The 144,179-nt window shown below is 41.4% G+C and overlaps 4 protein-coding genes and 1 pseudogene across 7 annotated transcripts; 2 read left to right on the top strand and 3 right to left on the bottom strand.

Moving 5' to 3' along the window:
- Positions 1–13,015: 13,015 nt before the first annotated feature.
- On the bottom strand, positions 13,016–13,111 carry LOC123387691 (annotated as a pseudogene).
- A 31,038-nt stretch (positions 13,112–44,149) lies between these two features.
- LOC101694477 lies at positions 44,150–129,587 on the top strand. Its single transcript, XM_045065770.1, has 11 exons — positions 44,150–44,249; positions 45,622–46,043; positions 46,523–46,664; positions 51,430–51,881; positions 72,065–72,319; positions 72,693–72,842; positions 74,360–74,767; positions 107,128–107,400; positions 122,693–123,163; positions 123,438–123,576; positions 126,565–129,587. Exons 2-11 carry the CDS (start codon positions 45,627–45,629, stop codon positions 127,494–127,496), a joined length of 3,639 nt encoding a protein of 1,212 aa, XP_044921705.1. The 5' UTR covers positions 44,150–44,249; positions 45,622–45,626; the 3' UTR covers positions 127,497–129,587.
- On the top strand, positions 72,188–83,212 carry ZNF24 (zinc finger protein 24). 2 transcript variants are annotated; one of them, XM_004752305.3, is made up of 4 exons: positions 72,188–72,319; positions 74,265–74,767; positions 75,022–75,169; positions 77,769–83,212. In XM_004752305.3, the coding sequence occupies exons 2-4, from the start codon at positions 74,348–74,350 to the stop codon at positions 78,305–78,307; spliced, it is 1,107 nt and encodes a 368-aa protein (XP_004752362.2). In that variant the 5' UTR covers positions 72,188–72,319; positions 74,265–74,347; the 3' UTR covers positions 78,308–83,212. The 2 variants fall into 2 exon arrangements, with proteins under 2 accessions (XP_004752362.2, XP_012911434.2); XM_013055980.2 differs by lacking the exon at positions 72,188–72,319 and adding an exon at positions 72,374–73,004.
- On the bottom strand, positions 94,706–118,160 carry LOC123386889 (zinc finger protein 271). Of its 2 annotated transcripts, none has more exons than XM_045065515.1 (3): positions 117,660–118,160; positions 106,583–106,801; positions 94,706–97,664 (listed from the first exon to the last, which is right to left on the bottom strand). In XM_045065515.1, exons 2-3 carry the CDS (start codon positions 106,680–106,682, stop codon positions 95,656–95,658), a joined length of 2,109 nt encoding a protein of 702 aa, XP_044921450.1. In that variant the 5' UTR covers positions 106,683–106,801; positions 117,660–118,160; the 3' UTR covers positions 94,706–95,655. The 2 variants fall into 2 exon arrangements, with proteins under 2 accessions (XP_044921450.1, XP_004752361.1); XM_004752304.3 differs by lacking the exon at positions 117,660–118,160 and adding an exon at positions 107,451–107,569 and having other exon boundaries at positions 94,745–97,664.
- A 1,844-nt stretch (positions 129,588–131,431) lies between the features above and the next one.
- On the bottom strand, positions 131,432–139,731 carry ZNF397 (zinc finger protein 397). Of its 2 annotated transcripts, none has more exons than XM_013055972.2 (4): positions 139,630–139,731; positions 137,741–138,235; positions 137,354–137,477; positions 131,432–135,134 (listed from the first exon to the last, which is right to left on the bottom strand). In XM_013055972.2, exons 2-4 carry the CDS (start codon positions 138,155–138,157, stop codon positions 134,086–134,088), a joined length of 1,590 nt encoding a protein of 529 aa, XP_012911426.1. In that variant the 5' UTR covers positions 138,158–138,235; positions 139,630–139,731; the 3' UTR covers positions 131,432–134,085. The 2 variants fall into 2 exon arrangements, with proteins under 2 accessions (XP_012911426.1, XP_044921451.1); XM_045065516.1 differs by lacking the exon at positions 139,630–139,731 and adding an exon at positions 138,995–139,056.
- Between the last annotated feature and the right edge of the window lie 4,448 nt (positions 139,732–144,179).

Here is a 144,179-nt window from a genome sequence, read left to right as displayed (position 1 = left end):
AGCATTTCTGTTATTAATTTTATGTAAGAAGTATTTTTCTGCTGCTGACACTAGGGAATTTTTGTTAGTGGTGCAGTCATCTACACTTCTGCCAGCCCAAATACCTGGTTTTCTCCCTGTCCTGCACCCCATGGCCATCACACTCTCCAGCTGAGAAGTAAGTGGGAGTAGGTAAGGCCAGGGAAGATCACAAAAGACCCAGCAAGCCAGCAGGACCTAGACTAGCTTGGTTAGGTAGTAGGGAGCCATCCAGTCCCTGGCAGGGGAATGATGTGGGAAACACAGACACTCTCAGGTCTGGGCAGGGCAGGATGAAGGGGACAAATCAGGAAGTGTTTGGAATTAAAGTATAGGTAAAAGAGTCAAGAACTGGGAACCATCCATATGAAGGTACAGATTACATAAAGCTCCCAGTTTTGTGAAGATAAAGATGAACCTTAGAGCTTCTCCCTAGAAGAGGCTCTTAAGGAAAGATGGCTTGGTCAGTGATGAAAACAGGAGCTCGCAGAAAGGAGAGCTTCAAGTAGAAGGAGAAGGTCAATGGCTTAAAACTTCACCAGAGACAAGTATGTGGTGGTTCTGGTGGGAAGGCCTTCCTTTCCACATGCCCTCTTATCCTCCTCAAGCAGGGATGGCTCTTTGTCCTGCTTCCAAGTCCTGGGATGTCTCAGTTATTCCCTGGTAGCCATATGGCCTCTGAGGCCAGGGAAGGATGTCCTCAGGTCCTGCAGCCCCTCTTCCCATGTCCTTATCAGAGCTAGGGCAAAAGGGCTGGGATGAAAAGGAGGAGTGGTCTTAAGGACAAGGGAAGGTGGTCTGGCTGAGTGCCTGAAATGGCCACAGTACTGGGCCATGTGCAGACTTCTACTTTCTCCTGGTGCCACAGATATTACAGCTGAATCCATTTTAAAGAGGATGGCAAATATATAAATCATGAATCCCCAGAGTTCTTCAACCCCTTGTAGTATACCAGGGCAATATTTATATTATGCCCCAATAACAACCATGGTCAAAAATAAATTCAGGATTCTTTAATTTAAACTCTAGCTTATTCTAATGCTTGTTGCTAAGTTAAAAGCTTGAAATAGGGCGCCTGGGTGGCTCAGTGGGTTAAGCCGCTGCCTTCAGCTCAGGTCATGATCTCAGGGTCCTGGGATCGAGTCCCGCATCGGTCTCTCTGCTCAGCAGGGAGTCTGCTTCCTCCTCTCTCTCTCTCTGCCTGCCTCTCTGCCTACTTGTGATCTCTCTCTGTCAAATAAATAAATAAAATCTTTAAAAAAAAAAAAAAGCTTGAAATAATTTTCTGCTAAAAAAATACAACTCTTGTTATTCAGATAAATAGATTTTTCAAATCAAAGTCTTGGAATCTTAGAAATGGGGTCCCTGGGTAGCTCACTGGGATCGAGCCCTGCATCCAGCTCTCTGCTCAGCAGAGAGCATGCTTCCCCTCTCTTTCTCTGCCTGCCTCTCTGCCTACTTGTGATCTCTGTCAAATAAATAAGTAAAATCTGTTTAAAAAAAAAAAAAAGAAAACTTAGAAATAATTTCAAAATGCCTTTTGGAAAGCTTTTCTGTTTCTGACCATAAAATGTCAAAGTCACATTACAGTTTTTCTATACTTGATCTTAGCCAAAAAGCAAAGAAACAATCCATTTCTCTAAATGAAGTTTTACATATTAGTATTCATTCACAGGTAAAATGATAATATGCCATGCCTAAAAATAATAAAATACATTTCTTTAGAAGTGTATTGTATGGGGTGCCTGAGTGGCTCAGTTGGTTAAGCATCTGCCTTTGGCTCAGGTCATTATATCGGAGTCCTGGGATTGAGCCCCACATCGGGCTCCCTGCTCGGTGGGAAGCCTGCTTCTCCCTCACTCCCTTCCCCTGCTTGTGTTCCCTCTCTCACTCTTTCTGTCAAATAAATAAATAAAATATTTTTTAAAAATTGGACATGATTGTAAAAAACCAACCATTTCAGGGCTCTGAATACTGACCACAGGTTAACAACAAATTGAGAAACATATAATCATGAAAATCTATGATGATTCAGGTAAAAGCAGTGGAGACAGGTGGGTTCTTGCCTGAGACTGCCTCCACTCTTTATCCCAGCCCAATCAGCCTCGTTGTTTTGCCGGGACAGGACTGGCCTTCACTTGATCTGGAGTAAAGAACAGAAACCCACAGCAACAGCAAATGGAAAAAGCCTGCAGATCTCCTAACCTGAAGCTACTATCTTAGTTGGGATGAACAATATAAGACTTTGAGACTATAAGAAATTGAACAGGAAATCTTAGAAATGAGATAGCCATTGAGGTCTTGGTAAACATTCCACATGATCCTGCCTGTCTAGGAGCCTGTGCACATGCGCAGACGAGACCGAGAGGGCTTAGAGTTAAGGTAACACCAGAGGCAGAGCTGAAATTGCCAAATCTGAATACATCCCCCAATTCAAACACAGAGCCATAGTGTTTATGTGCCAACTTCTCCAGTCACTGAGTGACCACTAAGCTATGCAAACACAAAGGTGACCTACAAGAAGCCAGACCCCCTAACGAAAAAATGCAAATAATAATTTAAGAAAACAACAACTGAGCAGAATCATCAAAGATAAACACCAGGTATGTGTGCATTTATGTGAGTGTGACAGATTCTATAGATCAAGTCCAGGCAAGCAGTAACAACTAAGAATCTCAGAGGATAAAAAGGACCTAGATTATTTATATGATCTAAAATATTCAATTTTCAATAAAAATGTATGAGTCATGCAAAAAAAAAAAAAAAGGATGTGTTACCATAGTTGGAGGAAAAAGCCAATGGAAACTGTATTTGAGTGGTCCAAATGCTGAATTTAATAGACAAGTACTTCAAAACTGCTATTTTAAATATGTTAAAAAAAAAACAAAGGAAACCATGTTTAAAGAATTTGAAGAAAATATTATTAAAGTGACTTGACAAGTAGGAATATCAATAAAAATAAAATAATTTTAAAGGACAAATGGAAATCTTAGGGTTGAAAAATACAATAACAAAATGAAAATTTTATAATATGAGATCAGCAGTAGATTTGAGATACTAGAAGAAGGAATCAGTGAATTTGAAAATGCGTCAATAGAAATTCTCCAATCTAAAGAATAAAGAGAAAAAAAAAGAGTAAAGAAAAAAAAAAGGATCAAATTCTCAGAGACCTGTGGAACATTAAGCATTCCAACTGCATAACAGGAGCCCCAGAATGAGAGGAGAGAGAAAAAGGGCAGGAAAAAAATTTAAAGAAATAATGGTTGAAAACCTCTCAAATTTTATGAAAGCTTTAATCTACAGATCCAAGAAACCTAATGAACACCAATTAGGAAAAACAAAGAGATCTTCAATTAGTCATATCCAACTCTTGAAAGCAAAAAACACAGAATAAATCTTGAAAGTAGCAAGAGAAAAACTAATCATATGTAGGAGATCAAAAATACACAGGATGACTAAATCTTATCAGAAAAAAATGGAGACCAGAAAGCAGTGGAATGGCATATTTAAAGTGCTGAGAGAAACAATCGTCAGCCAAGAATTCTATATCCAGCAAAACTATCTTTCAAAAGTGAAAGTGAAATAAAGATAGTCTTAGATAAACAAAGACTGAGATAAAGTAAGACAAAGATACATGTCTTACAAAAAATACTAAAGCAACCCCTCCAGGATTAAAGAAAATTACTTTACTTGGTAACTTGAATCCACAAAAAGAAATAAGAAATTAATGCCAGAAATGGTAAAAACAAAACAAACAAAAAAACCCAGTAATTATAAAAGACTTAATGAATATACATCTTTTACTATTTTTTAGATAGTATAAAATTATATAGAGCAAGTATATTTGGGGGTTTACAACATATATAGATGTGTTATATAGGACACTAAAGGCACAAAAGTGAAGGTGGGTAGGGACAAAAGGAAGTTATATTGGAACAAGCCTGCTATAATTTATGGGATTAAGTTAGTATTAACCTGAGGTAAGTTTTAATATGTTAAAAATACATACTGTAATTCCTAGAGAAAATACTAAGACTATAACTCAAAAAAATTGTTTAAAAATCAACTAAGGAGGGGCTTGGGTGGCTCAGTTGGTTAAGCATCTGCTTTCAGCTCAGATCATGATCCCAGGGATCGAGCCCCACATCAGGCTCCCTGCTGAGCAGGGAACCTGCTTCTCTCTCTCCTTCTGCATGCTTGTGCTCTCTCTTTCTCTCTCTGTCAAATTTAAAAAATTTAATTAAAAAGATTTCAAAAATCAACCAAGGAATTAAAGTTCTTTTGTTTAACATAAAAAAAGGAAGTAAAGGAGAAATAGAGAAACAAAAAAAAAGACATAAGGCATATAGAAAATAGCAAAATGACACAAAAATCCAATCATATTATTAACTGCATTAAATGTGAATAGAATAAATATCCCAGTCAAAACACAGAAACTGTCAGAGTATATAAGAAAGCAAATCCAACTATATGTTGTCTATAAGATACACACTTCCAATTCAAAGACACAAACATGTTGAAAACAAAAGGATATCTGCTCTCACCACTCCTATTCAGCGCAATACTAGCCTGTACAATGAAACAAGAAAGATTAGCCAGATATAACACATGCAAACTAGAAAAGAAAAAGAAAAACTGGTTTTATTCACAGCATAATCCAGTATGTAGAAAATCTCAAGATAAAGACCAATATAAAAAATACTAATTTTTCCAATAAACTCACAATGAATAATCCAAAAACAAAATTAAGAAAATCTTGTTCACAACAGCATCCAAAGGAATAAAGTACTTAGAGGACTATATTTAACTTAAAAACTTCAAGACCTGTATGCTAAAAAGTACCGAACATTACAAGAAAAATGAAAGATCTATATAAATTGAGATATATTCCATCTTCAAAATGGATTGAAAGAAATTATATTGTTAAGATGTCAGTTTTCTCCAAATTGACCAACAGAATCTCCATCAAAATCCTGGTAGAATTGCTAAGCCAATCCTAATATGTATATGAAAATGCAGAAGACCTGGAGTAGCCAACACAATTTTTTTTTAAGATTTTATTTATTTATTTGACAGAGAGAGATAGATCACAAATAGGCAGAGAGGCAGGCAAAGAGGGAAAGAGGAGGAAGCAGGCTCCCTGCTGAGCAGAGAGCCTGATGTGGGGCTCGATCCCAGAACCCTGAGATCATGACCTGAGCTGAAGGCAGAGGCTTAACCCACTGAGCCACCCAGGGGCCCCGCCAACACAATTTTTTAAAAAAGATTTTATTTATTTATTTGACAGACAGATACCACAAGTAGGCAGAGAGGCAGGCAGGCAGAGAGAGAGAGGAGAAAGTAGTTTCCCCGCGGAGCAGAGAGCCTGATGTGGGGCTCGATCCCAGGACCCTGGGATCATGACCCGAGCCAAAGGCAGAGGCTTTAACCCACTGAGCCACCCAGGCACCCGCCAACACATTTTTTTAAAAGAACAACAAAGTTGGAGGACTCATGCTACCTGATTTCAAAACTTAACTACAAAACCACAGTAACTGAGAAATTGTGGTATTGGCACAAAGATGGACATGTAGATTAATGGAACAGAATTAAGAGTTCAGAAATAAATCTTTATAGTCAATTGATTTTCATCAAAGGTGCCATGGTAGTTTAGTTGAGGAAAAAAGGGTCTTCCATGAATGTTACTGAGACAGTTGAATATCCATATGCAGAAACGTGAACTAGGAACCTCACCTCACAAAACATATAACATTTAACCCAAAATGAATTATAGGCTTAAAAGTAGAAGTGACTTCTAGAAAACATTACAGAATATCTTTATGACCTTGGGTTAGGTAAAGAATCCTAAAATATTGCACAAAAAAAGTACTGTATGATGCCAAAGAAGTAATACACTGGACTTCATCAAAATGAAAGACTTTTAACCTTAAAAAGTTACCATAATGAAAACAAAAAGACAAACCACAATCTATAAGAAAATATTTTCAAATCCATGTCTGATATAAGATTTGTATCTCAAATATATGAAGAACTCTAACAACCCAATAAGTCAAACAACAAAATTTAAAAATGGGCAAAAGATTTTAATAGCTATTTCACCAAGGAAATATCCAAATTATTAAAAAGCACATGAAAACATGTGTCTATACAAAGATGTATATGTGAACATTTACAACAGCTGGGAACTTGGGGCTGACTCTGCCCCTGTTGTTGCTTCTAGGGCTTCCTGGAAAGAGGAGAGTATTGGGCTGCCCTGATGTGCTTGAATGGATCTGCAGTACACAAACCAAATCAATCATGAGTTGTAGTAATGATAAGAACAACACTATTATGTAATCTATTTATTCCTTGCATCCGCGCCATTCTGCTCCACTACAGGCACAGTGATGACCATCATGTTATCTAAGCTTCACTCACCCGGTGGTAAAATTCTCCCTAAGACCTTCCCTGGCCACCTAGTAAGTCCTCACTATCCCCAGCTCACCTAACACCTCCTCACAGCCTCACAGTATCCCAGGTGGCAATGGCCTAAGCCACCCAGTCTGTTATTCACAATAGGATGCATCTTGGCTTGTTAAGATAGCATTCCTACTCTCCTTATCATTGTCTCTTTGAAGCAGAAAGATGTCATATTGCCCTGGTATGTCCTATAAAGAGAACAAAGGAGAGAGAAATGAGAGCATTTACTATGATTGAGTTCCATTTGCTGGGATTTTAAGAAATCAGTGCAAAACCACAGTAGCCAAGGAGGAGGGAGAAATGTGGTTTACTGAGATTTACTGAAAAGAAGGAATTTCTCTCATGGGACAACTTGCTTGGAAATAGAAGGAGATGAAGTTTAGACATGTGATTCTCATTACCAGCTACATCCTTTCAGACAGAAGGCAGATATAATTGGATCCATTTCTATTTTAATTATAATTCTTTGGCTTTAAAGAAATCACCAATGGAAATTTGCAAGCCACCACAAATGCTGCCATTTCAAATTCCCTGGATTTTAATGTGGCCTGGATTTCCTTCGGCCAGGCCGAGGCTACCCACCACAACTGATGTTTGTTGTTGTTACAGACCTAAAATTTTCCCCAAACAAAGATGAACTTCTCTTTCTCTTCTTTCCTCTCTCCCTCCCTCATTCTATTTGTCTTTCTGAAGAGAGAGAGGTTCTAAATTTTGCCAACCCTTTTCCCTACAAAAAACAGGAGAGAGAAAGAAGCCTTCTGTGATGAATGACAGCAGAGTGCAGACACATAGGGCTTCCTTTTGTTCCTCCCACCCCAACCCAAGCTGACCAGAGGGGTTCTCCAACTTTTCTAGATCTCAGTTTCAGGAGTAGTCACAAGTCCTGAGACTTGCTTAAAAATTTGGAGGCTTCTTATAAAGTCAGACTGTATAACCAGCACTGTGAAACCCTGGAGTTAAACATCACTTTAGCTCTTTCAAAGCTACTCGCTTTCTTTCCATCAGTTTCTGTCTCAAAGACATTCTTGGCAGAGTTGGAAGGGAACCCTGGAACAAACAATCCTGAGGATAAGTGCTGAAAGCAGTGCTGAGGGGCCATGCAGCCACCAAGAGGATCCCTGCTCCCAGGCCCTTGCTCCCAAGTCCACAAGAAAAGAGCTGGGCAACTATCTGAGGCCTGATGTCCATCCTGACATTGGACCCAAGGTGGTTGGTGGCTCACTGCACATGGCCTGCATGGGACAAAGGCAAGACCAGTTTTTCTTTTGAAGCTAAGCAAATAAATATAAGAAGCACAATACATGTTGTAGCCATAGACTTATTTTAAGCTAAAACTCAGAAGAAAGAGTTTTGAGTGTGCTCCAGAGTTTTGCTTGCTCCAGTTTGCCCTGCACTCAAATGTTTTACTAAAATTCACTATAATTCAACAAGTCTTAATAAGTTATGTTAGTGTGAAAGTAGAGCAGTATTTCTTTGTTTATTTGCCTGGTTGATTCCTTTATGTACATATGCAAGTAAAATAATTGGGACTACATCAAAGTAAAAGGCTAATGTACAGCAAAGGAAACCAGCAAACAAAAAGGCAACCTACTGAATGGAAGAAGGTATCTGCAAATGTTATATCGAATGGGAGGTTAATATCTGAAATATATAAAGAACTAATACAACTCAACACTAAAAAAGTAAAATAAACAAAATAATTAAAAAATGGGAAGGGGACCTGAATAGACATTTTTCCAAAAAAAAAAAAAAAAAAGACATATAAATGGCTAAAAGACGCAAGAAAAGAAGTTCAACACAACTCATCATCAAGGAGATACAAATCAAAACCTCAATGAGATACCACCTTCAACTGCTATAATGGCTAAAATAAAAAACACAAGAAACAATTATTGGCAAGGATGTCAAATAAGGGGAACCCACCTACACTGTTGGTGGAAATGCAAATTAGTGTAGCCCCTATGGAAAACAGTATGGAGGATCCTCAAAAAATTAAAGATACAATTACCATACAATTCAGTAATTCCACTCCTGGGTATTTATCCAAAGAAAATGAAAACACTAATTGGAAAAGACATACACACTCCTGTGTTTATTGTAATATTATTTACAATAGCAAAGATATGGAAGCAGTCCAAGTATTTTTTAATAGATGAAGGGATAATTAAGATGTCTCACACACACACACACACACACACACACACACGAATATTACCCAGCCATAAAAAAAGAAGAAATCTTACTATCTGCAACAACATGGATGGACTTAGAGGGTATTATGCTAAGTGAAGTAAGTCAGACAAAGATAAATACTGTATTATTTCACTTACATGTGGAATCTAAAAAACAAAACCAAGGAACAACAAACAGCAGAAATAGACTCATAAATATAGAGAACTGATGGTTGCCAGTGGGTAGATGATAGGCAAAATGAGTGAGGGGAACGGGAGATATAGGCTTCCAGTTATAGAATGAATAAATCACAGGGAGAAAAGGTATAGAGTACATAATCAATGGAATTGCAATAGTTCTGTGTGGTGATAGACGGTAGTTACACTGGTGGTAGGTATAGCATAACACAGGCTTGTCAAATCACTGTATTGTACATCTGAAGCTAATGTGACATTGTATATCAACTGTAAAAATAAAGACTAAACTGAGGTATCATTGTACATCAGTTATGATAGCAAGTTTCAAAAAGACACGAAATAACAAGTGTTGACAATAATGTGGAAAGCACCCTTGTGCACTGCTGATGGAAATGTAAATTGGTACAGCAACTATGGAAAACAGTATGAAGGTTCCTTTAAAAATAGCAGAAATATAATCAAGCAATTCCACTTACGTGTATTTTTTTAAAGATTTATTTATTTATTTGAGTAATCTCTACATCCAACGTGAGGCTCAAACTCAAGACTCCGAGATCAAGAGTCACATACTCTACCAAATGAGCCAGCCAGGCATTCTCACTTATGGGTATTTACCCCAAAGAAGCAAAAACACCAATTCAAAGAGATATATGCTCCCCTATGCTCGTCGCGGCATTATTTATAATAGCCAAGATACAGAAGCAACCTATATGATAAGTGAAATAAATCAGATAAAGACAATTAACATGATTTTCTTATATGTGGAATCTAAAAAAACAAAACACACAGAAACAGATTCACAAAGAACAAACTGGCAGGGGTGGGGAGTGGGTAAAATAGGTGAAGGGGATTAAGAGGTACAAACTTCCAGTCATAAAGTATGTAAGTCACGGGAATAAAAAATACAGCATAGGGAATAAAGTCAATTACTACTACAATAACTTTGTATGGTGACAGATGGTAACTACACTGACCATGGTAAGCATTTTGTAATGTATACAACTGTCAAATCCCTATGTTGTATACCTGAAACTAAAATAATATTGTATGTCAGCTACACTTCAATTAAAGAAAAAACATAGAAATTAGGGGTTAGTCCACAGAAAAATTTAATATCCAAAGACAAATTTCAGAGAGAACATAGAAAACAGAAGGAAGAACACTGTCAAAGAAAGAATCCAAGGGGTGCCTGTGTGGTTCAGTGGGTTAAGTGTCTGACTCTTGATATCAGCTCAGGTCTTCATCTCAGGGTCATGGGTTCAAGCCCTGCACTGGGGTCTATGCTGGATATAGAGCCTACTTTTAAAATAAAGAAAAGAAAAGAAAGAAAGAACTGAAGAATCCACATATTATTTATGGAAATTTCTTAAAATCTCAAATTTAAAAAATGAAGGAAAGGACATTTGCTTCCACTCAAGATGGATTAATACGAGTATAAAAATAGGATTTTACACTCCTGACTCAAATAAACAAACAAACCAAGACACAATATATGAAACAACACGTTTAAAGATATTGGACACTGAGCAATAATAAACATTAACCTGAGAGACAAGAACAAAATAATATGAGCTCTTTTGTCCAGCTTATTGCCTTAAGAGTTTTCATGCTGCAGTGTAGGGAGAGGGAATCCAGGCAGAGACTAGCAGTCTCCCTGAGTTGAGGAGTCACAGCTGAGAGTCATAGGGAGGTCAAGGTGGCTAGTGCTTAGGACAGAGAGAGAACCCCAGAGATGTGAAAGGGTCATCCTTGAGTATTTAGCAGAAAAGTATTTACCAGCCCAGGAGGAGAGGAACTGCCTAAGACTAAGGGAATAAAACTATCTGACAGGATTGGAAAACAGTGGCTGGCAGTGCCACCAAGCTGGGAACAGTACCTATTCTCACCAGCCAGACTGGAAAAACTCATAATTCACAGAGCATTGAGCAGAATACTCAGAAAAGCCTTGCCTCAGTAATGGGAAATAATTAGCCCCAGACTAAGCACTACTCTGGGCTCACTAGAATCATAAAAATAAGACTTGAAAGGATCAGACTTTTTCTAAGAAATTTAACTACATCCTAGAGCAAACCTTAAGAATATTAAGAGTACAGCAGTAGAACAACAACAAAAGTACCTAGCACTCAACAAGGTAAAATTCAACGTCTGGTATTAAAATAAAGGTCAGCAGACAATGTAGCACGAAAATACAATTCACAATTAAAAAAAAAATTAATAAATTGAAACCAAACCACCAAAAGCTGTCACAGATGTTAGAATAAGCAAAGCTATTAAAACAATTATTATAATTGTCTTCTCTATGTTCAAATTTTTAAATAGAAATGTAAGATATATATTTTTTTAAAGTACCTAAATCAAACTTCTAGAAATGAAAACTATGATGTCTGAAGTGAAAATGCACTGGATAGAATTAATGGCAGAGAAGACGGAGAAGGAGAAGGAGGAGAGGGAGGGTTGGGGAAGGGGGAGGAGGAAGGAGGAAGAAAGGAACTTTTGTGAACTGCAGGATAACTTCAATCAGCCTAACATACATATAAATGCAGCCTGCCTAGGAGAGAAGAGAATGAGAGGTCCAAAATATTTGATTTCATGGCTGAAAGTTTCCCTAGTTTTTTGTAAACCAGTAACTCCAAAAATCCAAGGAATTCAATGAATCGCAAGCCTACGAAACATGAAGAAACTACACCAAGTCACAAAATAATTTTTAAAAAACGGTGATGAGAAACTCTTAAAGGCAGCTGGAGAAGGAGGTCAGGGGAGTTATGTAGAGAGAGACAAAGGTAAGAACAAGAATTCTCACAACATAAGCAAGAAGATAGGGAGCAATATCCTTAAAGTACTGAAAGAAGAAACTGTACTTTACATTCTATACCCAGTGAAAATATCTCCTAAAAAATGTAGGCAAAATAAAGATATTTTCAGACATACAAAAGCTGAAAGAATTCATCTTCATCAGAACTGCACTACAAAACAATGTCAGAAGCTATCCTTCCAGCAAAAGGGAAATGATGTCAGAAATAAATCTGAATCTACACAAAGAAATGAAAGGCACCAGAAATGGTAACTAACTACATGGGTAAATATATATTTTGTCTTATTTAAGTTCCTTTAAAAATAATTGACGGCTTAACAAAAGTAATAACATTGCATTGTAGGGTTGATAACAAATGAATAAAGTGGATGATAAAGTCTAGAGGGGAGAAATGTAAGTATTATAAGTTTCTAATACTAAGTGAAGTGATACACCACTTGAAGGTAGATCATAGTAAGTTAAAGATGTACAATATAAACCCTAAAGTAACTACCAGATATTAGAGAAGAAAAGATTTATGAAGTTGAAGATACTTGTTTGTGGCCTAACAGTGTTCTGTTCTGGAAAATGTTCCATGTGCACTTGAGAAGAATGTATATTCTGCTGTTTTTGGATGGAAGGTTCTGAATATATCTGTTAGATCCATCTGGTCCAATGTGCTACTCAAAGTCACTGTTCCCTTGTTTATTTTCTGTTTGGATGATCTATCCCTTAATGTAAGTGGGGTGTTTAAGTCCTCTATTATTACTGTATTATTATTGATTTCTTCCTTTGTTAATGTCTGCTCTATGTATTTGGGTATTCCCATGTTGGGAGCATAAATATTTACAATTGTTATATCTTCTTGTTGGATTTTTCCCTTGATAGTTATGGAATGTCCTTCTTTGTCTCTTGTTACCGTCTGTTTCAAAGGCTGTTTTGCCCAAAATAAGTATTGCTACCCTGGCTTTTTTTTATTTCCATTTGCATGATAAATTCTTTCCCATTCCTTCACTTTCAACCCACAGGTGTCTTTAGGTCTGAAATGAGTCTCTTGTAGATAGCATATAGATGTGTCTTGCTTTTTATCCATTCTGCTACCTTATGTCTTTTGATTAGAGCATTTAGTCTGTTTACATTCAAAGTAATTATTGATAGGAGCATAACTATTGCCATTTTTGTTTTATGATTGTTTCATAGGTCTTTTCTGTTCCTTCTCTTGCTTTCTTCTCTCTTGGTTTGCTGGCTTTCTTTAGTGATTACTTGGATTCCTTTATCTTTTTTTTATTCCTTTATCTTTATTCTTTACATATCTGACTAGTTTTTTTAATATTTGAAAGCTATCTAAATAAATTATACTTTTATTTATCTTTATTTTTGAAGTATGAAATGCTACATGAATTTGCATGTCATCCTTGAGCAGGGGTCATGCTAACCTCTGTGTCATTAGTAGATGTGCTGCCAAAGTGAGCACTATTTTTTATATTTTTAAGTTTTAATTTAAATTCCAGTTAAAACTGGAGTTTAGTTAACTGGAATTTAAATTAATCCCCTTCATCTATTTAACCCATTCTCCACCCCCACCTTTCTCATCAGTCTATGACTGGCTTTTGATTTGTGTTTGCGATTAGGTTTGTATAGAACATCTTATGCACATAGCAGTCTATATTAAGTTGATGGTTGCTCACATTTTAACACATTCTTCATTCCTCTCCCCTCCATGCCTTGGGTATTTGGTGTCATACTTAACATCCTTTTGTGAATCCCCTGACTGAGTTTTATAGAAATACTTAATCTTACTTCTTTTCTGCTTTTTACTTTTCTTACCCCTACTTATGGTCTTTCCTTTCCACTCAGCATCCCCTTTAATGTTTCCTGTAGGGATGGTTTTAGCAGTCATGATTTCCTTTAACTTTTGTTTGGGTAACCTTTTGTATCTCCTATTCTGAATGTGATCCTTGCTGGATATAATATTCTTGGTTGCAGGGTTTTTGTTTTCTTTTAGGATTTTAAACATATGCCATTTTCATCTGGTCTGCAAAGTTTCTGCTGAAACATCAGCTGATATAGCCTTTTGGGGTTTCCCTTGCATGTAACTGATTTCTCTTGCTGCTTTTAAAATTCTCTATCACTGTTTTTTGCCATTTAAATTACTATGTGTCTGGACCATACTACTATGATCTGGACCTCCTTGGGTTGATTTTGGTGTGGCTCTTTGGGCCTCTTGCATCTCAATTTCTGCTTCCTTCTACAGATTCAGGAAGTTGTCAGGTACTATTTCTTCAAATAACTTTTCTGCCCCCTTTCCCTCTTTTCTCCTGGGATACTTGCAATGTAAATATTATGCTCAGTGGTGTCACTGAGTTTCCTTAACGCTCATTTTAAAATTATTTATCTCCCATTCAGCTTGATTGCTTTCCATTACTCTGTCCTCTATGTCGCTGATTTTTTTTTCTTTTGCTTCCTCTAGTCTATTTATTCTGTCTACTGTATTTTTAATTTCAGGTATAGAGTTCTTTATCTCTGGTTGGTTCTTTTTTATGTTTCCTATGTCTTTGTTAAGAGTCTCACTGAGGTTCTCCACTCTTTTCCCAAGTTCTGTGAGTATCTTTATGACTGTTACTTTAAATTCTCCATCAGGCATATTGCTTACATTCGTTTCATGCAGGTCTCTTACTGTGATATTTTTAGATCTCTTGCTGTGATTTTTGTCCTGTTCTTTCATTTGGGACATATTCCTCCTTTTCTTCATTTTGTCTAACTCTTTGTGTCTGTTTCTATGTGTTAGGAGTGTCAGCTATTTCTCCTGCTCTTGAAAATAGTGGTGTCATGAAGATCCTGTAGTTCTCTGTAGTGCAATGTTCCTTGTCCTCTGAAACTTGTCACTTTAGAAGTGTTTCCTATGTGTTGTGTGCACCCTGCTATTGTGGCTGAGCTGCAGCTGCCTTCAGTCCAGTCATCTGCAATGGCTCTCTGCCTATTGTGGGCAAGCTTGGTCCATGTGTTGTTAAGGGGCCAGTCTGGGACTGATCTGAGCTTGAGTTAAGTCAGAACAGGCATTTATCAGGATGCAGTAGTACAGAATTACAGGGTATTTTCCCTGTGTTGCTCCCTGACAAGCTTTCATTAGTGAATGGGGCCTAGAGTCAGACCAAATGTGTGCCCCCAGCCTACAGATGGCAATACAGTCAGACTGGTCTGTAGTGATCCTCCCCTCTCCCCAGGGAAGAATCCCTTTGGAGTGGTGCTGGCCCCTGTCAGGGCTGCTTGTACACTGCTGGCTTGTGGCATCGCTTTGGATGGGGTCTAGCCAAGGCATATTGGAGGGAGGGTCAGCAGGAGAATGCAGAGGCAGGGCACCCAATGGCAGCAAGGTCCACACAGGCTCACTGTCCCAGGTGGATACACAGCAGTATGTGGAGGCTGGGGCTGCAGTATTAGCAAGGTTTAGGTGGATCTGCTATGGGAGGAGACCTGGAGACAGGCCTAGCTGCTGGGGGGTGGGGTGTGTCCACCAGAGAACAAGGGAGCACTGTTAGCATATTAGGTAGCCATGTTGGTGCAAGACTGGTTCCCACTGGTGTCCCTATGTCTAGGCTAGGGGGTAAGGGGAGGGAAATGGCACCTGCCAGCTCATTTGTTCTTGCAAAAGTATCGCAAAAATCCCTTCCCTTCCAGCATACACTCTGAGATTAGTAAACAACTCTCCCTCCCGTATATGCCAGGCATTTTTCAAACAGCAGCTTTTATGCTATATTTCCATTGAGCTTTTTTGTGCCATCTCTTTAAGGGTGAGGACTCAGTTTTCTCTCAGCAGCTGCCCCCCACTGCTCTCCCAGGGCTGATTTTTAAAGTTCCAAGTGTTAAGCCCTGCTGATTGTAAGAACTCATGAAATTATACCCTTCTGGTTTTCAAAGCCAAATGTTATGTGGATTCATCTTCCCCATGTGTGCTCCCTGGTGTGAGAGTCTGTTTCCCTCCCCTCTCCATACCTGCAGCATCCCTCCCCCAACCACCCATGGACAGCAGTTGTCCAGTTAGCTCCCAAAGCATCCCTGCCCTTCCTACCCTGTTCACTGTGACTTCTTCTTTATATTTAACTGTGGAAAATCTGTTCTGCTGGTCTTCAGGTCATTTTCTGGGTTATTTAAACTGATGCAGGTGTTACGGCATAGTTGTATCCATGGGATGAGGTGAACTCATCCATCATGGTGAACCCAAGAGGTGAACTCATTCCTCATGAGGGGGAGTAGGGTCTCCCTACTTCACCATCTTCCCCAGAAGTTCCCCAGATTTCTGTTGTTTTAAGTCACTACATTTGAGGTTAATTTGTTATGCAGCAATACTAAACATAGACCTAAATGTAAAACCTGAAGTGACAGAACTTGTGTGAAAAATTCTTTATAAATGAGTAAGGCAAAGGTTTCCTATACAACACTTCTTACATACAATTTCTTTATATACAACAATGACCTATAACAATTTGACAGATTAGAGTTCTTCAACAAAACTTCTGCTTTCAAAAAACTCTATTATGAGAATGAAAAGACAAGCAAGAGACTGAGAGAAAATATCCACAGATTACATATCTAATAAAGGAGTACTACATGGAACATATAAAGAACTCTCAAAGCACTATAAAAAAATACAACCCATTTTTAAAAAACAGGCAAAGGATTTGAACACAGCTCACTGTGGGAAACAGATAAGCAGATGAAAAGATGCCCAATACCTTTGGCAAATTAACAAGGGAAATGCAAATTAAAACCACAAGATACATCTACACACCTATCAGAATGGCTAAAATTATGAAGAGTGACCATGCCAACTGTTGGGAAAGATGCAGAGGAACTAGAACTCTTATATACTGTTCATGGGAATTTAAAAAGATACAAACACTTAGAAACACAGCTTGGTAGCTTCTTAAAAAGTTAAACATACATCTACCATATGACCCAACCATTTCACTTCTTTTTTTTTTTTTAAAGATTTTATTTATTTAACAGACAGAGATCACAGGTAGGCAGAGAGGCAGGCAGAGAGAGGAGGAAGCAGGCTCCCTGCAGAGCAAAGAGCCCGATGTGGGGCTTAATCCCAGGACCCCGGGATCACGACCTAAGCCGAAGGCAGAGGCTTTAACCCACTGAGCCACCCAGGTGCCCCAACCCAACCATTTCACTTCTAAATATTTACCCAAAGGTAAAGAAAATATATATGCTTGCAAAAACTTTTACACAAATGGTCATAGCAGTTTTATCTGTAATAGCTCCAAACTGGAAACAACCCAAATGTCTACCAAGTGTGAATGGATAAACAAATTTGTGGTATATCCATACAGTAGAATACTACTAAGCAATAAAATGGAACAAACTACTGATTCATGCTACAATATGGATAAATCTGAAAACTTTTATACTGAGTGAAAAAAGCCGGACAATGTGTGATTCCATATATTAAAAAATTCAGAAAATGCAAAGGACTCTTTCGACCTATAATGAGTGAAAACAATCACTGGTTGCATCATGTGAGGCATGGGGAGGAATAGAAGAAAAGGATGACAAAGGGGCACAAGGAATTTGAGGTGGGTGGATTTGTTCACTATCACTATCTTGATATTGGTGATAGTTTCATGGCCTTGTTCGAATGTCAAAGCCTGCCAATCTGCACATTTCAAATATGTGCAGGACTTTGTATGATGGTTTTATTTATTTATTTATTTTTTTGTATGATGGTTTTATAAAGCTGTTTTAAAAAATGCTGTTAAACATGATGGAGCACCTAGATGGCTCGGTCAGTGGAGCATGTGACTCTTGATCTCAGGGTTGTGAGTTCAAGGCCCATGCTAGGTATAGGGATTACTTAAAAATAAAGCCTTAATAAAAAAACTGTGGAAAGAAAAAGCTGATAAACATTGGGGAAAAAAGTATATAATTTACATAAATAGATATGTATATAATAACAATGCTTTAAGAATTTGGTTCTTCCAAAACTAAACTATAAATTAAATGCAATCCCTATTAAAATTCACCAAGAGTTTTAAAAAAAATTTATAAATTTATTCTAAAATTTAACAGAATAAGGCTTCTCAAATAGTCAATTTGATCATGAAAAGCAAAGAAAGACAAATTGTCCTATGAATTAAATATGAAGACATACTATAAACTGTAAAGTTTTAAAACAGTGGAAACTCACAAGGGAACAGGCAAATGGACCATTGTACAGAACAAAGGGTTAACAAACAGATCTAGGTATTACTGGACGTGGTACATAATCTTTTTGCTTTCACACTCTGCCAGAAATAGAAAGCATCATAATGAATGAGTTGGGAAAACTGATTCATTATGTGCAGAAAAACAAAGCAAAGTCTTCATACCACTTACAAATAAGAGGCTTTGTTGGATTAAAGAACTAAATATTAAAGGGAAAATTTAAAGGTAATAGCAGAAATTCCAGGGATTATATTTATGATACTGAAGTTTACAGAGAATTCTTCCCCAAAAAGGCCAAACCATAAAGCAAAAGGATATATGGACTTAAACACATCACAATTAAGAACTTCTATTTAACAAAGGTCTCAACAGACTAAATTTTTTCAACAGCTGACAAATCAGGAGAAGATATCTGCAATGCCAAAAACTAGCAAGGTCTTAATACCTAGATCCCACGTTGTCCAATGTAGTAGTCAGTAGTCACATTTGGCTAGTTACATTTAAATTATAATTAATTAAAATTAAATAAAATTTAAAATCCAGCTTCCTTGGTTGCACTAGTCACATTTCAAGTACTCAACAGCCGCTCATGGCTAGTGCCTAACATATTAAGAGGGCACAAATAGAACACAATTCCAGGGGCGCCAGCCAGTGTGGCCCAGTCATTAAGCATTTGACTTCAGCTCAGGTCATGATTTCAGGGCCCTGGTTCAAGCCCCACATAAGGCTACCAACACAGCAGGGAGTCTGCTCCCTCTCTCCCTTCCCTTCTGTCCCTCCCCCGGCACACACACATTCTCCCTCATGTAAATAAATAATTTTTTTTTTAAAAACACATTTCCATCATCTCATAAAGTTCTACTGGACAGTGCTGCTCTAAAAAATATATATGGAAATCTTGCAGAACACAAAAAAGATAGGATTTTTAAAATTTTTTTTAAAAATTAGATTTCACCTAATTAGAAAATTGGCAAAAGATATGAATAAGGCAAACCCAAGTGGCTAAAAAGTATGTGAAGAAATTTTCAACCTCGGTAACGAAAGAATGAAGCATCACTTTATACTCATTTGATGGGCTAAAATCTGAAAGTTGGATAATATCAAACATTTGCAAACTTGAAGGAAATGGAACTTTCATACTTTGATGGTGAGAGGAAAGACTTGTGTAACTATTCTCAACAGCAAGCTGTTACTATCTAATGCAATTTTATGTGTACATACATCCGTGACCCTGGAAGCCCCTTGTATCTACCCTGATTGGAAAGTTCTACAATTGTGCACAGCATTTAGAAGCAGAGCACTATACCAAATGGATAGTGGAAATTTTAAATCAGCAAAAGGGCTGTAAATTAAAGTTGAGGAATTTTTTTTTCCCTCCAGCTTTCTTGAGGTCAACTGACACTTAATATTGTGTAAGTTTAAGGTGTACAAAGTGTCAATTTGATACATTTACATATCACAAAATGATTACCACCATAAGTATTGGCTACCACCTTCACCCATCTTATAGCTAGGATTTTTTTGTGTGTGAATACCCTGAAGATCCACTCTTCTAGCAACACTCAAGTATATGATGCAGTATGATAGCTATAATCACCACACAGTTTATTAGGGTCCCAAATTTGTTAATCTTATAACTGGAAGTTTGTACCTTTTATCCAGTATCTCCCCACTTCCTCCACCCTCCAATCATCCCTGGTAACTAAACACTCTACTCTGTTTCTCTGAGTTTGACATTTTTAGATTCTACATACGTGATATCATACAGAACTTGTCTTTCACAGATTTATTTCATTTAGCAGAACATTCTCAAGATTGATCTAAGTTGTCACAAATGGCAGAATTTCCTTCTTTCTCATAGCTGCATAACATTCCATTGTGTGTGTATCTGTATATATTCCTACACTTATACCTATCACTTCTTTGTCCACTCATGTGGTGAAGGACACTCAGGTTGCTTCCATATCTTGGCTATTGTGAATTGCGCTGCAATGTACATGGGAGTGCAGATATCTCTACAAGATCTTGATTTTCATTGCTTTGGATATGTACCCAGAAGTAGGATTGCTGGGTCATATGGTATCATAACAGAGTCAGACTCTGGAGGAGAGGGACAGATGGGAATGGCACTCAGGAGGTGAGGAAAACACAATTACAGCAAAATGGAGCTCGTGTTGACTGATTAAGACAGTACGGGGATATAAGGAGTATTCCTGCCCTGGTGGAGACAGAAAGGCAAAGGTTAGGACCGCAAGTCCTAACTCTTAGGACTTAGAAAGCTCTTAGCTCTTAGAAAGAGAGATAGTAATTCAAAAGGTCAGCCATATGGAAACAACTTTGAAGGGGAACTTCTGTATTTTCCCTTCACTTCCTAATTTACTGTCTAACTTTAGCCCCTGAGGAACAAGTCAAAGAGGAAATAAGATTCTTTGCAATTGGATTCTTTAAAAGTGGTAATCTGTAATACTTCCTCTCAAGGGAATCAAAGTATAGTGCAGGTTGAAGCTGATACTTATCTAAATTTAATTTCAATCATAGTAAAGTACCAAGAGACAGTATGATTTATACATATTGGGTAGGAGGAGGAAAATGTGAGAAAGACTTTTAGTAGTAGTATCCTACCAGGAAACAAGGATGCCACAAACAAAAACAGCTTCAGTATTTCCTATCACTTGTAGAATGAGATCATTCACCATCCTGCTCCTACTGACCCTTCCAGACTCAATTTCCATCCCACCCCTAGTAATGGGAGCTCAGCTTCACCCACAGAGACTGACTCACTATTCTACCAGTAGTCCTTGAGATTTCCTAACCACCTGCCTGGAAAACATCCCTTGCTCATGACTCATTAGTGGCCTGTACAATCTTCACCCATCTCTTGTAATTCTTTCTTCTCCTAAGTTAATGTCCCACGTACTAACTATTAAAGCACTTGCAGTCTACACCATCTGTTGACTGATATTTTCTTTTAAGCATTTTGAAGATGTCAGTCTATTGTCTTCCAGATTCCATTGTTTCTCCTTGGAAGTCAATTATAAATTTATGACTTAATACCTTTGATCCATTTTTTAGAATTCTCAACTATTAACTCTTCAAATACTGCTTCTGTCCCACTCATCTTATCCTCTCCTTATAGGATTCTTTTCCATAACTTCTTTGTCTCTTATCTTTAATTCTGCAGTTTTTGTCTTTTCATCTCTCAATACTATATTCTGGATATTGTCTTCCAACCCATCAAAAAGTTATTAATTTTCTCTTCATCTATCTATTCTGCTATTAAACCCTTCCACAGAGTTACTAATATCAATTGTTTTACATTCAGTTCTAGAATTTCCCTTTCGTTTCTTTTTAATAGTTTATATTTATCTATCAAAAGACTGTCACATTTCATCTCCCAGTGAATGCAGCAAGCACAATTATTTTAAAGTCCGAGTTTTATAACTGCATTCTCTAGATCTCCCATGGGTCTCTGGTTTCTGCTGATTGTCATTTACATTGTTTTTTTTCCTTTGCGTGCCTGGTCAGGTTTTTTTTCCGCAGGTAAAATCCACACAACATGCAAATAACCATTTAATGGCAATTCTGTGCCACTCAATACCTTCACAATGTTGTGTTAACACTACTTCTATTGAGTTCCTAAATATTTTCATCACCCCAAAAGAAAACCTACCCGCTAAGCAGTCACTTCCTATTTTCCCTCCTTCCACTCCTGGAAACTACCAATTTGCTTTCTACCTCTATTTATGTCTTTATATTAAGTGGGTTTCATGTAGGCAGCACATAGCTGGGTATTACTTTGCTTGGGTACACTTCCCTGTACTGTCACCTGAAAACTCTCAAATAAGCTGGGACACTCATTTGTTTCCTTGATCTCAGGGATCACTGTCTTTTGTTGCCTGAGGTCCAGTCTCTTCAAAACCATTGTTTCATATATTTTGTTCATTTTTCTTTCTTTGGTTGTTTCAGGTAGGAGGACAAATGCAGTCTCTTGCTACTCTACCTTGGCAAGGAGCAGAATTCTGCCCTTTTATTTTACTAAGGACTTTACTTATTTATTTGAGAGAGAGAGAGAGTACAGCAGGGGGAGTGGTAGAAGAAACAGACTCCCTGCTGAGCAGGAAGCCAGATGCTGGTCTCAGTCCCTGAACCCTGGGACCTGAGCCCAAGTCAGATGCTTAAAATGACTGAGCCACCCAGGTTCCCTGAATTCTGCTCTTTTAAAAGACAATTTATGTCTTTAGTTTATCAGTTAAACTCATCCTGTTCAATTTAAAATTCGATAAATTCAATTTTAATTTTAGTTTTTTTGAGGTATGATGTCATTTGATCATGTTTTTACCAAGACATTCACCATTCTGAAATCATTCTGTTAACTTACATTTTAACAAAATATGGCCATTTCTCCCAAGTTAACCTCCTTTGCCTATAACCAACAAGTGCCAGACTCCACACTTTCTTTTTCCCTGGGAGCTGGTGCAAATTGCATGTGTTTATGACTAGGTGTCTCCAATCATCAGACTAGAGCTCTCTATCCTAAAACTGGGGTCATTCCCCTAGAATATCCATAGAACACTTGGCCTCTAGGCAAGTCTCTTCAGAGCTGTGGGGTGGGGAGGGGGTTTGGTTTTGTCTTAAAATCCAACATACCTTTTAGGTGTTGGTAGATTTTTAAACTAATTTTCAATTACATGAAGATTTTTCTGAGTTATTTTCTCCTCTTTTCTCATTCTTCAATAATCTATTTATTTTTATTATTTATTTATTTTTGTCAACCACCTGTAGTGCTTCCAAATAATCCAGCTCTGTGCACTGCACTCCCCAACCCAGTCTGTCCTAGAGTGGAACTTTAGCTAAGAACTACTGGCCCTGGATATACATGTGATCAGGTGCCATCACAGTCTTATCAGAGGTGTCAAAGCTCGTCATGTTGTCCCTACCTATGACTGACTACATACCGCGTTGGCCTTAACATGTTAGAACCAAGGACTGTTTAAACATAAAGTGGAATTTTTATCGATGCTCAAACCTCGCCCATCATAAAAACACCTTCCCTGCAGTTATTGCCCCATTTCTCCCCACCCTTTCTCAGCCAGAGTTGTTGAAAGAACTGCCTGCACTTGCCTCTTCCATTTTCTCACACCTAAACTGATTGCAATCTGGCTCTATACCCCGCCCCCAGGTTTCATGAGCATCTCTCAAGGCCTCCTGCAATTGCCCTGTAGGTCTTATCCTGCTTGCATGGGTAGTGTCTAATACTGCAGACTCACACTCTTCTCTTCCCCTGCTTCTCCTTGACTCCTCCACTCTCCTTCTACCCCTCCCTGTGCTCCCTCTCTGTTTTGCTGAAGCCCCTTCTCTTCTTCCAGGAAAATCCAGAGGCTCACGTGGCTTTGAGGACCTCAACCTTGATGGAAGGACTGGGGTGAAGAATGAAGACTCTGTAGACCAGGAGTGTGTGCCAGGCCTTGGACTAGATCTTCAGCAGATTTCTGGGGAACAGAGTGAAGCCAGCTGGAGGATAGTGTGATGCTAATGACATGGCAGCTGCTCTCAGGTGTGGCACCGAAACACTGACAAGTCAGGATCCCTGTGGATCCAGAACAGGACATTCCCACGGAAAGAATTATAACATCTGATATTTCATGCAAACACAGAGCAGTATATTAACCTAGAATACTGAGTAAGGCTTCATTGTCTCAAAGTGCTAAGAGAAGTATGATTTATATGTTGAAACTCCCCTCCCTGGGGGGAAAGAGCCATTCAGATGTGTTGTTCCAGTTTACTTTATACATGTATTCGTAGTACAGAGAAATGACAGAGGACACTACCCTTCCATAGCTGCTGTTTCAAACACCGGGACCTATTAAACATGATTGTGTCTAATTATCAGCCTCAGCCATCCATCAGCCATGAACAGCCACTTGGCGAGCACTAATGAGGCACCTTGCTAGCCTTTCCATGAGACAAGTAATTCTCTACCGCAAACGAAAGAGTAAAGGCAGAAGAGCTGAAGGAAAGCACAGGCCATCCAGCCTCACTCCCACTGCAGCATGTCCAGTCCTAAGGGCCCTTGGAGGGTGTCAGTGATGGTGAGAGCAGGTAAGGTCCGTTTGTCCAAGATTGAGACTGTATAATGGTCCAGACCCTGGTCAGTTCAGGGTGTGTGTGTGCATGTGTGTGTGTAGGGGGGGTGGTGAAAGGTATAAAGCTTAATAATTGAATATTATACCACAGCATTCCAGTTCAATTCAGCATCCAGATCAATTTCCCATCTGTTTGTCCTCCCTTGAAGTGGAGCTCCCTAAAAGTTCATGCCCAGAAGACTTTATCACATGTGACTCTACTTCGACTGATTTGTTTCTTTTTTTTTTTTTTTAAGATTTTATTTACTTATTTGACAGAGACACACAGAGAGAGAGGGGACAGAAGCAGGGGGAGTGGGAGAGGGAGAACAAGGCTTCCTGCCAAGCAGGGAGCCCGATGCGGGTTTTGATCCCAGGAGGCTGGGATCATGACCTGAGCCGAAGGCAGAGGCTTAAGGACTCAGCCACCCAGGTGCCCCAACTTCTGGCTGATTTCTACTCACCTCCTCATGCAGCAACTTCAGCACCTGACTGACTGAACCAGTCCTCTCCACCAGTCCTCTCTCTGCTGTCCGTTCCATGCCATGGATGAGCCACCGCACTCTGGCTTCTCAGTCCTTCCCATGCTTCCCATCCTCTCCCTCTCCCCCCATAACAGCTCAGCTACTGTGATGCCCACATTCTAAGGGATGCCCAGATCCCTGTTCTCACAAGTGAATGTACCACCTTCAGAAGGCTGCTTCAAAGACTGCTGTTGTGCCATTTCCCGTGCTTCCCACTCTACGGAATCCCAGTTCCGATACTTGGACCCATAGGGCCTGGTGTGCAGGGCCAGTGTTTCGTTTTCTCTCTCATCTAGCTTAGACGGTGCTCCAGCACGTCCGCCCTGTCTTCTGATATCCTTGACTACCCTGCAGCTCTCTTCTTCCCCAGCACCAGTTAACCGGGACCATTCAGCCATCAGACCTGAGCAACAAGGTACCAGAGACAGGGATGCCATAGCCAGGAAGGTTCTTTCACAAATCTCAAATGACCACTAGCCCTGCCAGCAAGGTTCCCCCCACACCTTAGACAAAGTCACAGCCCCTTTCTCTGAACAGTCTATTTCCCACCTTCCCCTTTCTGCCTACTCCCCTATCCCATCTCAAGCTTTGCTGAGACCCACTGTTTCCAAGGGGAAATGAAAGCCCTCTGCTCCTACGAGTAGGGCCAGAACACTCTTGGGCTGGATCCTGCACCAGAATAAAGGCCAGAGCCACTGCCACTCCTTATGGCCACTCCATGGACTCCTAACTCTGGCACAGAACACCAGGATGGCCTTTCTTGGAGCAAACAAGCTTCATGGGGGTGGGGATCGGAGAGCATCACTCTTTTCCTCTATGACGAGGCTAGTTCTTCCCTGCCCTGTGCAGAAACATGGGCAGCAACTAAGATTTTTTGGTTCCTTATGAGTAACAAAGGTCCTCTAGTCACTGTAAATCCAGTAATTCAAGTGTGGTGTCAATAATAATAATAATAATAATTAACTTTTTAAAATTAGTTTCACGGGTAGAATTCAGTGATTTATCAGTTGCATATAACATCAAGTGCTCATGACATTAAATACCCTCCTTAATGCCCATCACCCAATTACTCCATTCTCCAGCAACCCTATTTGTTTCCGAGAGTTAAGAGTCTCTTATGGTTTGCCTCCTTCTCTGTTTTCATCTTTTTTTTTTTTTAAAGATTTATTTATTTGACAGAGAGAGATCACAAGTAGGCAGAGAGGCAGAGAGAGAGAGAGGAGGAAACAGGCTCCCTGCTGAGCAGAGAGCCCGATGCGGGACTCGATCCCAGGACCCTGAGATCATGACCTGAGCCGAAGGCAGCGGCTTAACCCACTGAGCCACCCAGGCGCCCTCTGTTGTCATCCTATTTTATTTTTCTTTCCCTTCACCTATGTTCATGTTTTGTTTCTTAAATCCCACATATGAGTGAAATCATGTATTTGCCTTTGACTTATTTCACTTAGTATAATACCCTCTAGTTCTATCCACATGGTTGCAAATAATAATAATTAACTTTAAACTTCATGCTTGGGCTGGGTTTTTCCTCCTCTGCCATGACACTAGCAGGGGGCAAAGTCCTAATAAATTTCTCTTTTCTCTCCAACCTGTTTCATGATGTTCACTCCACCCTTTGCCATGGCTTCTGACCCCACCCAGGGTGGAGGTGAAAGTGGGGCAGGACAGTTCTCACACAATTTGGAATTCTATGATGATCTGGCATCAGCCCTCCCCAGGAAGTGAGTGCTTTCCTTCCTGAGGTAATTCTGTGAGGTTTTCAGAGATTCCATGGAGTGTGTGGATCTTTTTCTAGCCAGTCACTCAAGACCCCTTCCTCAACCTTTATGTGTCTGATCGAGCCTCAGACCTTACTCTGCTGAAGGGTTCTACTCATCAGTCAGCCTTCTAGTTTGGGATATAAAACAGCTTTCTCACTGGAGTGGCCCAAGTCTGGTTCTTGGGAAATACTCACACATTCCCTCTGCCCCTACCAACTGTGGCAGCACAGGCCCCTCCTACACAGCCCCTCTGGTTTCTCCCTCTACTACACTGGCTAGGACCAGCACCACCAGCAGCTCTTTCCGAAATCCCTTCTCATATCCAGCCTTTTTTCAGTCTTCTAAACTCTTCTTCAGGTCAGAGATAGGAAGTTAGCTGGGATCACAGAATCAGTCTTTGGAAACCTCCCTTATAAGTAGTCTTGACTATACCTGGGAAAGCAGCATCTATCATTCAGCCCAAACTGGGCCAATTCAGGCTCCATTTTCAAACCCTGCCATGCTAGACTACACGTGCAATGAACAACGGGTTGACTCATGGCTGCTGTTGTTCTAAAGCTGAAAAGCAGGAAAAAGCCGAAAAGCAGAAATGTCCTATGGGGTGCTGGGCAACCTGATCAGTTCAACACATCAGTCCTGAGGATTCAGCCCTCCCTCAGGCCCATTGAAGCTGCCCTGTTGCAGGCTGTATGAGATTTCGCTCCAGAATAGAAATAAAAACATTTGTATACAACAGGTGGTTTGTCATGGCAACCAATATGGCATCTTTGGGCACGTTTTCATACCTAGAAACTCAAATGTGAGCAGAGGTGGCAGTTACTCCCTTTGGTTTGGTCTCTGTGCCCATTGGTCTGGGGCTGACTACCCAGATGGTGAAGCCACTGCACCCAGAACTGAAAAACTCACTCTTTCAAGCAGAGAGGAATTCAGTGCAAAGAGCGCTTTATATAGGTGTTCCGAGGACTGGGGTGAGGTGGAAGTTGCCAGAGAAGGAAAGGAGAGATGAGAGAAGCTATAAGGACTGAGTTATAAACCACGACCAGCACATATGGCAAATTATATTTGACTAAGTCAGAAGATGGAGCCTGAAAGAGCCTCTTAGAGATAATTCAGGCTTCCCTTGGCAATCTCACTTGAGTTTTACAGATGAAGAAATAATAATAATAATAATAACTACTTTTTTTAGTATAGACACTTAGTAAATACTACTTCATTTCTTACCTCACTTATTTTTCGAGACATTCCTAGGAGGTAATTACTACCACTACCTTCATTTTACAGATGAGGAAAGTGAAACTCCAAGAGGTAAGTTCACTTGCCCTAGATGCCCTGGCCAGGAAGGGAAGCAAAAGGAGGACAGCCTATGCATTAGGACCCCTGATTTGGTTTGGTTTCCATGACACCATTATATGGCACAAGGGAAAAGCTCAATTAAAAATCCTCTTTGAAACATAGTACATACCTTTCTACTTCTCAAGTTCAGTCCAAAGCAGAGCCACAGCTTTGAAAATACTTGTATTCAATTGAAATGCCAAGAGTAGAGCTTGAAGAAGCCATAAAAGGAAAAATGGAAGTATGGAAACACTGGCAGCTATATTCATGAGAACCCTGTGGTTCTGGGGAGTCCGTCTGTTTCTGGGCCTTCAGAGAGGTTAGCTGACTGGGTAACAGATGTGACACCATGGGGAAAGAAGGATGACAATGCTGGTGGTGGAAGAGGAGAAAAGGCGTAGAGACCAGGGAAGCTCAAGAAAGGAAACAGGCTAAAAGAGGAGAACAGTTGGTCAGAGAAGCTTAGAGGTCCTGCATAAGAAGGTAGCCAAGGCTTCATAGGTGAGAGTAAACCTTCAGATAAGTGGGGAGAGTCCTGAAGGAAAACACCAGTCTCTACGAGGAAAGAGCCCTGGACAAGGAAACAGTCCCTGTGAGGAGAGGGTGAAGTACACCAGAAGACAGCCATGGGGGTGTGGTGGGCAGGGCAGTGTGGCTGTGTGCAGAGGTCAGGGAGCCTGGAGTGAACATAGAACACAGCAGCTGCAAGAAAGGAGAACAGACCTGGCTCTGCCCAGTGTTTGCAGGCAGAGTCTTGGTGGTGAAACCTTTCCTCCCCACCCCCAAGTCTTCTAGAGTACAATCGCCTGCATTCCCAGGGCCATGCTGGGCCCTCAGGGTTCTCACAGCTGATATCTCCATGTGCAGGCTATCCCGTCCCCACTGCCTCGCCCAAATGCATCACTGACATTTCTCCCAGCTGTGCCCCCACCACCACCATTCCAGCCTCTCCAGAGGAACACCCCCAATTCATGATCTGCAGGACTCCTTGGGCCCTTAGCGTGCCCTCCAAATATATTGCTCTTTTCCCCTCTGGGATCCCATTAGATTCTGGTGCCTTGAATCACTCCTTCTTTGTCTGGACATCTCTTTAGTAGTGCCCTGAACTCAAAGATGGTTGTTTAGATGTTAACAACAGCAGTTTGTCGGGGCACCTGGGTGGCTCAGTGGGTTAAGCCTCTGCCTTGGGCTCAGGTCATGATCTCAGGGTCCTGGGATCGAGCCCCTCATCAAGCTCTCTGCTCAGCAGGGAGCATGCTTCCCTGTCTCTCTCCACCTGCCTCTCTGCCTACTTATGATCTCTTTCTCTGTGTGTCAAATAAATAAATAAAATCTTTAAAACAATTGCAGTTTGTCAACAATACCAAAATGGAAGTACACGGTTGGCTGGTAACAGCCAAAGGCCAGCAGTGAAACAATGGAATTGAAAACCTTATTCATCTTGTGCCCTCTTGTGGAAAAGAGGGCAAAGACACTATGTCACTGCTTGGGAAGCTAGGGATTTACTTCTTTCCCTATCTCATCCTTCTTCTCTAAATGTAGTTATTATAAGACAGTGTTAATGAATAAAAATAAGTTTAAATATAAATGTACTATTCTATGTTTAATTTTAATGTAATATTGTTCTATATTTAAACATAACACAGTATATCTAAATACAGTTATAATATTAATGAATCATGATTACCAAATTATGATTTATGAGTTCAAAAATACTGTTCAGAGATGAATCAGGAAGTACTGTATAATTATATGTTCTTTCTGGTAACATCCTTGTATGTTTTTGCCCCTGGAAAATCATTACATGGCTTCATTTTTTTTTTATTTGCTTAGTTTTCTAGGTACTTAACAAAATTAAAGCCCCAACTCTATACTGAAGCTATAAGGTCCTTCAATTTTTTTTTTTTAAACAAATCTGGAAACTCCAACAATACTACTTTAAAAATTGTTGGAGCTCTCTTCAGTGCTGCCGCTCTGATGAGATTAATTACTTATCCTCTCCTTCTCGCACAGCACTAATCATCCTGGAATTCCACACTTGCTTGTCTTTTCAGTCTTTTGAGGAATAGAAGTTCAGAATTTTAATAAGTCAAATTCATAATTTTTCCCTTTGTGACTGTGCTTTTAGTGTCCTATTTTTGTTTTATGGCTTTAAGATTTATTTATTTGAGAGAGAGAACGTGTGCACACGCGCGTACACACACACACACACACACATACTAAGGGGCAGTGGGAGGGGGACAGAATCTCAAGCAGACTCCCCACTTAGCGAGAAGCCCGATGTGAGGCTGGATCTCACATCCCTGAGGTCATCACCTGAGCCAAAATCAAGAGTCAGAAGCACAACCAACTGAGCCACTCAGGCTCCTATTTCTAAAATCACTCTCTATCCCAATACCTTGAAGACATTTTGCCATATTATATTCCAAAACCTTTATTGTTTTGCTTTCCACATTTAGGTCCACAACTGACTTGGAAATGATTTTTTTGTATGGTGTGAGGTAAGAATAAAATTTTATTTTACTTTTTCTATATATTTAATTGGGCCACATAATTTATTAAAAAGACCATCTTTCACCTACTATTCTGCAGTGCTATTCATGTCAATCATCAAATAATTGTGTATGTGTGAATCTATTCCTGGAATCTTTAATCTCTTCTGCTGATATGTTTATTACCCTTACATTAATACACTGTTCAAGTTACTGCAGACTTCTTTTTTAAAAAAAGATTTTATTTATTTATTTGACAGAGATCACAAATAGGCAGAGAGGCAGGCAGAGAGAGAGAGGAGGAAGCAGGCTCCCCGCTGAGCAGAGAGCCTGATGCGGGGCTCGATCCCAGGACCCTGGGATCATGACCTGAGCCAAAGGCAGAGGCTTTAACCCACTGAGCCACCAGGCACCCCTACTTCAGACTTTTTTTTTTTAATTTTTACTTATTTATTTGACACAGAGAGAGATATCACAAGTAGGCAGAGAGGCAGGCAGAGGGGGCGGGGGAAGCAGGCTCCCTGTGAAGCAGAGATCCTGATGTGGGCTTGATCCCAGGACCCTGGGATCATGACCTGAGCCTGAGCCGAAGGCAGAGGCTCAACCCACTGAGCCACCCAGGTGCCCCTTTACTGCAGACTTTTAATACATCTTGACAACCAATAGAGCAAACCCTTCCAATTCATTCTCCTTTAAGTGTGTCTTGGCTCTTCTCAACTCTGCATTTCTATATAAATGTTAGTATTAGGCTTTTTTATTTTCCAGAAAAAGTACTGAAATTTTTATTGGGATTGCAATACATCTACAGATAAATCTACAGATGATTTTAGAATAAATTTTCATTTCACAGTATCAGGTCTTCTAATCCTCCTAATCATTCAATTTATTTTGGTCCTCTTTAATTTTTCTCAATAATTTTTTACTGGTTCCTGAATAATCTTCTCTATAAATTTCATTTTATAGACTCTGTTGGATTTTTTAAAATTGTGATGAAATATACATAACATAAAATGTATCATCTTAACCATTCAGTGTATAGTTCAGTAGTGTTAAGCATATTCATGTTGTGCAACCTATCTCCAAAATTCTTTCCATCTTGCAAAAACTGAAACTATACCCAATAAACAGCTCCCTCCTCCCCCTCCCCCAGTCCCTAGCAACCTCCATTCTATTTCCTGTCTCTATGAATTTCACTGCTCTGTTGATTCCATTCATGTAAGTGGAATTATATAGCATTTGTCTTTTTGTGACCGGCCTATTTCACTTAGCATAATATCCTCAATATTCATTCATGTTGTAGCATGTGTCAGAACTTCCTTCCTTTCTAAGGCTGAATAATATCACATTGCATGTATAATACCACATTTTGTTTATCCATTCATCTCTCAATGAACACTTGTTTGACTTCCATCTTCTGGCTATTGTAAATAATGCTGCTATGAACAAATACCTCTTCGAGACTGTTTTCACTTCTTCTCAATTTGTACCCAGAAGTGGAATTACTGGATCACATTTTTAATTTTTTGAGGAACTACAGTATGTCCTTTTAATTCTTCTTACATAATTATTTTTAAGTAATGGGAAAAGTCATATTAACAAACATTATAGAGTATATTTTTAAAAGAACTTTATGTTAATCCAAAGAAAATATTTTATAAAAATCATTGCTATATACAAAGCAAAAATTGATGAGTTTTTTTTTCAATTCCCAAGTGGTTTTTGAGACATTGGCTTTTTTTTTTTTTTTCTTGAGACATTGACTATTAATGTCACAAGTACTCGTTAGTTAAATTAGGTTGGGAAACACTGTATTACCTGAAAGTGAATTTGCAGCAAGAAGCAGATTAACCTGTGAGGTAAGTGAGTAAGGACAGCTATTTAATTAAGATATATTTATTGAGTGTGTATTCATATACGTGTTTTTGATGGATAACAACAAGAAAGAAAAAGAGATGTAGTCCTAAAAGAACTTAGGATCTGGTGGGTTGGGGCTGGTGGAAAGGCAGCATAACACATCAAATAATTAGAGGAAAATTATATTCAGAGTATAATTAGGTGCTAAAGGTGTGATGTAGTCAAGTTCTACAGGGGAGGAAATCACTATAGGATGAGGTCATTGGAAGAAACTTTATGGTGAAATAAGCTGGGCCTCAAATTTGAGCAAAGAAGAGACATTTAAGACTCAAAGAATTAGGGCACCTGGGTAGCTCAGTGGGTTAAAGCCTCTGCCTTCAGCTCAGGTCATGGTCCTGGGGTCCTGGGATCGAGCCCCACATTGGGCTCTCTGCTCGATGGGGAGCCTCCTTACCCCCCTTTCTCTCTGCCTGCCTCTCTGCCTACTTGTGATCTCTGTCACATAAATAAATAAAATCTTAAAAAAAAAAATCAAACTCAAAGAACCCCTTTAGCAAAAGCACAGCAGTACAACTGAGGACAGCCCTGCGGCTGTTTGGCTCCCCCCTTCTACACAGTTATCGACTTCTGTGCATCAATAAAACAACTCCATTTTTTCTTGTAACAAAACACAGCTATCTGTTATAAAGGTAAAGTTCTCAGCTTCTCCTCAAAATACGGAGATACACAGCCCAACAGTCACTGTATTCATCACTGGTAATCTCAACTACTCCTCAAATTTAGGCGGAGTCCCACTGAATATTGTTACCTAATGAGTACACTGTGAAGTTAACTTTCGACTCTAGGTACATGAAAGAGAAGAAACTGATCAGCATATAAAATGAACACATATGTTTAACAGAAAATATACAATGCTAATGCTGTCCTGGTTTCTGTGATTTGCTGGGAGGCTGCCAGTGAGAACTGTATCTCCCTTCTTCCACTCCCCAGTCCACATTTCCTTCATCTGGAGTGACCCAAGCCATCACTCCTAGGCACCTCCAGCTAACTCCCTGGGTCTCACAGTCCTTCTTATGTCTGCATTTATAGGAGCAAATTGAGCACCTCACCTAGAGTGACTTTTTTTTTTTGGCCAGCTGGTTCAATGGTATAAGTAGTCCAAAATGTCCAGAAGGCATTCTCACTTTCTAGTTCAACTGAACCACTGTGTCTGCTAGTGGAAGCATTCCTCCCTTGGAGACTATGACTTTCATAACAGCATTGCTCAAGGTTTCTGGGGCAGGAAAAATAATTCTGCAAATGGGTATTGAGTTTAAAAGTGAGAAGAGCCCCTCCCACTTCTAACCCTGGATGCCCAGATCCATATGTTCTGGCTATGGGGGCAAGAACACCCTGTAACAGTTGCTGATTCGAAGCATGTACCGTATCCTGTGAGGTAGAATCACATTCTTTGGGGGTATCGTCTCCCAACTGGCACCACAAGTGAGTCTTCAATAAGCCATTTCATCTCTCAGGTAGGCCATCTGCTCCTAGGTGATGGAATATGTGGGTTAAGGCCAGTGGATTCCATAAGCATGAGCCCCATGCTGTATTTCCTTAGCTGTGAAATGGACGAGAAGCAGTGCCGTGCAGAATACCGGCGGATGGACAAAGGATTCCCTAAGTACACAGACAGTACAGCTGGCTGAGGTATTGTGTTGAGGGAAGTCAACTCCACATCCAGAAAATATGTATCTTCCAGGGAGGATGAATCTCTGCTCCTCTGGGAAGAAAGAGGCCCAGTGTAATCAGTCTGCCACCAGGTGGCTGCCGGTCCCCATGGGAGAGGTGCCATATAAGGGGCCTAGTGTCAGCCTCTTCTGCTGCCAGGTCTGCTACTCAGCAGTAATGTTACATCAACACTGAATAGGGGAAGCCCATGTTTTTGAACCCTAGGCATAGCCTCCATCCCCAGCACTGCAGCCACTTTGTTGAAGGCTCACTGAGCAATCGCTGGGGTGACTTGGGCAAGAGAATGATTTAGACCCATGGAATGTCTCCCTGATTATTAGCAGCCTCCTTCACAGTGCACAGCCATGGCTCACTGCACAGCAGAGAAGTCTCTATGGTGCCGTGGTAATGGAACTGCTGGAAACCTTTTCTCCAGAGTGCAAGGGAAAGTCATTCACTGGGAGGTACCTCACTAGTGGCACTCTGCTATGAACCTGCTCAAGAGGGTGTGGAAAGAGTCAGGGGAAACATTCTGCTGGGTCCTGAAGAGCTGCGTGCTGAGCTTGTCAAGCCAGCACACCAGAACCAGGATGGGAAGCCCCTTTCTCTTGTCCTGTCTTTCCAGAGCCTCCTACTGACAAATCGTAATATCATGCTTGTTGGTAAAAGAAAAATATTTAATAGGCCCATTTCAAGTTTACAGACCAGGCAATAAACTGCTAGCTGGCAAAGGACAGTAATGGGTTGAACAGTGTCCTTCCAAAATTCATGTCTACCTGGAAACTCAAAATGTGACTTTATTTAGAAAATGTACATTTTTTTTTGCAGATATAACGAGGTTTTTAAAAAAGATTTGATTTATTTATTTGACAGAGGGAGACAGTGAGAGAGGGAACACAGCAGGGGGAGTGGGAGCAGGAGAAGCAGGCTTTCCAGTGAGCAAGGAACCTGATGTGGGGCTTGATCCCAGGACCCTGAGATCACAACCTAAGCCAAAGGCAGGCACTTAACTGAGCCCCCCAGGTACCCCTGCAGATGTAATTAGTTAAGATGAGGTCACACTGGGTGAGAGTGGGCCCTAAATCCAGTGCTGGTATCCTTTTAAAGGAAGATGAGACAGGGAGCCACACTTAAACACAGAGAGAAGGCGGCCAAGTGATGACAGAGGCAAAGAATGCCAGCAACCACGACAAGCTGGAAGGATACAAAGAAGGACTCTTCTCTAGAGCTCTCTGAGGGAGCGTGGGCCTGTTAACACCTTGATTTCAGACTTCTAGCCTCCAGAACAATGAGATAATACATTCTTGTCCTTTTAAGCCACCAAGTTTGTCGTAATTTTTTATGGCAGTCCTAGGAAACTCATACAGCACCAAATCAGTTCCAGTTTGGGGAGAACCAACTCATACATGAATATCTGAAGCCCTATGCCTCGAGAGAAAGGCGAGAAGCAAGACCCTATATGGACAATGTGCTGAACACCTGAGATTATAGCAGATTCCGAGATTCTACCATATAGCTTTCCTCTCATTAGGCTTTACTATCTTACCAGACATGGTTCATGGTATTGCAGGAAATTTCCAATGTCCGTCTCTTCACGTGAAAATGTCATGAAGCCATTTTGCTTTATTCCAACGTATCCTCCTGCAGCCTCTCTCTGACCCACTGGGCTCTCCTCATGGGTTATCTGTCTTCCCTGGTAAGTGCTGTCCCTTGAAATCTATCTGAGCAGTCTATTAAATTTCAGAAACCGTCCCTTTTATCAGTTTGATCCTCTTTTTATTCATGTATTTATGGAGCATGAATTAACTAGAGATCACTGTGCCAGCTACCTTAAAGGGAACAAATAACACAGAGAATACAAGGATGAACGAGACACAGACCCTGTATGACATGCACCTGAGCGACGCAGACACATCTTGGAAGATCCAAGATTTCTACTGGGGAGATGGTGGTGCTCATCCAGGAGATCAGGAGGAAAAAGAGGCGAGTGGAAAGGAAGTGAGGAAGAACTCATATTGAGTTTACATTGCCTGTGAAACAAACAAGGACTGTCTCATAAAGTCCTCTCTATGGGGAGGAGGCTCAAGAAAATGCTCGGGCTTAGGATATAAACTGGAACTCATTTGTTTAGAGATTGTATTTGAAGGCATATATGTGGAAATAGAGAAATAGCCCAAAGAGAGCCCAAGTGTGAGAAATGCAGGAACCAAAGGCAGAACAACGAAGAACATGAATAATATGTGGGATTGTTGAAGAAGAGGAAGCAGTGTAAGGAGGGCTCAGAAGAAGGAAGAGAACCTGAAGACAAAGGGGTAATGAAGGACAGAATTAAAAGTGGAAGAAGTACTGTAGTTAATAATGTGAAGTGCCGGCTTCCTGGGTGGCTCAGTTGGTGAAGCGTCTGCCTTCGGTTCAGGTCGTGATCCTGGAGTTCTAGGATGGAGTCCTACATCGGGCTCCCGGCTCACCAGGGAGCCCGCTTCTCCCCTGACCTCTCTCCTCCCATGCTCACTCTCTCTCACACACAAATAAATAAAATCTTCAAAAAAAAAAAATAATGTGAAGTGCTGAGAAGATAAGGACTAAAATAAGTGGATTGTATGCATTTGGCAATAGGGAAGACAAGTGAGGGGCGAAGGGTGCAAGCTTCTTACAGAAGGCTTAAAGGAAATAGGAGGTACGATTGTGGTTTATTCCTGTAACTGATGTTATAATACACATAATGGAAAAGTCAAATTGGTCTATGAGACCTGGAATGGACAAGGGCCGTCCCTTACCCCATCCCACTACTAAGTCCTGCTCGGCAGAACTACATCCAACCTTCTATTCTTATAGCTGTTTCTATGGGGATTTACTTACATGTTCTAAATAACGTAAGACAGCCATCTCTTTTGATATTTGACCTTTATGTGTTATTAAGTTCATATTATGGAATAGAAGGGTTTAGCGCTCTTATACAGCCACATTACCTTCATACACAGAATTGTCAAGACCCCCCAAACCTCCCAATATACTTCTAACTTATTTTGGTTAGATCAGATTTCAGTGTTCACATTATAATGACTATGTACGTATTATTCATAGTTAAGCCTTCCAATGTACTATAACTAAATTTCTTGCACACCATTTTGTTTGCCTGGACTTAATGATAAATGAGTGTGGTTCCCCCACCCCTTAGCTTACTCTTCTATGTAGTCATCACTAACCCTGCCAACATTGCAAACTTTCAGTCCAAAGCATGTATCAGCGATGGAACATAACAAACACACCCAGTACTCTATCTGAAGTACTTTGCCACTTGGAGGCATGTGCCTTGAGCTCTCCATCTTCTTAGCTCCAAAACTTTCACCTAGGGTCTCCTTTGTCACCCTCTCGAGAATTTCCCTCATTATCTACTATGTTGAATCCCCCATCCAGCTTTTCTTACTATGATTACTCTCTCTTTTGGGTAGACCTCCAGTAGCCTCCTGAGAAAGGGTACATGGGAGATGACTTTTTTTTAATACTTCACATATCTGAAAATGCCCTTATTCCTACTTTGAATATCATTCATCAGGGCTTAAGTTAGAAGTCAATTTTCCTTAAGATTTTGATGGCAGTGTCCATCATCCTCTAGACTGAGAAGTCTAATATCATCCCATTTTACAATTTTTATTTTGCAGTTAGTTAGATTCTGGAAGCTCTTAGGATCTCAAATTTGTTCTATATTTTGAGAAATTTCAGAATGATACAGGTCTTCATCCTTTGTGCTGTGCATGCAAAAGGCTAGCCCTTTTAATCTGTGAATTCTCATGTTTCAGTTTTGGGACATTTTCTTGGAAAACCTTTACTTAAAACTCTGCCTTTACTCAGCACCACATCACCCACACTGGGGAATGGGGGTCAGAACTCAGCCCTTATGGGTCATTCAAAGAATCCATACTAAGAAAGTGTATATCATCTTTAGGTTGTTTGATCATCTCCAGAATATTTGGTAAAATGGGTTCTACTAAGAATCTCAGGCAGACGTCACCTCAGAGACATTGCTGAGTGGGCAGTTAAAAACATCTCCACCCATTTCTGTGCAATAATTAAACTAGTTTAAATAGGAGAGGAAATGGGTGAACTAGCTGATGGGTATGAAGGAGAGTGCTTGTTGTGCTGGACAACTCGTGGCATATGGAAGTGCTGAATCACTATGTTATACACCTGGAACTAATATTACTATTTAACTAACTGGTTAATAGTTAACTAATAGTTAAATAGTTAATATTTGAATAGTTAATAGTTAACTAATAGTTAACTATTAGTTAATAGTTAATAATAATGCCCTGAAAAATGAGTGTGGGATAGAGATAAAAATAGAAGGAACAAGTGAGTATCTGTTTAAAGATCATTTAGAGTACCCATTCCCTTCCATGCCTCAGCTCAGTGGATGGCTACCATGTCTACTCACCTATGCAGAAGTCTACGATTTTCTTCTCTGGGAAGGTCTCTGAACTGTAGGACACCTTGCATCTATAGTAGCCCTCAACCTCACCCTAACCATCATCCCAACCCAAACACTAGTCCTACCACTAACCCATAAATGGAATATCTAAGTGTAATTCTTTCCCTAAACCTAACCCTCTAGCAAAATCTCTGAACTACAGGGTACCAGGCACAAACCCTTCCCCTAAACTTAACCCTTACTGTAACCCTAACCCTAATGCTAGAATTGAGAAAGTTCCTGAACACAAAATAAGAAAAGCCGAGAAGCAGCCAAGTTATTGTGGGGAAGATCTCAAACCTTTAAGAATTGGTAATATTTCTGAAAATAGGTGGAAAGGTAGAGATACAAACTGAAGGAACAACTGAATTTCTTTTTAAAGAGTATTTAGGGGCAGGTGGGTGGCTCAATGGTTTAAACATTTGACTCTGCGTTTCGGCTCAGGTCATGATCTCACAGTTGTGAGATCAAGCCCTGCCTTGGGCTCTCTGCTCAACAGGGAGTCGGCTTCCCCTCTCTCTCTCCCTCTGCAGCTTCCCCAACTCATACAAACATACACATACACACACACACACACTAAAAGAAATAAATATTTTTTAAAGAAACAGTATTTAGAGCTCTAAATCCCTTCCATGCCTCAGCTTGGTGGATGGATGCCATGTAAAATCACACTGAAACAGAAGTCTAAAGAGGCCTCTGAACTGAAGGATACCAGGCTCATACCATAACCCTAACCTGAACCCTAACACTACCCCTCTCCTCTAATCCCAACCAAATCCTATGGATAGGTCTCTGAACTGCAGTACCCTCCCCATGGCCCCCTAACCCTCCCCCTTCCCCTAGCTCTATCCTGAACCCTAACCCTAGAGGTGAGGGAGGAAAGGAAAAAAGGTAGGGGTGGCATATATATATACATACACACACACACACACAATGGAATATTACTCAGTCATTAAAAAAAGTATGAAATCTTGGCATTTGCAGCGATCTAGATGGGGCTAGAAAGTATGATGCTAAGTGAAATAAGCCATTCAGAGAAACACAAATGCCATATGATTTCACTTATATGAAATCTAAGAAGCAATACAAATGAGCAAAGGGATAAAAAAGAGAGAGAGAGAGATAAACCATAAAAGAGACTCTTAACTATGGAAAACAAATGCGCAGTTACCAGAGGGGAGATGGGTGGTTGGGAGGATGGGGAAAATAGCGGATGGGGATTAAGGAGCCCACTTATGTGATGAGCACTGGGTGTTGTATGGAAATGTTGAATTACTGTATTATACAAATGAAACTGATAGTACTCTATGATAAGTACTATAATAGTACTCTATGATAAAAATAAAACCTTCCAAAAAAAACAAGTTTTAATTGAGACAAATTCACTATCAAATACCAAAGAAGCCACTCTAAAGATGGGAAAAGAAATTTCATTTACCAATTGTACAGTAACCTGTCTGACATTTGGACCAGGTTTCTAACAGCTTGAATTTGGCTCTTCATTAAGTTAGTCCGGGAAATAGACATTGCCTTTGTTTCTTTATTGCTAGATACCATGAACCAGCTCTGAGATTCAGTCAGAGCCTTGCTACTCAAAGCATTATTATCACCTGAGAATGTGCTAGAAATGCAGAACCTTGGGCCCTACCTCAACCTTACTGAATCAGAATTTGCATTTTAACAAGCTCCTCAAGTGATTGCTATGCACATTTAACTTTGAGGAGCAGTGATAATGAGTCATGGACATCTTTGAGAATCAGACAGATGATGCAGACCAGAGGTCTTAGACTAGAAACTAATCAGGTGATGGAACTGGAAAGGGGCAGCTGGGGACCTTTAGCAACTGGGGAAAGCAGCCTCTAAGTGTCCACAGGTAGCAGCTACTTCACTCCAAGAAACATTCACCCACAGGGAAGAGAGGATCAGTATTCTTAGATTTTTCAGTTTTCCAAAACTGAGTAGTGTGGATTTTTAAAATGTATTGAATTAAAATTTAAACTTTCAAACTGAATTTACAATCCAATTGCAAAACTGCAGGGCAACCAGAACACATCAATAGGCTAGTCTTTGTCAAAATCAGTAGCTTGTGTCTTCTGTTAGACCCTGTCCCCAGAGAAGTACACATATACCCCTAGAAACACATAGTTCAGTGGTGTCTGTTAGAGCTCTGTACCATGATTCTTACGCTGTCAGTATGATAGTCATTGGCCCTATGGGGCTACTGAGAACTTGAAATTCGTAAAAGTGACTAAGGTATTGAATTTCTAATTTTATTTAATTTTAGTAAGTTTATACTTAAGTCGCCACATGTATTTAGTGGGAACCACATCAGGCACACAGATACAGAGCCCAGAGACCGTGGGTTAAATCTCCTCTCCGGATGGCAGGAGGGGTGAAATAAAGGGGATTATGAGTGCACTTACCTTGATGAGCACTGAGTAATGTATACAATTGTTCAATCACTATATTACACACTTGAAACTAATCTAACAGTGGATATTAATTATACTTCAAAAAAACCCAAATAAATAAACCAAAAAACTTTCCCAAACAAGCTTTCCTTGTGAGGCAGTTCTTTATTTAGCCAGTACGGAGGTTCTCAACCTCAGCTGCTGTGGGACACCAAAAAATGGTCGCAAAGACATCAGGTCCTTATTCCTGCAACCTGTAAATGTTACCTTATTTGGGGAAAAGGTCTCTGCAGGAGTGGTTAAAACAGGGATCTTGAGATGGGGGGATTATCCTTGATATTTCGGCTAAGTCTTACATGCATTTACATGCAGCCTTACCAGAGGGAGAAACGGAAAGACATGAGGATGCTGCCTTAAAGACCAGAGTGAGGCAGTCACAAGCCACAGAGTGCTGGCAGCCACCAGAAGCTATAAGAGGAAAGGACTGGATTCTTCCCTTGAGCCTCCAGAGGGAGTACCACTCTGCTGACATCTTGATTTTGGCCAGTGCAACTGATTTCAGACTTTTGGCCTCCAAAACTGTTGTTTTAAGGCACCAAATTAGTGGATGTTCTAGCAGTCCTAAGGAACTGATACAGCTGCCCACTGGAATTGCCTGGGGAGCTTTACCTACCTACATTAGTTTATTTAACCTTCTTCCAACAAGATGACTATTGTGATCCCTAGTTTATAAATGAGACAAGGATTGGCAAATTTTAGAAACTTACCCACAGTTAGCTTGGGGCAGAGTTAAGGAGAGAGCCCAGGTCTGTCTGCTCACTTCTGGAAACAGTGAACAAAGAAGAGGGAAATATCCAAGATGATTTCTAAGACTTCTGCCTGCAACATGGAGCCAAGAGTAGTTTCACTATCAAAGCAAGGAATCTGAGAAGCATGGCAGTTGAAGGTGTAAGTAGGGAAAGATAAACTCAGTCTGGGATGCTTCCTTAGTTGTTTTCCTAACTTAATACTTCATTCTTGTCTTCATGACAAGAATGGTTTGCATCGTTCGCTCATCCAAACTCCCACAGCTACTCAATGTGCACCCACAATTGGACTTTCTACACACACTCTCCACCACTCTCCTGGAAACCATAGTTCCACTGCAGGCGAATTGCCTTTTATTTCTAAACCTCTAACTAACTCAGTATCCTTGCAGAAACATGGCAGCTTGTCTCTAACATACCCGCTTCATGAATCTGAAGGCAAGAAAAAAAATGAGTGTGTGTACAGATGGATAACAGATCCACACCTATGAAAGTTTCTAACCATATGGAGAGGAAATATGTTGGGATAAAGAAATAGAATGACTGGGACACCTGGCTAGCTCAGTTAATGAAGCATGCAACCCTTGATCTTGGGGTTGTGAGTTCAAGCCCCATGTTGGGTATAGAGATTATTTAAAATCTTTAAAAAAGAAAGAAAGAAAGAAAGAAAAAAATACAGTGATGAAAAAGAAAAGTAGAAGAGAGCTTATAATATTATTACAGGGATGCCTGGGTGGCTCAGTCAGCTAGGCATCTGCCTTGGGCTCAGGTCATGATCCTAGAGACCTGGGATCAAGTCTCACTTCAGGCTCCTTGCTCAGCAGGGAACCTGCTTCTCCCTCTACCTGCTACGCTCACTGCTTGTACGCTTTCTCTCTAATAAATAAATAAATAAAATCTCGAAGAAAAAAGAAAGAAAGAAAGAAAGAAAGTTAAAGAAAAAAAAAAAGAATCTCTGGGTGGGTTCAACAACCTGTATCCTGGGCGTACATTTTCCAAGAGTTCCTATGGAAAGTGGGTGGAAGAGGAAGCCAATATGTGGAGTTGTGGCCTTGTAGCTCATTTAGCCCCCAATTTTTTTTAATTTTTTTAAGATTTTATTTATTTATTTGACAGAGAGAGAGATCACAAGTAGGTGGAGAGGCAGGCAGAGAGAGAGGAGGAAACAGGCTCCCAGCTGAGCAGAAAGCCTGATGCGGGGCTTGATTCCAAGACTCTGAGATCATGACCTGAGCCAAAGGCAGAGGCTTTAACCCACTGAGCCACCCAGGTACACCCACCCCCCAATTTACTTTTAAATTGACTTAAGATTTACCTGAGGCCAAAACACGTGTGCAGGTGGGTTCTCACCTTTCTAAGGGCCATTAGGTTCTCCCGTGAAATCCTGGGGCCGAGGTGGGGGAGTCAAACCCGTTCCTTAAAACAGCACTATTTGGGGTGCCTGGGTGGCTCAGTGGGTTAAGCCGCTGCCTTCGGCTCAGGTCATGATCTCAGGGTCCTGGCATCGAGTCCCGCATCGGGCTCTCTGCTTGGCAGGGAGCCTGCTTCCTCCTCTCTCTCTCTCTGCCTGCCTCTCTGCCTACTTGTGATCTCTGTCAAGTAAATAAATAAAATCTTTAATTAAAAAAAAAAAGCACTATTTGGAGCATAAACTCAGGGGAGCGGATGATATTAGGGGCAAGTTGTACTTAAAGGTAGAAAGTGCAGGAGTCTAACCCCTCTGTGATCGTGGGCGAGTCAAGGAGTAAACTGGGAATAACCTTACTGGGTTATTGAGAGTAAATGGAATAACCTAAGTAGAAGCCCCTAGAGAAATAACGACGCCGGTTTAGGTGAACAGGGACGCCGAGCAGCGGGATTCCTACCCCGTTGGGGTTAACCCCTTCCCCTAACTCGCGTCACACTGAAAGCTGCCTCGGCTCGTCTCCATGGCAACCGCCGCTCCCTCTCCGGCTGGCCCCAGCCCGCCACGGGGACCGGAAGCAGCTTCCAATCGAGCGCTTCCCCCGCGTCTTCCGGATAACGCGGGGTCGCTTTTCCCGGTCGGGAGGTGAGAGCCGAGGCCTCTTCTGAGACTCTAGGCCGCGGGGAGAAGCGTCCTCACCCGGGGGTGGGCGGAGGCGGCCGCGGCCGTCGGCACCGCCGCCAAGCAGCCCACCCGGCTCCTCCCTCCGCGCACGCCCTCTTTATTCCCGCCGCGACTCCTGTCGCCCCCCGGCGCTTCCCGCGGCCCCTACCTGGTCCCGCACCTCCTTGCCTCTCACCATGTCCGCAAGCCCTTAGCTCCGACCTGCGCGCGCAGCCCCGCGGCGCCTCGGCCGCAGCCGAACCCGTTAGGTTCCCAGCCGGCGCGCGCTCACCTGCGCTCGGCGCAGCGTCCTCAGCGGCCGCGCGCCGCCCGCAGTCTCGCGGGGCCGGGACCCACGCGGGAGGGGCGCTGGCGGGGCAGGTGGGCGACGCGTCCGGGGACCCTCGAGCACCGGGCCTCAGCGAGCCGGCCCCCCAGGGGTGGGATTCTGGACCGAGAGTCCGTCCTCCGCGGAAGGACCCCGGATTCGGGGCTGTGTGCGAAGCCCCTGCAGGGAGCCCTAAGGCTGCTGGCCCGCGTGCGGTGTTGGGGGTTCGGTCTCCCCGTCTTCCGAGTAACGCCGAGAGCTGGTGTGCAGGAGGCATGTGTCGGCTGCTGGTGCTGAAGAGGCACAGTGCACCGCGGCCGCCCCTCTCTCTCCGTGACTTCCCGAGGCTGCTTTAGTTTAGGGTCCCTCAATGTAATGCCCCCAAAAGGCTTCCAAACTCATGGCCTCAACCTTTCCCGCGGTTTAGGTCTCCACCCTACATTCTGTCCTGGCCCAGTATATCATCCAGGTCTGCTGCTGCTCCTCTGCCCTGGGACGTCTGGCCTCCTGACCACGCAGCACCGTGGGTAAGTGGATGGTCTGTGACCCCTTGCCCGTGCTCTCACTCCCTGAGCTTGCCTTGTTCAGTTCCTCATCTACAGCGTGGGCAGGAAAATTACCAAACGGGGCTTTTGAGAGGATTTAAATAAATTTATATTTAAGGTGCTGAGAAGCGTGCGTCGTAAATTCTGTGTGTCATTTGCTACATCGCAATCACTGTCGTATCATTTATTTGTTAACATTGTTGTCTCTCCTGCTAGAATATAAGCTTTAAGGAACCACAGGCTTTGTTCAGGTCACTGCTGTATCATTGGTGTCCAGAACAGCGTTGATGAAGTCGGATGGAAATGGTAGACTGCCTGAAGAGGAAAAACGGGCACATACAAGATTTTTTAATGAGCCATCAGTTATCAGTGATGCATATACTAAAATGGTGCTGAAAGTGTCTTTCAACCCCCCTTTCTGCGAACAAGCTAATGACACTTGGGGAAATTGCTGTCCTCATACATCACTATGCTGCTGTTGACACTGTGGATCGATAAACAGTCTTTTCTGTAATTCATTTGATAATAGATAGCAATACATTTGCCACTCTCCTTAGAGCCGGATAAGCCAAGTCCTTGGGATATCCTTGAATAACTTGGGGGAAAAAGAATATATTCCTGAAAATGTGCCTCCCAACATTATTTATGATAGTATTTATGATAGTGAAAATTAGAAACAACTAAATAGTCTCTGATGAAGGAAGGTAAATAATAAAGATAATATGGATCGGAAGCAGAGCATGAATAAATGGAAGCATATTAAGATGGAGGAATATGCAATTATTTTTTAATAGTTCTTTTACTGTCAAAATAGTATTATTTTAATACTATTTGATAGTATGAAACATGATGTTATATTTAATACTGTTTAATAGTAAATGTTGAAAAAAATCCACATGAAACTACTTCTCTCATGAGACTATTTCTTAGCACTATTTGCAGCAGGCTAGAAAAAAATTAATTAGCTCCTTGAGCCTGCCGAGTCATAATTTTTCTCAAGCTTCCCTTATTTCTGCTCTCTAGGAGTTCCTGCACAATCCTGGCTGATCCCTTATTGTTATACTTAGTCAGCCTCGTGTGCATGATTTGCAGAATAAATTGGGAATTACTCATGCATATGAATTAATGCATCTTAGCTCTTCGATTCTCTCAAGGAAGGATTCTTTGAAAGCGTGGTTTATACTAAGATTAAGGGCAGTACTTTCTGTATAGTCTGTTACTGATCTTAGATGTGTTGTTCTAGGAAACATTTGTCTGTGTCATGTTCCCACTTGTTTCTTTAATCATATTTAAGAAGTGTCCTTAAGGAAAACATCATCTTCTTGGAGATTAAAGCCTAGGTCTCTGTTCCCAGTTCAAATGTCTGCAGAGCTGAGAAAGTCATCACTTCTTCCACACACTTCAGAGGGATCTGACAGCGCTCTGAGAGTGAAGATGGAAGAGGAAGAGCAGACCTGTGATCTGGACTCCCACCTCCCCTGGAGCAGCTGCTGCAGCCCAGAGACCTTCCGCCAGTGGTTCAGGCAGTTTGGCTACCAGGAGTCCCCTGGTCCCCGGGAGGCTCTGAGCCAGCTCCGGGAGCTTTGCCATCAGTGGCTGAGGCCAGAGGTGAACACCAAGGAGCAGATCCTGGAGTTGCTGGTGCTGGAGCAGTTCCTGGCCATCCTGCCTGATGAGCTACAGGCCTGGCTTCGAGAGCGCCGGCCTGAAAATGGAGAGGAGGCCGTCACTCTGCTGGAGGAGCTGGAGAAGGAGCTTGATGAGCCAGCTGAGCAGGTAAAAAGGCATCTGGTGGGGATGAGTGACCGGGTTGAGTCAGGAGCTCTGAGGCATCACTGGGGATAGAGCTCTCAAACTGTACTCCTACTTAGCACACTAAACACGGAGGGCAGTGAATGTACTTCCACCTGTGCCAGAAAACAGACTGTGGCTCCGCTTTCTTCCTCCTTTTTCCTGAATCCCAGGGTATTTTCCATGTAGTATCTTCTCTATTATTTTTTTTAAGATTTTATTTATTTATTTGAGAGAGAGAGACAGCCCAAGCAGGGGAAGTAGACAAGGGAGAGGGAAAAGCAGGCTCCCTGCCAAGCAGTGAGCCCAACAGGGGATTGATCCCAGGACGCTGGGATTATGACCTGAGCGGAAGGCAGGCGCTTAAGCCAGAATCACCCAGGCACCCCTTCTTCTCTATTATTTTATCCCAAGTCTCAACAAGATTCCCTTCTTCAGTCTCAGTTATACCTAACTGCTTCCAGGTCCTTTTTGGACAAAGTGAGGACAAGCTTGCAGAGAAACTGGCATCTTGGGAAATCACTCAGGAGTCACCATGTAGCTGGATCAAGTCCGTAAAGCAGCAGCTGCCATTGGCTTCAAGGGAGTTCTACTCAAGACAAAAAGGTGAGAGGCGGGACTTGGTTCAACCCATCATGTGTCAGCCCACCACACACATCCCGGCTGCTTTAGGCAAGAGGTCTCCAATCTCCGCTCCTGCTTCCTCTCACCGTGGGGTCTTCCACCACTAGATGTTGTACGAATGATCATTCTCAGTGTTTTGTTCTTGTTTCTTTCCCAGAGAGTTTCATAATCTCTTTCAGATTTTTAAATCCTTGACATCATCTCCATGGGGATTTTCAAGCCTTTTATAAAGGAGCATGACCCTTGGGCTCCTGAGTGGCTTAGTGGGTTTAATGTCTGCCTTCAGCTCAGGTCCTGATCCCCATGTCCTGGGATCAAGCCTTGAGTCAGGGCTCCCTGCTCAGTGGGGAGTCTGCTGCTCCCTCTCCCTCTGCCCCTCTCTCCATGTGTGCTCATGCTCTCTCTCTCAAATAAATAAAATCTTTAAAACAAACAAACAAACATGACCTTCTTCTCAAATGAAATCTTGCACGGAGTTCCAGTACATAAAACAGATGAAAACACAGCTACCCTCACTGAAGCAGGAGCAAGCAGCGTCCATCCACAAGGGCTCCAACTTGGCCTGTTCCCCCCATGGTACCTTCGGGCAGCCCCTGAGGAACCCCAAAGTCGCAATCTAAAGACCACTGGTCTAACTCCTCATTTTCTGTCTAGCTGGTGCCATGTAGTATGAAAATCACCATATTCCTGCTCAGATGACTTTGCCCTCTCATGATGACTTGAATATTTTCCTCTTCTCCCTCACATCCTAAACTGGCCTCGGTGGCTGCTTGCATCACTTTTTTTTTTTTTTTTTTAAGATTTATTTATTTATTTATTTGACAGAGAGAAATCACAAGTAGTCAGAGAGGCAGGCAGAGAGAGAGAGAGGGAAGCAGGCTCCCCGCTGAGCGGAGAGCCTGACGCGGGACTCGATCCCAGGACCCTGAGATCATGACCTGAGCCAAAGGCAGCGGCTTAACCCACTGAGCCACCCAGGCGCCCCTGCTTGCATCACTTTTTACAAACATGCTCCAAAACGGCTTACACAGCAGTCTGTTCCTCTACTGCAGATACTCAAAAAAATAAGAGCTGTGGGGAAAAAGCAAAGCAGGAGTGAGGTCTTACTAAATAAAGTAGGGACAGAGCTTTATTAAATGAAGTGCTGGAGAAGGCCTCTTTGGTGAGCCACATTTGAGCAGAGGCCTTTCTTCTAGATGACCATGCTGGATGAAATGGGAGTCAGAAATAAAGAGGGAAACCCCACTTGGGAGGATCTCCCCTTCTCCCCCTCACACGGCTTCCATATTCCACAGGTTAAGCTAAGTAAGGTTAGAGTTTTTCCAAGATACTTTTGGTAAGAAAATCCAGGAAACTAAAAATACAAAAATACAAAAATTTATTTTATAAATTATAAAATGAATTTTTAAAAATTTAAAAAAATTTTAAAAAGTAAATTATAAAATAAATTTATTTTTATAAAAATAAAAAAATACAAAAATTTAGAGACTTAGAGAGTAGTTCTCTTAGTTGACAAGTACCTGCTCCCAAGAGGCTTAACATCTCCAGTGTAGCAAGTGTCTTGGCTTAACTAGGAGAGATTTCTCCTAGTGTGAAAGTCTTTTCATACTCCATCAGCATCGGGAGGGAACCTCCCCTACCCCAGCAGCTTTTTCTGGTAATGACAACAGAAGTAATCAACCTCAAAACCAGGTCTTGGAACCCCATTGTTGACAAGAACTACGTTCTACATCCGAATTCCCTCAGAGAGGCCTTTCTTATATTTGTTGTTTTGTTTTGTTTGTTTTTCATTTTATTTTTCTCATCCAAATAACTGTACTCTTTAATCACCACCCCCTATTTCCCCTATCTTCCCCAGTCCCTTACTGTCTGGTAACCATCAGTTTGTGCTCTGTAGTTAAGAATCTATTTCTTGGTTTGTCTCTCTCTTTTTTTTTTTCCTTTCCTTGTTTTGTTTTGTTTCTTAAATTACACATATGAGTAAAATTATGTGGTATTTGTCTTCCTCTGACTGACTTATTTCACTTCCCTTAATACCCATAATACTCTCTAGCTTATCCATGTCATTGCAATGGCAAGATTATATTCTTTTTACGGCTGAGTAATATTCCAGTGTGTGTGTGAGAGAGAGAGAGAGACAGAGACAGAGACAGAGACATCACATCTTCTTTCGCCTTTCATCTACAGATGGACACTTGGGCTGCTTCCATAGTTTGGCTACTGGAAATAAAATGCTACTCTAAAACAGGGTGCACATGTATCCCTTTGAATTAGTGTTTTTGTACTTGTTGGGTAGATATCCAGTAGTGCAATTCCTGGATTATAGAGTAATCCTATTTTTAACTTTTTGAGGAACCCTCATACTGCTTTCCACAGTGGCTGCACCAATTTGCTTTCCCACCAACAATGCAAGAGGTTTCCTTTGTCTCCACATTGTCGCTAACACTTTTTCTTGTGATTTTGATTTTAGCCATTCTCACGGGTGTGAGATTGTATCTTACTGTAGTTTTGCTTGGCATTTCCCTGATGATGAGTGATGCTAAACATCTTTTCATGTATGTGCTGCCCATCTATATGTCTTCTTTAGAGAAATGTCTATTCTTGTCTTCTGTTCATTTTTAAATTGGATTATTTGGTTTTTTGGTGTCAAGTTGTGTAAGTTCTTTATATATTTTGGATACTAATCCTTTATCAGATATGTCATTTGCAAATATCTTCTGCCATCCAGTAGGTTGCCTTTTAGGTTTATGGGTTGTTTCCTTTGCTGTGCAGGAACTGTTTATTTTAATGTACTTCCAAGAATCAATTTTTGCTTTTGTTTCCCTAGCCTCAGGAGACATACCTAGAAAAATGTTGCATTGGCTGATGTCAGAGAGATTACTGCCTTTGTTCTCTTCAAATATGTTTATGTTTTCAGGCCTCACATTTAGGTCTTTAATGCATTTTTTAGTTTACATTTATGTATGATGTAAGAAACTGGTCCAGCTTCATTCTTTTGCATATAGCTGTCCAGTTTTCCCAACACTTTGTTGAAGAGACTGTCCTTTTCCCATTGTATGTTCATTCCTTCTTCCTTGAATATTAATTGACTATTAAATTATAGGTTTATTTCTGGGTTTTCTATCCTCTTTATTGATACATGTGTTTGTTTTTGTGCCAGTACCATACTGTTGTAATTACTGTCGTGTACTATAACTTGAAATCTGGTATTGTGATACCTCATTTTGTTTTTCTTTTTCAAGATGGCTTTAGCTATTTAAGGTCTTTTGTGATTCCATACAAATTTTAGGATTGTTCTAATTCTGTGAAAAATGCTGCTGGTATTTTGATAGGGATTGCAGTAAGTCTATAGATTGCTTTGAGTAGTATAGACATTTTAACAATATTTGTTCTTCCACCCCATGAACATGGAACATCTTTCCATTTCTTTGCATTGTCTTGAATTTCTTTCATCAGTGTTTCATAGTTTTCAGAGTACAGGTCTTCTATCTCTTTATTCCTATATCTTCTTTTTGGTGCAATTATAAATGAGATTGTTTTCTTTTTTTAAAAAAAGATTTTATTTTATTTATTTGACAGAGATCACAAGTAGGCAGAGAGGCAGGCAGAGAGGGAGGGGAAGCAGGCTCCCTGCTGAGCAGAGAGCCTGATGCCGGGCTTGATCCCAGGACCCTGAGATCATGACCTGAGCTAAAGGCAGAGGCTTAACCCACTGAGTCACCCAGGAGCCTATGAGATTGTTTTCTTAATTTCACTTTCTGCTGCTTCATTATTAGTGTAGAGGAATGCAACAGATTTCTGTACATTGATGTGTATCCTGTGACTTTACTGAATTCATGTATCAGTTCTAATAGTTTTTTGGTGGAATCTTGAGAGTTTTCTAGGTAAAGTATCATGTCATATGCAAATAGTGAGAATTCTACTTCTTCTTTACCAATTTGGAGCTTTTTATTTCTTTGTTGTCTGATTGCTGTGGCTAGGACTTCAGTACTATTTTGAATAAAAGTGGTGAGAATGGACAGCCTTGGATTTTGAAGGTAGAGATCAGACATTGAAGTCACTTTGGAATTTGAGCTATCAAAAATGAATTTGAGAGAGAATCCTTACCATTTACAAAATGATTTCTGTTTACACCAATAATAATGTCATTCACCTAGTACTATAAAATACATATAAGAGTAGAAGTTTTTTATAAGTGGGTACTCTGTGCTACCCTTGATTCATTTGAGGTGACAGTTATGCTAGTCTATAATCCTCCCCTTTTCCCTCCTAATTTGTATTTCTGACCTTATATTCCATATTCATTCTTGACCCCTTGGCTTTCTTCATTTATCATTATTAAACTTTTATTTATTGACCTACATACTAAGTCTTGGCTATTACTACCCACTGCCACATTTGGCTCCTCTCCTTTGGTTGCTTCTCTGCTTCTCCCATAATTTCTCATCTTCTAATCCCTTTTCTTCCAGAGTTCTTTTCAGTCTCTGTATATCTTTTTACCTCTAGCTGTTGCATGGAGATTTTCATCTTTATAATTGACTGTCTCCTCAGTATATAAATCTTTCCTTTTTGCCTTATGATCTTCTTAATGTTTTGTGACTTACCATCTCAATCTTCCACATTGTGGTGCTATTTTATAGACATGCTAGCAATAAATAATCGGTATATATTTTTTTGATTATTCTATTTGCCTTTCTTTCTTTCTGAACAGAGAACAGTGACATTGCTTTTCTGTGTATTATTTCAGCTAAAGACACGAAAACTACAAATGTGAATTCAGCTTCAACACAAAAGACTTCTCCAGGTATAGAACTGCATTCCACTATTTCCAACACCCTTCATCTGGACGCTCCCCAGAGTTGCACATATAGAAGAGCCTGTGAACAAGATGGCAACTTTGAAAGAAGACGGAGAAACCCTTTTGGAAAAAAACAACACAAGTGTGATGAATGTGGCAAAGTCTTCAGTCAAAGCTCAGCCCTCATACTCCACCAGAGAATCCACAGCGGGGAAAAGCCTTATGCGTGTGATGTGTGTGCAAAGGCTTTCAGCCGGAGTGCCGTCCTGATTCAGCATCGAAGAACACACACTGGGGAAAAACCCTACAAGTGTCATGAATGTGGGAAGGCCTTTAGTCAGAGCTCAAATCTTCTCAGACATAGGAAAAGACACACGAAAGAAAAAGTCCCATCGGCATTGTAAGGGAATCAAAGCATTTGCTCAGAGGTTTTTCAGCGGGAAAAGACACAAAGCACAAACACTCTTTTAGTATTTCAGTGGTTTTAGTGGGCATTAGTTTGCTTTCAAAAGTCATGAAAGCTTCAGGAGAGAATGTAAAATATCTTCTGTCAACATTGTTTGCTCTTCTGCTTGTCAATTCAGTGTCGATTCAGATGTTTGAGATTCGAAAGCTTAATTCATATTTCTATCCCTAGGGCAGCTCTTGAACGGACATTCCCAAGCATGTTCTATCTCCATTACTAATACAAATCATGAACTAGCACATTTCTCTTTAGACAAGTTTTCCCTGTTGAGAAGGAATGTGTGTATTACTCAGTATAAAAATAAGTATCTTCCTCCATTCCATAATGAACATTGGAATTCCCAGACCAAAGATTAGAGCATGTTAAAAATTTTTCACCATTTGTTTTTTGTTACCAGATTCAAAATCTGAGAATAGGGTTGAGGAGGCCCAAAAGAATGTGTACTTTCACATTATTATTATTGTTAGGGGGTAGATGAATAAAGACATCTACTCTCTTATGAAAATTCACAAAAGTCTACACTATTGATGATACTAAGTAGTTTGCTTTTTTTAAAGACTTATTTATTTTTAGAGAGAATGTGTGTGTGAGTTAGGGGGAGGTGCAGAGGGAGAGAGAATCTCAAACAGACTCCCCTGCTGAGTGAAGAGCCCACGACCCTGAGATGATGACCAGAGCCAAAATTAAGAATTAGATGCCTAACCAACTGAGCCACCCAGGGGCCCCCTAAGGAGTTTTCTATGTAGGAAAAAAATAATCTCCTTTACAATGTAATTTGGAAATAATTCAGTGAAAACAGTAAGATGGCTCTACATGTCTAAGGGAATGGCATAGGAATGTTGTAATAAACAGAGCTATCTATGGGTGCTTATATAAGGTTCATGAGCATGTTAAAATGAAAAAAGGGAGATGAAGAAAGACTGTCCAAATAAGACTGATAGAACACGAATATGAGCAAGCGTGGTCTGTAATGGAGACTTGTGCCACAGCTTACATGGAAAAGGAAACCCTTAGCAGCTGACAGGTCTCCTTTGGTGTTCTTCAAGGCCCCTTTTCCGGCATAAATCAGCTGTGAGCATGTTTCAGGCATCTCAAGACAAGCTTTTCAGGGTCTTATGTATGTTCTCAGTAAGGTCTGTTTCTAGACAAACTGTCTAGACACCAGCCCCTGGGTTTTGATGCTCTTCCACAAAATTCTAAAGTTTAGTTTTAAGACTCCACTGAGTTTTGCCCATATTTATGTCAATCAGATTTCCTGTTTAAAATGACTGATTAAATGTTATTACAATTATTCTGACAGTACACAACATGATGTTCCTTTTTCTAGGGAATCTTGATAAAACTGTATTACAAGAATACATGCATTAAAATGTGTTCTATGAAAAAAAAATGTGTTCTATGGGTTCTAATATATGCATTAATGTGTTCTAATCATATGTTCTAATTAATCCAATATCTAATTATGTGTTCTAATACATGCATTAAAATGTGTTCTATGTTCTATGTTCCTGTGTGGCTCAGTGAGTTAAAGCCTCTGCCTTGGGCTCAGGTCATGATCTCAGGGTCCTGGAATCGAGTCCCAAATCGTGCTCTCTGCTCGGCAGGGAGCCTGCTTCCTTCTCTCTCTCTGCCTGCCTCTCTGCCTACTTGTGATCTGTCTCTCTGTCAAATAAATAAATAAAATCTTTAAAATGTGTTCTATGTTGCCACAGTTATCAATATGAAAGCAGATGTTAGAAATGAAGGTCCTTAGGAGAAGGGAAGAGGGGGCTCATAGTGAGAAAATACATAGTGATGTATTATCAGAAAATCTAACCACATCTAGTGCTTAGAGTAACTCCAGAAACAAATATGGGGTTACTGTGCTCTACTTTGAATATTGATAATTTAAGATTTGTAAGGGGAGAAGTGAATGTAAATTGTAATTATAGAATTTTCTGATAGCAATTATACTTTGTAGCTCTAGCAATATGTGAAAGTGTCTTTGGGCTCATTCTCATTGTAATTAAAGGAACAAGCCATCTATGAAAGCAGCGAATGCTGTATTGTATATGTGTATTGTGAATTATTGCTTAATTAGGGAAAGACAAGAGTTTCTTGTTACTAGGAATAAAATGACAGAATGTCAATCAAGTGTGCTGAGGAAAGTTGTCTTCACTTGGTGCTGTCATAAACCTTAAGAGATGACATTCTCCGCATTGTGAATAATCTGAATTTCTCCCTGAGAAGGTGGTATGAGTCATACATATCTAAGTACATGACAAGTCTTTAAATTAAAGGGTGGTGTTGTGTTCTAGAAGTTACTCATGGACTTACATAGTCTCCTAATGCTAGTTCACTCAAATGGAGGTTTAATATGACTTGGGCTAAACTTGATATGAAAAATTAGCATGATGTTAGCAACCCCATTAGATTTATTTCTGTAGATAGTAAGTACTCCCAAATGAAATTGATATTTTTATGAATTTCACTTCATCGTGGCCTTTAATATTAGCTATAATTCTATGCTCTCTTTACCTCTCTCTCATTCTCTTGAGACCAGATCACATGTTGGTCACAGCCGTTAAACCTTCTGGAACTGGGAATGCTTCTGCATGCAAAATGCACGTGTGATGGTTTAAACAAGTAAGGCTTTGTAGCCAGAAATCTGGAGGTGAGTTGCCGCCGGCTGTCAATCAGCAGGTGGACAACAACTGGTCTAGATGTGATCTCTGCCCTTTTGGCCTTTCCCTCCTGCTTATTTTCTCAGGCAAGAGAGCTGTCCCAGCTCCAAGAATGACATCCCGGGCCAAGCCAGGAAGGAAGGAAGAGGAAAAGGAGCTCCAGTCATGGCCATCTCCTTTGCTAGGAAAAGTAAAAGTTTTCCACGAAGTCCCAACAAAATTCTGCTTACGTTTCCTTGTTGCAAATGTGTTTGGTAAAGCATGAGTTTTCAACCTCTAGAGAGAAAATGGCAGGGCAGGTCAGTTTTGGCAATGACGCTGGGTCAGCCAACAGTGTTTGCCACACTCCTGGGCCACCTTCCTTTTCATGGGCAGATGGCTGTTTTTGCCTCCTGCATTATGGGAAAAAAGCCCAAAGGTAAGTTACAACCTCCTGCCATCAAATTTGTCAACGTACCTACACCCACCCCTGATATCCCCTCCAAATGAAAGGGGTCTCTCTTCTCCCTCACCATTCCTTCTCACCTCTGAAGGAGCTTGGCTGCCGTCAGTTATTACCCTTCTCTTCTATTTCATCATCCTTTCCCCTCTTTGAGGATGCATCTCTCAACATTTAAATATGGTGATGTGACTAGCCCTCCAAATCTATATTTTTCCGGTGTATCTTTACAAAATTTTACAAAATTCTTCCCCCTGAGTGAGGGGGAAGAAAATGGCCCTTAGCTTTGACTTCTTCATATGCACCAGAACGATCTTTCAAAAGCAAACATTTGATCATATCCCTTCCTTGCTCAAAACATAGGCTTCCCATTGCTTTTTAATTTTTTTAAGGTTTTATTTATTTATTAGACAGAGATCACAAGTAGGCAGAGAGGCAGGCAGAGAAAGAGAGGAAGAAGCAGTCTCCCCGCTGAGCAGAGAGCCCAACGTGGGGCTCGATTCCAGGACCCTGGGATCATGACCTGAGCCGAAGGCAGAGGCTTTAACCCACTGAGCCACCCAGGCGTGCCCCCACCATTGCTTTTAATATAAAGTTTTTGAGGCTTTTTGTGATCTGACCACAGCCTAGCACTTCAGCTTTATCCCTTGCCATTGCATCCTTCATACTCTATGCCAAAGCCATTCCGGATTAGCTAAAGTCCTCCTGCCTCCAGGCTTTGTGTGGGGTACTCTGGAACCCTTACCAGCTTCTGCACTTCTGAATACACTTCTCCTGTATATTCTAGCTTGCCACTTCTTCCAGGAAGCCCTCCACCCTAACACACCAACAATAGATTGGGGACCACTCCCACACCCTTCTATTCATTACATAGCAGTCTATTCTTAACTGGTATTACATTTATCACACAAAATATCAAGCTGCAAATGTGGTCCCAAGAAGAGGAAGACGAATGACACTTTGGAAGAAAGAAGTCGTGAGATAGTGAAAGAAAAAGTGAAAAAACCCTCCCATCTCCTGGAAAGGGCAAGGCAAAGGGAAGGTCAGACACAGGCGTCCCTCTACCTCTGCATCCAATCCCTGCAGAAATGCCAGAGGGGATTGGGAGAGAACTTGAAAGGGGAGAAGGCTGGGCCCACCTGCTATTGAGTGCATTGGCACAGCAATTGCTGAACAGACCTCCCGTTCTCCAATACTGGACTACTGTAAAAATGGCAATGCAGTGTCGGGCAAAGGACCTCTACCAGCTAACAAATGACTTAGAAGATCTATGGCAGTTCTCCATGCTCATTGGGAGCCCTGGAAAAGAGCTGATTGCACCAGCTGGAGAGAGGGGATCATTGCACAAAGGAACTTTGTGGATCTTACAGCTACAGCTGCAGAACCCAGCTGGGAGTCTCACCCATACTTTAGAGGGTGGCTAGAACCAATGTAGAGATGACAAATGAAGGGAAAGATACTGGCCTCCAGCCTAGCCAAGAGAACAAATCACTGGTTGCTGTAGGTTAGGTGAAAAAGCACCACAGCAGACTACCTGCGAAAGCTAGAGACCAGAAAAGAAGGACAGCAAGCCCATCTGAGACCCAATCGACAGCATGGCCTCACCTAGGCAAATGTAAATACCCTCCCCAAATATCCAGATGGCAGAAAAGGGCAGAGGAAGTTAAGACCCATGTTAGGGAGTTGAACTTAAAATGGACTGAATAATTGAATTCTTTTACCACCACCCACCTACCCAGTGGGGTGGGAATTCAGGCAGCAAAAATATCTGTTATAAGAAATTAGCTTCATTTTACTTTGCATATTTGAGAAGAATTGTGATAACTTTTTACCCCGCCAAATGGGCACTTATATCTGCTTCTGCTATTTTATGTTGCTTGAAAACATGAACTGACCCATTCACTGGTGTTTCTGAAGCATTTAGCATAGTACCTGATCCATAACAGATACTTAGATACTTGTGGAATGAGGGGTGCCTGGGTGGCTCAGTCAACTAAGCGTCTGCCTTCAGCTCAGTTCATGATCCCAGGGTGCTGGGATCGAGCGCCACGTCAAGCTCCCCACTCAAAGGGGAGTCTGCTTTCCCCTTTCCCTTTGCCCCTCCTCCCCACCTGTGCTCTCTCTCTCACTCTCTCAAATAAATAAATAAATAAAATAGATTTTAAAAATACTTGTGGAATGAAAATATTTGCAAATTGTATATATGATAAGGATCAATATCCAGAATATATAAAGAATTCCTACAGCTCAGCAAGAACAAAAACAGCAAAAACAAACAATTTACTTCAAAAATGGGCAAAGGACATGAATAGCTATTTCTCCAAAGAAGACATACAAATGACCAATAGGCACAGGAAAAGATGTTTAATACCACAATGAGATATACCCATTAGGGTGGCTTTGATTAAAAATAGAAAAAATAAGGGATACCTCGGTGGCTCAGTGGGTTAAGTGTCTGCCTTCTGTTAAGTCATGATCCCAGGGTCCTGGGATTGAGCCCCACATGGGGCTCCCTTCTCCTCAGCAGGCTACTTCTCCCTCTTTATCTGCCTCTCTCCTTGCTCATGCTCTCTCAAATAAATAATAAATAAAGCCTTTTTAAAAAATACAAAACATAACAAATATTGGCAACGATGTAGAGAAATCAAAACACTTGTGCATTGCTGATGGGAATGTAAAATGGCACAGCGGAAACCAGTTTGATGACTCCTCAAAAAGCTGAACATAGAATTACCAAATGATCCAGCAATTCCACTCCTAGGCATATTATCCTAAAGAACGAAAAGCAGGGACTCAGATAGATACTTGTATACTACTGTAAAAATGACAATGTTCATAGCAGTATTTTCACAATAGACAAAAGGTGGAAATAACCAAGTGTTCATTAATAGATCAATGGAGAAGCAAAGTGTGATATATAAGTACAATGAATGTCATTCTGCCTTAAAAACAATGAAATTCTGATAATGCTACAGCATGGATGAAACTTGAAAACATGCTAAGTAAAATAAGGCAAACAAAAAGAAAAATATTTTGTGATTCCATTTATATAAGATACATAGAATGGCAAATTATAGGGACAAAATAGACTAGAAAGTTACCAGGGCTGGAGAAAAGGAATGAAGAGTTATTTAATGAGTACAGACTTTCTATTTGAGGTGATAAAATGGTTCTGGAAATGGGTAGTGTGATGATTGTACAACATTATGAATGTATTTAATACTATTGAATTATACATTTAAAAATGGGTAAAATGGTATGGGGCACCTGAGTGGCTCAGTCAGTTAAGAATAGGACTCCTGGGCGCCTGGGTGGCTCAGTGGGTTAAGCTGCTGCCTTCGGCTCAAGTCATGATCTCAGGGTCCTGGGATCGAGTCCCGCATCTGGCTCCCTGCTGAGCAGAGAGCCTGCTTCCTCTTCTCTCTCTCTCTCTGCCTGCCTCTCTGCCTGCTTGTGATCTCTCTCTGTCAAATAAATAAATAAAATCTTTAAAAAAAAAAAAAAAAAAGAATCGGACTCCTGATTTTGGCTTGAGTCGTGATCTCGGGGTCGTGAGATCAAGCCCTGAATTTGGCTCTTGCTCTCAACATGGGATCTGCTATAGATGCTCCCTCTCTCTCTCCACCCCTCCCTCTCACTCCTGCTCTCTCTAAATAAATAAATCTTTTTAAAAATTGGTTAAAATGGTAAATTTTATGTAAATGTTACCACAATTAAAAACAAAAGCATTGAAGGAAAGAAAAAGGAAATTACTTTTATATAATCCCTGCCCTAATATAGTTTATATTCTAGCAAAAGTAGAAGCAAAACCCTACAGAATTAATGTTATTGAAAGACAAGGATCTGGAAGACAAAATCCAGACAAGTGTTTGGTGAAAGCACTGACTGAATGTGAGCCCAAATAATGCTGTCTTTGCCACTAACATTGAGGACAGCCAATGAAGAGACTATACCAGCAGCCCTAGAGGAAGATTGGGGTGGATTATATCTGTAACAAATCCTGGACAGTTAGTAAATAATATTAAAATTAGTTGTACTTTCCATCTTGAATATAAAGATGGTGGCTCAGTTGGTTAAGAGACTGACTACTGACCTCAGCTCAGGTCTTGATCTCAGGGTGGTGAATTCAAGCTCCGTGTTGGTCTCCACACTGGGCATGGAGCCTACTTTTTTTTTCCCCAAAAAGATATTTCCTTATATAAAACTATATGCTAAATTAGTTTATTGATTCCTGAAATTTTACCTAATGGATGTATCTTATTATTTGGGTCTCTTAATTTTACTTGAATTTGAATTTAGCTCAGATTAACTAGCCTGTCTTTGGTTGAAGGATTATTTTTATTCAGAGGCCAGAATGACAGGGTTGGCAGCTTATATAACGTGTGCAACTCTAGTGTCCGAGCTAATGATCAGTTGGGTAAACAGCTGCTATCTTTTCCTACGCAGCTTGGCTGGCTCCAGTATATTGCAGGAGTTGTCAGGACGCTAGGTAGAATATCACCATTTGGACGGGTCAGTGGGGTTGCATCAGAACTAGATTAATCCTTGGGTGCCTGGGTGGCTTGGCGGGTTAAGCCTCTGCCTTCGGCTCAAGTCATGATTTCAGGGTCCTGGGATCGAGCCCTGCATTGGGCGCTCTGCTCCGCAGGGAGCCTGCTTCCCCCTCTCTCTCTCTCTGTCGCTCTGGCTACTTGTGATGTCTTTCTGTCAAATAAATAAATAAAATCTTAAAAAAAAAAAAAAGAACTGGATTTTTCCATTAGACTTTGCTTTTATTCACTGCCTATCAGCAGTCTTATCACCTAAGTGGCTTTACAGTTTGCCCTCTCAACATTCATTCAACTCCAAATGATTACTCAAAGCCAGTTATGATAATGTTCTTCCACCTGCAAGTAATTTTGATTTAGGAATGGGCATAACCGGACGCCTGGCTTAGATGGCTCAGTGTCTGCCTTCAGCTCAGGTCATGATCACAGGGTCCTAGGATCAGAGCTCCATGTGGCCCTTCCAGCAAAGCGGCAAGTCTGGTTCTCCCTCTGCCCCTCCCTCCCACTCAAGCTCTCTAACAAATAAAATCTTAGGGAAAAAAGAAAAGAAAAGGTATGAATATATCACCCAACCTAAGTCAATGAAATGTGAGGGGAAAACTCTTTTATGGTTTCTGGGAATAGCTTGCTTTCTCTAAAAAGGAGACACAGAAGAGATGATACCTTTCTATGTCCAGATGTTGCTGTGACTGGCTATGATGAGGCAATGCTGCGACAGCTGGCAGATAAAGCTGACACACGGAGGAAGGAGCTAAGAAATCTGCAGAGAAGAGGGACTCAAGTCCTGATGTCCTGTTCCTTGAAATACTTACATTAGAAAATAAGAAAGGTTTAAAATCAGTGATCTAATTATCACCTTAAGAATCTGAGGGAAAGGGCACCTGGGTGGCTCAGTGGGTTAAGCCGCTGCCTTCGGCTCAGGTCATGATCTCAGGGTCCTGGGATAGAGTCCCGCATCGGGCTCTCTGCTCAGCAGGGAGCCTGCTTCCTTCTCTCTCTCTCTGCCTGCCTCTCAGTGTACTTGTAATTTCTCTCTGTCAAATAAATAAATAAAATCTTTAAAAAAAAAAAAAGAATCTGAGGGAAAAAAGTTGAAGAGGATTTAGAACCAAAGTAAGAAGAGGGGACACAATGATAAAAATAAGAACAGAAGTTCTGGTTCTGGGGAAGGTAGAGTAAGCTCATTCCATTCTGTCTCCACGGAGAGATTCCCACAGAATGCTGGGCAGAGTGAGTGAAGCAGCTTCCTGAGGGGCTGTCAAAATAAAGAGTAGCCAGCAAGACTGGGGAAGACAACTAGGATGTGAAGTTCTACTGAACTGCTTTGAATTTACCCTCTTTTTCTCCTTTATCTCCTAGCCTAGACTCTGCTTCCAAGTCTGAAACCCAGAAGTGTGCACAGAGAAAAAACAGAAAGAACTCCAAGAAAAATGTAGACATGTTCTGTGTCTGGCCTAAGTGGTAGGAAAAAGCCTTCTAAGGGTCAGAAAGATGGGGGAAGTCCCTATCCTTTTTTTTTTTCTTTTTTCTTTTTTAGAGAGAGAGTGAGTTGGGAGAGAGGCAGAAGGAGAAAGAACTAGAGAATCTTAAGTAGATTCCATGCCCAGCGTGGAGTCTGACCCAGGGCCCAATCTCACAACCCTGAGATTACCCCGTCAGCCGAAATCAAAAGTCAGAACACTTAACTGAGCCAACCCGGCGCCCCAACCCCATATCTTTTTTTCTTCATTTGACTTCTCTCCTATCTCAGCCTGCAGGCAATACTATGACCATGGCAGCAGCAACACAGCAATGGCAAGGGGTCCTAGGGAAGTCACCTTAAACTCAGAAGGAGGGGAACCTTTAGCTCTGATCAGAGGAGCTATTATTCCAAGAGTATGGTGCCAATCCCTGTGGCTTTTATTTTGTGTTCTATCACTGACTGACCAGAAAGCAGACATAGTTGAGAGAAGACAACAGCAGAGCAAGGAAACGATAACCTGATCTTTCTAGCTGGAAGACTACTAATAGAGGTCTCGGGGAGCCAGAAAATGTTGAGTTTATTGCAAAGAACAGAGAGATGAGGTCTGAACAACTCTGCTCACCTCTAAAGCATGCATGCGAGGATGTGACCTTGCATTGCAGAGCACAGGCACTGAGCACTGAGCTCCAGAGTAGACTACTTCCCCAGATCCAGATTGGCCACCAGGTGGCAGGCACAAAGGACTGGAAATGTTTGGAAACTGAGCTGACTTTGGAACCACAGCCCACACAGAACTTGTGGCTGGACCCTATCTGGGGCAACTGCCTACTAAAACAAACAAATCAACTTTCTGCTTAGGATTTAAAATGATATCCAGAATCTGATAACATACTATCAAAACGTGCAGGATCAATGCAAAATTATTAGGCATAGGAAGAACCAGGAATATCTCAATTTACAAGGAAAAAGAAAATCAAATTATACCACTGCCTAAATGACACACCTTAGGACGGTCAGAAAAAGAAGTTAAATCAGGTATTATAACCAAGTCTAAGAAGTAAGGGTGAATGAATGGGAAACGGAAACATCAGGAAAGAAATCAAAGATAAAAGAGAAGACACAAATGGAAATATTAGAGCTGAAAAATACAACAACCAAAGTAAAACAGTCACTGGACGAGCTCAGTGGAAGAAAACAAATGACGGATGAAATAGTCACTTATACAGATCAACAAAAATTACCCAATTTAAACAATACTGGGAATAACAGATTGAAAAAAAATCCTTAACATAGGCACAAAAGTCTTCAAAAATATTACCAAATTGAATTCCGCAATGTATCAAAAGAACAAACACCTGAACCAAGTGGGGTTTACCCCACGGCTATAAGGTTAACCCGGTAGCAGTTTCAAAAGGAAAAACCACATGGTCATATAAATTGATGCAGAAAAAAATACTTGGCAATATTAATCATCCATTTATGTTACAAATAAAGGGAAACTTCCCCAGACTGATAAAGTGCATCTGTTAAAAAGCGAGAGTTTACCACACACCAATTAGAAGGGCCAAAGTGTGAAACGTTAAGAACACCAAATGCTGGCGAAGATACAGAACAACAGGAACTCATTCATTGCCGGTGGGAATGCAAAATGGCAGGGACACTTTGGGAGAAACCTTTTGGCAGTTTCTTACAAAACCAAACATACTCTCACCTTATGATTCGGCAATCACACTCCTTTGTATTTACCCAAAGGAGTTGAAAATGTACAATCACACAAAAACTTATACACAGATGTTTATAGCAGCTTTATTCATAATTGTCAAAACTTGCAAGCAACCGAGATGTCCTTCAGTAGGTGAAAGGATGCATAAACTGTGGTACATACAGACAACAGTGTATTATTCAGTCCTAAAGAGAATTGAGCTATTAAGCCATGAAGAGATACGGGGAAACTGTATGAGCATGGTACTAAGTGAAAGAAGTCAATCTGTAAATACTTCATACTGTATGATTCTGCTATATAGTGGACTTCCTGGAAACTATGAAGACAAAAAGGTAAGTAGTTGCCTGGGGGTGAGGGGGATGAGACAGGCAAAGCACAGAGGTTTTTTTAGAGGAGTTAAAATACTCCACATGAGGGTGCCTGGGTGGCTCAGTGAGTTAAGCCTGCCTTCTGTTCAGGTCATGATCTCGGGGTTCTGGTGTTGAGTCCCACAGTCGGCCTCTGCTGAGCAGGGAGTTTGCTTCTCCCTCTCATTCTCCCTCTGTGCTCTTCCTTTCTAAAATAAATAAAATCTTAAAAAAAAAACCCTCTGATTGATATAATAATGGATGTGTTATATCCATAATAATGGACATAATAGAATGTATATTATTAAATGTGAACTCTAAGGTAGACCATGGATTTTGGGTGATTATGATGTGTCCATATAGGTTCATCCTTAGTAAAGTTATTTACCATTCTGGTAAGTGATACTGATAATGGGGAAGGCTATGCATGTGTGGGGGCTGAAGGCATATGGGAAATCTCACAACCTCCCTCTCAATGTTGTAAACCTAAAATTGCTCTGAAAAAAATAAAGTCTTATACAAAACAGGGGCATCTGGGTGACTCAGGGGTTAAGCCTCTGCCTTCAGCTCAGGTCATAATCTCAGGGTCCTAGGGATTGAGTCCCGCATCGGGCTCTCTGCTCAATGGGTAGTCTGCTTCCCCCTCTCTCTCTGCCTGCCTCTCTGCCCACTTGTGGTCTCTCTGTCAAATAAATAAATAAAATCTTTAAAAAACAAAACAAAATAAAAATCCTAGAGTTAATATCACACTCAGTTATGAAAGACTGAATCCCTTCCCCCCGATGACTGGCAACAAAGAAATTATGTCCAGTCTTTCCATTCCTACTCAACATTGTATTGGAAGTCCTAGCCAGTGCAATAAAGCAAGAAAAAGTAAAGTAATATAGTTTGGAAATTAATAAATACATTTTCCCTGCGTTCACTTTGGCAGCACATATACTAAAATTGGAAAGAAATAAACTTTCCCTTTTTGTAGATAACATGATTATCCACATAGCAAATTCCACTGGATCTATAAAAAGTCTCTAATAGGGTTGTGATGGTTAATTTATGTGATACCTTGACTGGATTAAGGGATGCACAGATAACTGATAAACCATTATTTCTGGGTATGTCTGTAAAGATATCTCCAGAAAAGATTAGCATTTATATCAGTAGACAGAAGAAAGAAGTTCATCCTCACCAATATGAGTGGTGAGATTCAGTCTGTTGAGAGACTGAACCAAACTAAAAGGCAAAGGGCAGGCAATTTCACTCTCTTTACTTTAGTTGAAATATCCTTCTTCCCGCCTCTAGAAGAGCAACCAGACTGAATTATATAATCAGCTTTCCTGGTTCTCCAGTTTGCAGACAGCAGACTATGGGACTTCTCAGCCTCCATAACTGCATGAACCAATTTCCTAAAGAAATCTCTTTTATATATGTTATATATCCTTTATTTCTATTTCTCTGGAGAACACTGATTAATACAGGAATTTGTCAAGGTTGTAGGGTAAAAGTCAATACACAAAAACCAATAGCAGTTGACCCTTGAACAATGTGGCATTAGGGGCACCAAACCTTCTGCACAGTAAAAAATCCATGTAGAATTTTTGACTTACCAAAAACTTAACTATTAATAGCCTACATTTGACCAGAAGCATTATCTATAATATAGTCAATGAACACATATTTTGCATATGTATTCTATACTGTATTATGATAAACTAAGCTAGAGGAAAAAAGGTATTAAAAAATCATAGGGGAGAGAAAATACATTTGCTGTACAGCACTGTATATATATATATATCCATATAAGCAGATCCACACAGTTCAAACACATGTGTTCAAAGGTAAGCTGTATATTTTAAATATTGGCAATGTACAACTAGATATTTTAATATATCATTTTAAATATCTCCAAAAACCAGTTACACTGGTTTAATAAATTGAACAAAATTTTTTTAATTTATTCAAATCCTGCCCATATTTTGTTCAATTTATTCAAAGGAATAAATTTATTCAAAGGAATAAATTGAACAAAATATGGGCAGGATTTGCACACTTAATTCTACAAAGTGCTAATGAATAAAATAAAATAAATCAAGCATTGGAAATACAGTCAATACTATCATAATAACTTTGTATGATACCAGATGGTAACTACACTTATCAAAGTGAGCATTTCATAATTTATGTTATTGTTGAATCACAATGTTATACACCTGAATCTGATATAATATTGTATGTCAACTATACTTCAATTAAAATAGAATTAAAATTTTTTTTTTATTTTTAATTTATTTGACAGAGAGAGACACAGTGAGAGAGGGAACACAAGCAGGGGGAGTGGGAGACAGAGAAGCAGGCTTTCCACTGAGCAGGGAACCTGATGTGGGGCTCAATCCTAGGATGCTGGGATCATGATCTGAGCTGAAGGTAAATGCCTAATGACTGAGCCACCCAGGTGCCCCTAAAAATAAATTTTTTTTTAATTTTAAAAATCAAAGATCGGGGCACCTGGTGGCTCAGTGGGTTAAGCCTCTGCCTTCAGCTCAGGTAATGATCTCACAATCCTGGGATCGAGCCCCACATCGTGCTCTCTGCTCAGCAGGGAGCCTGCTTCCCCCTCTCTCTCTGCCTGCCTCTCTGCCTACTTGTGACCTCTCTCTCTCTCTCTGTAAAATAAATAAATAAAATTTAAAAAAAAATCAAAGATCAAAATGAATGGCAAGATACAGTGTATTAATGGATTGGTGGACTCAATATAATTAACATGCCAAGTGTCCTTAAATTGATCAATAGATTTAATGCGATTCTGATAGAAATTCTAGTACAATATTTTTGTAGATATAGGCAACTAATTGGAAGAGTTGCATGGAGCACTAAATGAATTAAATATTTGAACTAATTTTGAAAAAGTAAAACAAAGTTGGATGATTCACACTACCAGATTTTTAACTGTTACTAAAGCTATAGTAATCAAGAGTATGGTATTATCAAAAAGACACATAGATCAGAATAATAGTCTAGAGAGTATGGAAACAGACCCACAGAAATATGGTTTGTTGATTTTTCATAAAGATGAAAAGACAGGGTGCCAGGGTGGCTCAGTCAGTTGAGCATCTGCCCTTGACTCAGGTCATGATCCTGGAGTCACAGGACTGAGTCCTGGGATCGAGCCCTGTATCGAGCATACTGCTCGGCCTCTGCTCTTGCTCTCTCTCTTTCTCATTTACTCTTTCTCTCAAATAAAATCTTTTTAAAAACGATGAAAAGGTAATTTAATGGAAACAAAAGAAACTTCTTGTCAAACAGAACTGGACATCTGTATGCAAACCTTCCCCCTCACACAAATCCTCAACTTATAATTCACAAGTGTTGGTGAATATGGAGCATCTGGAACACTCGTACATTGCTGGTGGTAGTGTAAAATGGGACAGCCATTCTGGAAAACACTTTGGCAGTTTCCTATAAAAGCAAGCATATAGCATATAGTGTGTGTGTGTGTGTGTGTGTGTGTGTGTGTGTGTGTAAGAGAAAGGAAGAGACATAGACTCTCCTTTCACTGTGGACTTCATTACAATGCTTAAACATAGCTATCAACATATTTCCAGTTGCACATTTTTTTAAAGATTTTTATTTATTTATTTGACAGACAGATCACAAGTAGGCAGAGAGGCAGGCAGAGAGAGAGAGGAGGAAGCAGGCTCCCCACTGAGCAGAGAGCCTGATGCGGGGCTCGATCCCAGGACCCTGGGATCTTGACCTAAGCCGAAGGCAGAGGCTTTAACCCACTGAGCCACCCAGGTGCCTCTCCAGTTGCACATTTTAAGTATTGTTCACCAACATTATTCTCTAGGCAGATTTTCTAGAGAAGGGGAAAAAGCCATATATAAAAAATATATTATACATATTATAGATATAATTTCTTACATATGTAATTTTTTAATGCTATCTTTCCAAATTCATATTTTATGTGCCATATATTATTGATTCTGGCTCAATGTTTCAATTTATTTAAACTAAAATAAAAAATCATATGTATCAGTCAGCTCCAACTGCTATAACAAAATACCATAGACTGGGTGGCTTAAATAACAGGAATTTATTTCGGTTGGGAAGTCCAAGATCAAGAGGCCAGCTGATTTGGTTCTCTGGTGAGGGCTCTCTTCCCAGCCTGCAGATGACCACCTTCTCACTGTGTCCTTATGTGGAGAGGAGAGAGAGGAAGAAAAGCTCTCTCCAACTCTTCTTATAAGTGCACTAGTCCCCACCTTCATAACCTCTTATAAACCTAATTACTTCCCAAAGGGTCCATCTTCAAATACCTACACGTTGAGAGTTAGGCTTTCAACATGTCAATTTGGGGGGGGGGCACAAACATTCAGCCCATAATACTATATTCAGCAATACATTCAGCAGTATAATACTATACTCAGCATTCCCTCTTCCAGATATTTACTCTAGAGAGATCAAAACTTATGTTCACCCAAGGCCTGTCCATGAGTATTTACAGTAGTTCTATTCTTAATTGCCCAAATCCAGAAACAACCCAAAAGTCCTTCAATGGTTGAATAAACAAACTATGAGAGCTGCAGTAAAATACTACTCAACAATAAAATGAAATGAACTGGGGTGCCTGGGTGGCTCAGTGGGTTAAAGCCTCTGCCTTCAGCTCAGGTCATGATCCCAGGGTCCTGGGATCGAGCCCAGTGTTGGGCTCTTTGCTTAGCAGAGAGCCTGCTTCCCCCCCACCCTCTCTACCTGCCTCTCGGCCTACTTGTGATCTCTGTCTGTCAAGTAAATAAATAAAATCTTTAAAATAAAATAAAATGAGCTATGGAGACATGCAATAATGTGGATGAGTCTCAAAGGCATTATGCTAAATGAAAGATATGTACAAGCTTACATACTTTATGATTCCATTTATATAATACTCTGGAAAAGCCAAAACTATTTTTTTTTTTTAGATTTTGTTTACTTATTTGATGGAGATCACAAGTAGGCAGAGAGGCAGGTAGAGAGGGTGGGGGGAAGCAGGCTCCCTGCTGAGCAGAGAGACCATTGCTGGGATCCATCCCAGGACCCTGGAATCATGACCTGCGCTGGAGGCAGAGGCTTTAACCCACTGAGCCGCCCAGGCACCCTGCCAAAACTATTTTGATGGGTAATAAATTAGTTGTTACTATGGGTTAGGGATGCAGAGAAGTTGTAAGTACACCCCGAGGAAGTTTTATGGAATGATGGAACTATTCTGCATGATTTTGGTGGTAGTTTCACAAATCATGTATTAAAATTCATAAAGCTATATGCCAAAAACAAGCACCAATTGTACTGTATATTGTTTTAAAAGAAGTAGAACTCCATGAAATAAACAAATAATTGAGCAAATAAAGCCCCCAAAAGTTGATTCTTCAAAAAATAGTAAAATTGATGAATTAGTAGCAAACTGGCAAAAAAAAAAAAGCAAACCAAAAACTACCAATTTTAGGAATGAAAGAGGAGACATCACTACTGATACAACAGACATTAAAAGGATATTAAGGAACTAGTATGAACAACTTTATGCCAATAAATTTGACAACTTACATGAAATAGAGAAATTTCTTGAGGGACACAAACTACTTCCGCTTACATCTCATTGACCAGAACTGAATCTCATGCCTATTCCTAGCTTCCAGAGAGGCAAAGTGAGTATATGGCAAAGAGAAACAGAATGGCCATGGAGGGCTTAGTTCAATCACAGCTTACTTTCTATGGCTGGGCACAGTGTTGCCCAAACCCCTCCAATCAAAAAATTGGGACTATATTAGAAGTAATGAGGAGTACTTTTTTTTCTTTTAATACTGACTTATTTATTTGAGAGAAAATGAATGAACATGCATACCTGCAAGCAGGGGGAGGCATCGAGGGGGAGGGAGACAAGGAGACTTCCTGCTGAGCGGGCAGCCAGAGAAGGGCTCCATCCCAGGACCTGAGATCATGACCTGAGCTGAAATCAAGGGTTGACGCTTAGCTGACTGAGTCACCCAGGTGCCTGGACAGTGTTTTATGTAGGGAGTTAACAATGCCTACCCCATTTAGCTAGTTGCAATCAATACTCCTGGTACAGGGGCGCCTGGGTGGCTCAGTGGGTTAAGCTGCTGCCTTCAGCTCCGGTCATGATCTCAGAGTCCTGGGATCGAGCCCCGCATTGGGCTCTCTGCTCAGCAGGGAGCCTGCTTCCTCCTCTCTCTCTGCCTGCCTCTCTGCCTGCTTGTGATCTCTGTCTGTCAAATAAATAAATAATCTTAAAAAAAAAAAAAAAGACTCCTGGTACAGTGCACTTATTGGCTAAAATGGAATATTTAACCAATGTACTTTAAATACCCAGAGGGAAATACTTCTCAACTGGGGGCAAGGACTGAGACCTTCAAAGTAATTGTTATAGAAAAGCCTAGAAAAGATTGTGATTATTCTTGAATGAAATCTGGTTATGATTTCACAGGTCTGAGGGCTGTGCTTTCCTTCCACTGTGAAATTTTTTCCTACTTTGCTTCCTCTATCTTTGGGTGCCTCTCTTCCCCTTCAGCACACTCCCTCATGGAGGTGTCCCTCCCCTGAGTGTACTGTGTTCTTTTACTGGAGTACTTCTCTACTGCCTTATAAATACTTGTGTCTTTTTGTTCATCTCCTAAACAAGACAGTAATATTAAAAGAAGGAATCATGACTTCACTGTAGTCACATCTAGGTCTCTGGAATCCAGATAGTATTTACCTGGTTTTTGTTTTTTCCCATTAGTTAATAAGTGAGATGCTTTCAAAGCAAGGTTGAAAGATTTAGCTGGTAAAGAAACAATGAGGCTTTTTAAAATTGAGACAGATCAGTACTTACGTAGACAGTGAAGCCAAGAATTGCCAAAAGGTGCTAGTTCCCCATGAAGGATCGTCTCACCTCAAAACGATAACAACAAAACAGAAGGAGTCAGATGACTTCAGTTTGAGATGTGGAATGCTTTGTTGCTAAGGGGCTAATGCCACGCTGTATCTGAGCCTTTTAATAGTCAGCAGCTGTAGGCCAGGCAGGTGAGGCGGACACCCCATCACAAACCAGCAAGCAATGAAGAACTGTCTCAGGACAGCGTCCTTGGAAGACAGGGTTGTGAGCGGCAAACGGCCTTATTGCAGCTCCTCGGAAGCTCACAAGGATCACAAGGTTGTTCTGCCAAGAATCAAATCAGCTGCAGTTCAAGCCTCACCTACATGACCTATGTAGGTATGTGCAGCTGGTATGGAGCTATGCCTTACTCAGGTTGCTCAGAGGAACATGATGCTCTATCTTGACTGTATCTTTAAGATGGCAACAGGGGCTCCCATTCAAGAAAGAGCCCACATAATGGGGCTCAGAAGGATAGTGTTTCAAAGTGGGTGTTGTGGGTTCCTGCCCTCAAAAGAATAAATTAAAGAAGGAAACCTCATTATGGTTTCCATTTACTCTCTCAGAATTAGGAATAACAAAATGAATCCCAGGCAAAGAGTTTCATAACATTTTGCAACACTTTCAATGACCCCAACTATTTCTGTTTGGCACTGTTTATCTATTTTCTTTTCTAACTTTAATTAGATGTAAAAATTCTTAAAGCAAAACGAAATAAAACAAAAATGCCTTGAGCTAGCCTTTAGGGTCACTAAAGAGTGAAAAGCTGGGAAGAGCAGCCAAGCAGTTTGGTGGCAGTAGCCAAGTAGGAGAGTGAAGTGGCAGGATTTTGTAGCCTCCTAAATGAGGAAAGAGAGAAGAGGCATCAGTTAGCAGGAGTTCTGGGGAGACAAAGTTCCTGTCAGGTAGTAAATTAGTGCTATACCATCAGCAGCTTGCTTACTATCTCTCATTCATGAATCCAGCAGAGGCTGAGGGCACTTTATGAAGCCCTGAATGAAGCAGAAAGCTGAAGCCTGACGATCCTGAAATGTTTCTGGAAGGCTGCAACTGCATTTCTTACAGAGACATTAAACAACAGGGCTCTTTTGTGCTGTTCCTGATGCCTGACATGTGACCTAGCAAAAGGGGCAGTGTGGCAAGCCACAATTCATTTATTTAACAAATATTTATTGAGTTCTCTATGTACCAGGCAGTTAGCATCCTAGAACTAGGTGGGGATACTGTGGTGTACAAAACAAACAAGGTCCTTGACCTTATGGGACTTACATACAAAAAAAAAAAAAAAAAAAGTAAAGAATGGGGAAATGAATAAATGAGATCACTCTACTCTGGTAGGAAGGGTGGGGAGACTTCCAGTGAGGCTAAGAATCCAGGGTCCCAACAAGCCTAAGAGCTGAAGTCAGAGTCAGGAGGCAGGGAACAGACCACAGGGGCCCTTGCAGGCCAGTGTAAGGAGTTTTTATATCACACTTAAGGCGGTAGGGATCCTTTGAAGGCCTATAAATAGGGGAATGAAGTGGGCTGGCTTACTTTTCAAATGAAAACGTCAGCAGCTGTTTTGTGGTATAAAGTGTCAAGTCTGAAGTCAGAAGATGACCATGCACTCTGCGAATTCACTGAGATCACTGCCAAAGCTCTTAAGAGTCTCGTCTTGCTTGCCTGACAAATAATTTGGTCAAAATAAAGCTGCATAACATGCGTGGGAGCCAAAGGTTGGAGTCATGCTTTGGTTTCAAATTCCCCCCACCCCTTACTAGTTATGAGCTTTAGGCAAGTTATTTACTTGTGCCTCAGTTATCTACCTCGGCTGTGAAATGGGGACAATAAAAGTTCTTGCCATCACAGACCTGCTGTGAAACGACAATATAGGTAGCTGGTGCAATGTAGTAAGCACTCATAAATACCCGCTTTTAGTACTTCTTTCAGAGGGTTACTGTGAGCTTCGTAAGAGATAATACCGCCTGTGAGACGGCTTGTGAAACCGTAAAGACGATCTTAATGGCAGAATTCTTTCTTTCTTTTCTCTTCCTCTTAAGCGGAACACAGAACTCCCCGCTATCCGAGGAGAGAGGCGCGACGCCAAGCGCAGCCTCAAAGCGGTCATTGTCGTCGTGCCGCCCCTCCCCCGCCCGGGGCGCATCTCCATGGCAACGCGGGGCTTCGCCTCTCCCCGCCTCCTGGGACCCGCAGACCGGAAGCAGTCCGCGCCGGGGGCTTCTGGGAAACGGCTTGTGAGAGGCGTTTCTGCGTCTGCTTTGGACAGCGAAGCTGCTGCGGATCCTGAGTTGGAGGTTTGCGCGAGCATGGGGGGAAGGGGGTGAGGGGGATGCTGGGCTAAGAGGCTGCGGACCTCTTGGCAGGAGTCAGCGAAGAAGCTTGGCGGGGACCTTCCTTGGCTTCCCTGGAAGCGCGGAGGACAGGCCGCGGTCGCCGGGTCCAGTAGTGGGGGGGCGGATAGCTGTAGAAGGAAAGCCAGATTGGACTCTCAGCACCATCGGAGAATCCCCCATCTCCTGTGCCCTCCGCGACCCTCGGTCCTCCCCCTCCCCCATCGGCCGGTTTTGTTCTATTTCGAGGCCTGGTGTCTCGCGGAGGGTTCTGGGACTCGTTTTGGGCGGAGGTGGGAGAGGGCGGGCCTTGCGCGGGGGCTGTCGGGGCTTGTAGTTCCGCTGGACGCGGACGGAAATGCCGTCGCCCCGACGCTGTTGGGGCAGTGTGGTCTTCGGTCATCTGAAATCCGCCGGCGGGAATAAGGGGAAGAAGAGCTGGTGGACGCCGGGGCGGGAGCGGGATTTGCAGTGGAACTCCGCGGAAGTGAGGCGAGATCACCTGGAACGCGGCTCCCCTCCCAAACACTGTAGCGACCGCGGGCCTTCCCTCCTTGCGCCTCCTTGACGGGCCAGGAGCAGGCTGCCGTAAGAGAACTTAAAAGGGAGAGAGATTTCTTTCCTGTAGAATGATAGAGGCTTTGATAAGGTAGGGTCCTGGAATAGGAACCAACGAATCTGTTGGCTAAACCCTATTTAAAAGGCCGCCACACTCCAGAGTAATTAAACCTGTCTGCATTCCTTCTCTGATAAGGTTTATTCTGATAACCTGATGAACCTTGTTAGGATTACAGGAGGTTTTGTGAAATCTTTGGTTTTCAGATTCTGGGCCCTAAATAGATACACGGAGTAGCTGCATGGCTCATTCCTAGTATGTGTTGTAAATGATGGCATGGGCATGACTGTGCAAATACAAGGAAAGGATCAGAAATCGCAGCACAGGGTTTCTCTGAAGGTAGAAGCTGGGAAAGCTGTGAGTCATCCAGTGTGAGATGATGAATCTGGGCCGGCCGATGCAAGAAGTTATGGTGTTACACTAGTCCCTTCTCTTCATTGAATTTGCGGTGATCGGTGCGGGTCATTATGGATTTAAATGTAGTTACGGTGTCGTGGGTGACAATAGTATTTGCATTTCATGGCACCTAGTGGTTAGGTTTCTTTTCAGTATTAATCTGTTACTGAGCGAGTGGATATTTTTTCACACATATTTTAATCCCAGGGAGTTGTTGAACATTTAAAAGATCTTTCTTAACTCCTTAAAAAACATAACCCCTAAAAGCATTTTGTTAAATAATTTTTAAACAGTAACAGAAAAGCAGTCCCTGCTTTGAATTGAACTGCATGGGTCAGGGACAACAAGTCTTGAGTTGCAAGTAATGTGTTCCAGGGTTAAACGCATTTAAAAAAACACTGAGTTGGACAGGTTCCTACTTGGACTCTTGATTATTGAAATAAGGTTTGTTGACTTAGCAGGTCACATATTGGCCAAATTTTTTCTAGAGGGCTGGATGGTAAATATTAGATTTTTAAGACTATTGTGTCTGTTGAAACTACTCAACTCTGCCATTGTAGCATGAACCGTGGACAAATAAAATTATTTATGGACTCAAATAAAATTATTTATGGACAAACATTTTAATTTCATATCACTTTCACATATCATGAAGTATTCTTATGGTTTTTTGCAACCATGTAATAATGAAAACTCTCAGTACGCGTTGTACAAAAATCGGTAGCAAGTCAGATTTGGCTGTGAGCTATAGTTTGCCAGCTTCTGTAGGTTATTGATTGGAATTTTTAATCTGGTTAAAAAAGAAAAAAGTATCTTTTACTTCCTTATCCGTATATGTTCAGATTCTTAGGATGTTTGGTTATTTATGTTTGTTTGTTTTAATTTCTTGTCCCTCAGGAGTGCCTGTGAAGAAAACAGGGTATTTCCCTGAGGCCTGTATCCTGCCTTGATTGACTTTTCTTTAAGTATTATAAATCAGGATGTCTGCACAGTCCGTGGAAGAAGATTCAATACTTATAATCCCAACTCCAGATGAAGAGGAAAAAATTCTGAGAGTGAAGTTGGAGGAGGATCCTGATGGTGAAGAGGGATCAAGCATCCCCTGGAGCCATCTTCCTGATCCAGAGGTTTTCCGACAGCGATTCAGGCAGTTCGGATACCAGGATTCCCCTGGGCCCCGTGAAGCTGTGAGCCAGCTTCGAGAACTTTGCCGTCTATGGCTCAGGCCAGAGACACACACGAAAGAACAAATTTTGGAGCTGGTAGTGCTGGAGCAGTTTGTTGCCATCCTACCCAAGGAACTGCAGACCTGGGTTCGAGAGCATCATCCAGAGAATGGAGAGGAGGCCGTGACAGTGCTGGAGAATTTAGAGAGTGAGCTCGATGACCCAGGACAGCCAGTGAGTCTGCTCGTGTTACTCTCCTGGGTCAGAAGCACTGGCATATAGCAGTAGGCAAAGCTCCTTAGTTAATTCTGCTCAAATTAAAAATAATGTTTATCCCCACCTTGCCCACCCCCCGACTGTTCCCCTCTAACCATGCTTTGTCATACAGGCCCCTGCAGTATGTGTGTCGTTATGGTTTCTCTTGCGTTTTTTTAGTTCTGAATCTTGTAAGATTTCTTCTCACCTGAGCCAAACTTCATTTTTTCCAGGTTTCTCTCCGTCGACGAAAACGGGAAGTTCTGGTAGAGGAAATAGTTTCTCAAGATGAAGCTCAGGGATTACCAAATTCTGAGCTTGATGCTGTGGAGAACCAGCTCAAGTGGGCATCCTGGGAGCTCCATTCCCTAAGGCATTGTGGTGAGGACCAAAACTCCAAGTGGGCTAGAGGAATAAGGGGAGTGTGGGCTTTTTGTCCAGAACTCCTTGCTTGTTCCCACTAGGGGATAGGGAATAATCACCTTAACCTGGTTTTGTAGACATAGACACACTATAGGATCTTGATTTTTACAATGGTTTGCAGACCGCAGTTTTTAATTCTTGGGCATTAACATCATCAGCCTTTTCTTCCCTTTACCTCTTGAAGACCTGCCCATTTCAGGCTGACATTTGCCTTACGTTGAGCCAGCACCCACCTGTAGATTAGGTCCCTTTTTAATTTATTTATTTACTTATTAAGATTTTATTTACTTTTTGGAGAGTGAGTGTGTGTGACAGAGATCACGAGTGGAGAGGAGAGGGAGAAGCAGGCTCCCCACTGAGCCAGGAGCCAGACGCAGGGCTTCATCCCAGGACCCTGGGATCACGATCTCAGCCGAAGGCAGACACTTAACCACTTAACCACCTGAGCCACCCAGACGCCTCTAAATCCCTTATTTTGCATGCAGTATTCTCTGTCATCTGTTTCATATCCTTTCAGTCTCCTGCCTAATCTTCTTGGCATTATAGGCTTACCTGAAACCTCTTCAAATCCATTCTTTTTGTTGCTGACCACTGAAGTCTTTCTAAATTTTTGATTATTTTTATTTTTTCTTCAACATCCTACTTAGAGCCTTTTTTTTCCTAAGAAGCATCTTTTATAGAAATGATCCTTGGATAAAACTCTTAACATTTTCCAGGTATTTATGCAAAAATAGGCTCTGTAGCTAAAATATGCTTTAAGCACAGAAAAATAAAAAACTCATGATTATAATAAGTCATTTAAATTAGTCTTTCCCAGTATATTGGAAATTGACACCATAGACTTAGTGTACTTTGATACAACCCAGTATATTCCTAAGCCTGCTGGGTTTGTGTTCATATTTATTTGAGACTGCTTTGAGAATCTTTCAATGAGGAAGTTGTAAATAATGCTTGTGTGTGCCACAGATGGGGTCTCATCACGTTTTCTTCCCATCTGAGAGGACAGTGCTAGGTGACCAGAACTGGCGGGGTGAGGCTGACGTCTGCTGAGAGCCCGTAGTTTTACATGTTTCGTGAAACAGTCTTCTCTGGAATGAAGTTGGAGAACCACTATCCTTGGTCATTGGAGGTGATATTTTCTTGGGTAGAAAATTTCTCCCCTGACTGAATTTTAGAATAGTTTTCCCGTATTTGTAAATGGCCTCATTTCAGGGGTCTGACTGAATTTTAGAATAGTTTTCCCGTATTTGTAAGTGGCCTCATTTCAGGGATCTGGTCTCTGCCACACTGGGGAACTTTTTTTCTGTGCCATTTGTCCCCACATAACTTTAACACTTGTTTATCTGTTTTTCATGTCTCCACTCCTCCCTGATCCACTGCATCCTTCAGTCTCTTGTTGTTAGTCTTCTCTCTTGACTTGATCCCTTTCGTAATCATTATAGACTTGCTCACTGTTTACCACTTTTCTGATTGCTGCTGCTCACCCTCTAACTGCACTCTTCAAGGCTTGAATTTTCAGGAAAGTCTGACGTGAGAATTGCTCATACTGCTTCTTGCGGGAGTTTAAGGGTACCATGTTGGTAGTTAATTCAGTTTTTTGTTTCACTGGACTCATTTAACTGAGGCTTAGAAATAATAACTCTAAGTACCATGGCAAATACCAAGTAGGGCAACCTTTATTTACAGGAAAACTGTCACTTTGCAAGAATTGTTGAATATATGTGTTATGTCTTGAGTTAACAGAGGATACCCCCAGCTTATCTTCAGTTTCTTTTTTTTTTTTTTTTTTTTTTTAAAGATTTTATTTATTTTATTTGACAGAGAGAGAGATCACAAGTAGGCAGAGAGGCAGGCAGAGACAGAGGGGGAAGCAGGCTCCCTGCTGAGCAGAGAGCCCGATGCGGGGCTCGATCCCAGGACCCTGAGATCATGACCTGAGCCGAAGGCAGCGGCTTAATCCACTGAGCCACCCAGGGGCCCCTTATCTTCAGTTTCTTATTAGGACATCTTCTGGGTTCTGCTTTTAGTGTAGTGTTAGCTGTAATCTGCCTGGTCTTGCTCATTTCAGAAATAGTCACTGCTTGTTATTTACACCGTAATAATCTGATGTAATTTCTCCTTTCCTCAGAACAAAAGAATATTGTAATGACCTCCTGGTGGCCAGTTTTATATTTCTTATGACATTTCAACCAGACCTAGCTTGCATCACTTTGTCTGACAGTCTTAGAATTTGCCATCATTCTGCCCATTGTTTTCTGACTAGTACAGTATAGCCCATGTGCTTATGTTACCACTTTTATTCAGGTAATAACCTTTTAATTCCTCATTATGTTAGCATGCCATTACCTCCCTTAGCCTCTTAATCGGTTGTTTCCCTTTTTTGTTTTTTGTTTTTTGGTTTTTTTGGAGTAGGCCACCTTACCACCAGTTTTCAGAGTGCTCTTTGTAGATATATGCAGGCTCTTTACTTTTAGTTCAGTTTTACTAAATTTTTCTTTAGGTCTCTCTCCTTCCAGAATAGAAAACAAGTGATAATAACATTTTTTCTTTATTTCAGACGATGATGGTAGGACTGAAAATGGAGCGCTAGCTCCAAAGCAGGAGATTCCTTCAGCAGCAGAATCTCATGAAGTTCCTGGCACTCTCAATATAGGTGTTCCTCAAATTTTTAAGTATGGAGAAGCCTGTTTCCCCAAGGGCAGATTTGAAAGAAAGAGAAATCCCTCTCGAAAGAAACAGCATATATGTGATGAATGTGGAAAACACTTCAGTCAGGGTTCAGCCCTCATTCTTCATCAAAGAATCCACAGTGGGGAGAAACCCTATGGATGTGTTGAATGTGGGAAAGCATTCAGCAGAAGTTCTATCCTTGTGCAGCATCAGAGAGTCCATACTGGAGAAAAACCTTACAAATGTCTTGAATGTGGAAAAGCCTTTAGCCAGAATTCTGGGCTCATTAATCATCAGAGAATCCATACTGGGGAGAAACCTTATGAATGCGTTCAGTGTGGGAAATCTTATAGTCAAAGCTCAAATCTTTTTAGACATCAGCGAAGACACAATGCAGAAAAACTTCTGAATGTTGTGAAAGTATAAGAAATTACAAAAAAAAATCAGCACTCAGGTCTTTTTCTTCAGAAATGAAGACAAAATTAAAAACATGAAATGATAAATAATAGTTTTATTTCCCTATATAGACTGTTAGAAAATCCACTGGGAAATGTAGAAAATCTTCACCCACCATTATTTTATCTTGAAAGAAATGATGTCATACCTGCCTAGAAACTGAAATTTTCAACTTAATTCAGGTGTTAATGCTTAAATCTTCCATGTGATATTTATATTATTACTTTTCCAAATAATGAACTACCTGATTCTTTGTCCCTTTAAAGTTTCCTTTTTAGACATACATTATTTCTTTGTTGATCATTAAAATGTTCTTTGCAAGGATACATTCCCTTCTACATTAAAAGGCAACATAGGAATCATAAAATCTGAAAACCGAAACCATTTTTAAAAGATTTACCCTTCTGTTTCCTTTTACCTAATTTGAATATGCATTTCAGAAAATAGAAGATAAAGGATGACCAAAAGCCTCAAAGTAAAATGAGCCTTAAAACTCAGATAAGAAGTGATGGTGATAAAAGATCAAAAAGTGAATGGGACACCTAGATTGGGCAAGACAAATACTTTGATCCAAGAATTGAAGTATATCAAGAATTTATCTCAATGTAATTATCTGCCTGCAGGGAAACTCAAACACCGCTTGTCCTGTCTAATTTGATGGCATCCCACTAATGAGAATCATGGTCTCCTGTGTTACCAGTAGAAAGTGGACAGTGAACAGTAAACACTTGTAAAACTATGAGAGTAGACATTCTAACACCAGGGAAGAATTTGTAGTGAACGGCAGTGTTGAAGGGCAAATGTAAACAGGAGGGTAATGGTCTGTCTTGGCTTTTAGAAAACAAGAGACTTGAAGATCTAATTTATTATTTTTCCTTCTTTTGGTTAAGGACATAAAAATCTATGACAGGTGGGCAACAAGTATCAGGTTTGCTGTTTTATTCTTTTGGTACAAAAGGGTTGCACACCAGGCTAACAAAACAGCCATGCATTTATTATTAAACATTTTCTACCGACAAGGCACTGTGCTAGGTACTGTAACCCTACCCTAGGTAGGTAGATATTTCTACCACTGTAAATCATTGGGGATTTGGTCTAAAGCTGTTTCATGTGGGTTAGCTGCTTCCCTCTGTCTGAGCAGTCCTGGGGGAGGTCATCTCTGAGATTCACAGAGCCATAGTTCTCTTACCAGGGTGTGTATTTGGGGGAAAAGAAGACTCCGCTCATAGAGCTATTCAGCTCTCCAGCAATCTTCAGAGGTGAGTCCAAGAAACTTTTAACACAGTTTGGAGGTTTGTGGGTCTTTTTTAAAAAAAACTAATCAATCTCTAATAGCATTGAGGTTGTACTTACATGTTAAGTTGAATGGATTGTTCTATTTAAAAATAGGTTATTAACAACTAGTTTATTAACTATCAGAATTGATTGAACTATTTTTTTTTTTAATTTTAAGTCTTAACACATTTTAAAAAATGTATAAAAAGTAATACATTGTAGTAGTAGGATTATATACTCCTTGGCTGAGAATCCCAAGTACTGTGGTTTTACTGTTTAGTGGAAAACTCTGGAAGTTAAAATAGAGAATATGAGGAAAGACTTCTTTATAGTGGGCATTAATTGTGTGGAAAATGACCCATGTGAATAAAAAGATTTCACAGTTCCAGAGATTTTGGTTACATCTGGTGCTTGGATCAAATTTGAAAATGGAAGGTGAGATTTGCATGAGCCTGTTAAAAAGCATAGTAATAAATGCAAGGCCAGCTGGTGGAAAAGTGAGGCAGAATGGAGCTTGTTTATAGATTTCCTGATAACAATTAATTATAAGAAATGTGCTTTATAGATTAAGATTTATTGAAGTATAAATATGTAGTAATGATATAATGTATTTTAAGTTATACAAGAAAATGTAGGGACTTTTGTTTGGGTCTTTTTCTCTTTGTGGCTGAGAGGAAACAAGTCAATGTCCAATAAAGCTATAAACTCCTCCGCTCTAAGATAAAACGATCTTGAGTTGATTTATTTATTTATAACTGGCTTCTTTCCAAGTAGGTTTTGAAGTGGCATATTTTTACTACTTCTGCTGAAATGACAGAGTTCTTGTATCAGAGTAGGTAAGAAGGGAGCAACCTCTCAATAGCTAGAATTTCACCCTTTTTTTAGATCTTACATCTTTCCTGTATACAAAGAACCTTCCCTGTGGTACATTTGTCACAAATGCCAAAGATGTTTGGTATAATGTCAGAGCTTAGAAAAAGTGGTGTTAGACTTGGCATATACGAGTTTATCTTGTCAGCTCTGATACCTGTGCGTTGTTTAGAAGGGATTCTGAAGCTAAGGCAAGGCTCTGTGGGGAAACTTGGCTGGACCCAAAAAGACTGGATTTTAGGGTATATGGGAAAAGAAGTGGTAGTCTGTGTAATCACCATCTTCTATTAGGCTAAGTCCCTAGACCAATTGATTTAAAGTAACTCTTCAGTGATGTATTATTTCATCCAGACATTAATTTATACCCCCACAGATAGTCATAGTTAGCAATCTGGGGGCTGCCCAGCTTCTGATTAAGTAGTGAGCTGTCCATTGCCAAGCAGTGCCATCTGTTTGGTTAGTAAAAGAGCAGTCATTGTTCACGGCACGCAGACCGCTGATAACTGCCCAGTAGTTACTGAGCATTTGCTCATTACTGCTAAAGTTTCTTTTGGTTTTCTTGGAGGTTAAATCCCCCGAATTTGATTTAGCAATGTGCATATCACATTTAGTAAATTGAAGGGAGGGTTGTATGCATTGAGATAATCTGCACACCAGGCCTCAGATCAGTCACTATACCTATCTCACTTAGATTGGTAGGCAAGGAAAGAAAGATTCCGAGATTGTGTGATTTGCATGTGGCCAATTAGAGCTAAAACTCAAATCTAGTTTGTAATTTACCCCTGTGAACTTAACAGGGGTATCTATCTTTTCACGGTGTAGTGAGTGATGGCTGTTCAACCTTGATTTCTAAATGTCAGTACAGAAGTGTTAAATGGAAAAAGGATATTCCTCTTCACACTCTTCCTCAGAAGTAATACTTACTTGGTTTGCTGTTCTTCCAGACTTAGGAATATACATATTTAAGCAAAATGTGTTAATAGTTGACACTGAGGTTGCTGCGCATGGGCACTGTTGGAAGCGCTTTACCATGGATTAGCTCTTAGTCCTCACAGCAACCATATGAGGTAGGTACATATCCCTGTTTTCCATGTACTGCACTGAAAATTGCCTCCCCTCCCTCTCACCTCGATGTAGACATTGTTCTTTATGGCTGCACACTGCTCTATTGCATGAATATACAGTAATTTATTTAACCCCTTATTGATGGAAAGGAAGTTCTTTCCAATTTTTTATTATAAAGGGATAGGTACCATCCTTATCCATCTATTTTGCTGCCTGTGTGGATACTATTTCTGTAGGATAAATAGCAGGAAATAGATTTATCAGGTCAGAGAATGTGCACATTTAAAGTGTTGAGAACTAGCACCAAAAAGATGGTACCAATTTGCAACTCCCATCAGTAGAGTGCCTATTTGCCCCCACTCCCACCAACCCTGAATCCTGAATGTTTTTCCCACTCTGGTAGGTGAAATTCGTCTTTTTATTAATAAGGAGGAACATCTTTTTATGTTTATTGGCCATTTCCATTTCCTGTTGAGAGCTGTTTGCCATTTTTCTTTTTTTAATTATGAAAGTATAAATGACTACCATCTCATTATACTAAATACACAAGTATAAGAGCAGAGAGGCCCTTCTCTCCAGCACTTCCAGTCACATTCCACCGTCCACAGTTTGACATAAATCCATCTAGCTGCCTTTCCATACATTTCCATATGAATATACATAACAATAAATGCTATTTTTACATAAAATCATAGATATGTATTGTTCACCTTCCTTTTTCTGGTTTTTCCTTTAGTCTCAAAAATCCTGAGGTCTTTACATTTCTTTAATGGTTGATTAGGATGCAATACTATGAAAATCCCATTATTCAACTATTCCCTTAACTTTTTCTCTTGCTATTTACACTGCCAAAGGAAACATTTTTTCATATATTTCTGTGCACATGTTAGGATGGAGTTGTATGAGGTGGATAGTTGGGTCCAAGGATATGCTTTCTGATAGACCCATCTTAGCCTTCCCAAAGGTCTTCATAACTTTCTGTTTTTACCCTTTGTATGGAAAGTGCTCATTTCCCCACATAGCCTTACCTACGCTTGGTAATTGCTATCTAATGGGCAAAAAAGAAAAAAAAATCATCTTGTATTTCCTGATTAATGGTGAGGTTGAGGTTATTTTCATGTTTATTATTGGCCACTTTTATCATGGATTGTTTGTTCATGTCCTTTACCTATAATAGCTTTTCTGTTGGGTTATGTGTGGATCTATGTTGTTGGGTGTTTTGGGGTTTTTGTTGTTGTTCAGCATCTCTTTCCCCATTGTCTGGTAACAGAATCCTTATTTATTGTGGGGAACCCATTCCCTGTGGCTTAGATGAGTAGGTGACCCGGTTTGGCCTTCCGAGTCCTGCAGCTTCTTAGCCACAGTGATTAAAAGAATGGGCATGTAACTCAAGCCAGGCTAAAGAGAGCTCTCAACAGAACTTCTGCTGGAACTATTGGAAAGAAGGCTCTACAGAGATTCCGTGAACTAAGGACTGTGTAAGCCTGAATTTATACCAGGTGGAGAGAGTCTGAGGAGAAACTCAGAGGCTAGCAGAAAGAAATGAGAACTCAGTTCTGATGTCATTTTTCTGGAGGCCCTAGATCCAGCTGTGCCTAAAGCCTGCCCTACCTCCGAACTTTAAAGTTTTGTGAGCCAATAAAGTCCCTTTCTTGTTTAAAATAACTGAATTGGGTTTCTGTCCTGATTAATATAGGTTCTTTGTATTTTCTTACTGAATTGTAGAAAAACTTTGTAATTCTAAACTCTAGAATTAACACTTTATGCAATGTATAGGTTAATAAAATTAGCATGGCCTTCCATGACTTGGCCTCTGTCAGCTTCTGCCACTTGTTACTCCACCCTGTCTGTACCACATACATAACATTTTACATTCCAACAATAACAAAGCATTGGCATTGGAACATCTGCGGAAGAGAAGCTTTTTGCACAACTGTGTCTGACATTTCTCTTCCATCCTTCATATAGATTCATTCATTAATCTAGGACTCAGGACTGGGGATTATGCTGCCAAGTCTATGCTGTACCCACCTCCAACCATTGCTCTTTGAATATTCACCTCAAACTTCGCCTGTATGTGACCCTTGAAGCTCCTCCCCATGGCCATCATTTTACCCTCCCCTCCCCAAATACGATTCTCTGGGGCCCTAATTTTATTATCAGACCTGGGGATTTGAAGTTGCTAACATCCAAAACTTAAGAGTTCACGTCTATTGCTTCTGTGTGTGGAAACTACACACAGCAGTAGAAAAAGGAAATGCATATTCATATGCCATGTGAATGAATGATGAGAAAATATTGGGGGGAAAAGGGAAATTTGAGGAAAGATGGGAATAAGTATAAGAAAGCAAGCCATGAGACTGGAGGAGAGACATTCCATGCGTGGGAACAGCAAGTGCAAAAAGCTTGATGTGGGAGCAATGCCTGATTTGTTCAGGAAACAGCAAGAGGGCAGAGTCACTGACGAAGAATAAACATGAGGTAAAATAAGGGGTTAGCCTGCAAATAAATAAGGGAAAGGGGACCAGATCGTGCAAGACCTGGTTAGTCATTGGTAGGGTTATGATAGGAGACCATTTTGGGGCAAAGAAGTAGCATAACTAAGTGCTAAGAATAGAACAAAGTGTCCAGCTCCATATGTAAATTCTTAAATAATTTATTTATTTATTTATTTTGTCAGAGAGAGTGAGCCCAGGCAGACAGAGTGGCAGGCAGAGGCAGAGGGAGAAGCAGGCTTCCTGCTGAGCAAGGAGCCCGATGTGGGACTCGATCCCAGGACGCTGGGATCATGACCTGAGCCGAAGGCAGCCGCTTAACCAACTGAGCCACCCAGGCGCCCCTTTGCATATTTTCTTTATGAAGGTAATAATAGAGTTTAGAAGTGAAAATCACCCAAAAAGTGACCCATGAGTCTACAATCTTAGTAACATCCCATTAACATTTTAAGTTTCTCTATACACATATATAAATGTTCTGTCTATACCTATCCCCATCTGTACCTATTGCACTGATATTTACAACAGGGGGAAAAAGAGAGGGGTAAGGTGCCCATATCTTGGTTTGTTAATGCCTTCTTTCCTCTTAATTTTGGATCATCTGTGCTTCTGCCTGAATCCTCTACTGGCTTTAAGCTGTCCTCTCATACTTACTCAAAGACATGTTTCCAACATTCTCCATCTTGCATTATCAATTTTCCTCTCTTGGATTTTTTATGATGCAAATTTTGTTTTGTTTTTAAATCATGAACACAATCCATTGGGCCAAGATGACCAGATCTAACTTGCCTGAACAAATGTAAAATATATACCATAAAGAATCAGAGATGGGAGCCCTGAGAGATGGGAAACAAGTGAAGCAACCTTGGGTTGTCTCAGTTTACTACCTGGAGATAGGTAAATAATTTTTTTATTATTACTACCTGTGCTAGGCCTCAGCACAGGTAAGGAGAACTCAAGCGGAGCCTGGCACACTCCCTAAGTTCAGAAGATAGAGCAAGGGATTCTGGGAGGCCACAGTGGTGGCTTTTGCCAGGCGATGTACCAGATAGGAAAGAACTAAACAGGGAACACTGGAGAGCTGCAGAATGCACCCCCCCACCTCCAGCTGAGTACTGAAGAGCACATTTGTATAGGGAAACTACCTGAGGTAGGGAAAAAAACATCCATAAGGATGAGAGAGAAAAATCACTGGAGCTCACCAAGGGTACCTGTTAGAAAATCTCAATTCATAGGATATCAGAACCCTGGTTCTCAAGTGCAGTTTTGCCTGCCACTACTGCCCGCCCTCCCCGACATTTGGCAACATCTGGAGATATTTTTTGATTGTTACAACCAGACAAGATGAGTTCTACTAGCGTCTTGTGGGTAGAGGCCAGAGATGCTGCTAAATAGCCTACAATGCATAACAAATTATCCAGCCCTAAATATCAATCTTGCTGATGGTGAGAAACTCTGGATTTGAACAGTAGGAAGGGTCCTGCCTCCTTAGCAGAGAAAAACTGAACCCTAGACTCATATTCCCTAAAAGATACTTCAGAGTAAGACCTGAGAGGATAAACCTGTACCCAAATAATTTAAATACATCCCAGAACAAAACCCAAGAATATATATAAAAAGAGAAACTCCAGCGCCTGCTAAGGCACAATGCATAATGTCTGGCATCCAATCAGAAATTATAAATCAAGCAATGAACCAGGAAAATATAACCCATAATAAGAAAAATCACTCAATTACCCCAGAAATGACAAAGAATTAACAGACAAGCACATTAAGACAATTATAACTACATTCCATAAGATCAAGAAGCTAGTGGAAACACTGAACATGTTTGGTAGAGACATGAAAGGTATAAAAAAGCAACCAAACTAAACTTCTTTTTTTTTTTTTTTTTTTTTTTTTTTAAAGATTTTATTCATTTATTTGACAGAGAGAGACCACAAGTAGGCAGAGAGGCAGGCAGAGAGAGAGAGGAGGAAGCAGGCTCCCTGCTGAACAGAGAGCCCGACGCGGGACTCGATCCCAGGACCCTGAGATCATGACCTGAGCCGAAGGCAGCAGCGTAACCCACTGAGCCACCCAGGCGCCCCCCAAACTAAACTTCTAAAGACAACTACAATGTCTGAGACTTTAAAAAATAAAAAGCAAAACCAACAAACAGATGGGATTAATAAGGCATAATAGAAGAGATGAAGAAAAAAATATATATATAAGACATACCAATAGAAACTCTTCAAAATGAAAAATAGAGGAAAATATTGAGAAAGAATGCATAGAGCATCAACTTGCTGTGGTACAATATCAAGTGCCTGATATGTGTAATCATAGTCTGAGTCCTCAAAAGCAAGAGAAGTATAGAGTAATATTTGAAAAAATAATCTATGGATTGCAGTACTTATGGGGAAATTTATAGCAATAAAACAGAAAAAAAAAAGTTGTGGGGCACCTGGGTGGCTCAGTTGGTTAAGTGCCCAACTTGATTTCAGCTTAGGTCATGATCTCAGGGTCCTGAATCCAGTCCTGCATCAGCCTCTGCGCTTTGTGTGGCGCCTGCTTGGGATTCTCTCTCCCTCTGCCCCCTGCCCCCACTACTGTGCACTTGCTCACTCTATCCAAAAAAAAGAAAAAGTCTTAAGGTGAGCTACCTCACCTTCCATCCTAAGAAACCAAAATAAGAACAAATTAAACCCAAAGTACAGAGAAGAAAGGAAATAGCAAAGATCAGATTGGAAATCAAAAAATAACACAAAAGCTAGAAAAAAATTCTATATTCTTTTCAAACCAAGAGTTAACTTATAAAAAAGATTAATAAAATTAATAAACTTCTAACCAGATTGTTGGGGAGTGGGAGGGGGGAATGTGGGAAAAGAAAGAGAAAATAAATATTATGTCAGGAATGAGAGATGTGACATTACTGTATGTTAAACAAAATCTTATCCCCATAAAGAGTTGTAGTATAGTTTGCTCACCTCCATATTGCTGATTCCAATACTCATTTACTAGACATCTATTGATTACACCATCAGCAGTATTTTGCATAATTGACATATTTACATTTGGCTTCAAGAACAACATGTTTGGTTTTTCTCTAACCTCATGGGGCATTTCTCCTCAGTCTCAATGCAGCTCTCTCTTCATCTCTCTGGACTTCTATATGCTGTGGCGCTTGAGGGCTCAGGGTTCAAGTCTCTTTCCTTTTCTATCTATATTCTCTTCCTGGGTGATCTCATCTGGTCTGGTCTTCTTAAATTTTACCTATGACTGCAAAGTCTGTGTCTCAGCCTAGACCTCTTCTCTGAACCACAGGCTCATATACCCCAGCAATAGCCACTCCACCTGCTTTAGCTCGAGTTCCTAAGGAAATAGGACGGAAGATAAAAACAAAACCAAAAATGACAAAAACAAAACCTTATTGGTAAGACTTTTTTGGGGTGATGCAATCCCAGAAAAGGTTGAGGAGGGTAAATGGGAGGTGAAGGAAGGAAGGAAAGCACATACAAGCGGGTGTTGCTGGGGCATCTCATAGCTTCCCAACAGCTGTTTGCCTAGTCTCACTGTGTGTTCTGAGCACCAGCGCGGTGGGGGAGCTCACCATGGCAGCAGAGGAGGGAAAAGATGTTTCTGCAGACTCTCCTGCCCTCAGGTCTGTTTCTACCACTGAATGAGAATTCCTCCACACTACCAGGTGGTACCATTCAGTTTCACACAAGAGGAGCTGCAGGCCAGAGGTCAAGTACAAGTCAGTAGCTCCTTGGACCTGCAGTTCTGTGGCCCTGCAACTGCAGGGGTGGATGGTGCAGGCAGTAGTCTTAGAGGGTTATGGGTATCCGAGCACAACACCCACTCTGCAAATAGGAAGCATCTTGTAAAGTGTTTGGAGCAATGACTAATTCAGCATCTTAAACCTAACGTACCCCAATGTCAAACCTTTAGTTTCTCCCACACCTGTTCTTCTCATAGTCTCCTTTATCTTAGAGAGTGGCAGTTTTGTCCTTCCAGTTGCTCTGGCCAATAGTCTCCCTGCTTTCCTGCTTGCCCTACTTCACTCAGTTCACAGCACAGCAGTCAGCTCATACAGAAGCTCATAGAGAATGCAGACCATGTCACTTTGGCTTAAAATCCTCTTCTTTTTTCTCCATTTAATGTCAAAGAGGCACTGCATCTGCCACTTACTCTTAAACTATTTGGAAAAAAACTCTACAGATGATAGATAAATAGGTAGATAGATAGGTATCTGGTTAGATAAAACAGGTAGAGAATTACAAAGAAATTATAACAAAATGCCAACACCTGGGGAATCTGGGTGAAGGATGTATAGGAATTCTTTGTACTATTCTTGCAATTTTCTATAAGTTTGAAATTATGCCAAAAGTCAAAGTTAAGGAAAACATAATGGCCCAGTAAGGGTGAATTACTAAAGGAAAATCAGGGTGGGTGCTATTATTGAGAAAGCTTGGGGTGGGGCCGGGGTGGGGGGAATACTGAGAAAGCAACTATAAATATCCACCATAGCCATAATTTAACGTGATGTTGTAAAGCTGTGCTTACAGACATATAAAATGTTATTAACAATGGAGAAAATTCAGTTTACCATTACCAGTATTATTTTTGGAAAAATAATACATACATACACACACACACACACACACACACTATATATAGAATGGCACATATCAAATTTCCAGGTTCACAAAATAGACTTCTTGATATAGTGACTTTTATCTTTATTCTTTTACATATTTTACATTTTTTTGCTATTTACAGTAAGTTAGCAGTATATTTATAATCAGAAAAAAAATCAAAATCAATAAAATTAAGAAGGAAAGTTCTCATTTAGGTCAGGAGTCAGCAAACGTGGCCCTTCTGTAAAGGGCCAGATAACAGATATTTTCAGCTTTGTAGGCCCCACAGTTTCAGTTGCAACTCTGCAACTCCGCCATTGTAGCAGGAAGCAGCCATAGATAACACATGAACAAATGGGCATGGCTGGGTTTCATTAAAACATATTTACAAAAACAGGTGGCAGTACCTAGTACTTTGCTGACCTGTTATTTAGATGGGTAGGTACCCTTTTCCCTAAAGAATGGCTTACAGCAGGGTGCCTGGGTGGCTCAGTTGGTTAGAAGTCTGCTTTGCCTCAGATTATGATCCCAGGGTCCTTGGATTGAGCTCTGCAGAGACCCTGCTTCTCTCTCTCCCCTGCTTGTTCCCTCTAGCTCTATCACTCAAGTGGATAAATAAAATCTGAAAAAAAAAAAAAAAAAAAAAAAGATGGCTTACAGGCAAGAAATATTCCCCTTCCTATGGAACTTCGTATGGGGCCTCCTGGACCAACTGATGGTCTGAGAATTCCACTGGCTCCATGCTCTATCACTGAATAAGTAGGTTAAATGAAATTCAGTGAAAATATCTAACTCAAACCACATTTATAAACAAGTAACAAACCCTTTGCCTAGAGAAGCGGAATGTGGTAAGTATGCATTGTATGATATTGTAGATGGATTTGGTCTGTCAGAGAACTGGATCCCAACTGTCTGAAAAAAATACTCCTTTTAATATGCCCTGGGGGCTCAGCAGCACCTCCCTGACTGCTCAAGTGATCAAAGGCCTGAAGGGAGTGCGAAAATCTAGAAAAAGCCGGGGTCCTCCTGTTCTCATTCCAGGAATGAAATCTTGCTCTGTAAAGAGCATAATCTACAGCTTCCATAAAATTAGCTGGGTAATGTACCATCTTTTGCTATTGTAAGGGCCTATTTAGGCAGAGCAATTCCATCTGGTTAAACAGTGATTTTGTTGTTTACGCAGTAAAAAACTTAAACTGACCCTGCCACCACCACCACCCTGCCTCCCCCCCAGGGGAACTTACTTAAAAGCAAGTCCGGGAAACTAGTAAAATATGGTTGACAGTCCCAGGTAACAGAGCCCAAGCACGAGAGCAGGTCATGCCAGGTGGAGACATCCAATCGTGGAGTGCGCATACTGTCTCCCTAGCTACCAAGGAGTGTGGGCCCTGCCTTTTGGGCGCCTTTTGGGTGCCAATTCTGACCACGGTGATAGGCTAGTTCAAATATCTACTATAGAGTAAATTGTAATTCAATTGGCCACCCGTGTGTGACTTAGCATGACTATGCAACTTTCTCTGTGTGTTATAATCTTATTGGCCACCTGTGTGTGGCCAGGCTCAACCACATAGCCTTTGCCTTTTAAAAGGTAGTCTGTAAGGCAGGGAGGGGTCGCCCTCTCTGTAAGAGGCGGCCCCGAACAGTTTGATTCTCGATGCTTGGTGCGAAATAAAGTTTTTTTTTTTTTTTAACATTTTTTTTTTTTTTAAGATTTTATTTATTTATTTGACAGACAGAGATCACTAGTAGGCAGAGAGGCAGGCAGAGAGAGAGAGAGAGAGAGAGAGAGAAGCAGGCTTCCTGCGGAGCAGAGAGCCCGATGCGGGGCTTGATCCCAGGACCCTGAGATCATGACCCGAGCGGAAGGCAGCAGCCCAAACCACTGAGCCACCCAGGCGCCCCCGAAATAAAGTTTTACTTGACCTTCGCTTTGTATCAATCTCGCTCCTTTGATTACGGACCCATCTCTATTACCTTAAAGACTGTGGAAGATTGGTTTACTTCTTCCTTTAACATCTGGAAGTATTCCTCACTGTGGTATCTGACCTGGAATATTCTTTATAAGAAAAATTTAAATTACAATTTCCTTAGTAGACCCCAAATTGTTTAAATTTTATATTTCTTCTTGAACTAATATGGGATAACATTTCAAAATTTTTGATGAAATTATTAGTCGTATCCTTTATATTCTCTCTGTAACAGCTGTAGATGTGCATTGATGGCCACGTTTGTGCTCCTTACACTGACAGACGGTACTTCTCTCTCTCTTTCTCTCTCTCTCTTTTTTTTTCTTGATCAGTTTTGCTGGGGCATTCTCAATTTTATATCTTTCAAAAGCTGAACCAAAATATTTGTTTTCCGTTTCATTAATTCACGCTCTACAATTTCTTTCATTTTTTCCTTTTCTTTTCTTTTCTTTTTTTTTTAAGAAACCGTGTATTGTCTGTCGACCACATTTCCATTTTCTGTTTAATGGTCTGTGGAAGAACAGCTTAAAGCCACTCAAGAGTTAGTCATTCCTCTCCATTCAGGGACCTGAGCAGGGATCTGCTGACAAGGCACGGAGGTCACCCGCATGCCTTCAGAGCGGTCTGTGACCTCAGGCTGAGGAGTGGTAAATCCAGGAGCCGGAGCCGTCCGTTCACTCTGAAATTCCTCTGTGGTCACAGCCTTTTCAGCAGCGGTCGGCTCTGCCCTACAATCTCTTCAGAATCTCTGTGGAAGGAGAGGTCTGGGAGGACCTCCTCTAGCTGTACCCAGGACCTGGTGCCACGCATGCGCAGACCTCCCTGGGTGGCACCCTCCACATCAGACCCACTGAGTGAGCTCCCTTGCCTATGGGATGGCGATGTCCACGTACAGCAGATGGGTTGCTCTACCATGGCTGTGGTGGGCAGGTCAACACCAGACACGTCTGTGAGAGGCCAGTGGTCAGCCCTGGCAGCAGTAACCACCAGAAGTCTTTGTTCCTGGAACACTCCCTGGATCTGGTTAATGAAGGCTCTCGAAGTGAAGCGGCCAGCCATAGTGGGGGGTCCAAGGATGGCAGCAAACTTCCGCACAACTCGTTGGCCAGTATTCCTGAAGGTCATGACCCTGACATCAGTTGGGTTTCTATGGCAACAATGGCCTGAGCTGCCAACAGAGGCTACTCCTAGGTTCTCCAAATTTATGCTAAAGATGCCATCACTTTTCCTTTTGTAGATGTACTATTCCGCTTAGAAGTCAAGTTGGTACCACCTGAGTGGATTCCCGCTGCGAGGAATTTGAGAACACCGTCTTCCTTCATTTGGAGAACATCAAATATTCTGGACATTGTGAAAATTTCCCTTTAAGCTACGATGGGAACCCCGAACAGCACTGTATGAACCTCTCTCTACATTCTTTCTTTAGATCTACTTACTATTCTTTTTCTAACTTCTCGCAATGGATATTTAAATCAGTGAATTGTAGCCCTGTCTTTCCTAATATAGGCACTGAATGCCATAAATTTCTCTTTAATCAGGGCTTTCTTTCCCACAATTTTTACTGTTATCCAGACAAAGATACCTTCCAAATTTCCACTATGCTTACTTCTTTTACCTATAGGTGATTTAAATTGTCTTGATTTCTAAACATTTGGGAATTTATTTTTTAGTGTGTGTGTGTGTTACTGATTTCTAGCTAATTTTATTGTTGTCTGAAAACATATGCTAAGTCTTCCTGTCCAATGTGGTAGCCACTAACCAGATGTGACTATTTAAATTAATTAGAATTAAATAAAATGTTGTTCATCAGTCACATTAGCCACATTTTAAGGGCTCAGTAGCCACATGTGGCTAGTGACTATTAACTATGTGATTACTGAACGCTACTGACAAGAACCTATTAAGTTCTATTAGACAGCACTATACTAAATTATTTCAGTCTAATGAATTTGCTGAGGCTTGCTTTACAAACCAGCACATGGTCAGCTATGGTAAATGTTCTTTGTACACCCAAAAGGAGTTTTCTGCCAGTGTTGGTTGCACTGTTTTCTGTATGTTAAGTAGGTCATTTTATTAACATATCCTGTATGTCCACATGTACTATATTCTTAAACATTTTTTTTTCTGCTTGTTTACTGAGAGAGCTGTGGGGAAGTCTTCCACTAGGATTGTAGATTCATCTTTCTCATTTTAGTTTTGCTGTCAATTATAGCTTTATATACTTCGAAGCAAAATTATTAGATGTATCTACTTTGGAATATTTGTATTTTCTTGGTAAACTGACTCTTTTTTTTTTTTTTAAAGATTTTATTTATTTGACAGAGAGAAATCACAAGTAGACGGAGAAGCAGGCAGAGAGAGAGAGGGAGGAAGCAGGCTTCCTGCGGAGCAGAGAGCCCGATGTGGGGCTCGATCCCAGGACCCTGAGATCATGTCCTGAGCCGAAGGCAGCGGCTTAACCCACTGAGCCACCCAGGCGCCCTAAACTGACTCTTTTATCAATAAAAATGTCCACTTTTATCTATAGTAAGCCTTCGGTTTTAAGGTCTACTTCTTGTCTAATATTGGTACAGTGATTAACAGCTTTCTTTTGGTTAGTGTTTTAACGGAGTATCTTTTTCCATACTTTAATTTTGAATTCCCTGGATCCTTGCTCTTACAGTGGGTCTTGCTTGAGCAAGTACCCTATAAACTATAAGAAATGCAAGAATTTTTCTCAAAGTTCATTTATATGTAACATAATTACTCATGTAATACAACTACTGATCTACCATGTTCCTTCTCAACACTTGTTATTGTCAGACTTTTAAAAATCATATTTATATATATGTAGTGTTACTTTTGTAACTTGTTTCTAAAACCTAGTGAGCAAGTGGATTTAGAAAACTTGGGAAAGTGGAGGGTGCAGGATGGCTGTACAGCAAGGTGCTTAGCCAGGATAGGGAATTCAGGAAGATGTCATGGGGGTGTATAGGAAGTAGTTGGTAGAAATGTGCAGTAAGCAGTTGGCTCTTAAAATTTATCCTCAGGAGAGAGGGGTAAACTTGATACAAATTTCATCATCCTATTTCTTCACTTTTTAAATCCCCCAAAGAATAAAGATAATTAATTACCTTTTCCTATTCTCTTCTCAACTTACTGTCATGTTAATGCCTCTTAGCTCTTCTGCTTATGACCCTCATGCTTTTATTTGCAGACTTCAAAAGTTTTTCTTTCTGCTCCTTCCCCATTTGATTTTACTCTTCCCAAGGCAGTAAGATGATCATACCATTCCTTGGTTCAAAATTCTCAATGGCTTTCCACTATCTTGAGAACAAATACAGAAATATGAAACTCAATCCTGTTATAACTAGTACTCTTCCATTTTACGTGATACTAAATGCCAGAAAGTTGAAGTGCCTGCTCATTTAGCATCATACTCCTTAGCAGTCTTTTCTCGTACTTCATTTTGACTTCCACCTTATTCTTACCCTCTTAAGTACATGTTTTAGTCATTATTTGCAAAAACACTTGAGTGTAAGGGCAGGAACCCTTCCTATCCCCTTGAGTAGTACTCAGTAGTGCCTGACACTGAATGTGTATTGAATGAATTAATGACTAAGCACATACTCCACATCATTTCTTACACCCTCTTGCTTCTGTGACTTTGTTGACTACTCCCTTCCTGACTCTATGCCTCTAATCCCATCCTTCAAAACTCAAATCTCTGGAGCTCCCCAAACTTTCTTTCCAACTAGAATTGAACCCTACTTCCTCTTATAAGCATCTTATCTACCTCTACGATTGTATTGAGCCATGTGTTTTCTTTATACATCAGACTTTATCACATATGCTTTGTATATTCTCTGTGTATACCACAAAACCTTAAAAAAATGCCTTGCACAATGTAGATAACAATAACTATTAAAGTGATATAGTAACTGGATGATTATAGGGAATATTCAGCGTATAGCAGTGGAATCTTAACAAATGGTTAATACTAGAAAAACAATTTTAAATTTTTATTCTTAAATAAGTTTCTATTTTTCAGTTAAAAACTTTGCATATAGTAGCCTATTACCATATGTATATCAGAAATCAAAACCAGTCTGATAAATGTTGCCACTTGAAAAAAATCAACATCTTTATTTTTAGACAGAATATGGTATACAAATTAGTCATGTGGGCACTACTTCAGCTCTCATTTTTGTTTATCTATATATGACATAGTGCTAGACTCTGACATATGGAATTTTAAAAAATTGTCTCATATTTAAGAAACTGTGATTAAATGGTAATATGGAAGAAATGATTTCAAACCACTGGTCTATGGGCTGCATTACTGAAAGCAAAATAAGTCCATATTTTCTGTCCCTATTGCAGGAACCTGAAAATTCCTACTCTTTAGGAAAACCGAAACTAGGGCAAAGAAAAAAATTTTTCTGAGAAAATAGGGCACTGGAATTATGTAGTTAACAAGTTTAATACCAGAATATCATTGCATGTTCACACACGGGGAATTTAAGACAGATTAAGTAATGTGAGCATAAGGTAGGACTCTCTGTTGTCAGGTGGTAAGTGGCATGCCGATTATGAGTGAATGCTAATTAAGATGTAGAAGGGGTTTAAGTTTTCCCCACATTCTCTAATGTAACTTCTCTGATATGTAATAATTAGGGCTCACTCAAGGTTTGAGATAATGACACTAATACATTTCCTTCTGAGCTGACTGCACACCCCATCACAATGATCTTTACAGTATCTGATAAGGTTCTGCATTAATATTGTTATTCATTTCTTATAATGATAAAACTCTCCCCTTGTAGATTATATTTGAATAAAAGACCAGAGGCTTGTTTTGTTTTTTCATTATAACAGACAGAAATATCTTTCCATTGTTGCTGACATTCAGTAATATTTATTCATATTGAAGGTTTTCTCAATTACTCATGGAACTCAGAATCTTTCTTAAGTTTAGTAATGTCTGAGCTCTCAGTTAAACTTTCATTGTAGAACTTAGTGTTTTCTGTCCAGTGTGTTTCCTTTTAATGTAGCACAAGAGTTGAGCACTGATTAAAACCATTTTCATAATCAATAGCATTCCTAACATTTTTTTCTGGTATAGTGTCTCTGGTATGAAATAAAATCTGTGAATACTCTGAAGGTTTTCCCACATTTATCACACTTAGCCTGTCTTCCTCAGAATGGACTGTCTCATGATTAATAAGCTCAGAGAGCTGGCTAAAATTTCTGTTGCACTGGACACACATGTGGGGTCTCTCCCCAGTGTGGATTCCCTGGTGTTCAGTAAGCTCAGAGCATGTGCCGAAGGCTTTCCCACATGCATCACATTTACATGGCTTTTCACCAGCGTGGATTCTTTGATGGTTAATGAGATCAGAGCGCCGACTAAAGTTTTTACCACACTGATCACATGAATATGGTTTTTCTCCAGTGTGGATCCTCTGATGTAGGATAAGAGCTGAGCACTGACTAAAAGCCTTTCCACACTCAGGACATTGATAGGGTTTTTCCCCAGTGTGGATTCTCTGGTGTTTGATAAGGTCTGAGTTCTGGCTGAAACTTTTGCTGCACTGTGTGCATGGGTATGGTTTTTCTCCAGTGTGAATTCTCTGATGAAGAATAAGGTCAGAACTCTGGCTGAAGGCTTTCTCACAATGATCACAATGATAGGGCTTTTCCCCAGAGTGCACTCTCTGATGTTTGGTGAGGTCTGAGCTTTGACTGAAACTTTTATTGCACTGGTTACATGCATACGGCTTCTCTCCAGTGTGTATTCTTTGATGTTTAACGAGGTCTGAACGACGACTAAAACTTTTAGTACAATCACTGCATGGATAGGGTTTCTCTCCAGTGTGGATTCTCTGATGGAGAATAAGATTTGAGCTCTGACTAAAGGTTTTCCCACACTCATCGCATTCATAGGGCTTCTCCCCTGTATGAATTCTATGATGTTTAACAAGGTCTGATCTTCGACTAAACATTTTGCTGCACTGGCTACATGGGTAAGGTTTCTCTCCAGTGTGAATTCTCTGATGATTCATGAGATCTGAAAGTCTACTGAAGGTTTTGCTACACTGATTACATGGATAGGGTTTCTCTCCAGTGTGAATTCTCTGATGCAGAATAAGTACTGAGCTCTGATTAAAAGCTTTACCACATTCATTACATTTATAGGGTTTCTCTCCAGTGTGGATCCTTCGATGTTTAATAAGATCTGAGTTTTGACTGAAACTTTTGTTACACTGATTACATGGATATGGTTTCTCCCCAGTGTGAATTCTCTGATGCAGAATAAGATCTGAGCTCTGACTGAAGGCTTTTCCACACACATCACATTTATATGGTTTCTCCCCAGTGTGGATTCTTTGATGTTTTATAACATCAGAACTCTGACTAAAATGTTTGTTACACTGGTTACATGTATAAGGCTTCTCTCCAGTATGGATTCTCTGATGCTTAACCAGATCTGAGCGCTGGCTAAAACTTTTACTACAGTGACTGCACTGATAGGGTTTTTCTCCTGTATGGATTCTCTGATGGATGATGAGATCAGAACTCTGACTGAAGGCTTTCCCACATTCATCACATTTATAAGGTTTTTCACCAGTGTGGACTCTTTGATGTTTAATAAGGTCTGAGCTCCGACTGAAACTTTTAATGCACCAAGTACAAGGATAGGGTTTCTCTCCAGTATGAATTCTCTGATGCAGAACCAGAGCTGAGCTCACACTAAAAGCCTTTCCACACTTATCACATTCATAGGGTTTCTCCCAATGGGTTCTTCGATGCCTAATAAGGCCTGTACTCCAAGCAAAGCTTTGCCCACATTCATCACAGTTATGCTGTCTTCTTTTAAAGAAATTTTGATCCTTCTCATTTAATTTATCCCCAAATTCACAAAATCCTCTGCATTCAGAATCCTGGAGGACATCATCTCTGGGGCTGCCAGACTCCTCAGGCAATGGTTCAATTTTTGTTGTAATTTCCTCCTCTGAAGTCACCTCTCCAATCTTGGTCTTAGTCTCACCACCTAGAACAATAAAAAATCCAAATGGAATGTATTCTTCATACTGTATATCACAATATGAGAGTGCTCTAAAACACTGAAAATTATCCTCTGAAAGAGCAATTAGGAAGAATCAATAAGTAATGGATCATAAGAACCATGTATTGAAATGGTTTACCAGATATGTCCTGCATATGTTTGTCACAGGAGATCTGGGAATATTGAAACCTAGTCAGAGTAATTATGAAAGTTTTGATTAAATTAAAACTAATACACAAGCAACTTATTAACATAAGTAAGGTAAGCAATATGAAAGAGTTCTTGAGGGATAGCGGAGAAGGAGAGAGAGAAGGCAGCAGTGGCAGCCTGGCTGTCACTGGGAAGAGCACCAACCAGCCTGATCAGAGGCTACTATTGGGGGTTAAGGCAAGCTCTGTTTAGTATTACCAGCCAATGCAACAAGACATGAAAAATAGGGGTGCCTGGGTGGCTCAGTGGGTTAAGCCGCTGCCTTCGGCTCAGGTCATGATCTCAGGGTCCTGGGATCGAGCCCCGCTTCGGGCTCTCTGCTCAGCGGGGAGCCTGCTTCCCCCTCTCTCTCTGCCTGCCTCTTTGCCTACTTGTGATCTCTATCTGTCAAATAAATAAATAAAATCTTAAAAAAAAAAGACATGAAAAATAAATGAGAGATACAAACAAGAAAAAAGTCAAACTGTCTTCACTTGTAGACTATACAATCATGTATGTAGAAAATTCTAGGGGCGCCTGGGTGGCTCAGTGGGTTAGGCCGCTGCCTTCGGCTCAGGTCCTGATTCAGGGTCCTGGGATCAAGTCCCGCATCCTCTCTCTGCTCAGCAGGGAGCCTGCTTCCTCCTCCCTTTCTGCCTGCCTCTCTGCCTACTTGTGATCTCTCTCTGTCAAATAAATAAAATATTTAAAAAAAAAAAAAAGAAAATTCGAAAGTATCTCAAAAAAGTTATTAGAGGGGCACCTGGGTGGCTCAGTGGGTTAAAGCCTCTGCCTTCAGCTCAGGTCATGATCCTGGGGCCCTGGGATTGAGCCCCACATAGGGCTCTCTGCTCAGTGGGGGGCCTGCTTTCCCCACTCTCTCTGCCTGCCTCTGCCTACTTGTGATCGTGGTCTGTCAAATAAATAAATAAATAAATAAAATCTTAAAAAAAAAAAGTTATTAGAATTCATACATGAGTTTATTAGAATAACATACAAAACCCAACTGTATTTTAGTATACTACCCATGAAAAATTAGAGCCTAAAATTAAAAACATTTTTAATTATACCAAAAATAAAATATTTAAAAACAATTCAACAAAATACGTGTATATGTTTATAATGAACACTACAAAACACTGCTAAGAGAAGTTAAAGAAGACATAATAAACAGAAATATATGTCATCACTTATGGAGAGGAAGATTTAATATTGTTAAGATGGTGGATTTCTTTCCAAACTTTGCTATAGGTTCAATGCAACTCCAATCAAAGCTCAGCAGTATTTTTTCATAGAAATTGAAAAACTGATTCTAAACTTTATGTAGAAAGGCACAGAAGAGTCTAAACAATTTTGGAAAAGAAGAACAAAATTAAAGAAGTTACACTACCAGATTTCAAGCTTTATTATAAGGCTATAGTAATCAAAGCAGTATGGGACTGCATAAGGACAAGCATATCCCCTAATGGAAAAAGACTGAGTCCATAAATAGATCCAAACATTTATGTAAAACTGATTGTCAACAAAGTTGCTAAGAAAATCAATGGTGAAAGGATAGTCTTTTTCAAACAAAAGATATTGTTATATCTTTTCAGCTGTAACAGTAACATAAATTAACCATCTTTTCTTATGCTATATACAAAAATTAATTAGAAATTTAATATAAACATAAACATAAAAACTAAAACTATAACACTTCTAGAAGAAAGCAAAGCACAGATGATAAAAGTTAAGGCACAGAACTGTGAGAAAATAAATTGCAGTTTAAGCCACACAGTTTGTGATACTTTGCTATGGGAGCCCTAGCAGACAAATAAAGCATGTTTTTGAACTATACACATTTATGGAATTATATCACATATATTCTATGATTTGTTTTTTTGGTTTTTTTTTTTGCTCAACATTATGTTTGGAAAATTCATCCATATTCAATCGTGTAACTGCAGTCTACTTATGTTCACTACCATAGTGTGACATATACCTCAATTTATTTAGCCATTCTCCTTCAATGGACAGTAATATTTTTTATTTCAAACAATGCTCATATGAATCTGCTGGTACATTTATCTTTATGCATATATTCAAGTGTTTCTCCAGGTTACATAAACTTAGGACCAGAATTGCTAGGTCTTATTTTTGAGTTTGAGTTCACACTGCTCTATACGCTAACCAATATTAAGTCTATCCTTTTTTTAACTCACTGCAATCAGGCTTTTATCTCCTTAACTCCATCAAAACTGCACTTATCAGAATCCCTAATAAGCTCTATCTTAACAAATCTGATGGTCAATTCTCAATCTTCTTCTGTATTTATCTGACATAATTGATTACTCTCTTCTTAAAACATTTTTCTTCTAACTTACCTTTCCCCTGCTCTCCATAACACAGTATACTTTAATTTTTTTTTAATTTATTCATTTGTCAGAGAGAGAGAAAGATAGCAAGAAGGCACACAAGCAGGGGGAGTGGCAGGGAGAGGGAGAAGCAGGCTCCTGGCTGAGCAAGGAGCCTGATGCAGGACTCCATCCCAGGAACATGGAATCATGACACGAGCCAAAAGGCAGATGTTTAACTGACTGAGCCACCCAGGCATCTCCAGAGTAATCTTTATATGTTATTATCATGCACAAAATGTTCCAGTGGTTTCCTATTACACTGGGAATAAATTCTGTGTCCTTACTATGGCTCAGAAGGTTCCATCCCGTCCTTTCTCTCTCTGCTCTCATTTCATTCCCGTTTCCTGTCTACCCCAAACTGACACTGTTCCTGCTACATTAAAGGGCCTCTGGCATTTGCTGGTCCCTGTGCCTAAAACACTCTTCTCTCAGATAGCCATGTGGCTTGTTTTCTCACTTCCCTTATATCTCTAACCAACTGTTACCACCTCAGAAAGACACAATACTTGGAGAGCTCTGCATTTTTGAAACAACAGATATCACAGTCGAATGTGCTGAAACGACCAATATTAGTACCCTGACTCAAAATTTTAAAAAAGGCTTTGCATGGGTCCAGGTTGCAATGTAAGCTGTCCTATCACATGACTTTATTAACCCAGATAACCAATAGTAAGAAATGTCTGCAGTAGTCAGGGATGCTGTATTAAGGCTTCTGCAAGCCTCCAGAAGAGAACTACACCGGAGTAAGGCCATATTCTCTTCTGCCATCAATTTTCTAAGTGAAAAACAGATGCTGGCCTGCTCTTGGGCACTAATAAGACTTAATGCTTCACCACAGAACACTAAATGACTATTACAAGCTGATCAATGTGAGCTACCCAGTTGACCCACCAAATCCTAAAACTAGACATACAGACCAGCGTTCCATTATAAAAGCAAGGATGGAAGACAAATTCCATGAGCTAGTGATGTGGGTTTCCTTATTGCTCCACGAATCCCCTCCTTATTAGCCAATATTCATGGCCTAATGGGAGTTCCCTCTTATCAGTTAACAGAGGAGGAAAATGTACAGAACTGAGTTATAGATGGGTCTGCTCAGTGTGTGGACACTAGCAGAAAACGAATCTTTCACTTACACCTTGACTCTGAAGTGACCTGAAACATACTGGTAAAGGCAAATCCTCCCATTAGACAGAATTTCAGGTATATACCTGGCTGTCCACTTTCATGGAAGGCAACAGAGCCTAAGATACACATCTGTATTGATTCATGGATAATGACTAATGGGTTATTGGTTAGTTAGGTAGCTAAAAGAACAAGCCTGGAAGATCAGATATAAGGATTATAGAAGAAAATTATAACAGACCTCCTACGATGGGCAAAGAATGAATGTATTTGTGTTCTGTGTGAATACTCACCAAAGGGCATCCACTTGAAAGAAGCCTCTCAATCAGATGGACATGGTGATCCACGTTGTGAATATCAGTCAGCTTTTTTACTAATGTTTGCCCAATGGATTCATGTACAAAGTGGTCATGGAAGCTATGTGTGGGCTCAACAATATGGGTGTCTACTTACAAGGCTGATATGCCTATTATCACAGCTATATAGCCAGGCAGCCAACTGCTGGGACCAACCCTGAGCCCCTAACATGGTACAATTCTCCGGAGAGGAACGAGCCCACAACTAGGGGGCAGATTCATCAGTCGTGGCTCCTTCTATCATGAAGAGGGCAAAAATTTGTTTTCAAAGGACTAAATATATAGTCCAAATACAAATGTGCACTGACCTAAGAGAATGCTTTATTTATTACCATGGGATTCTATACAATAATACCTCCAGAGGAGTAGTTTTACAGGGAAAAAAGTACAGCAATAAGCTCACACACATGTAATTCACGGGTCTTACCACACGGCCCATCATCCAGAAGTAAGTGGATTCCAATAATAGTGGAATGATTTACTGAAGGCTCAGTTACGGTACCAGGCTAGGCAACAACACCCTAATCTTGGGGTGCTGTCCTACAGGATGCAATATGTGCCTTAAACCAGAGGAGAATAAACAGTGTTGTCTTATCTATGGCCAGAGTACCTGCGCATAGGAGCCAAGGGTAGAGGAGTAGTAAAATGTCTCCTTTCACTATATAACTAATAATCCATTCATATCATGGATTGTATTATATTTATATTCTTAAAGATTTATTTGAGAGAGCACATGAGTGTGCATGCACATGTGGGTGGGGGCAGACAGAGAGGGAAATAAGCAGACTCCCCACTGAGCAGGGAACCTGATGTGAGGCTTAACCCCATGACCCTAAGATTACAACCTGAAATGAAATTAAGAGTCGGACAATCAACTAAATGAGCCACCCAGGTGCCCCCATATAATTTTTAATTCCTATCCCCATAATCTTGGACTTGGTGAGTTTGGGGTTCTGGTTCTCAAAGAAGAAATATGTCTACCATGGAACAAAGTCATGATTTTGTTAAATCTGAAGCTGAGACTGTCTCCTGGCCATTTGGGTTCCTCATGCTGCTGAACCAACTGGCAAGAGAAAGGGTTGCTCTGCTGGCTGGGATGACTGATACCAATTGATACTGGGGGTTGGCTGCTGCTACATAACAAGGGCAAGGAAAAAAAGGCGTGGAAATCAGGTAATTCAATGCGGGTGCTTCCTAGTTCTCTCCTGTCTAAAGGCCCAATCAATGGTACACTGAAATAACATGGAAGAGACAAGATCATCAAAGACTCAGATCATCCAGGAAGAAAGGTTTATGTTATTAAACTAGGTAAAGAAGTCTGCCACTGAGATCCTGACAGAGGGTAGAGACAACGTAGAATGAGTGATGAAAAAAAAGTTATGATTATCAGTTTTAGCTTTATGAATAGTAAAACCTGCAGCAGTGATTTTAAGTTAATTATGTCTTCACCCCCTTTACCTCACTACCTAATATGAGGAGCATCAATGGCAGTGAAGTTTCACGTTTTGGTGGGGGGGGGTATAATTTAATTACAAGTCAACCTGTGAAGCAGAAGCTTAAGAGACTGTTTTTCTCTGTGTTAGGAACATGATAAACCAAAAAAAGGACAAAAGTAAACATTATAGGTTAAAAGGGATGGACTGTAATGGGATATTCTCCTTTTGCCCCTCTAGGTCTACTGTTCATGTTTCTCTGTGCTCCAAGAGGCTGATACTAATTTATGGACTGCAGCACTTGGGATTCTGTGTCCTCTGGCTTGCAATTAGATTTGGCCCAAAGTAGGAGGAGAACTGTAGAATGACCAACTATCCTGGTTTGTCCAAAACAGATGGGGATCTTGGGATATAGGACTTTCAGTGCTAAACCCCAGGGGAAACCAGGATGAGTTCTTCACTCTACATCCTGACTCCCTTCTTGCTGGGCCAGGAGTTGCAAGTGATTGTGCTTCTTTTAGCAAAGGCTATTGCTCCTACTGGGGAGTTCTACCCTACAGCTATACTCTCCAGGATCTGGTAATCAGTCTCTCCCTTTGTAACACTAGGCCTAAGGGTAGTAACTGCTTATTTTTTTGGTCCCAAAGCTGTACTCTAACCCTTATTAATTTCTGTAATCCTGCCCATCTTCTTCATGAAATGTTGAATTACCAATTTGAATGAACCATCTGTTTCCTGCTAGAATCCTGACTGATATATCCTGGTTTATTTTCTTTGTAACCATTACCACTATCTGATGTTCTACCATATATTTATTTATTTCCTATTTCCCCCACCAGACTGTAAGCTCCTTGAGGGCAAAGGCTTTTCTGTTCAGTTCACTGCTATATGCCCAGCACTTAGAACAGTATAAGAGTAGCCCCTCAATAACTAACCATATTATATGGTCAGCAATAATTAATAAGCTATATTCTGATTAACTAATAAACATTTATCAACAATAAATATTTGTTGAATAGGTGATTACTTATTAGAAGGACACATTGTTAGTAGTGACTATCTTTTTTATTTTTAAAGATTATTTATTTATTTAACAGGCAGAGATTACAAGTAAGCAGAGAGGCAGGCAGAGAGAGAGAGAAGAGGAAGCAGGCTCCCCGCTGAGCAGAGAGTCCGATGCGGGGCTTGATCCCAGGACCCTGGGACCATGACCTGAGCCGAAGGCAGAGGCTTTAACCCACTGAGCCACCCAGGCACCCCTATTTTTTTGAAGATTTTATTTATTTATTTGTCAGAGACAGAGAGAGAGCAAGCACAAGCAGGCAGAGGCAGAGAGAGAAGCAAGCTCCCCGCTGAGCACAAGGAGCCCAATGTGGGACTTGATCCCGGGACTCTAGGGTCATGACCTGAGCCAAACGTAGTTGCTTAGCCAACTGAGCCCCCCAGGCATTCCAGTGACTATCTTTAGATGGTGGAGCTGTATGTTATTTAAATTCCCTGCTTTGTGTCTTTCTGTATTTTATAAATGTACTTTAGTATAATTATATTATTCTATAGTAAAAAAATGTTCTTTCACACACACTCTAAGAGACACAAACACATGCAATATGTAAATTTATATAAAACTGCAAGAAGGAGACCCAATTCTGTAGTAATTCTCATGAAAAATGAGAGCTAGATGCCTTACAATAGATTCTTAAGGAAAGACAAGTTCTAAATATAGAAGAGAGAAACAAAACAAAATAAAAATACTCAAAACTATAAAGAGGCAGAAGATCTGGAGTATAAAAAAAAAAAAAAGACAGTAAAATTTCACAAGCAAAATGAGAGGACCAAAATCAGAAAATAGCAAAATATGATGTGAAAATGAGACCCTGCAGAACACCTGAATAAGAATGGGATTAAAGAGGAGCCTGGGTGGCTCAGTGGGTTAAAGCCTCTGCCTTCAGCTCAGGTCATGATCTCAGGGTCCTGGGATCGAGCCCCAAATTGGGCTCTCTGCTCAGCAGGGAGCCTGCTTCCCTTCCTCTCTCTCTGCCTGCCTGTCTCCTTACTTGTGATCTCTGTCTGTCAAACTGATAAATAAAATCTTAAAAAAAAAAAAGAATGGGATTAAAATTATCTAACTAAAAATAACAGTGCCTATCACTTATAAAGAATTTACTAACAGTCTGGTCTGTGTGCAGAACTTTATATAATGTAATATTATTAGTGCTTGTGGTGTTTGTTATAGTAGTAAGGGATCCCAACAAACCCTATCTCCAAATAACTACATCCTTGTGTAGTTCTTTTCCACAATGACTCTGGAACGTCAATATAACACAAACATAAGTTAGAAAAGTGCTTATGCATCCCAAGGCTTTCCCTCTCTCCGTATGGAAAACTGGCTGCCCCGTGAGAAAGAGTGGGCTGGACAGCTGCAGGTGGGTGACTCCAGCCATGACCAGCACCAACAGCCAGACATATATGGCTGATACTCAGACCCTGGCCCTAGTTGAGCCACTAGATGACTGCACAAGTGATCCCAGACGAAACCAGGAGAAAAAACTGCCGGCTGAAACCAGCCCAAGTTGAGGACCTACAGAACCATAAGAAAATAGCATGGTTTAAAAATGTCTGATGTTTAAGGTCACTAAATTTTGGAGTCCTTTATTATGGAGCAATAGACACAACCCTCAAAATAACCTCCAAGGTATGAGTTACTAAATACTTATAAAATGAGGAAGCAGAAAGCAGAATCGTTTCAAAAAAAAAAAAAAAAAAGAAGAAAGAAAAAAAACGCAAGTAATTTACTGAAGCTAGTACATGACAAAGCTAGTATTTGAATCCAGGGTGTCAGACTCCAACCAAACTTTTTTTTTTTTTTTTAAAGATTTTATTTATTTATTTGACAGACAGAGATCACAAGTAGGCAGAGAGGCAGGCAGAGAGAGAGGTAGAAGCAGGCTCCCTGCCGAGCAGAGAGCCCGATGTGGGGCTCGATCCCAGGACCCTGGGATCACGACCTGAGCCGAAGGCAGAGGCTTTAACCCACTGAGCCACCCAGGTGCCCCTCCAACCAAACTTTTAATTAGCCCAATCCGTACTTGAAAAAGATGACTTGAAAAGATTTTAAAGGGAAAATATCAAACACTGACAGACCGGTGAGAAAGTGATTATAAGGGGGAAAATGGGCAACTGGGAACTTAAGGAGAGGAGGGAACTCCATGAGAATCTGACTCTGCCAGAATTCACAATAAAGCTATGTGACTGGGCTTGTAGCACTCAAGACATGATACCGCCTAATATAGTGAGGGATAGGGAACGAAGAATACCGATAGCCTGGAAGACACTAACACCGCACCATTAACAACCCTCCCCACCACCTGAACCGCCTAAGAAAGGTAGAATGCACTGCTTCTCACCTGACAGAAGGTGGTGTTCTTGAGACTCATAATTGAAGTGGATCTCCATGGGCTGTAACTGGACGCTTGGCACCTCGGGGAGCAACTGGAGAATTACCATTTCCTCAGTAAGCTTTTCTTGTCCGCATAGGAGTCTGAAACCTGGAGGCAACGGGGTACCACTGGGCTTGGAAGGCAATCATCGTGGAGACCGGAGATATAATTTCGGAGAAACATCCTCTAGATATAAGAGAAGTGAAGGAGAAAACAAAATCTCATTTAATTTCCAAGTGGTTTTCTCCGAGAATTTATTAGGCTTCCTCCCTCGTGATGAGGCTCGGACATAAACCATTTTGGACGTGCAGTCTCCATTCCAAGACTAGGGACCTTCAAACATAACTGGCGATTAAGGCTCCTGAAATAAGAATGTAACTGGGAAGAGAAGGCAGGGGAGGATATTGTAAAATTCTGTTTCGGCGGTTAACGCTCTATTCGCTGCCTCTCCTATACCGCCCCGGCACTACTGGTCACCATCGTTATCCCTTTCCCTCCTTCCCTTTTCCCAGCGCTCGCACATTCAGGCTGCTTTTCCCCCGCACGCTCTGCGGGTCTGCGAGGATGCACCCCCCTTCCTGATTCCACATGTCCCCAAAGTTTCCGGTGTTCATTCGGTTGAACCCAAGGCCGCGGAGGCGCTGCCCCGGTACCCAAAGCACATTAGGCCGAGGACCCACCGCCCCAGGAGCAGCGCCTGGGGGCGACCCGCGCGGCCGGGGACTCTCTACGGACTCGAGAAACCCCACAGGGTTTCCTGGCGGTGCCGCAAGGCAGCCCAGGAGGTGAGATCACCCGAGGTCCCCTGGCTCCCATGACCTTACATCACCCATACCTCGACGTGTCCTTCAGGTCCCTGTCAAGCCCCACGCGCTGCGAAACCGCCATCGCCGCGTCCACTCTAGGAAACTGGGAGGATTGTTCAGCTCTATGGCGCGGGGGGCGCCCGCCCGGGCGCAGGCGCGAGGGGTCGGCGGCAGGCTGGGGCGGGTTGAAGAGAGATTTAACCCCTGAACACCCGCGTAGCTGATCCAGTCCCGCTGTAGCGAGCGACCTGGTCAGCCAGCGACCGGTCCCTTGCTGCCGTACCTGCCGGTTCTTGACGTGAATGTCGAAACATCTTTCGGGAAAGCTCTCTGAGGCAGGGTAGGTTTTCTGACTACATAATGAGTTCTTCCTTAATATCTCTCTGTTTTAAAATCCCCACGCCACCTCCTATTCATACTCGCTGGTGTGCTTCCATTCTAACTTTCTTCCTGTCGTCTCTGGTTTTTTCCCCTAGAACAGTGGTGTGCCTCCAAATCACCCGGAAGCCTTATTAAAAATTTTTACTGGGCCCCACCCCTAGAGTGAACCTAGAACTCAGGATCATAGGTACTGCTGCTGTTGGCTCTGGACCACACTTTGAGAACCATTGCCCTACGAATTAATTACTGACTTGCCGGGAAGCTGGATTTTGATGTACTTTGCCATCACGGAAGGCCATAGGGGTCTTTTTTAAACAGTTTGCTTAAGAGGAAATTAAAAACAAAAAAACAGAAAAACAAAGAAAACCATGGAGACATATGAAAATGAAAACACAACAGCCCCAAAATCTTTAGGATGCATCAAAAGCTGTTCTAAGAGGGAGGTTTATAAAATACCAGCCTACTTCAAGAAGCAAGAAAAATCACAAATAAACCAACCAAAAAATACACCTGAAGGAGCTAGAAAAAGAACAAACAAAACTCAAAACCAGTAGAAGGAAGGACGTTGATAAAGACAAGATCAGAAATGAACAAAATAGAAACTAAACAATTTGCTTGCCAGTGCAATCCTCATTGTGGCTAAAAGATCCTGCAGGGTGAGAAGGATCTGAAATTTGGAGGAGCAGGGTGCACATTGGGGTAGGAAAGAATATTGTTGTGTCCTTGGATATTTCTTGGGAAGTACAGGGTGAGTAAGGAGAAGGATTGAGACATATAAGATGTTGGGGAGAGGTACAGGTTTGAGAAAGTGGTGGCTGGCTGAAATGATGGTTGAGGTGGAAGTAGAGAGCTTTGTGTCCCAGCCCAAGACACTCTTCTGATATATGAAATCTTAGAGATGTATAAATGAGACTCTGATATTCCTTGTATGGAATATCAAGAATGGAGTGGGTCCAGCCTCCCAAGAATGAAGTGAAGATACGTTAGAAAGAAGGCAAAACAGCTTCACTGTGATATAACAGACATACAATAATAAGCAAATATTAGAGTATATAATTTGATAAGTTTTGCATATGCACATAATTGTGAAACCATCACCACAATCAAAATAATGAATGCATCCAACAAGTTCAGAAATTTTCTGTACCTTTTGTATCTCCTCCCTCTTCCCAAAGCTCCCAACCACTGTTCTGCTTTGTGTTACTAGAAGTTAGTTTGTATGTTTTAGAGACTTATTTAAATGGAATCATACAGAATGCAGTCTTTTTTCATCAGACTTCTTTCACTAGGCATTATTTTTATTATTATTTTTAAATTATTATTTATTTATTCGACAGAGATCACAAGCAGGCGGGGGGTGGGGGGGAAGCAGACTCCCTGCTGAGCAGAGAGCCCAATGCGGGGCTCCATCCCAGGACCCTGGGATCATGACTTGAGCCAAAGGCAGAGGCTTTAACCCACTGAGCCACCTAGGCGCCCCCACTGAGCATTATTATTTTGAGATTTATCTGTATCACGGTTGTCTATCAACGGTCCGTTGCCTTTTTTTTTTCTGAATAATATTTCATTAGCTATATATATCACAATTTGTTTAACCACTCACGAGTTGATGGGAGTTTGGGTTATTTGCAGTTTTTTTACTATTACAAATCAAGCTGCTATGAACATTGTTGTCCAAGACTTTATATGGACATGTACTTTTTTCTCTTTCATGGTAGTTGTATGTTTAACGTTTTGAGAAACTGCTACACTATTTGTCAGAGTGGTTGAACCATTTCGCATTCCCACCAACAGTATATGAGAATGCCATAGCTGATATACTACTTTAAACAGGTGTTGAGTAAAAGAGAATGAGAAATGTAACCAGAGGTTAATTCTTATGTACAAAGGTGAGGCTTTTGTTCACTTTTTACCTGGAAGTGATGATGTGACTGTGGATTTTCTGAGTGTTTAACCAAGGAAATCAAACTTTTTTTCAGATTGTGCTAGATTTGTGGCTTTGTGGAGTTTTACCGAAGATGTTGCATTCTCCAAGCTGAGAAGCCAGCTTGGCATCTGTTTGATCAGTCGGCCAGAACAACCGGAGACCCAGCTGTGGTCCACACCAGCTGACACTGAAGGTGTTCCTCTCCGTAAGGTAAAGGAATTCAAAGGTTTCCAGAGAGATCAGGAGTGATAATACGGGCATGGGAAAAGATAAGAGATTCTCCAGAATGAAAGTGATAGGTCACCCGCCAATATTCTACCTGATTTTCATTTCTTATTCCATTTCCTCTTGGGGGAAACTAGGCCAAACTAACAAATGTCTGATTTATACATAGATTCTACAGCAGTGGTTCTTCATCTTTTGGGGGGTAATGTAACTACTTTGAGAATATGATAAAAACTACAGATCTCTGGGGCACCTGGGTGGCTCAGTGGGTTAAGCCTCTTCCTTCGGCTCAGGTCATGATCTCAGGGTCCTGGGATTGAGCCCCGCATTAGGATCTCTGCTCAGCGGGGAGCCTGCTTCCCCCTCTCTCTCTCTGCCTGCCGCTCTGCCTACTTGCAGTCTCTCTCTCTTTGTCAAATAAATAAATAAAATCTTAAAAAACAAACAAAAAACAGGGGCACCTGGGTGGCTCAGCTGGTTAAGCGACTGCCTTCAGTTCAGGTCATGATCCTGGGGTCCCAGGATCGAGTCCCACATTGACTCCCTGCTCAGCAGGGAGTCTGCTTCTCTCTCTGACACTCTCCCCCCTCATGTTCTCTCTCTCAAGTAAATAAAATCTTAAAGAAAAAAACAAAAAACTATAGACCTCTTCCTCACAAAGTTGGACTTAGAGACCTACTTCTTATCCTGTATTGCTTATCATGTATTATATTGTATTAGAAATTAATTTCCCTTGATAGTTAAACTTCACAAAGAATGAACTTCAATCTAAAAATCAATTCCCAGGGACGCCTGGGTGGCTCAGTTGGTTGGACGACTGCCTTCGGCTCAGGTCATGATCCCGGAGTCCCGGGATCGAGTCCCGCATCGGGCTCCCAGCTCCATGGGGAGTCTGCTTCTTCCTCTGACCTTCTCCTCGCTCATGCTCTCTCTCTCACTGTCTCTCTCTCAAATGAATAAATAAAATCTTTAAAAAAAAAAATCAATTCCCAGGTCCAGGTAAAAAAGGGAAATAAATCCAAAGTGTGAAGCCAAATGAAAAATTTAACATTCCTTTTGATCAAATAAAAATTTATATGTAGGCTGCTGCTGTTTAATTTTGAATGGCATGTCTAAATTATGGACAACACAATAACTTTGAAATATTAATATGCATGTCCAGTTGACTGTGTCTTTTTAAAAATAGAACAAATGCTGGGACGCCTGGGTGGCTCAGTCTATTAAGCTGCTGCTTACCGCTCAGATCATAATGCTGGAGTCCTGGGATCTGCTCAGCAAGAAGTCTGCCTCTCCCTCTGCCCCTCGCTCCTGCTTGTGTTCTCTCCCTCACTCACTTGCTCACTGTTTCTCTCTCTCAAATAAATAAATAAAATCTTAAAAAAAAAAAAAGAAGAAGAAGAACAAGTGCTAAAAACTGAGATTCAGAAAGCAAAATAATGGCCAATAGTATCAGTTCCTAAGGTTAACTTTGACAGAGATGAGTAGGCTTATATTCCAAACACCAGAATTCTTCAAGACCTTTAGAGTTGAATTCAAATCAAATTATTTCTTTTATATTCAATCAGTGAGGTCATTGGCATCAGTTTGAAAAGTCTTCAACTTCAAAACCAAGTCACAGTCATTTAAACTCTTGGTCTGTACTTAACACATTGTTGTGGGTTGAATTGTGTTCCTCCCAAAAGATAATGTTCAAGTCCTAACCTGTGGTACCTATGAATGTGACTTTATTTGGAAATAGGATCTTTGCAGATATAATCAAGTTAAGATGAGATCATACTTGATTAAGGTAGGCCCTAACCCAACAACTGGTGTCTTTATAAGAAGAGGTAAATTCAGACACAAAGGAGACTCAGGGAGAGGAAAGGACACCATGTGAATGTGGAAGTAGTCATTAAAGTGATGCATCTACAAGGCAAAGATCACCAAAGATTGCCAGCAATTACTGGAAGTTAAGAGACAGGTGTGAACTTCAGGGTCTTCAGAGGATGGTTCTGCCAGCATCTTGATTTTTGGATTTGTAACTTCCAAACTGTGAGCGAATACATTTCTGTTGTATTAAGCCACTCTGTAGTACCAAAAGTGAGGAGCTGCTTTAACAAATACCTAAAAATGCTGATGTGGGTTTGGAGTTGAGTAATGACTAGAATTTGGAAGGGTTTTCAGGCTCATGACAGAAAATATCTGGTTGCCTTGAAGAGACTGTTGGTAAAGGTATGGATGTTAAAGGTGACTCTGGCAAGGGCTTGGAAGAAAGTGAAGAGGAAAATAGAGAACTTTTCTGTCATCTTAGAGAATACATATATTGTCATGAAAAGAATGTTGCCAGGACTAACGAGCATTAAATATATTGGTGAGGTCTCAGACTGAAATGAAGAAAACATTATTGAAAGCTGGAGAAAAGGTGATACTTGTAAAGTAGCAAAAACTTGGCTGAATCATTTCTCAGTCTATCCTTGCTCTGGAGACAAGGCCATGGAGCTGGACAACATTTTGGTGGATAGATTGGGTGTATAATTCATGGATCCAACCAACTACCTCAACGGAAACCAGTGATAAAGTGCAGTGATTCAGGAAGGATCTGAGAAGAACCCCTGCATATAATTGTGTGGATCTCCTTGATATCCACAGACACCAGCATGGTTCTTGAGACTCTTATATCACCAGAAACACTGCCAGTATGGACTGAACTGGACAGAGAGAACAAAATGAAGGAATCTTTCTGGGAAATTGCATGCAGGAAATGGGGTGACCAGTAGGCTGGTCCACTTGAGGGCTGAGAGACCAGGGCCACCTCAGCTGAGAGGGACTGATGGGGCTTCCATTGGCCCAGGGGACATATTGAGCCACAGAATAATTTGGGAACTCTACAAATATTTGGAAGTTAAATAGCCCATATCGAAATAACCCATGGTTCAAAGAAGAAATCACAAAGGAAATTAGAAAATATTTTAAACTGAATGAAAATGAAACACAATGGGGTGTGGTGAAAAAAAATAATGAATACTGTTTTTCTGAAAATAAATAAATTAAAAAAAAAAGAAAATGAAGCACAACATAAACAATTTTATTAGATGCAACCAAAGCAGTGCTTAGGGGAACACTTATAGCTTTAAAATGCCTAAATTAGAAAAGAAAATCTCTTATCAGTAACCTAAGTTTCCACCTTAAGAAGCCTGAAAATGGGCAGCAAACTTAAAAACAAAAAAGCAGAAGGAAAGGAGTAATAATGATTAGAGTAGTTATGAATGAAATGGAAAACAGAAAAACAATAAAGAAATATCAATGAAACCAAAATTTTGTTCTTTGAAAATATGAACAAAAATTGACAGACCTTTAATATGCAGAGAAAGAGGGGACATCACTACCAACTCTATAATAATTTAAAAGAATATAAGGGAATACTATGAATAACTTCATGCCAACATATTACACACCATGAGCGTCATGGACAAATTCTTTGAAAAATACAAATTTACTAAAAGTAACTGATGGACAGACACCTGGGTAACTCAGTCAGTTAGCCATCTGTCTTCGGCTCAGGTCATGATCCAGGGTCCTGGGATCAAGTCCTGCCTTGGGCTCCTTGGCTCAGTGGGGAGCCTGCTTCTCCCTCTACCTGCCTCTCCCCCTGCTTGTGCTTTCTCTCTGTCCCTGACAAATAAATAAATAAATAAATAAATAAAATCTTTTTTAAAAAAGTGACTGAAAAAGAAATAGAAAATATGAATAAATGTATGAAAAGTAAAGAAGTTGAATTAGTAATGAAAAGTTTTCTAACAAAGAAAATTGCAGGCTCAGATGCTTTCACTAGTAAATTCTGTTGAACAGTTAAAGAATACCAGTCTTAAAAAAAAAAGAATACCAGTCTTTCACAATCTCTCCCAGAAAACAGAAGGGCCAGTAGTAATTAATTTGATGCCAAGGCAGACAAAGACATCACAGAAAAAGACAGCTACTGACCAGTATTTCTAACAATATAGATGCGGGGCATCTCGGTGGCTCAGTGGGTTAAGCCTCTGCCTTCAGCTCAGGTCATGGTTCCAGGGTCCTGGGATCGAGCCCCGCATCGGGCTCCCTGCTTAGTGGAGAGCCTGCTTTCCCCCTCTCTCTGCCTGCCTCTCTGCCTAGTTGTGATCTCTCTCTGTCAAATAAATAAATAAATATTAAAAACAAAACAAACAAACAAAAAACAATATACATGCAAAAGTCCTCAATGAAATATTAGCAAATTAACTTCATTAATATAGGGGTGCCTGGGTGGCTCAGTTAGGTGCCTGCCTTTGGCTCAGGTTAGGATCTCAGCTTCTTGGGATGGAGCTCTGTGTTAGGCTCCCTGCTTGGTGAGGAGCCTGCTTCTTCCTCTCCCTTAGCCCCTCCCTGTTGCTTGTGGATACTCTCTATCTCAAATAAATAAATAAAATATTTTAAAAAATTAACTTCATTGATATGTAAAAAAATTATATATTATAACTCAATGGAATTTATCCTAGTAAGTTGGTTTAATATTCAAAAATAAATTACTAATATTTGAAAATAAATTAATGTGGTCAGAGATATAAATAGAGATATAAATATCTCTTTCAATAATGTTTAACAATAATAGAATGAATGAGTATTGGTTTAATCATACCATGTAACATTATTAGAAATGAAATATATACAGTGTACATTTATACAAAACAGTATGAACAGATTTCACAATGATGAATTCATCCAGACTTTAAAAAAATACATATCGAATTCCATTTCTATACAATTCAGAAAGAGGCAAGACCAACTGTATCATGTCAAAGTTCAATGTAGTGGCAATCTTTCAGGGCTAGAGGAGGGTGGTGACTTGAGAGCACAAGGAGACTTCTGATGATGGATAATATTCTGTTTCATCATCTGAGGGCTGGTAACATGAGTATGTTCAAAAAATAGTATGTGCACTTATTTACTTGTAAAATCAGCATTACTAAGCAATTCTATTTGGCTCTTCTGTATTCACAACATCAAAACACAGACCAAAATGCACCATTTTTTATTAAAACGCTTCATTTTATTTTCTGAGACTCCATCTACCTATCCTGTCTCATTCTCTCCCCATCAGGTCTGTATTCCTCTTTTCTTCTATCTTCAATTTTTCTTCCTACTCACATTTTACCTTTTTTTCCCTACAAATATAATTAGGTGCCTAGTATTTTTATTTTATTTATTTTTTTAAGATTTTATTTATTGACAGACCGCAAGTAGGCAGAGAGGCAGGCAGAGAGAGAGAAGGGAGGAAGCAGGCTCCCTGCTGAGCAGAGAGCCTGATGTGGGGCTCAATCCCGACACCCTGGGACCATGACCCCAGCCCAGCCAAAGGCAGAGGCTTAACCCACTGAGCCACCCAGGCGCCCCAAGGTGCCTAGTATTTTTTTAAAACAAACACCTTTCAATCCTGTTGCCTAGTCCAACCAAATGTCCTTTCTTTTTCCTTCTTGCACGATTGCATTTCTCAGAAGGAATTACCACCTGTTTTCCGTATCTGATCCTAACACTTCTTACCCCGGGCAAGTAACATTCTACAGATAACATCTCTCGAGCCCTTCCTGTATCCCTCCCCTTAATTCCAGCGTCACCAAAGCTCTGTCCTCCTCCCCTTCTCTGCCCGACTGCTGGTCACCTGTTCTCTCTCCTGAAACACTCTGTTGGCTTTTATGATTGAACCATCTGGGCTTTCCTCCTTCTAGAAGTCTCTCTTTTCTATTGAAAGACCCTAGAGGACCCGCACCCAAGGACATACTCACAGACCACTGGATGCAATAAGCAAGAGGATTTTATTCGGGCATGCTCGGACTCCCAGGGACACTTGACCATGAAATCCGCGAGGGATGGGTCAGTGTCTGAGAGCCCCGATCTGTTTCGGGAGTCCCTTAATATAGAATTTTACAGTCCATTACATCAGAGCCCTCACTTTTCTAGCCAGTAATTTCAAAGCATTACAGTAAGGCCTACACATAGGTAGCCAATCCTTTAAAACCAACCATACATTCTGGCCAGTCACCGTTCAGGTAGTGTACAGTAGAGGGTACGTGTTGAATTGCACGTTTCTAACCTTTATCTGTATACGTGCTGAACCGCACGTCTCCAGCTAGCGTACGTGCTGAACCGTATGTCTCCGGCCTTGGTACGGGAGGCAACCCTTATCAATTTTACTTAGTAATAGGGGAAATTCTTAACAGGGGAAGAGTATAACTTTATTTGATTACACAGCGAACGAGGGTTTAAGCAATTTTTCATTTCTTAGCAAAGCATTAGAAGCATTATTATACAGAAGCCAGAAAAAGCCGGGTTAAACACAGATGTTCACTATTCGTTATCCTGTTATGCTGCTTGCTGACTCCCTTATCTATGGTCAGCTGGCCACAGTTTCTCAGTTAGCATAAGCTGGTCATAAGAAGAATGTTAAAACTTATAGGCTATACTTTAGTTCTGACCTGGGGTCCTTCACTATCTGTTCTTGCTCATCCCACCCCCAAACATAGCTATTTTATAATTTCCTGTTTATTTTCCATACGTTTTCCTTTGGATCTCATCCCCTTCTCCATTTTCAGTCATACTTTCAGATATTACTAAAATTCTAAGTTCACATTTCTAAACGTCTTTTTTTCTTCTCCGTTTTGCCCTTCAATCCAATCCACGCAGTATGTCAGATAGTGCCCCGAAGTACCATTCCTGCCATGTCACCTGAAAATGGCCTGCACTGATTACTAAAAGCATTTCTAATTCCCGAGGCTGGCCTTTGAAACTCTCCAAACCTGACCCACCGCATCCCTCAGCCTAGGTTCTAGCCCACGAAGATGGGCCAGTTCAGACCAATGTCCTGAACTTCCCACTGCTGCGCTCTCCCTCAGACCACTCCTCTAAGTCAACAGTGGTCTGGTAAGACTCAGCCTGAGTAGCGCCTTCTTCGATCGAATTATTCTGACTGTCCCGCTACGTGTTCAAGCCCTTGTCCACGACGGCAAGGTCGATCCTCCGCCTGGCCCCCTCGCCAAACCTGGGCTGGGCCCTTCCCCTCAACCTCCACGCACTCCTCTAGTTAGCTTCTAGAACTGCCACTGGGGATAGCGTGTTTGTGGTGTACGAACGCAGTTTTGTCCTCCTCTTCCCCAGATTTGCAGAGGCAGGGTTCTATTTTTATCTCCTCGGAGTTCCACCAGGCGCGTGCTCTCTATATATTTCTTTTGTCCTCCTTCCGTCGCCTGTCAACCATTTTGAATCGGGGCTGTCCCCACCAGGTCCCACTGGAGATACACTCCCCTCAGCTTCGCGTCTCTCCTCCCACGCCTCCGCGCCGGGCGCCTGCCACAGAGCCGCAGTCCTCCCGGCTTCCTAGAGGGGCGCGCCCGCCCGCACTTCCGGCGCCCGCGTCCCTAGGCTGTTCTGTCGCTCCCTGGGGTCGGTGCGGCAGCCTGCCGAGCGAAGGGTGAGTGAGGCGGTCTGGCGGCGCGGTCGCGCGTGCTTCCCAGATCGCCCCGGTCCGACTTCAGCCCTCCCCGCCGCTTTGCCTCGGCCGTTGCTGCCGCAGGCAGAGCCTGTGGCGATACCAGGTGGCCACCCCTCCTGGATGCTTCTGTCCGCCCGTCCGTCCGTCAGTCGGTTCATTTCTTCATGCATTTGTCTGTCTGTCTGCTCACCCACCGCCCTAGCTTCCTTTGACTTCCCAAGCACTTACCCGGCGCCTCCTGTGTCCCAGGCATAGGCCGCGCAGTCGGAGAAGAACTGAGGCAGTCTTTCTTCCCACTTAACGCGGCCAGAACTCGCTCTTGAGTCAGGTCTCAGCTGTTCGTCTTAACTTCCTCAGTCTAGCTAGGTTCGACCCTCACGGCCCTTTCCACTTTCCACTTTCCCCTGTATAGTTCTTACCAAGACTAAGTTATGTAATTATGTGTCCTTCTGTTTAGCGTCTGCCTCCCTATGAAAATCTTAAATTGTGTAATGGCAAGGACACCGACTGACTTACAACTCTCTGCTCGGTGCCTCGCGCAGGGCCTGCGCAAAGTAGGCATTCTGTAAATATTGTTAGAGAAATGTGTGGGAAAACGCAGGACCTCCTCCACAGGGCCACTGGTGTGGTGCGGAAGGCAGTTCAGCAGTCTACATATCTAAGAGCGTGGACTGTGGAGTCAGACCGATTTGTTTGAGAGCAGTCCAGACTACATCACTTCCACACCATGGGACCTGAGAGAAATTTTGTTTCTGTTCAGTAAAACAGTAGAACCTCGACCATAAAGTGCTGTGAAGAGGAAGTGAACAGGTAGACTGTGCTTGATTGTACAATAAAAGCTCAGAGTTCTCTGTTACAACTAAGTAAGAGAACGGTGCACGGTGCAGGTATATTAAATAACAGCCATACTGCCGGAAGCAGTTTTGTCCAAAAAGTGTCCTGGAGGTTCTTGGGGTGCTTGGGTTAAGAGCTAGCTGGGGCCAGGTTCTCACCTCCCAGAGGGAAGGGCCATATTTAAGCTCAGTGCTTCCAGCCCTCCACAATGGGTTCCCTAGACAGCTCTGTAAACATGGATTACTTAGAAACAGAGTTCTGGTCCCAAGCAGTCGCCTATGGCTCCCACTGATAAGGCTGCTTTCTCATATTTACACTATGAGAAGGTGGAAGGAGCTCTTCCCTGAAGCAGCAGCACCTCCCCAGGATTCTCTTTTGTGGGGTGATGGAAGAATCACAGGACCAGTGATCATTTTACTCAGCCTAGCTGGTAAGTTTCCCCAATAAAGCCTATTCTATAACCCATGCCTTGTGATGTGGAATTTTGCCTTTCCCTTGCACCATGTCTGTCATGCATTGAGAACCTGTTCTGGGCCCAGTGTCTTAAATATGAGTTTTATTATTATGTATGGTGAGGCCAACAGATCAGGAGAGGATTGCCATTCAAAAGATAGTTTGTTACTCATAGTTCTCAAGAGGAGCAAGAGGAAGAGGCATGCCATGTCCCACATGGTCATATGGCAAAAATCACAGGTTCAGTCAGGAGACCAGGTGAGGGGAAGTTGGGCGGGAGCCTTTTCTGTGGTTTCCGTGGGATGGTTTGGGTGAGGCAGGGTCAGCAGGCTTAGGATTGACTAGTTTGAATAGCTTAAGTGATAAACTAGGTAATAGGTAAACTCTCTGGCTTGTTCCTAAGTTTTTGGCATCTGGCCCTGGTTGCTTAGGGCAGGGGAATGGTGGCCCTGGATGTGAAAGCCCGGTGCAGGAAGTGATGGGGTGTGGGTTCTGGTTGGTGGTTTGCGTATGAAAAGCACACTTGAGTTTATTATCTGTAGAAATCTGCTAGCCCTGAGAAGAACCATCCCTCCAGTGTAAGCAAGGCCCAGATGTCAAAACCCCAGAATAAAAAGCTATGCTTAATACACCAAGCACTACTCTACCTGTCTTATGTTACTTCCAATTCCTGTAATAACAGTGCAATGAAAGTACTATTAACTCCATTTTTAGGAGAGGAAATGGAATCTTAGAAAGGTTTGGTTGGTGACTACTGTCACACAGCTATTAAGGTAGTAAGAGGCTATACTATGATTCCAAACTGTTGGGTCACTTGACTCCAAAGGTGGTGTTCCTCCTGTGAGCTAAGTCATTTTTCTGCAGTCTAAGAAGTGCCATGGAAACATCTTTCAGTCCTTATTAGGCATTTGACATGTTGACCACTTCCTCTTTGAAACTCTTTTTTTCCACTATAATGGTATTCATTCATATATATATGGCACCTACTCTCTGCTGTGCATTGGCTTGGGTGGTAGGGAATGGTGAGCAAAAATGCTGATGTAACTTAGAGCTGAATCATGGAGAAGACATGTATTAATGCAATAGTCTCACTAAAATATATAAACTGACAAAATGAGAGCAGGGCTCTGAGAGAAAGGAACATAATTTTCTTTAACTGTGTCTCTTATGACTCCTTGACTGACCCAGCCCCACCTGCACATCAGAGTCAAAGAACGTTTTACAAATATAAAACCAGAGGTTCTGACTCAGGCTGGGGTGCAGCTCAGGCATCTGTAACATGAAATTTTGCTCCCCTGCATTTGCTTTTTAAAAACTGGTCAGAGGAACAGGGTCAGATTTGCAATTTTGTAAAGGTTGCTCTGGTTCTAGTATGAGCAGACAGTGTGTTATTGTATAGTGTGACAGGACAGTTAAAGGGAAGAAGATGGTAGTGGCAGAGATGGGGAAGGGCAGATTCTGGAGACAGGCAATAAGTCATTAGGACTTAATTTGCATTAAATACAGGAAGGAGGTGTTAGGGATGCTTTCCGTTTTCTAGAAATGCAGCCAGGTGGATGTTCCTAATTCCTGAGGGGACCACTGGGAGAGGAGCAGAATTGGAGTGGGAGGAATCATCAGTTGGTCATAGATGTGCTGTTTTAGGTCCTTTCGTGAAATTCAAGAGGCATTATGGGAGTGAGGAACAGTAAATAGGGCTTGTGCTCAGATAAGAAGTTCGGAGTAGAGATGCCTGTGAGACAGTGAAGACAGTGCCAGACTTAAGGGCTAACCTATGGAACTCTGATGTAGAAGAGGTGGGCCCGTGAAAGATGGAAGAAGGAAGAGACAAGCTTTATGATGGAAAATTTCCCTTCGGCCGCATAACTTAGAGGTAAGTTGGTGAGGCATAATATTTATAATAGAAATTTAGTATCACAAACATTGAAGTTAAAGGGCAAGACCCATGACATAGACCAGTGATCATTAGGCAAAGCACACATATCCATGTGATGTAGCCCTTGGTAAATGCTGTATACACAGTGATACATAGATCTGATGATGCTTTGTTATGGGATTTCTTAAATGGCAATAACCACATAATAAGAACTAAAGAAATGTATTTAGTATTTTTCAAATACTAAAAAATTAGGAGGAAAATATCCCAGGTTTCTCTGTGATTATATATGTATGCCAAGAAACAGTTTAGGAAATGCTCCTTTGTAGTATCTCACACGTAATTTTGTCATAAATAACTCAGGAAATGATACCACCATCCTTTCAGTCACCAGTGGCAGGGGAAAACCTATCCTTGACTCCTCTTCCAAACCCTTATCCAGTGTGTCCCCAATTCCTGTCAAATCTCTCATCTTTATCTTTGGCTCCCATAGCTTAGGCCCTCTCGCCCAAGTGGTTGCCATAGACCCTTCCTGTGCCTTCTCCATACCCCTTCCTGAGTGGGCAGATGGACCCTCCAGCCATTCTAATGGCTGTGGGGCTCAATGCAAACTCTGCAATACAATCTTCCAGACCCTTGGCTGCCTCTCCCTCTGTGGGTGCCTCCTTTCTCACTATTCCTGAACTATGCCCCAGGCTCTGGCCTATTTGTTGTTGTTGTTTGTGTTTTTTGTTTTTTTGGTTTTTGGCTTAAAAAAAAACACACACACACACATGGGTTCATATCAGAAACATTTGGAGGCACTTATTGAAGTCTCCCACAGAGAATCTGACTCAGGAAGTCTGTTGTGGGGTCCCTGCTCCATGGCTGATTCTGAGCCAGAGAGGACAACCATGAGTCTGGCCTCCCTAAACCACCCGCACCCCGCTCAGTGCAGTCCTTCCACTGTTGTCTTTCCCTGAATAACCTGATGTGACATCTTCACCTGCTCATTCTTATCAGACTCTTGCTGACGTGTCTTCTCCCGGCAGGCATCTCTCCCTGGTCTTAGTTGTCTCTGTGTCTGCTACCATGCCTGCTTCCCTCTATTGGATTTATCACACTGCATTTGCAGGTTTACTCTAAGGAGTCTTTGAGGACAGAACTTTTAATCCTGAGAATCCTGTTCAGTAAACTGCCTAGTATGTAATTCAAGTATTTGTTGAAATAATGAGTGAAGGAATTTATTCTCTTTTCTTGGTACTGTCTTAGAACTTGTGACTTAAAGGCAGGAATTCTTGTACATTTCCTCTGGCCATTCTCCATGACACTTTCCTAACATTTTCACCATCATTTAAAATGTGTAGTATCAACCAAGATGATCCTGGGCTAACCCATTCTGTAATAAAAAACAAGTGCTTTGGAATTGGGCAACCCTAGGTTCGTGTCTCGACTTTGCTATTTACCAGGTTGAGGCCGTGGGTAAATTAAATTACTTAACTTTTAAAAATCTCAGTTTCCTCATCAGTAAAATGGGGATGATAATACCTCATAGTAGTATTGTCAAGCCCCAGTAAAATAGTATTTGTAAAGTGCCTGGCCCATAGTAGGTGTTTATTAAGTGCAAATTCCCTTTTGGGGAGACTCATGGCATAATAAAACTCAGTACTTTCATTGCAGAGTTTGGTTCTGCTGCTTACAGCCTGTGTATCTTTGGTTAACTTATGTATCTCAGGAGCTTCATTTGGAAATAGACATAATTATGATCTTTTGGAATTATTAGGGAAATTGATGATTCTGCAGTGTTTTTCCTGCTTTCCATGATCCAGAAGTATGATTTATTATCCCTGATACTGACCCTAACATTATTTCTAAAGGTTCAGTTGATTTCAGTGATTCTTAAATTTTCTATTTCCTGAAAAAAAATCCTAAATCATCTAAAATGTATTGTTTATCTGGTAGCTCCCTTTTAGTCATTTTTCTTTATAGAGCTATACTCTATGGCAACTTGTCTTTGAAAACCTGCATTTTTATTCTAAGCCAATTTTTTCCCCCTAACATTAGCATTGTCTATCTCAGGAGTCCCCTGAAGAATCAGAATTCAGAAGGAATCTCTTAGACAAGGGAATCCATTCCCTTCCTGACTCAACTGGGCAGCATTTTCAGACGGTCTCTGCCCAGAATGTCAGGAAAAGCTGCAGGCCTGGCCTCCCATGCTCCAAAAGAACAAGAAGGACTTATAATTGTGAAGGTTGAAGAAGAGAATTATGTTTGGGGGCAGGACCTTGGCCTTCAGGGAAACACCTGTAGCTTGGAGACCTTCCGCCAGCGTTTTAGGCAGTTTGGCTACTCTGATTCTGCTGGGCCCCGGGAGGCCCTGAGCCAGCTCCGGGAGCTTTGCCATCAGTGGCTGAGGCCGGAGGTGAACACCAAGGAGCAGATCCTGGAGCTGCTGGTGCTGGAGCAGTTCCTGGCCATCCTGCCTGATGAGCTGCAGGCCTGGCTACGAGAGCACCGGCCTGAAAATGGAGAGGAGGCCGTCACTCTGCTGGAGGAGCTGGAGAAGGAGCTTGATGAGCCAAGACAACAGGTAAGTAGGTGATGTGTTTGCTTGTTTTATCAATTTTAAGTTAATGGGGAAGCCATTATGAGTGGACTTGACGTCACCGCTATCAGAGTTATGAAATTCCTGTCTTTTGGTTATTATTTGTGCACTGCGATCAAGGCACTGGGGCTTTTAATCCTGTTGTTTTCTGTCTAATCATCTGAATTGAGTTTCTGGCTCTAACTGCCTTGCCCATTGTTCTAGGGTTTTTTCCTTCTGTATCCTCAGAATCATAGTGCTGGTACTTGATTACTCCTAGGACACGGTTCATGGCCAAGGAATGATCTGGAAGGAAATGACTTCCAAAGGAGCACTGAAGTCTCTGAGTATACAGCTCCAGCCTTTGGAGAACCAGTGCAAGAGTGAGACTCAGGAGTGCCAGACTTCCCATGAGAGAGGTGAGGAATTGCAGTTTATTTGGGGCTGGGGATGATGGTACGGATATCAGCTGTGACATAGTGCATTTTCTTGACAGTCACTTGTGGCTGTCATTAAGTATGGTGGAATGGCCCCCTCCTTGCCTTGAAATATTTTTCCATTGGCTGTGCCTAGAATCTAAAATTCCAATATAATTTCTAACTTTGGGTTAAGAATTAAGGTCTTCAATAAAATTCTCTAATACCCATAATAGTCAAAGACCAATATACTGTGTTTTTAAGTATTATGGACCACTGGCAAGGCAATACCCAAGAGGGAGATGAATTATGTATTAGTAGCTGAAATACATAGTAATTTAGACAAGGAAGTTCAATATTAAGAATTATGGACTATAATGGGGTTAATTACTGAGTGGTTAAAAAAGAAGAAAGAAACAACTCTAAAGAATACAGGAATAACACATGTAGGGAATCTTCAGGGCTGAGGCCAAACACCCAAGGAAGGCACAAATCTGTAAGAGAGTATCATATCTTCCTAGACGGCATCTCACCGCCTCTGATTCAATCTGCTTCCCATCTCTCTGGTCATCTTAGCACATTTCTCTCGACATTTTTCAGTTTCTCCACATTCATTTGATATACAGGGATCAAACAAAACAAAACAAAACAAAACAAACAAAAAAACAAAACAAAACCCAAACCTCTAGTGAGGAACTGATTAATTTAAAATACACGATAGGTTCATTTCCCAGCTCTTATCTGTTGTATTCCATATGCTTTTGTTCCTTCCCAGTAGCACATTACTGTTGTGGACTGATAGATCTCGTTGTGCTCATCTCTTTTTAGTCTTAGGGGTCTTGGTTAGCCCTGCCTCTGAAGAATTAATGTAGAGCACGTCACATCTTTCACCCAGATTGTGAGATTTAAATCACTGGGAGGATCTACCTTGCAAGGATTTTAAGAGTCACCATGTCATTTTTACAACCTTATATCCTGGCTTATAATTTTCCCATAGGTACTTCACTATCCTAACAATAGATCTTCCTAACAATAGATCTCCTAGATCTCTCCAGAAGAAGAACCTGAGATACGGAGATCTGGGTGCATGGGATTTATTTAATTATTTTTTTAAAAAAGATTTTTTTATTTATTTGACAGAGAGAAAGAGATCACAAGTAGGCAGAGAGGCTGGCAGAGAGAGAGGAAGAGGCAGGCTCCCTGCTGAGCAGAGAGCCCTGTGCAGGGCTCAATCACAGGACCCTGGCATCATGACCTAAGCTGAAGGCAGAGGCTTAACCCACTGAGCCACCCAGGCGCCCCAAGGATGCATGTGATTTAAAGGAAGCAGTGCTCTTGAGGAGAAATATGTAAAGGAGTGAGAGAAGCAGGGTTAGGAAGGGAAGAGATCAAGCCATGATGTGGTCTTGGGTAAAGTCTAGCCTTGGCTTAATATCCTAATCCCTGCCCCACTCCCCTTGAGCATAATGGCACTGCTGAATTGTCCCTTCTTACGGTGTGGGTGGGGTGGGGGAGAGGCAGTAAGGGTATAAATAACATCCTGGGCCAGATGGTTCTCTTCAGCCAGGGCAACTTTCCAGAGAAGTCAGCAGCTGTGCGTATTAGGAACCAACACTCCCAGCAGCTGGGGTTGGCACCAAGTTCATAAAGCAGGTCTGGATGGGCAGTGCAGCATACATCTACATAATTTTAAGGCTAAAAGCACGTTTGTTAATGTGCATTTAAAGGCACATCCCTAGGGAAAAGGCTTTTAGACCACACAGGTCTCTGTCAATACTAGGGGACATAGGGAAAAACTGCAGACCTTGATGTTGAGCATCTTTGAATCCTGGCTCTTCCAGTTATGAACTGTGATCTTACAAAGGTGCTGTTGCCTCTCTGAGCCTTCGTTTCCTGATCTGTAAAATGCAATCAGGTTTAAAGGACTACTGGGAGGATGAAAGTAAATGAACAGTTTTTTAGGTTTTCCTTTTCAAAATAATTCTGGTTTCCTCAGCCATCATCTAGTCGTCTCCTTCTGTGTTACCAGAAATCTAGAAACAAGAGGGGCTGGTTGTGAGAGCTGAAAGTTTGGCTCCAGGTGGTTGCATCTGTCTCTTTGTTTCCATCTGCCTTTGACCATTTGCACATGAGACAGTGAGCATATAAGACTCCCACCTGACCCCAGAATGAGTCAGGAAACCACAACATTCCTTTTCTTATTCTCTGAGTGTCTTATTCTGTTTGCTTATAATTGTTTGATCTAGAACTTGCAATTGCTGTAATGCATTCTTGTTCCTGCTTAAGTAAGTCTGCTCAGTTTACCCTGAAAGAATTTCCTAGTCCTATATTCTGCTCTCCTACTTTTCTAGGAGCACCATTTATTCAGGTTTCTTAGACTTCTTTTTTTCTCCTGAATACTCCCTATTCTCTTTTCCTTTCCCTCATTACCAAAAAACGCATCTTCTCCTCTAACCCAGGATTGTCTCCTAGCTTCTTGGTCTCTCACTGCTACTTCTCTTTACCACCATCTCTTCTAACTAAGTTCTTACCCTGCTCACCATCCCTCCTCTCCACTGCTGACTCTCATTTTATGTCTCCCTTACTCTCTGAGGGTGCCATCTCTCACTGCCCTAGGCCACTTCTCTAAATTCTAGATTGGGAAGCTAGTTTGTTTTTTTTTTTAAAGATTTTATTTATTAATTTGAGAGAGAGAGACAGAAATAGAGACAGAGAGCATGAGTGGGGAGAAGAGGGAGAAGCAGGCTCCCCACTAAGCAGGGAGCCTGATGCAGGGCTTGATCCCAGGACCCTAAGATCCTGACCTGAGCTGAAGGCAGACACTTTACCAACTGAGCCACCCAGGTGCCCTGGGAAGCTAGTTCTTAAGAGTTTTCCTCCTTTTTAGGAAATCCCCATTTCATTTGGGTAACTTTCAATTCCAGTTATAATAGATTTCTTTCTTCCAGTATGGGGATCCAATGACACTAGTATTTCTGTTCACATTTTTAGATGGCAAGCTGGCAAGTGACAAGGTATTAACAACAAAACAAGAAATTATTGAATGTGTAGCGTCAGCAGCCATGATATCCCCAGGAAGACTTCCTGGGGAAACTCCTTCACAACAGGTAGTTGGAGAAGCTTTGGGAGGTCTGGACAACTTTGAGAAACCAAAAGGAACTGCTGCAAGGAGCAAAATGAGTCCACTTCCTTCCCAGGAAAGATATCTTAGTCTGGCAACCTTCAACAAGAAAATCTCTACTGAAGAGTGTGTCCTTGAATGTAACCAGAGTGAAAGGGCTCTCAGTATGAACTCAAATGTCTTCACACGACAGAGAGTTCATGCTGCAGGAAAGGTCTACGAGTGCTTGGACTGTGGGAAAGCCTTTTGCCAGAGCTCGAAGCTGATTAGACATCAGAGAATTCACACTGGAGAGAGGCCTTATGGATGTCAAGAGTGTGGCAAAGCTTTCAGTTTGAGCTCGGACCTTGTTAGACATCAGAGGATTCATAGTGGTGAAAAGCCCTATGAATGTTGTGAATGTGGTAAAGCTTTCAGGGGTAGCTCGGAGCTCATTAGACATCGGAGAATTCACACCGGAGAAAAACCGTATGAATGTGGTGAATGTGGGAAAGCCTTCAGCCGGAGCTCAGCCCTCATTCAGCACAAGAAAATTCACACTGGAGACAAAGGCTATGAGTGTATTGAATGTGGTAAGGCTTTTGGTAGAAGCTCTGTCCTTATTGAACATCAAAGAATTCACACTGGAGAAAAACCTTATGAATGTAATGAATGTGGAAAATCCTTCAATCAGAGCTCAGCCCTCACGCAGCACCAGCGAATCCACACTGGGGAGAAGCCTTATGAATGTAGCGAGTGTCAGAAAACATTTAGGCACAGGTCAGGCCTTATGCAACACCAGAGAACTCACACAAGAGTTTAACTCTTGAGTAAGGACTGTACAATTGTGTAATACCAAGGATTTGGTGAGGTTCCCACCAAAGTGAGAAGTCTCCTGAGAGCAGAGTTTCTGTCCTTCCCGTCTAAGTCAGTACATGCTGTACAAGGAGATCCACACAAAGATGGTTGTTGATGTGCTGAATGGGCACCTTCACAGTAAAGCCAGGTCTGGGGCAAAGATCCTGAAAGAGCTCCTTCTAAGATGGGCTGAGAGGTGGTTCCTCCAATGGCAAGGATCTCTGTGCAGCAAGAAGAGCGTGCATTTGGCAGCTGGAGGCATGGGCAGAGAGTCATTCGGTTCTCTAAAGTATTCAATTGTGAGGCTGTGAAATGTTCAATCATGCCCTGGATCAGTTTATAGTTCATTCTGTGCCCTTGCCAGCTCTCTTCTCGACCCTGAGCTTCCTGAGGTCATTTTGTTTATTGTGTATCTGCTGTGTGCCAGACATCAGGGCAGACATAGCATTGCCCTCCCAGAGTTGAGAACTAATAAAATACAGATATAGATATAGATATAGATATAGATATAGATATCTATCTACATATATATATATATATATATGGCAAGTAATTACAGAGTGGTAAGTGGTAAGTGCTTTGGTGGAATAATCTAGGATTCTGTCAAAACACATGGCAGGGACACCTAACCTGGTCTGCAAGTTATTGAAGTCTTCCTCAATGTGATGAAATCTCTGTTGGGAAATAAAAGGTTGGTATAAGCCGGGTCAAGGCTAGAGGGAAAAAAACATTACAGACAGGTTATGACACATACGAAGGCATGGAGAGAGGATCTAGAGATGTCTCTTCACAAGGACTCCTCTAGCAGGAATGTGTTCATGTAGACCCTGGTTTGGAAGCCAGGACATGTGTTGGTTCCTCACTTCCTGTTCATAATCAGTGAGTTGGGTAGCCTATCCCAGACCCAGAGTTACCTAAAGACCTTGAGGGACTCAGGAGAGTTAGTGTGATGATAGACTTTGCTGCATTGTATGGAAAAAGGCATGTAGGTACACCAAAGAAAGAAAAAATGTTGGAGGCTAGAGGGACAATGTCGGTTTCCCATAACCCTAGGGCTCAGGAAATGGGAAGCTGACAGGAGCCTGGGAGTGGGAGGTATGCCTTCCCAGGATCCACTATTCCTCATTTCCTGTCATCTCCTTACATCAGGCTGAAAGATACTAAGCTACTTGAAGGCAATGAGTACTTATTGAATTATGTCCTTAGATTCCTTAAAACTCTGTTTCTCTGTTAATTTTTATTTTGGCAGTTTTAATTAGCCCACCATTAACTGCTGAAGGCAATTCATATGTAAGAGAAGGTTTGATTTCTCTTCTAAGATATCCTGATTTCCCTTCCAGATACTATCTCTTTTGAAGACTTGGTGATCAAAGATGTTTTGGGTAATAGGGAGGTGAAATTGGGCTGGGGGGGGGCAGAATTTGTATCCACAGGTTGGACGATTTTCATTGAGTGAGTCAGTCGGAATTCTGGAGAGACCCTTCAAATGGATGGAGTTGCTTTTCCTCTAGGTGACAATCAGATGATTTCATGTTTTTAATTTTACTTAATAGGTTTTTTCTAGTTTGTGGATTAATTGTAAATGTTGATAATATAGAAAATGAGAGGGGTGCCTGGGTGGCTCAGTGGGTTAAAGCCATTGCCTTCGGCTCAGGTAATGATCTCAGGGTCATGGGATCAAGCCCTCATTCAGGCTTTCTGCTCAGCAAGGAGTCTGCTCCCCCTGCCTTCTCTGCCTGCCTCTCTGCCTACTTGTGATCTCTGTCAAATAAATAAATAAATAAAATCTTAAAAAAAAAAAAAAAGCTTTTAAAAAAAATATAGAAAATGGGAAAGTAGAAGTCACCCTCAACCCCACCACCCATGAAAATACTTAGTATTTTGCAGTTCTATAATTTTTTTTTTCTTTCCTCAGTCCTAGTATTTTTTGGTAAAAATCATGTTTGGTAAATCATTTTTAGTAACTGATTTTAACATTTATACTTTCAATATATACTTAAACTGTTTAGTATTAGAATGTAATACAAGATGTATTGTAATAAAATTGGAATCTTAAGGTTTGTTTTGAAATGACTTGTTCAGGAATAGGAAGCCTAGTAACACAAGAGGAGGTGTGCTGGGAGAAAGGGGGAGGGAATTGTGGCAAGAAATCAGGGAATGGGTGTGCTTAGCTTTTGTTTTCTTGTCCAGGTGTCTGGAAACATGCCTAGTCCCTTGCGCTGCAGTTCACCAAGTGAAGACACAAAATTTAGGGGCAGCTGGTTTAGAAACCATGGGAAAGAGAACAAGTAGCCTCTTTAAACACACATACACATTGTGTCCCCTCCTTTAGGAGCAGGAGCCTCAGAGACTGCCATAGACCTTCCCTTCTCTCTCAGCAGGTCAACAGAAACATGTGCAGAAAAACCCTAAAACCCTTTAGATTTGTGATCATTTGCACCAGCCAACAAGAGTGTTGCAGATGGTAAAGTTACTGAGTAGCAGTATGTGTTTCTGATCCCTCAGGAAGCAGGGAGCAGATGGTATCAATGGGGTCTGGCCATAGAGCTCACCCTTCCTCTTTGCAGAAATGCTCTCCAGGTCAGTTTCTACTGCATGGGAAATATTCTAATTGGCAGTTCCCTGACTTGGAAGATTCACTTAATGGGGCAACAGAAGCAGAGGATTTCATAGGAGAGTTTGGAGACCCCACGGTCAGATTTACTTAAATTTCCAGTCTCCAGCTGAACAGAATTGCAGTCTATGGAAATGAGGAGGGAGAAGGAGAGAGGTAGTAAAGTGTTATTAAGCAACCTGCCTATATTGCACATTTTTTTTTTTTAAAGACTTATTTATTTGACAGGGGGAGAGAGAGAATCATAAGTAGGCAGAGAGGCAGGCAGAGGAGGGGGAAGCAGGCTCCCTGCTGAGCAGAGAGCCTGATGTGGGGCTCGATCCCAGGCCCTGAGTTCATGACCTGAGCTGAAGGTAGAGCCTTAACCACTAAGCCACCCAGGCACCCCAAACTGCACATCTTTTATTTATTTATTTTAGATTTTTATTTATTTGACAGAGATCACCAGCAGGCAGAGAGGCAGGCAGAGAGAGGAGAAAGCAGGTTCTCCACGGAGCAGAGAGCCTGATGCGGGGCTTGATCCCAGGACCCTGGGACCATGACCCGAGCCGAATGCAGAGACTTTAACTCACGGAGCCACCCAGATGCCCCAATTGCACATCTTTTAAAATCACCTTTGACATCTACCTTATATTGATGCCTGCTCTCTTTCATAAACACATAGTACTTTGAAGTTTTACCTCTGAAAGTTCATCTACTTCAGCTCCTTTAAACTGAGAGTTGAAGTGTGACTTGCTGTTGGCTGCAGAATTATGGAAAAGCACTAACATGAACAAAGGACTCTACTTCAAGGTTATTGCTTTTCTCAACTATAGATATCCTTCATGCAAATAACTTGTGTTTGCACAGAGATTTATAATTTGCAGGACTTTTCTGTACACTAGTGTGAGATGGTTGTGTCTGCACTGTCACTTAACAATGAAGTCGTCATGGATCAGGGACTCCTGTGTGGTTCAGTGGGTTAAAGCCTCTACCTTAGCTCCAGTCAGGACCTAGCCCCGCATTGGGCTCTATGCTCGGCAGGGAGCCTGCTTCCCCCTTTCTCTCTGCCTACCTGTGATCTCTGTCAAATAAATAAATATAATCTTAAAAAAAAAAAAAGTAATGGATCAGAGTTAAGTTAGACAACCTCCTAGGACTTGGGACAGAGATGCTACAGAAAGCATGTGCTTTCCTTAGTATTTCTTGACTATCCTGGGTACTCATTCCTTTTAACCTTTTTTTCCTCAAAGTTTAGAAGTATTTATTGTAGGCAAGTTTGGAAGACAGAAAATCACAAGAAGAAATTCGATCACCTATAATTCTGTCACCCAGAGATAGCCAGTGTAGCACTCTGAGAGTACAGATTTCCAGGATTTTTAATGCATAAATATATTTTTACATGGAGTCATACTGTACGTTTTATTTTTACTTAAGATATGCTGTCATTTCTTTTTACATCAATCAACATCACTTTTTTTTTTTAACAGCTTTTAAGAGTTTGTATACATTCATGATGTTTTCTGAAGCATACATTTCCAGGTAGAATTTTAAAGTCAAAAGGCAATGGTTAAGGCTTCTGGTACAGATTGCCAGAGATCCTATCTATTCACAGCTTACCAGCAGCACTGGAATCCCAACTTCCCTGAATCTTTATGAGGGGGAAAAAAGTACCATCTCAATTCTTGCTTTAATATACATTTTTAATTCTACCAAAGACTGCCTGCTTCTCACCCACTGGCACTTGTTCTTTTGTGATTTGCTTACTGAAGTACTATTTTTTCTACTCGGACTTCTTCATGAGGATATACTACAGAGAGATGGCTCCACAGAAGGATTTTTTCCTTTTGCCTGGGGTCAAAGTCTGACCTCACCACTTTTTAGCTGTATGATATCGACTAAGCCATGATTCTAAGCCTTCATTTTCTCATCTGCAAAATATGTGCTGTCAGAGAAACAACAAATATATACAAAGCCCTCAGCAAAGTACCTGTTATATGTTTCTTTGCAGGTTAAGAACTATCTGTAAAGAATCTCTCCCTTTTGTAACATGTGTTCTATCAATTCCTACTTAACAATTGTCCTACCCTTTTCAGTTTGTTTATCCTGGGAGAGAAAACTGAGAGTTGAATATTAGGAACTCTTGTCATGTTACTTTGTTATCCTATCCCTTTCTTTTCTTACCTTCTTTCTGGAAGCAGGGGGATTTAGCCCACTGGCCGTTCTTATTGGTTAGTTTCTGTTATCTATGTATGTTCCAACAGGAGCATTCTCTACTTATCCTCCTGAAAACTTGTCTTTTGCTAAGCTCAGGATTCTAAATTCCCATAGATTTCTATTTTTGGCAAGGTGTTTGAACTCTGACCAGTTGGGTATTTCTTATTAATAGGTTCTTCTGTTGCTAACCTATATCCCTTCTTGCATCGCACTGAGAAGCACCAGACTAGGGATACTTTTCCTGCTGGGTCCCCCAGAAGACAGTAGTCTCTGGATGGACCAGGACTGTTACCTTTTGTTGCCCCTTCCCTTCAGCATTCTTTAAAATTCGTAAGACTGAAATACTGCAAAATGACAATGACATAAGGCAAAACTGAACACATATGAGGTGCCTGGAGGCTCAGACCCAGGGACTGATACTGTTTAGCACCTGAGCCCAAGGGAGTGCACCAGAACTGTGGGGGTACAGCCCCAGAAACAGATGTGGTAGTCATAGCCGCTTCTGACCCAGAGACTTGCGAGTGAACAGGAAGCGGACAACAGCTCTGATAGCCTCAAGAACCAAAGGAGCTCTTCCGTTCAGGAAAGAGAAGATTTAGAATTCTAACAGGTACTTAACGTTGAGGCTAGGCTGGGCTCTTTCTAACCACCCTGCCTTCCCCAAACATACAGAAGGTCTAGCGGAGCCTACAGGCAAGAAACTAGTTATTAACCCTTTCCCTTGGCTCACACCAGACCATGACAAAGCTCCACTCTACCCTGTGGCCCAAGGACTCAGGATTTTGTCTAATAACAGGTGCTTCTCTGCTGGCTCCTACTTTGCTACATCCACGTTTCTTACACACCTGACTCCACTTCAAAAGGAACTCAACAGCAACACTCCACACAAAATGGCCTTTTCTCAGATGTGCCAGACATTCTTCCTGACCTTTGTCTGTTCCCTCTGCTGGGAATATTGTTCTCTAGCCTGCCTGCCTACTTCCCTGGCTAACTCCTATACATCCTTCAGTTTGTTTTTCTCAGAAACTTTCCCTGTACATTCTTCAGTTTGTTTTTCTCAGAAACTTTCCCTGATCCAAGGCTGGCTCAGGTACTCAATGTCACAGAGCCCTGCTCATGCCATGATGCGTTCACCTTGCCCATTCAACCACAGAGACCGTCTGATTCCCTGTTGTATTCCTCGTGCCTGGCAAAAGACAGGACTTCGAAAAGTGAACAGCTGGATAAGTTAATATGTATTCTTTCCACAACCTCATTTCTGGACTGCCCTGGGCTCAACACATCATCTATGCACTGCTTCCCTATCGCTCTTGCTGCCCTGTCACTGTTCTTAATTGGCCAGTAAAATTCTGTATTCCTGAGACAAATGTCCCTCATACTGTCCACACCATATCCCAAATCTGGCATGTGGACAGTCAGACGTGGTTGACAGCCCGGGTTGCTGTACCCCCTCATGGAAAATGAGGTTTCAGTTATGTTCCCATTTTTCTTATTTCCTGAGTATTCCTAATGGTAAGAGGAAAGCTGGAAGCAGTGATTCTTCCATCTGCTGCTCTGATTAGTCCTAGGAAAAGCTTTCAAGGAACAATTTGCAGTAGCATTGGGAAGTGCTGTTCAGTTAAGTCGGCAAGACTCCAGACCTGGGTGTTTACTGCCCCGGAGTCTTGTTCCAAAAGTAAACCCTTTCCACTAACAAAGATAAAAATTTGACCAAAATATTTACAACATCCACTGTACTGCCAAGTTACTTGACAGTGTGCACCCTCTGATGGCGCAGGAGGACTGATCTGTGCCTGAAAGCCTTCCCACATTCATTACATATGTAAGCTTCATCCCCAGAATGGATTCTCTGATGCTGAACAAGGGCGGAGCTCCTTTTGAAGGTTTTGCCACATTCATTACACTGATAGGGTTCCTCTCCGCTATGAATTCTCTGATGTCTGATGAGGTTTGAGCTCAAACTGAAAGCTTTTCCACACTCACTACATTCATAGGGTTTCTCTCCACTATGGATCCTCTGATGGGTTATCAGCTCTGAGCTCTGCCTGAAAGCTTTTCCACATTCATGGCATTCATAAGGTCTCTCTCCCGTATGAATTCGCTGGTGTCTAATAAGCTTTGAGCTTTGGCTAAACGTTTTCCCACACTCGTTACACTCATAGGGTTTCTCGCCAGTGTGAATTCTTTGATGTATAATGAGATAGGAACTTTGACTGAACGCTTTGCCACATTCGTTACATTTACAAGCTTTCTCCCCAGTATGAATTTTACGATGTCTAATGAGGGCTGAGCTCTGGTTGAAGGCTTTCCCACACTCGCTACATTCATATGCTTTCTCACCACTGTGAATTCTCTGATGAATGATAAGGTATGACCTCAGACTAAAAGCCTTCCCACACTGGTTACACTTATAAGGCTTTTCTCCAGTATGGATTCTCTGATGTTGTGTTAGAGAGGAATGCTGTTTGAAGCTGTGCCCACATACATCACATCTATAAGGTCTCTCTTCTGTAGGAACTTTCTGGTAAGTTATAGAGTTTGTACTTAGAATCAAGCTGCTTTGAGGCTCAGGATGGTCTCTCTTTCCCAGAGATTTATGTGTGAAGATTACTTGACTAAAACTGCCCCCTTGGGTAGGGAATCTTCTTAATTTCTCCCCTGTAGGACTTTCTTGTTGCCACTCTAAATTACTGTCATGTTCACTAACTCCTCCAGATGAAGGCTCCTGAGGACGTCCTTGTGATTTTTCTCCTGAAATGTCCTTCTTGGTCACAGATTCGTGGTTCTCACGATCTGAAATGAGAGCAGCCAAAACAGACTGTTTTATTTCTCTAGTCACTCTCAGTACCCACTTTTCACGTGAGAGAAAACAGAGGCTTCTATCCCAAGAGGTTGAGGTCCACACCCATCTTTCTTTAACTATCCGTAGGTCCCTCCTCCTTTCTAATTTGAAGGCCTATACCTACAGTCTGAAGTTTATTCTTTCCTGCTCCCTCTGAAATTTCACTTGATCTCTACCACCTAGGTTTCAGTTACTACGTATGTGATAAGCTAATGTCTCCCCAGATCCCCAACTCTATTCTATTAAGCTCTAGACTCTCATCTCCAATGCTAATTGGGATATTACTTGTGAATACTCCACAAGCACTAAAATGGCCCAGACAAAACACACATTTTCCCCCCTTGTTTCCCACTTCCATTTACACAATAGCACCACCATTAACCAAGTTTTTCTAGACTAATACCTGAGTATCATCCCCAACTCCTTTCCTACAGTCTCCACTTGTAACCATGACCAGCTACTGCAATGCAATTTGAAATGCTGGTGAACAGGAGGCAACTTTGATCTTCCTTCTCACCAGAATATATCTTGACTTACTCACTGGGGCCATTTAGATTACAACAGTCTCTAACAGGATGCCACTCTTGCCTTCCTCAAATCCATCCACTCTGCAGCTAAGTTCTAAAACACAAGTTCAGTCAACTACTCTCTTGTCCAAAACCTTTCAACTGTGCTCCACTGTCCTATCCAAACTAATTAGGATGATCTCCCAAGTTTTCACAACCTGGGTCTCATTTCCCTCTCTAGTTGTGTTTTGCCATCTCTCCCCTATGAATTCTCTTTTCAGTTAAACTGAATTACCTGCAGTTCCCAGGATGGGTTGTATTCTCTCACCTTCAGGACTTTGTGGCCTTGCTTGTGTGATACTGTAATACAGTATATATGAATTTGGTCTGCACCCTCAGTTCCTGGCATAGAGCTTTTAAAAGCCCTTATAATCTCCTAAGTGGTAGAGGTTAAGAGGCGTATCGTTTGTTATTCATAATAAGCCCCTACAACCAGTACCTCAGTTTATGCTTATGAGGTAACTCAGGGGGCTGGCTGCCAAAGGAATGAACTATGTGATTAGGAAGTTGAACTTTCTGCCCCACCTTTAGACCTCCATGGAAAGGGACTGGAGGTTTAACCATCAATGGCCAATGATTTAATCAACCATGTCTATGTAATGAAACTTGTATAAAAACCTTAAACAAAAGGCTTAGAGAGCTTCCAGGATGGTAGATGCATCCAAGAGCCACAAGAGTGGTGAACCTCTAACTTCACAGGGGCAGTAGCAAGCTGGATCTTGCCCTGCGTACCTCTCCATCTGGCTGTAAGCTTGCATCCTTTATAAACTGGTAAGAGTAAGCAAGGTGTTTCTCTGAGTTCTGTGAGCTATTATAGCAAATTATGAAACCCGGAGAGGTGGTCATGGAATGTCAAATTTGCAGCCCAATCAGACAGAAGTGTGGGTGAGGTGGGGATTCATGACATGCGTTTGGCTTCTGAATTGGGGGATGGGGAGGGAAGCAGTCTGGTGGGACCAAAACCTTAACCTGTGGGGTCTGCATTAATTCTAGAAAATTAGGCTCAGAATTAGAATTGCTTAAGATGAGGGAAAACCCCACATATCCAATGTGAGAAGTGCTTTGAGTAGAAAAGTTTTTTTCCTTTAGGATGGAACACTCCCTCCACTTATTTACCAGTTTTCTCCTTAGTCACAGTTCAGATCTTAGTTTAGGTGTTTCCTCCTCCAAAAAGTACTCCTTGAACCTCTAAGGTTGGGTTCGGTGTGTTCATATGTGCCCCCATAGTACCTATGGCCTACTTTTATTCTGTAATTTATTATACTATATTGCCACTGTCTTTTTGCTTGTCCACCACCCCATCTAGATGCAAGGTCTTGAAGACAGAGACCCAGTGCCTCCCACAGTACCAGACATATGTTAGCACCCTATTAAAGTTACATAATCAAGGAATAAGTTAAAAAATGACAGGGAAACTGAAACAAGAAGGGCTCACTGAACTTCATGAGGGTTGCTGAATACAAAGTTGCTGAAAAAGGTACATCTGGTCTAGAGTAAGACAGGTGAGAAGTTCACATGCGGCATCTTTGTAAAATGCAATTAATTCTGTACGCTCAAAACTAGAGGCCTGATAGCGGTTCCCAGAAGAGTTTCTACTTTCTTACCACTTTTGGGGGAAAGGCAAGGTTCCCAGGGTTTCAGCTGTGTCTTTAAAGGCTGGAGTTGGATGTTTGTTAACTCCTGGGATGTTCCAAGACCTGTCAAATCTTTCCATGGCACCGCTGGTCCCTGAAATCAGGAAAAAAGTGGTTAGCTTTCTGAGAAACTCCCTAGGGAAAATGCTTAGTAAAAATTTCGAAGAGGGCAACAAAGACAACTCCAGGAATGAGTGATAGGAAAAAGAACTATTTAAGGAGATAGGTATAACCACAGTAGTCACTGCAGGGTATGGTTTGGTGGAGACAACTTTCTCTTCCACTGCTGTGAGGATGCCACATGCTCTAGTCTGTACATTTCTCTTCCCCCAACATATCACATCTCTCTGTTCCCACCTGCTGCTGCCCTGCATCATCAAATTCCCTCTCCAAATCCTCCAACAGGGTCACAGCTTCCTCGCCGCTTTTTGGACTATGTTGCTGAACCCAGATCTGCAGCTCCTCAGGCAGGATGCTCAGAAACTGCTCCAGCACCAGCAGCTCCAGGATCTGCTCCTTGGTGTGCAACTCTGGCATGAGCCACTGATAGCAAAGCTCCTGGAGTCGGCCCAGAGCTTCCCGGGGTCCAGGTGTCTCCTGGTAGCAAAACTTTCTGAATTGTTGGCGGAACAATTCTTGGCAGGATCTGGTGCTCCCACCTTGCTTACATTTCTGACCCCAGGAAAGGCTTTCTTCTACTTTCACTAGTATTAGTTCTTGATCCTGAGGACTCTGAGGTACCAAGGTTGAAATTGTTCTGGATTCCACAGCCATTCTGGCCTAAACAGTGGAGCAAAAAGCTCACTACAACTGGGTACAGTATTTCAGTTTCTTTGAGTAATCTCTTTGTTCCTGAAAGATATAAAAGCACTGTTAACTTATAGCAGTGAGAAAAAAAAAATCTTGTAAGAACTTAAAACAAAGGTCAGTCATCCCAGTAATGTATTGAGAGGGAAGAAGTTTGAGACTGTAAAATAATCAAGTGACAAACTAAAGATCACTCGCCCATTTATCATCCATTTAGAATTTTTACCACTAATAATAGAAGAAATTATTTTAGAAGCAAAAGAATGCAGTATTACCATGAATCACATAACACAAAATCTCCTTTTCAATTCCTTCAATCCTGATGGTTATCAAGGAGAAAAATAGGTCTTTAATTTGTAGAACTTCCTCTTTAATAAAGTATAAGCCTCAGACTTCTAAGGGTAACAATATCTAGCTAGGATTTAATAATGTTGACTTTCAAATATTTATTTTTATGGGTGCCTGGGTGGCTCAGTGGGTTAAGCCTCTGCCTTCAGCTCAGGTCATGCTCTCAGGGTCCTGGGATCAAGCCCAGAATTGGGCTCCCTGCTCAGCAGAGAGCCTGCTTCTCCCTCTCCCTCTGCTTGTGCTTTCTCTGCCAAATAAATAAAATCTTTAAAAAATAATAATTTATTTTTAGTTACCTTCTATCTATGGCAGATAATGACGGCTTCCATTTGCAGGAGTAACAACATTTTTAAAACTTTATATTAAATATGAGTTGACTTAAATAAAAACTTTCACCTGCCACTTGATCAAATTTAGTTTTCAATGCATTTCTTCAACAAACGCTGAGGCACTTACCATGGGCTCTGTCGTGAGCCAGGCATAAGAATACTAAGGTCTTTGCTTTTGAGTAAACGGATCTACAGAGGAATTAACCAAGTGTTTGTTAAATGCGTACTGTGTGCTCAAAAACACGTCCGTTATCGTAGAGACACAAAAGCAGCAAAAAGGTCAATCTCCATTCTCAAGCTTAGCATATAGGGGAATAAACATTTTTTAGAGTGAAATATGGCAACAAATAATTACGTATTCAATTTTGTGATCTAGCTCACACAGGACCTGATTCGAGGACGGGTGAGTATCGACCGGAGGGTATGCCCTTGAAACTGCGGGACACATCAATACCATCTGACCCTAACACGACAGTTAACTTTAGAGATTAGAACAGTTAGGCTAGGCATTTTCATAGCCCGGCTAAACGACAGCATTTGCGAAGTCACGGCGGGGAGGAGTAACTGCCCTTTCCCCTGGAAAGTAAGGGCTTGAGCTGGCCTCCGCGGGCTCCCAGAACGCTCGGAAACACCGCCCGGACAAGGGGCCGCGCGACCCAGGGATGGCCAGGCCCGGGGAGCAAGGCCCCCTTCGCCTCGCGCCCGCCGTCCGGGCCACGCGCCCTCCCCACCCTCCCTCCGCTTGGGGCCCGCGTCCCTCACCGCGAAGCCCAGCAGCGGCCAGGGCGCCAGCCGCCGACTCGGAGCGGCGAGCCACAAAGACCGGAAGTGCGCTCTCGCGGCCTTCCGCTCGCGCGTCCCCCGGAGCCTCCACGCGCCCCACCCCGTGCTCCTAAGCAGCCAATCGGCGCCGCGGGTCCTTCGTTCCCACCGCCTTCCGTCTCCGGCGCCCCGCCCCGCGGAGCGCAGAGGCCCACGCGGGGGAGAGCTGGGATGGAGGCGTCCTTGGGAGAGGTCACTGCGAGCCGGAGGGCTCCGCTCCTCGTCTCGGCTGCCTGCTACCCAGACACCCACCGCCACCCACCTCCCGTGCACCACTCCCTATCGTCTCATCTGCAGTTTTCCAGAAAAGTATTAAGATTTGCGTGTAACTCTTGTGCGTTTCCATCACCTCCGGCGGCAAAAGCAAACGCATGAACAGGCTGAACAAAAAATGACACCCGCTCCTGTTGCCCTTTCGGTGCATACCGTTTCAGCCTTACGAGAGCTCTGCGCGTAGCTCTGTTTTGCCCGCTCTCCAGCCGTAGACACTGCCCAAAGTCAGGGCCCGTCGAAGTCCCCGTAGCTCAAGAAGACTTTGGTGTCCCAGGCTGCGACTCTAAAGAGGGGTATTCCCATTTTTCACTGGAACCCAGTTGGCATTAAGACTAAGTGATTACATTTAGTAGGTGAAAATGATGTTTCAGGGGCGCCTGGGTGGCTCAGTGGGTCGGGGCCTCTGCCTTCAGCTCGGGTCATGGTCCCAGAGTCCTGGGATCGGGCCCCGCATGGGGCTCTCTGCTCGGCGGGGAGCCTGCTTCCTCCTCTCTCTCTGCCTGCCTCTCTGTCTACTTGTGATCTGTCAAGTGGATAAACAAAATCTTTAAAAAAAAAAAAAAAATGATGTTTCATGTTGTTTTAACTTGCATTTCATTTAGATCAGAGACCTTGAGATTAAGGTATTTTCTTTGATGTCTTTGCACCATTTATGATATTTTAAGGAAATGGCTTTTCCCATTTTTTAAAATTGAGGTGGAACTATTTTCCTTTTTTTTTTAAAGGTTTTATTTATTTATTTGACAGAGAGAAATCACAAGTAGATGGAGAGGCAGGTAGAGAGAGAAGCAGGCTCCTTGCTGAGCAGAGAGGATCGATGCAGGACTCGATCCTAGGACCCTGAGATCATGACCTGAGCCGAAGGCAGCGGCTTAACCCACTGAGCCACCCAGGCGTCCCACTATTTTCCTTTTATATGTTCCATAGGTATTTTTACTTGCAAGGCTATCAGCTCACTTGTTAAAAATACTTCCTTTAATTTTCTTTAAAATGTTGGTACAAGGTGGTGTGTATACATGGAAACATCTTTTGTAAGCTAAGGCTATTGAGACATATTTGGGAAAAAATAATTAGCTTTCAGAGTGCTTAAATCTTAATCATTGTGAACCAGCTATGGTAATTTTACAGATCAAGAGAACAAATAATATTATCGTGTGTTTCAGTTATCCGTGTCTGCATAAATCAAGCAGCAGATGTTTTATTGTTTCCAGTTCTGTGGTCAGGAATTCAGGCAGGGCTTAGTAGGGGTGCCTGGCTCCTGCTCGCTGAGGTGTAAACTAGCAGAGCTTAACTGGAACTAGAAGGTGCAAGAATGCTTCCCTCACATTGCTGTGGTCTTGGTGCTGCCTATTGGCTACGATTACTTGATTCTCCTCTGTAAAGCTTCTCTCCCTGTAGTCTCTTCATCATTCAGGAGGTTAGCTGAAGCTTTCTTATAGGGTGCATGGGTTCCAATGGAGTGAAGGAGAAAGGGAACAGGCTAGTTCTCTTAAGGCCTAGGTTTGGAATTGGCATTATATTAATTCTGCTGTACTCTGTTGGCAGAAGGGCAGGGCTCCTGGGAAGGGGAAATAGACTCCAGCCTTTAATAGGAAGAACAGCTTAAACATAGAAGGAAATTTAGACAATTATCCTTGCATCCAGTTTACTTCAACTTTTTATACCAAGAGCGCTACTACTTAGGAGTGGAACCGTTGAAAGAAAGAAGGAATGCTTTCAATTACAGTAATAGAAAACCTTACTAAATATCCAGATGTAAGCCTTTTAATATTTATTTATTTAGCCACAGAACAGAATCATTTTATTAGAACCCTGCTGTTTGCTTGTTTGTTTTAAATTAATATATATTCTTTGGTTCAGGGGTACAGATCTTTGGATCACCAGTCTTACACAATTCCCAGCACTCACCATAGCACACACCCTCCCCAATATCCATCCCCCAGCCACCCTATCCCTCCCACCCCCCATACCCCAGGGCAGCCCTAAATTTGTTTGTTTCCTGTTATTAAGAGTCTCTAATGGTTTGTCTCCCTTCTCAGTCCCATCTTATTTCATTTTCCCCTCCCTTCCCCCCATGAGTCCCTGCCCTGCCTCTCAAATTGCTCATATCAGAGAGATCATATTAAGCCTTTTTATTATCCCACATAGCTACATGTGTGGAGATAAGGCCATCCCTAGGGTTGTGAAGGATGATATTGTGATAATATTGTGAAGGATCCAGGTCCTTTCCATCTTTCTGCTCTGCCATTTTTAGGTTTGTTGGCCTGTTTTCCAATGTGGCTTCCCTCGTGGTCCTAAAATGACTTAGTTTCAGATTACAGATGATACCCACAAGCAAAAAAAAGGAACCCCCTTATGTTCTGCCCATTTTTAAGACTAAGAAAAGCCTTGGCCCTCAGCTGATTTCTTCTCACATCTTAATTACAATTACTTCAACTGTCTATGCCTATCACCAACAAAGAGTTGTGAGACGTCCATAATGGGCTCAGGCCAATTAAGATTCATATCCTAGGTGAGAGGAGCAAGTCAACCTCTCCTGAAAGACAATCTGGGGGAGGTAAACAAAATTAAGATTATGTTAAAAAGGCAAAAATGTTAAGGGCAGTGTAGGAGTGCTGACAACACTGATTCCATGTTTGGCCCGCCATCTCTTTCATGCCCTCACAATGACCTCCCCTCCAGGCTATAGGCTTCAGGCCCTGTGGAGGTTAATGCATCCCCGGACCTGAATGCAGGAAGCCTTGTTCTGATCTCCCCTAACGTGACACACAGAAGGCACCACTTTAGATAACTAGTAAAGATGACTGGCCCGCAGAAGATTCCACTTGAGATAACTACCCTGTGACCTCACCACGAGACTGGCTGTCTAGAAGGTGGGTATTAAGGTCTGGATTCAGCTGGGGAATGGCTGCCTCCTGCGCTGGATCCTGTCTGCCTGATTCTCACTGTAAGTTCCCGTGAGTAAGACTGTAAAGAGTTATGGTGTCACTTGTGTTGTTTTTCTGGGGCTCCTGGGTGGTGCAGTCAGTTAACCATTGGACTCTTGGTTTCGGCTTAGGTCATGTTCTCAGGGTTGTGAGATTGAGCTCTGTGTCAGGCTCCCCATGTTCTGTGCCGTCTGCTTGAGATTCTCTCTCTTTTTCTCTAAAATAAATATATTTCTCAAAGTGCCTTCTCAGTTTGGAGGATACTTTACAAACTCTCCTCGGCCTCCTAAAGGCTGAAAAAGAGGATAGGTTGATGAATGCTGAGTGTGTTATAGTAGCATTTACTTCATGTAGGTAACATGATTTACCTCTGTATAGGTACTAGGAAGAAAAAGATTCCTGTCACTCCTTGTAATAGGAGGTGTATTTAAAATATAAACCAGTTTCTTAGTTGCAGGAGATGTAAGCTGGGGATTTATGGGTAGGACTTGGTTAAACTTTCTGGTGGGAGAGTAATTTGTTACTCTTAAGAAAGAGCCTTAGACAACATTTTCCAGTTACATGATGTCTTAGTCTGTTTGAGCTGATAATAACGAAAATACCGTAAACTCGGTGACTTATAAACAACAGAAATTAATTTCTCATGGTTCCACAAGATGGAAAATCCGTGATCGAGTTGTGTAGGTTCAACTTCCAGTGAGGACCTTCATGAGCTTCATAAAGTTGTGATGGGTGAGTAAGGCTATCTATTCAGTATATTTTAACTGTTTGAATTACTGTATCACATTCAACAGTGCTCTCCTTCAACTTCATTGGGCAAGATAAAAGTCTGAAAGATTGAAAGTCTCTTCACTGTAAACCACTGTTCTGTCACAAATGACAGAGAAAATGGTTTCTTGCTGCTTCAGGGAAGTGGATGGAAGTAAGTGGATGCCTGGTAAGAAAAGTGAGGGATTCAAATGAAATACAAGTGAAGTTTTTTCACTTGAGTTACAACTATGAATCCTGGAGCATAAACTCCATCGGGCTTTGGTTTCCCACATTGTCTCTCTAGTAGAGCCCAGCACACGCCATACAAAAGGGAGGAGCGGGTCTATTCAAGTATTTAGACAAGGAGCCGCTGAGGCGGCCCTAATGCCTTAGCAGCTTATGTAAGCAAACGAAAACCTGAGCTAGTATGGATGCCTTTAAAAGCCTCAGAATGAAGAACTAGAGGCTTAAGAATAGCTAATCACAAACAGCCAACTAAGCCTTCTCAAATTAGGCAACAAGTTGTAGCCAATCAAAGAA

This window comes from Mustela putorius, unplaced genomic scaffold (assembly GCF_011764305.1).
Source record: "Mustela putorius furo isolate JIRA1106 unplaced genomic scaffold, ASM1176430v1.1 tig00003858_pilon_pilon_pilon, whole genome shotgun sequence".
Classification (NCBI taxonomy): domain Eukaryota; kingdom Metazoa; phylum Chordata; class Mammalia; order Carnivora; family Mustelidae; genus Mustela; species Mustela putorius.
Note: the sequence above shows the minus strand (reverse complement) of the source record. Positions and strands in the feature narration are given on the sequence as shown.

What these genes read in the sequence shown, in the direction of transcription:
- LOC123386889 (XM_045065515.1), bottom strand. Translation starts at nt 106,682, where the DNA reads ATGGTAATTCTCCAGTTGCTCCCCGAGGTGCCAAGCGTCCAGTTACAG. An exon ending in AGAACACCACCTTCTGTCAG is followed by an intron (nt 97,665 to 106,582) that starts GTGAGAAGCAGT and finishes TTATTGTTCTAG; the next exon opens with GTGGTGAGACTAAGACCAAG.
- ZNF24 (XM_004752305.3), top strand. Translation starts at nt 74,348, where the DNA reads ATGTCTGCACAGTCCGTGGAAGAAGATTCAATACTTATAATCCCAACT. An exon ending in TCGATGACCCAGGACAGCCA is followed by an intron (nt 74,768 to 75,021) that starts GTGAGTCTGCTC and finishes CATTTTTTCCAG; the next exon opens with GTTTCTCTCCGTCGACGAAA. An exon ending in CCATTCCCTAAGGCATTGTG is followed by an intron (nt 75,170 to 77,768) that starts GTGAGGACCAAA and finishes TCTTTATTTCAG; the next exon opens with ACGATGATGGTAGGACTGAA.
- LOC101694477 (XM_045065770.1), top strand. Translation starts at nt 45,627, where the DNA reads ATGTCTGCAGAGCTGAGAAAGTCATCACTTCTTCCACACACTTCAGAG. An exon ending in AAAAAGTCCCATCGGCATTG is followed by an intron (nt 51,882 to 72,064) that starts TAAGGGAATCAA and finishes CTTCCTCTTAAG; the next exon opens with CGGAACACAGAACTCCCCGC. An exon ending in TTGATGAGCCAAGACAACAG is followed by an intron (nt 123,164 to 123,437) that starts GTAAGTAGGTGA and finishes GATTACTCCTAG; the next exon opens with GACACGGTTCATGGCCAAGG.
- ZNF397 (XM_013055972.2), bottom strand. Translation starts at nt 138,157, where the DNA reads ATGGCTGTGGAATCCAGAACAATTTCAACCTTGGTACCTCAGAGTCCT. An exon ending in ATGATGCAGGGCAGCAGCAG is followed by an intron (nt 137,478 to 137,740) that starts GTGGGAACAGAG and finishes TCCTGATTTCAG; the next exon opens with GGACCAGCGGTGCCATGGAA. An exon ending in TTGCCTTTCCCCCAAAAGTG is followed by an intron (nt 135,135 to 137,353) that starts GTAAGAAAGTAG and finishes CTCTCATTTCAG; the next exon opens with ATCGTGAGAACCACGAATCT.